The sequence below is a fragment of the Ursus arctos genome, unplaced genomic scaffold (genome assembly GCF_023065955.2).
Source record: "Ursus arctos isolate Adak ecotype North America unplaced genomic scaffold, UrsArc2.0 scaffold_4, whole genome shotgun sequence".
Lineage (NCBI taxonomy): Eukaryota > Metazoa > Chordata > Mammalia > Carnivora > Ursidae > Ursus > Ursus arctos.
Window position 1 is genome coordinate 84,072,931 of NW_026623056.1, and position 144,179 is coordinate 84,217,109.

General features: G+C 42.7%; 2 protein-coding genes across 2 annotated transcripts; both read left to right on the forward strand.

The window, feature by feature from the left end:
• The first annotated feature begins 11,883 nt into the window (after positions 1-11,883).
• MRPS6 (mitochondrial ribosomal protein S6) lies at positions 11,884-75,512 on the forward strand. Its single transcript, XM_044391593.3, has 3 exons — positions 11,884-12,069; positions 61,238-61,377; positions 74,901-75,512. Exons 1-3 carry the CDS (start codon positions 12,025-12,027, stop codon positions 75,088-75,090), a joined length of 375 nt encoding a protein of 124 aa, XP_044247528.1. The 5' UTR covers positions 11,884-12,024; the 3' UTR covers positions 75,091-75,512.
• Positions 33,914-45,467, forward strand: SLC5A3 (solute carrier family 5 member 3). The gene has a single exon (XM_048214867.2). The coding sequence runs from the start codon at positions 34,251-34,253 to the stop codon at positions 36,405-36,407; it is 2,157 nt and encodes a 718-aa protein (XP_048070824.1). The 5' UTR covers positions 33,914-34,250; the 3' UTR covers positions 36,408-45,467.
• Positions 75,513-144,179: the final 68,667 nt, after the last annotated feature.

Consider the following 144,179-nt stretch of genomic DNA (forward strand, 5'->3'; position numbering starts at 1 on the left):
GAAGTATAACCACAGCCATTGAGAAGGAAGGGTCTGGTGAGCATGATGAATGACCTCTAACTGTTCCTCATGTCACTGAGTCATTCACTCAGGACTCAAAATCATGAGAGAGAGTCTGATGGTTGCACATGGCAGCATTTTCCATTTGTTGGCTGAACATGGTAGAAGAGTGGAAAATCTGTCCTTGTTGACTCTGGCACAGAAGTCAGGCACTACCTCCAAGAAAAGCCTGGATACTATCGGACAAATTTCCAGTGCTACCTTTCATGATGCTTTCAAAGCCCATGATTCTGTGACTAGTGTCTCAGGACTGGCGGGGGAGGGGGGGGGAATTGTCCATTCAATGAAGTTATCTCCTTTCCACATTCCTCATATATGCTCATACACTCTTTGCCAAATGATTCCAATGATGAAAGGCTCCCTACCTTCCTGTTGTTAAAATGAAATAAAGGCCAAGAGTTTAGACTCTCCACCTGGTACTCAAGACCCTCCAACTCTGGTTCCACTTTTGTAGAGTTAAGTTCCTGTGAGTCTTCTACAGACACCTTTCTTCCTGTCAAACGTATTCACTCAATCTCACCATGCTCTGACCCCACCAAAACATCTCATGTTTATCCTCTTTTCTGCTCCCGTCTATCTAAATGTTATCCATTCTTCACATTCCAGCTCAAATCCCACATCCTACATGAAACATTCCCAAGCCATCCCAGCCCAAAGTCATGTGTCTTTGGAAATTTTTGCCTGTACTCTTCGTTAGGCAGTTAATCACTCTCCTTTTATATACTTTCTATTTCTTAGAATTGATACTTAAACCCTGTTAGATGATTTAGTTTTAAACATACTTATATAAAAAACATCAAAAAAATAGACATACTTACATCATCTCTGCCTACATAGATTATAACTTCTTAAAGACATGGACTATTTCTTACCCATCTTTGCATTTCCTGCAGAATTTAAAATTCTTTCCACACGGACATTTTTTTCTTAATTGATATGAATACCAGAGGTGAGTGTGGTCTTGACCTCTTATTCAGGAATTTGGAGAAGGGGAAACAGGGGAAGATGTGAGTAGAGGTATATTAGAACAATGACTGAAAATGGTTTTCCTAAGTATAATAATGATGTGATTTATATTTTTTACAACTGTGTTGAGCTATAATTGATACCTAATAAATTGCACATACTTAAAGTATATAATTTGATAAGTTTTGACATATGTATGCATCCATGAAATTATTGGCTCTAATCAAGATAATAAAAATATCCATTATCCTTAAATGTTTCCTCACGCCTCACGCTTTATAATCTCTCTTCTTCACTTCTGCCTCAAGCAACCACTGATTTGTTTTGTGTCACTATAGTTCGAATTTTCTAGAATTTCATAGGAATGGAATCATTCAGTATTTTGTGTGTGGGGGTAGGGGGGATCTGGCTTCTTTCACTCAGCATAATTGAGGTTCATCCATGTTGCTGAACATGTCTGTAGCTGACTTCTTTGTATTGTTGAGTAGTATTCCATTGCATGAAATGAGGATAATAACAGTATTCACCCCCAGAACTGCTGTGAGCATTAAGTGCATTGATACAAAAAAGATATGTAGAGCAACACTTAGTAAAAGTTGGCTTTTATTTCCTACACAAAGTAATCATGGTCATTAGTTAGAAATTACCTAACCCATTTAATGGATAAAGAACCTAAAACATGAAGAGATTAAAATGACTTGGCCAGGGCTCTCAAGACAAAGATTACACTTAGGTCTTCTGACTCTCATCCCAGTGTCTTCCTCACTCTACCACTGAGCCTATATAATGGAAGCCCCAATCTTTTTATAATATCAACTCAGAAGTTATATCCTATCACTTCTGCTGTATTCAATTCCTTAGAGGTCTTAATCTGGCTCACACTGGAGGACAGGGAATTATATAAAGTGTAATACCAATAGGTGGGGATCATAGGAGACCATTTTAGAGGCCACTTACCATAGGCCTCTTCTCTTTGCCACTGTCAGTGATTAGAACTTTCACAAGTCTGGTAGGTTGGGGTTGTGGTCAGAAGCTTCTGAACTGCGGAATGAGGAGCCAGTTCCTAAGCCAATGACCTAATGGGAGACTTTGCTCTTCCCTCATAGAAAGGAAGTGAAATCTTAGTTCCTTTGTCCATCACTGTATACTGGCCACACCTTTTAAGTAGGAAGTACAGCCTGTGGCTAGGCCCGTGGAAAGAAGGGAGGTATCAGAGTTGGGCCAAGTAGTTTCTTCTGCCTTCAAGATGACACCAGAAACCTATTCATATGGAGAGGGCATCTTATTTATTTATTTATTTATTTATTTATTTATTTATTCATTCATTTCTTCTCTGATATTTACTCAGCATCTATCATGTATCAGTCCCTCTGTTTGGCACTGGGGGAGCATAAGGATTTCTTTTTTGAGAATTTATCTGTTCATTGCTAAGGCCACAAGATAAAGAGGAGATGACACTTTGTTCCGGCTCTCTAAGAAGCAGACGCCAAGATAGGATCAGACGTGTAAGAGATTTCTTGGAGGAAATGCTTGCAAAGGACAAAAGGAGGGAAGAGGAGACGGTGGGGAGAAGACAGCATGCAGTTCTGACATCTGTGTTGGAGATAGGGAGGGGCAGAGAGTCACACACTGCAGGACAATTCCAAGAATGGTTTGCTCAGGTCACTGGGAAGTCCTTGAGCCCAAGACACCTATCAGAGGAGTCCTGGGTGTAATAGAAATGAACCTGAATTTGTACCTTCACTGTGCTCAATCCTTGACTGGGAGCAGTCTAGGGGACATGTGACCTCCCTGTCAATAGAGCAACAGACGCAGAGGGACGGCAGCTAGGGACCTGAGCAGTATCTTTGCACTTCTGTCCTGCGCATGCAACAAGGTATGGTTCACAGGATGACGGGGTAAGCATAGGTGCTAAAAGAGTACAAAGGAGGTGCACCTGATCCAGACTTTCAAGTTTAGGGTAGGCTTTCTGCATGGCCGTGGTGAAACTGAGATGTGAGCAGAAGAAGGCAAGTTGACATATACCGCCAGAGAAGTGCATGCCGGTACCAGCACTCTGAGGAGCCATTGAGCATTATGTAGAACGGTTCGGGGTTTGCACACCCAGGGAGAGAGCATTGACTCTTTGCACGGGTACATATATGCACTAGTCTGCGTGCACGAGTTGTTCCCAGTGTGTATTTTGTGTACTTAGCCACCCGCAAAGGAAACAACCACGTCCATCAGCAGAACAGGTAGATAGTGGCTTAGCTGTACAATGGAGTAGTTTCAGTGGTGAAAATAAGTGCGAGACAACTACACTCTGTAATTTGTATGAATCTCTTAAACACAATTTTGAGGGGAGAAAAGGCGAGGCACTTACACAACATTCAGAAAGTGGGCAGACACAGGCTCCTGCTTGGGGAATGCATCCAAAGATGGTAAGACCAGAAAGGAAACCAAGGAAAAGTGGGGAGGAGAAGGGTTGTACTTCTGGGGAGGCACGGAAGAATATTCTGGGATGTGGGCTTCTGAGGTGCTTGTGGAATAATTCTTTTTAAGTCAGCTCCACGCCCAACATGGAGCCCAATGTGGGGGTGAACTTACAACCCTGAGGTGAAGACCTGAGCTGAGATCAAAAGTTGGATGCTTAACCAACTGAGCCACTTGGGCACCCCTTGTGAAGTAATTCTTGTAATTCTCTGTACGTGCTTCATGCAAGCCCTATCTGTACGTCTCATAATTAAAAAAAAAAGGCGGGGTGCAAATAGAAGTAGGCGAGGGGAAGGGAATGGAGTGTGTCCAGGCAGAGGGGAAAGGGCAGGAGGGGAAATGCATGCAGAGCTCAGGGATTGCAAACACCATGGAGGAACGCTGAGGAGTGGCAAGAAGGATGGGGTGGGGGTGGGTGGGGGAGGGGTCACGCTGCTGAAGGAAGGGTCTTGTAAACCCCCGTTGAGGAGTTAGGGACTTTACCCTGAGGGCAAAGGGGAGCCATTGAAGTATTTAAGCTGTGGAGAAGATCCTATGGCCACGGTGTGAGAAGGTATCTCCCGGTACCCAGGTGAGCGGAGGTGAGGTGGTCGGAGAAAGGGTCCCTGGTCTTCTCGTGTCGCCCGTGGCACTTACCCAGGTCTTCCAGCTGGAGTCAAGTTTAATAGCACTGATTCCCAGGCCTGAGGTTGCCCTTCCTCACCAGCCGAACCACAGCTTTCCTTTCTGCATCCCGGAACTTGGCCATGTCTTAGTCACTGAATCATTAACAACAGGAGGAGGGTCTCCAATCTGGCTTCTCTCTAATATCAACCAGGCATATTCTCGTATGAAGATAAAGTGTTGTCCTTGCTCCCAAAGGCCCTGTTTGCTGGATTCTGAACACTTTGGGGCAGAGGGGAAAGAAAAAAAGGACTTGTAGATAACCGATCATTGCCAAAGTGAACCCCTTGGGAATTCCCTAGTGGGAGTCGGTTAATGATAGCGCTACATGTAATGATTATTCAATCGCTTAAGTGACTTGTTCATTTGCAATAATATAGAGGAGCAGTTGGTTAACATGGTTATTTAAATTTTTCTTAGTAACTATGTATTTAGTATTAAGGTCAGTCGTGGACTTCTTTATTCAAGTTGGGAGCTAAATCCCCAAGATATTTCCTGCATATTCTCCTAAACTCTTGGTAACTGGAGGCTGAAAATTCAAGATGATTTATTGTAGAAGGGATCCCCTGATAGCTCCCAATCATCTTGTAATTTTAATTGCATGTAAGGATTTTTCTTCTTTTTGGCTGCATAGATAGCTGCTGTTATTGTTGCCAGGAAGTTGGTTTTTTAAAAAAAATACGGGCAATTTGAAAAAAATAGATATTATCTAATACTAAAACACTATATCCTAATTTGCGCTACACTCTAAAGTATAAAATCTTAATCACAGCTGCTTTTGAGGAGTTTGACTTCCTACCAGATACCTTCTCCGCTGCAAAAGATCATTTACTTCCCCTGAATATGGGCTCCGTTGGAATCCCCTCTGCCTCCCACACACTCTTTACCTGCCTGTCATCTGCCTTAGTAAAAGGAAAGTCCAGTGAAGTTCAGAGCAAGGGCACAACTCTGTTTTGACCCTGAGTCAATGGGGGGGCTGCGTAACTACTGGATGTAATGTAGTGCCTATGGGCTTTGCTCCTTGTACCAAATCCACGCAACCCCTTCTCGTTATAACGAGGGCATTCTCCCTGACATGAATCAACGGAGCCCTAGCAACACGGGTGAGATGATCCTTACGGAGGGTGTGGATTTTGAGATGATACTGGCGGATATTGACCTTCTTACCAGGAAGTGTTGACTGGTGGTGTCATGACCCCCAACTTTTGACAGTCCTTGGGTGGCCAGATCATTTAGGTGGTAGATCTGGGCGGGCTTTTAGGACTACCACTTTCTTTCCTTTGGTTGAAACCCTGAAGAGGGAGACTCTTTAGGGAAATAAAGGCTATCACCTCAGTTCTTCAGAAGATCATAATCTTGCTATGTAGGTTTACGAAGATAAGACATCCAGAGAGAGAAAAAAATACTAATTGTAATTTAAGCTTTATGACTTAGGAGCTGAGGAGACGCCACACAGGGGCATGACCAGAACAAAGGCAAGTCAGTCCCGAATGTTTCTTGAAGAGAAACCCAGGATCCACTGTTGACGCTTGCCTCACTAACTGCCCCTCAAATATCCAATCAGTCACCAAGATCCTACAGATTGTATCTCCTAACACTCCTTCCTTCAACCCGGGCCAGCACCATGCCCTCGGGGCTTGACCCAGCTTGTGCACTTGACTCCTTTGAATCCATTCAGGCCGGATCATTCGGCCCTTTCACATCCAGTGTGAAAACTGCTCTGTGCCGAGCAGGCCTGGCTTGTGTACCTCTCAGGCCTCACCCTGAGGGAGCCCCCCCACTAGTTTATTTTGCCAGGCGCTCCTACTGGCTTTTGTTTAGCGCCTAGCCCCCTTCAGCCCCCTTCAGACACTGCTTCATCCTCCTGCGCCCTCTCCAGCTCACAGCCTTTGTTCCTTTTACTAAATCTAAAATCTTTCCACATGCGTTCTGGATTTTGCACTTGTGGAAGAACATACAGCTGTTTAACACCTCCAACATTATTGACATTGAACATGAATGTCCCACAATAGGCTGTTGGAGACACTTTCTTTTCTTTCCTTGTTTTTTTTTTTTTTTTTTTAAGATTTTATTTATTCATTTGACACAGAGAGAGAGAGAGAGAGAGCACAAGCAGGGGGGAGCAGCAGGCAGAGAGAGAGAGGGAGAAGCAGGCTCCCCACTGAGGAGGAAGCCCATTTCAGGACTCAATCCCAGGACCCTGGGATCATGCCCTGAGCCAAGGGCAGATGCTTAACCGACTGAGCCACCCAGGTGCCCCGACACTTTCTAACAATGTCAGAAGGAAAGCTAAGTCCTTCGATAAGTGAAGATATAGGAAGGATTTTGGTTTTTTTTTTTTTTAATGTTACAAAATATATTAAGTATTTTTTCCTCAAAAAGATATTATGGTAAAAAGAACATCTCCCACAAACACCCCATATTTTATTTTTTTTCCTGCCAGAGAGAGTAGGCAGAGGTGAAAGTAAGGAAACATTTCCTTTAGGCAATCTTTGCTTTCCTTTTTTTTTTCTTATAAAGTGGAACCCAGATCTGAGCTCCCTCCCCACAAAAAACATAATCAAAATTAGCAAAATGATTTGGAAATTAGTGGAGTAAAAGAGCTCCCCAAATGCCTGACCTAATAATATGGCTATGTTGCACACCGTGTTTCATTCTGCAAGGCACACAGCCAACAGCACTGTGAGATGACCCAGTGAGTCTCTAAAAGGGTGGGTGACAGTGTGCGCAAGGGGGTTTAGAAATACCAGTGAGTTCACTGGTACGACATTTAAAAACAGAGTGAATTTGAAATATTGTGACTTGGGTCTGGGCCATGGGCTGAGCAGTCAGAGCGAGAAATGGAGGTGTACTTTCCTTAGGGGGAGGACGGTAGGCTGAGGAGAGTGATGATTGACAGCTGAAAATATGACTTGTTTCAACTGTGGGATTACTTTCTCTATTCATTGAAAACATTCCCATTTCTTCACTTTTTTGACAGTTGTCTTTAGATGCACAAGGCCTGTCTGTGACATATCTTTGAGAATTAACGTCCTTCTGTGAGCTCAAGGTAAAGCCTTATTATACAGTAATATAAAGTAAGAAGGTAAAGCTGATTAAGCTGCCCCAGGGCACACACCGATGTTACTTTTTTGAAATAGGACTGGATTTCAACTTATTTTTTCTTTTCTATGGCCTCTCATAAAATCTTACTTGAAAACGAATCTAGATTTCCGGTTAATCAAATCTTCAATATATACCACATTAAATATTTGGAGACTCTAGGTTACAGAGTATTTTTTTTCCTATATAACTGAAGTTTCGGACTCTTTCACTAATACCATCCCATGGCCCCCTTCTTCCAGATCCTGCCAACAACCATTCTACTCTCTGCTTCTAGGAGTTTGAGTATTTCAGATGTCTCTTGTGAGTGATATGTAGCATGTGCCCTTTTGTGTCTATATTTGTTCTCCAGTTTCACCCATGTTATCTCAAATGGCAAGACTTCCTTCTTTTTTAAGTCTGACTAGTATTCCATTGCATCACATTTTCTTTATCTGCCCATGGACATTTAGATTACTTTCATGTCTTGGCTATTGTGAATAAGGCTGCAATGAACATGGGAGTGCAAATCACTCTTCAAGATCTGATTTCCATTGCTTTACATATATAACCATAAGAGGAATTGCTAGATCATATGGTAGTTCTAGTTTTAATTTCTTGAGGAGTCTCCATACTGTTTTCCACAGTGGCTGCACGAACTTATATCTGTACCAACAGTGACAAGTGTTTTCTTTTTTCCACATTCTTGCAAATGCTAGCTAATTCTTGACACCATTCTACCAGGTGTGAGGTGATATCGCATTGTAGTTTTTTATTTTTTTAAAATTTTATTTATTTATTTGAGAGAGAGAGGGAGAGAGAAAGAATGAGCAGGGGGGAGGGGCAGAGGGAGGGGCAGAGGGAGCTCAGATCTGGGTTCCACTTTATAAGGAAAAAAAAGAATGAGCAGGGGGGAGGGGCAGACTCCCCACTGAGCAGGCACCCCGACTTAGGGCTTGATCCCAGGACCCTGAGGTCATGACCTGAACTGAAGGCAGATGCTTAACCAACTGAGCCACCCAGGCGCCAGCTCATTGTAGTTTTGATTTGCATATTCCAGACGATTAGTGATATTGAACATCTTTTTGTGTCCCTGGTGGTCTTCTATATGTCCTCTTTGTACAAAAGTCTATTTTCTTTGCTTATTTTTAAATCAGGTAATTATTTGTGTTTGTTGCTTTTTAAAAAAAAAAATCAAATTGTATGAGTTCCTTTATGTATTTTGCATATTAACCCCTTATCAGACATATAGTTTGCAAATGTTTTCTCCCATTCTGTGGATTGCCTTTTCATTTTCTTCATTATTTCCTTTGCTGTGCAGAAGCTTTTCAGTTTGACGCAATCCCATTTGTCTATTTTTGCATTTGTTACCTGTGCTCTTAGTGTCATAGCCAAGAAATCATTACCAAGGCCAATATCAAGATTTTTCCCTGTGTTTTATTCAAGGAGTTTTATGGCTTCAAGTCTTATGCTCAAGTCTTTAGTTTATTTTTAGTTGATTTTTTAAAGAAGATTTATTTATTTTAGAGAGAGAGTGCAGGAGAAAGAGGAGGGGCAGAGGGAGAGGGAGAGAGAATCTCAAGCCTGGTGCGGGGCTGATATTACCACCCTGAGACCATGACCTGAGCCGAGATCAAGAGTCAGACCCTTAACCAACTGAGTCACCCAATTTTGAGTGGATTTTGGTGTATGAAAAGGGTGTGATTTCATTCTTTTGCATGTGAATATCCAGTTTTCCCAACACCATATATTGAAATGACTGCTTTTCTCCCATTGTGTATTCTTAGGCCCTTGTCAAGATCAGTTGACCATTGGCTGGCCACATATGTGTGTTTATTTCCGGGTTCTCTGTTCTGTTCCACTGGTCTATATGTCTGTTTTTATGCCAGTACCCTACTGTTTTAATTGCTATAGCTTTGTAATATAGTTTGCAATTACAATGCATATTGCCTCCTGCTTCATTCTTCTTGTGGAAAAGCTTTCATTATTCTTTTGTGGTTCCATGTGAATTTTAAGATTTTTTTTTCTATTTCTCTAAAAAATGACATTGGGATTTTGATAGGGATTGCTTTGAATCTTTAAATCATTTTGGGTAGTCTGGGCATTTTAACATTACTTCTTCTAATCCATGAACATGGATATCTCTTCATCCATGACTGTTTTAATTTCTTTCACCAGTGTTTTATGGTTTTTAGTGTACAGATCTTTTGTCTCCTTGGTTAAGCTTATTCCTAAGTAGCTGGAGTAATTCTAATACATTAAATATTACAGTATTATTTTATAATTCTAAATGCCGACTTACATGCATAGTTTAAAATTCAAAATATCTTTCTGGTGAATTTAAATATGTGGTTATAACAGGAGGACATGAACTTTGCATCAGCATTCCTTGTGATTTTATTATTTTTTAAGGAACCCATGAGCATCCTGGTGCTGTGCTTTAAAAAAAAAAAGTTGAAGCAGGAAAATGAGGGTAGCTGCTCTTTCTCTCCCTTTCAGAAGAAATGGAGAAAGCCTCCTGGGCAGCCACCAGATTGGGAGCTTTGGGGGTCCTGTGTTGAGGCTTTATGCAATCAGACTGATTTCCTTATACTAATTATCAACAAGCTAGACCCTTCACCTGTCCCTGGCCATTAGGGAAAAATTATGGAGCTTCCAAGAGGACATGCTAAAAGTTAAAAGGCAACTGGTGGTATTGCCCTGGTCTTTGGCTTGGCATATTACTTTGGGGTCCATATTTACTCATTCCCAAACTGGGATATGTGGTCGATAACAGGAGGGACTGTTCAAGTAGGAACCATGCTGGAAAACCTGTAACTAACTTAAGGTTCAGAAAGTCTTTGCTTTCTTCTATTTATTTATAATATTCTACTTTTTTTTCTTTTTAACAAAAGTGAAATGAGTCAATACTAACTAGGTAATTTGTGTTAATACCTGTGTAATTTTTCTTTGGAAGAATAGGGGTTGTGGAGAAGCCCAAGAATAGAAAATGTTAAAACCCCCAAATCACAGAGTAGATGTGTTCAAAAATCATCTTTATCTTTGATGGGGGAAGTTAAGATCTGAGAAATACCAAGGTCTCCAGATAAGGTGACAAAGGGACTCTATTCTTGGTTTACATGGAATATGTGGTAAATCTACTGAGTAATATTAATGGCACTTTAATCCTCGTGGTGGAGAGAACCAGAAGCTGGACTAAGTATGGGCTCAGCCTTCCTATAGTCTGAGTCCAAATTTTATCTCTATTACTGTTTGACCTGGGCCTAGTTACATAACCTTTGCGTGCCTGTATTTTTGAATCTCTAAAGTGGGGGTTAATAATAGTACGTGCCTCACAAAGTAAGAATTTTAGGAGAGGCACATAAAACTCTTAGTGTGGGGCCTGATACACAGTAAGTGCTCAGTAAGTTTTACTTATTAGCATTAAAGCACTTTAAAGACAAACATTTCACTTACAGGCCCTTTTAACGGGGCAAGTTGAGTACGCAAGAGGGACAACCGCAGGGGGCTCAGCCTCTAAGGCGTGGAGCTGGAAAAAATGCATTTTGTACAAGGCTTGCCAGGAGAAGTACAGCCAATGGCTGGAGGGAAAGGTGAGCCCTGTGTGCCTGTTTGGGGGGTAACGAGAATGTACCACGAGACTCTCCTTCCTCCAGGGCACGCTCATACTCCCAGACGGTTACTAAACGGCTTTCCAAGTTCTCAGCTGGTCTCTAAATGAACGCTGAGCAAACATTTAAAGAATATCGGTTAGAGCCAAAGTATTAGCCTGCCCTTGGCAACTACACGTGGGGCAGGCCGGGCTCACACAACAACAGATGACTGTGTCGCGCCTATGTCTGTGCAGGCACCATTCTGAACGGTTTACGTGCATCAGCTCACTCAAAGGCAACGCGGCCCTGGGAAGTAGGTGCCCTTCACATCCCCTTTCTGCAGGAAACTGCCAAGGTCAGGCAGCAGCCGAGGGATGAGGCCAGACCCGACCACGCGCGCGGCGGCCCACAGCCTGCGCCTTGCGCCCACCCCGCCGGAGAAGGGGCCCCGGGAATCCGCGCCTGCAGCCGCGCGAGGACGGCCGTGGGAAGGGGGCGCGAGGAGCAGGTTGCCCCGGGCATCCCCTGCGCGCGGAAGCGCGGTTCTTAGCCGGAACGTTCTGGAACTCCCCTGCGCAACCAGGGGCGGGGAAAGCCCAAATCCGGCCTCGACCCCACCCGGAAGAGCGTGGCCGCCTTAGAAGGTCCCTCGCGCCGACAAGTCGCGGGCGAGGGGCGCGCGCACGGACAAGACCGCACTGTTTAGCGCACGCGCACACGAGGGCGCACGCTCGCCCGCCGCCCAGGATGAGACGGAGGCATGGAAAGTTCCAGCTGGTTCGAGAACCGTAGGTAGCTGGAACGGCGGCGGCAGGGTCGGAGGCGGAGTGCGGCCCGCGCTGGCCCCTCCTGACCGAGCCCGCGGCGCCGCCCCCGCGCAGCGGCAGCGGGGCCAGAGGTCCCGGCGGGGGTGGCGCGCCTGGGGGAAACGGACTGTCGAGGGGGCGCGGCACGGCCGCCTTAAGGAGGAAGCGGGGCGGGGCGCGCGGGAGGCGGGGCGCGCTGAGGGGGGCGTGGCGGGCCGTCTGCGCAGCTGCCAGAGCCTTAAAGCCCGGGCTCACTCGGCCGGAGCGTGCTTTCGCCGCCCGGGAGCCTTCCGGCCTAGCAGTCCGTCAGGCCCCCGCGGTTCCCGCCCCTCCTGCGTCCCGGGAGCCGGCTCGGTCCGGAGCCTCGCGCGGTGCGACCGGGCATGCCCCGCTACGAGCTGGCTTTGATCCTGAAAGCCATGCAGCGGGTAAGTGACCTTCCCCCCAGAGCCCGCCTTCCCGCGCGGGCGCCCCTCACCCCTAGCCGCTAGGCCGTCGCCCCCCGCCCTCCCCGCGCGGCCGGGGGGGGGAGGCCGGGGCCGCGGGCGGGCGGCGGGCGTCCGCGCTGAGGGGGCGCGCGTGGGCCGGCCGGCGCGGCGAGGCCGCGTGCGCGCGGGAGGCGGGGGTGTGCCCGCGCGGGAGCGCGGCCGCGGGAGGGTGTGCCTCGCACGCGGCCGGCCGGCGGGGCGGGCGGGGGGCGGGGCGGCCGCGGGACTCCCTGGAAGGTCTGCGGGAGAACACGCGCGAGCGCCCGGCCCCGCTCCCGCCGTCGCGAAGCTGCCTCGTCGCCGGCCCCGCCGCCGTCGCCGCCGCCGCCGCCCGCTCCGCCTCCACACTAGCGCCCGCCGGCCGCCCCGGAGCCGTCCGCGCTCAATAAAACGTTCAACACAGAGTGTTTGTGCAGTTTTCTGGACTACGGGCGCTCATAACCGATCTCACGTTAAAAAATCTTTGACTTCTTTTTTTCTGACTTCAGCGAAAATCCTGCTCCGGGTGCCCTTAGCCCAGTTTCATTCATCCAAGTTGTGGCCTTTTTTGCGCCTTCTGGAAGAAACTTTTCTCCCCCTGCTTTTGATTGATCTTGAGGTAGGGGATTTCAGGTTTGGAGGGATGCTAAGCGAACCTGCCGCCCGTTCGTTGCAAGTGATGGTGTGGCCGAGGACAGGGCCCCGCGGCCCGGAGGCAGCTCTTCGTCCTCTGTTCTGGGTCAGGTACTCCACAAGTCTTCGCCGAAATCCCCATTCTTCCCGTGAATTCGGTAACGTAGAGCGTGGTGTGTGACCCCACCCCCACCCCCCGCCCAGGTATGATAAAAAAAAAAATAAAAACTCGACTATGTCTGAACTTTGCAAGCAGAACTTTCTGTAGCGTTAGAATCACGCTTTGGGTCAATTGGGAGGAGTAGCAATTCAGTGAAGTTTGATTGAACTTAAATTTAAGCTTGGGATCACGGTCCAACCTCTATAGAAAAATTGGCGGTCACGGAGCGTCAGCGCACACTACAAAGTGGGAGAGAGGACACCAGTGCCTCTTGATCAGGTCTGGAGAGCTGGTCAGGCGTGCCATTGTGTCCCCAAGCTTGTTCTCCCAGAATTTGGGAGAAGATAAGGTTGTATTGTTTAGCCTCTGGAGTATTCCCCCTTTCTGGCTCTTCTCCCTCCACGCTAAGATATTACTGCTTAAGGAGAATAGGAAGAAGGAAAAACCAGTAGCACATTATTAAAAAGGAAACATTTTTAATTATGTAGAAATTGGTTAAGCCCTCCTTTTAACCTGTGCTTTTCAGGTGAAACCATAGAGCCTTGGAAATGTGGTCATTGAATTTTATTGTACCTTGTTTTAGGGACCAAACGGGTAGCATTAGTCAGAGTATAGGCATATTTGTTTATTCCATAAACCTTTGAAACGAAACTCCACACTTTGTTTTTAGCATAGCCTCCAAGTATATCGGTTAGTTAACATGGCTCCAAGCAGATTAGTTTAAATGTATTTGCTTTACCATGTTACTTGTATTTCTTTGTATCCTGCTTTTTTGTATGCTCCTGTATGTGGCACAAACATTTTTTACTTTAGTTCAGGTAAGACACATAGCACAGTTTGGTGAAAATGATAATTCAATATGTTCCTTGAAATCCCTGAGGTGGGGGGTGTGGCCGGTTAGCAGATAATCAAGGTGAATTCCTCCTTGAAGGTGGAGTCCTTCCTCCATGGGTACAGATAGGACATTGTAACAATGGTGAAGTTGTATTGAAGAGTTCTTGACCTGAATAAAGTCAGATTAAACAGCAATAAAAACTTTGTCTCTCTCTCTCTTTTTTTTTCTGTTCATAAAACTAGTTTTGGAGTAGGTTGTAACTGTATAACAAACAGACTTCCTGGTTTTGAACAGTTTTGCTTTCACCTTAGGAAATTTGGATTCTAAAATAGGATCAATACTTGGGAAAAATGAGTGAAAAAGTTCACATTGGGTTTATGTGATGCAAAATGCCACTTGTGAGCTTTGGCAGGCCTGGGGAACCCCAGTTCCAGTCTGTGGCAGTTTGTTTCGTCTGCAGGAGGCCACTAGTGACGTCCCAGTTCCGAGTGGCATGTTTTTCATATTTTTAGATCCTGAAGTGTACACCCCCTTTAATGGAATGGTTTAACCCCCCCTTAACCTCCAACCAGTCATTGATGTGTCTTGAAATTGAGGAAAATAGGCTTATGTTGATAACTCTTAGAGCAGACATGGAAGTTGAGACTGATGTTGTTTTTCCAGCATTTTTGTTTGGATTCCCAGAGGTGTCTTCCTTTCTGTTTCTTTTTTTGTAGTTGCTCTAGAAGCCTGAAGAACATTCCTGGTCTCTTCGGAGTGTGTTACTCCCCCCATCCCGTTTTATTTCCTTTGACCCCTAGCTGGGCTCCTTAAAAACGAACATACACGAATTTTTAAATTGAAAATGCAGAAACTGTATTGAGGCTCTCAGCATGTCTTGTATGGGAGACCCCTTGCGTTGTAGCACAGTCACCTGTGGGGCTTCCCGTTGAAAGGTTTCAGGGTGGAGTATACAAAATGAGTTCTTGAACTGTACAATTTTGTGGTGTTTAGTCACTTAGAATTTCCAGTGCTATGTTTTTCTCAGTTTGCAACTGGGAGTTAAATGAGTCTGCTTTTGTCGCACTTCCAAGTTCATGCATTTCTGAACGTAGTTACCAATTCTCACAAGAAGAAATTTATTTGCAGGTGCCATTTAGCTGGAATTTTGTTTTAGTGTGTGTATTTCAAAAAGTTGTCTCATTTTGGTTTCTAACCAACTTTTAGTATGAAAAGTAGGTAAAAGTGGCTAGATTCTGAAATTGGGCATGGTCAAGTAATGGATGTTGTGAAACCAGGCCTTCAGAGGTGATGACTAAAGCCGTTTGAAAAGGTTGTTGTTTAGACCAGTCTTAGACCATATTTATAGAAGGGTCTCCAGAATAAAAGGATTTGAGTCGTGTTACACCTGTATCAGATAACATCGGAGTTTTCTAACAGCTGAAAAAGAAACTGAGCTGCCTGTGAGATGAAGAGTTCTCTGTTCACCTCCACCTTGTCCTGTTGCAGTGGGAACATTGAAGTAGGGAGAAGAGGGGTCATGCGTTGGTGGGTAAGGTCGATGCTGATTTCTGAGGACCCTTCTCTGGCGAGTCTGAGGAAGTGGCTGATGTCCTTTCATTTCACCTTGAAATTAGATTTTAAAGATTGGCGTTTAATTTCAGTTAGGCAGAAGACAGAACTGCCAATACATGAATGATAAAGCCACATACCGTGTAGAAAAGCCTAGGAAAAGCTGTATAAACTGTATAAAATTTTTATTCTTAGGATGGGTTCAGAAAGAGGAATTTTGAGGTGAAAGAAAGATCTATGCAGAACATTTATATTCTGTGGTTACTTAGTTTAGGAACTTTTGAAGTTTAGGAACATTTTAATTATCATGTCTTAGAATGTTTGCCTAGAGTTGGCATTTTTAGAGTTGTGAAAGCCCTGGGCAAATATTTTTTTCCTGAAGTTTTCTCAGTTGCTACTCAGGAATTTTTACAGAAGGAATTAAAGATTAATGGTTTAAGTAATAACTAGTTTAATTGCTAAATGAATGCATGTGTTTGATAAAAGCATTTATAGGTCTTCTTGTATATATTTTCCTAATAGGAGTAAAAGAGCAGATAGGTACTTTGGAAATCTTGAGTTCTTTTTCATTAAAACAGAGTTCACCAGTTACTTTATGTTTAATAGTCTTTTAAATTTCATTGAAAAGCAGATTATGTTTTAAATTTTAAAATCACTCATCGAAATAGTTCTTCATAGGTAAAGCGTTTTATGTTGTAATCTGAGTTTAATTTATAACTTGGGTTTTATAAGTTTAGAAATAGAAGTGTAGTGATACCATAGTTCTTGAAACATAGAAAGCAGTAGGTTTTCTGACTGCGGTGAAGAGTCTATTTTTCTTTACTCAAGCCTTTTTGCTTAGAAGAACTAGCAGAAGTTTTGTATTTGTTCTAGAGTTGTATCCAGGGTAGGATCTTCTGAAAGTAATACCTACAAAATGTTTACAGTTTAGATAACTTCTGGAGACGTAGATGAACTCAAGTATGGGACTAGCCAGACCTAGGTCATTCTAGCTCCACTTGTTGGCAACATTTGATAACGAGGAAATAGGGACATTTCTGCTCTCAGATGGTAGCAGACCAAAGTCCAAAAGGAAACCTCTTTGTTCTAGCTGTCAGATGGCTCCGTTAGTCTTTTTCTTCTCATGGGCCCTCCGTGAATAGCTTAGCTTGTATCTTTAATAATCACCCTTTGTGTTTTGTCTGCTTGAAACCAGACAACTTAAAATAGTTATCCAGTAATGAAAGACTTGAGCCTTGTGGGCAATGTTACACTCTCATTTGGTATTACAGTTTTCTTGGGTTACAGCTCATTGCCGCAGCAAGTGATTGAAGAAGGAGTCCTGTTCCTGCCCCTGAGCTACAGCTAAGGTGCAAGGAGTGGCTTGGGGGTAAGGAGTCCTTCCTCACCAGACATGGTTTGTATTCATTAAGACTGCCTTTCAGAAGTTGACATTCTGCGCTGATTTTTTTTCCCTTAATTGTTATTCATGACTCATACATTCATTACTCATGTTATAGGTTTTTTAAATCTAGGAATTTATATGCAGACTGCTATTGAATCTTCTCACCCTTAGATTATTAAATCACTTTAAAGAAAACTAAGAGCATGAAAGCAGTGAGGGACAAACGCTAAGGTAATAATTTTCATCCAGTGCCTTTGCTGTGTTTGTAGTACAAGTGTGATTTTTCTGTTCAAGATAATACCTCTTTTTAGTGGAAGGCAGTATTCTTAACAGGGATTATTGTCAACACACGTAGTTATCTCTTAGCGGAATCAAATTTAAGGAATTAGTCAAATTTAAGTAAATCATTCAAATTTAATGAACATCTGGTAAGTTATTAATATATTTAAAGGAAAAACTGCCCTCAGAAGTTTGGAAAGGACAGTTAATCCAGTTCTCTTATCTTCGTTGTTCTATGTTACAGCAGGAGTTAGCAAATGGTGGCTTACAGGCCAATTTAAACGTGCCACCTGTATTTTATGGCTTGTGAGCTAAGAAAGGATTTTACATTTTTAAGTAGTTGGAGAAAAAAATCAAAAGGATAATTTATGATGTGAAAACTCCAAGTTTCAGAGTCCATAAATGTAGGTATATAGGAACATAACGCTGTTCGTTTGTTTATATTTGTTCTCTTGTCCTTTACAGAAGAAATTTGTTGACCCTTGATTTAGAACATACAGACACATAAATTTCATAGGTTCCGTATTTCTCCAGGCTGCTTATGGTGCTGTTTTCTGACATTTCTGCTTTGATTCCTTGTATTACTATACCTTTCACCTTCATATGGATGTTTTTTTTTTGGTAACAAGCTAAGAACTTTGGCATTTTGTACTCTCCTGTGTGCTGGTTATAGCCTCCTGGATGTTCCCTTGGCACTGCAAACTCAATATTGTTCCAACTTGAGTTCCCTACCCTAAAACTTGTCTAACTTAGTCTGTTTATGATTTCTCTGTCTTCTGTCACCTGTGGCTGAACAAATTCAACTCCTTATATTCCTGTAATCCCAATCCCATGTAGTCTTCTCTGTTCTGGTTGAACCACTAATATTTCTAGCTTGATTCTTGCAGTTTCTTAGCTGGTCTCTCTAATGCACTGCCTAGGGGAGAAGGATAGTTAATGCCTGTAGTAAATATGCTTCTTGGAGTGCAAAAATAGCTGTTCTTGAGATACATTAAGACAATTAAATTGAGATTTCATTTGATATTCATTTTTAGTAAGGAAATAATACAAAGCATTGTATAGTGGTAGCTTTCTGATTATTACCTTTCTGTAATAGTTGATGGTGTCAACACTGTTGCCAGATTCCAGCACACCTTTTGTTTTCACAAAGATACACAGTCAAGTCTAGCATCTAAGGCCACCTCTGATGGGACCCCAACTTTTTTTTTTTTTTTTTTACTTCATCTCAGTTTTTCCATATACCAAGTAAACAACCTGTTGCAGATCCCCATAAATACCATTGCTTTTCATTTTCTTTGGTGCCTGTGTCATACTGCTTTTCTTGGAATGCCCTTTCTTTCCATATTACCCATGGTCTACATGAATACTCGCCTCAAGTCCATTTTATCTCTTTTAGATCATTAAAAAAAATATTGAGGACCTACACTGTTAGGAGTACAGACTATAACCTATAACCTTTCCTTTGGATTTGCGTGGTGTTTTCCTGTGTCTTATCACATGGGTCACTTTTGTACTGTAGTTAATTGGTGATGTTCATCTCCTTTGCTAGATTACAAGTTCTTGAGGGTTAAGCCTGTTTCATTTCTGTCCTCTGCTCTGCACTGCACATGTCCATCCATGTTCACTTAGCTACCTTACAAGGATTCCTACTCTCATCCCTGAAACATTATGGGTGATCTCATGCTGACCTCTTGTGTTAGTAAGTTGTTTTCAAGTCCGTTCCCTTGGCTTGCACTGGGCAAGGTGTATGCTTTCCAGAAGTTGTGCTGGTTTCCAAGACTGTTTCATGGCAGGTAATCTTGTTTTTATAATAAAAATAATTTAAATATCCTGTAAACTGATGAAATGAGTGCAAAACTTTTTTTCCCTGAAAACCAAGTTGGATTCTTTGGAAAGACTTGATAAAGGTGAGTTACTAAAGTAATGGCTGTAGAATTAGACATGGCTGCAGTATCTAAAAGTTTGGGTGGAGGAAGAGCATTAGTCCCAAAGGATTCTGTATGTAGATTGCTTTCCAAGGATTTCTTAAAGCTTTCCACTTTAATGAAACTAAAAATGGAAAATTGTAGATGATGCATTTATAGGTATGGTTTAGATCAAGCAGAAGGAACTTCAATCAGCAAGGAGCTCCTCATCATCGATCCTAGTCTCCAAGTGCTTTCACCCCATATTAAGATTGGCAAATGAATGTACATTTATGTGTTAAACTTAAATAAAATGTTTAAGGTACGTATGTATGATATTTTGATTTCCTCCTCTAGCTTTAATCCATTTTTTTACCTATTATTTTTGGATATGATTGTTTTGGTTATGAAAGCTTCTGCTTCAGTAAGTGCTCTGATTTTTGTTTTCTAAATGAATAGAAGAACGTAAGATCCTCAATGAAGATACTGGTTGTGTTATGTCGGAATAAACAAAAGAACTGGCACTGGGAAACTAGGAAGAGCTAGAGACAGATCGACCTGGTTTTGGTTCCTGACACCTACCTTCTAGGGATCTTAACCTTTTTGGATCTTCATGTCCTCACTGTAAAATGGGAGTGATCCCTAAGTTGGAGAGTCTGAAGATAAAGTGGTAACATGATCTTGGACGTAATAGGTGTTCAGTATGTCACTAAAATAGCTTTGTGATATCAGGCAAGTCATTGAACTTTTATTGCCTAGTTTTCCATTATTACTACCTTAATGATGAAGAGACTCCAAAAGGTAAACTTTTTTTATACGTAAGTTGTTTTATCAGAATCTGAGGGTTAGTCAGACCTGGAGTATAGTAGTTGCTCAGTAAGTATTTGAAGTTGTGAACAAGAGTCCTACTACATAATAGCAAGGGCAAGCTTCTGCATCTGTGAGATGTAGAGTGTGTGTATGAGGCTTCCCATGGACTCCACCAGCTTAGAACGTCCTTTGTTAGACTGATGTCTGTCATTTAGTAACAACTGCTGGCCTTTGCCGGTGCTGTGCACTGGGACTCCTCATCAAGAACTAAACTATTTGCATCTGGTCTTTGTGTTTATCTCTCCCATCCAACTTTATTATAACTAGTACTGTAGTACTCGTAAGATTTAATGTGTGTTTTAGGTGAGAAGTTGGGAAACGTGAAAAATAGGGAAAATCTAAAGAATTACTTTAGATAGGCTGTTAATTATTAAGGTGATTTGAGGCAAGTGTAGGGGGAAACTTAGTATTTTAATCTATTTAGTAAATGTTTGGTTGCTAATGGGCAAATTGCTAAAGCGGTAAGGATGACCTCTTTTCAGTAGGAAAAACAGTTGTAGCAGATAGATGGTAGCCTAATTGATTTCTGCTGCTACATAGTATTTTCAGTTAGTATTCTACTTTTCATTTTTTATGCAGTGATGTATTATAAAACTACATATTTACTACATATTTATTTTTATTGGTGATTCTAAGAATTTGTTTCATTCCTATTGGTAACAACAGATTTTATTTTTATAAAGGAATTAAAACAGTATTATTTTATAGCACATGTTGCTGGAGTGTATATATTTCATTAATACGCTTAATTTTTTTTAGTAATTGTTTTGTAAGCCAGAAATACTTGTGATCTAACAAGTCCAAGATAAGACCTTCTACAAGAGAATATACATTTTTTTTTCTGTGTTTACTTAACTGTCAGTCTTCTAAATCCAACTTCATTTCAGGCTTAATCTGTGACTTGGTACCTGATTATTTTATTTTACCTGAAGTTGCATAATGGGCTTGGGAATGGTATAAGGTATTGGGCACCTCTTGGAGCAGACTTGAGAAATGTGTGTGTGTGAGCGTATAATGTGACCAAGAGGAATAGTAATGCTGGTAACTGAAGTCCTTTTCATTCTGTTTGGGAGATGGCAATGTGAATTGTAAATGTATTCATGAGTTAATAAAAGCTGTTTAACAAAGTTGCCTGAGAAATAGCCAGGACGTGTGTTGAATTCTTCTAACTATTTTGTTTTAAAACTGGGTAAGTATAAAGGGTTGTCCTCAGTTTAGATTATACTTTGTCATAGTTTTGAGCGTTTTAATTCATGGCTGTGAAGGGGTGGGTGGGCCGGTGGCGAGATGGAAGAGCTGCTGGGTGGAGAGCGTGTGTGCTGGTAGTGCTGGTGCTTACTAACCCAGTCTGTTGCCTGGGAGTGTGGGCCTGGTTCACCAGCTCATCCTTCTTTCTCCTGTTCGTAGCCAGAAATCCAGATTTTTCAGGAAATCCGATTTTTAAGATGTTGGCAGCTAACTCAAATATTTAAGCATCATGGACCAAATGAAATATATCTGTTGGTCAGATACGCTACCACCTTATAATTTCTGATTGAAGTGGTTGGCTTTAGACAATTTTTTAAAGATGTCCATGATTGCTTTTGGACCTCTTTAGCATTTAGGTTTCAGAAATTGCTGCTCACGTGTTGATAAAATCCACTTTGTTAATTAGTCATTGGTTTACAATAGGACTGATAGTTAATTAGTAAATGGCAAACGTGTTCCATTCTTAAAAGTAATACTGGTTTCTAGTTTTGGACTGTTGGATTATGCATGTCCATATAGGCTAAAGTGTATGTACAGTCTTCAGAGACTAGCACAAGGACTGAAGTATGACCGTATAAACTGTCAGAAATTGGTATTCATAGTCCACTTTTTTTTTTTTTTTTATGTCTGGGTGAGTGCTTAATTTAAACATGCATTAGTGCAGTTTGGTTTATACCCATTGTACTAACCTCTTAGGGGTTCGAAATACTGTCCTGAACAGACTGCTTGTCTAGAAAATGAAATTTTTTGAAGTTTACGTTAGCTTATATGACCCATGATCTTTGGAACATAGTATTACCATGAAAAAATGTGGGTGCTCTTCTAGTCAGAGTATAGAACAAGGGGGTGATACCATATTTTTATTTTTGACTAGGCTTCATGTTTCCATAGAGTGGAAGCTGAGCTATTGCCTTGACTGACTTTCCTTTTTTGTCTTTCTCACTTCCCCATTCTCACTTCATACACATAACAGCAAATCGCAAATGAAAAAAAAATCTCAGGTTCAGTTCTTTTCTACCTTTCAAGTCCAGGGTATAATTGATTCGTGCTGTTCCCCCCCCCCCAAGCATTTTTGCTATGATTGCAGCATTCTAGTTAAGGGAATCCCTACCCACTTTGGGAACACTTCAGGAGTGGCTGGTGTGGGTGAGAACTTAAAAATGGAATTGCAAGTGAAAATTTGGACTTAACAAAACCTTAAACCTCAGCCTGGAGCCCTCAGTGCTTGTAAACTGGCATTTGCTTGCTTCTGCCCAAGAATCAAGATATGCTGGTATTGTCTTTGTTTAGACTTTAGTTTTTATAAATGTTCTTGTTGACAACTACCCTTACTGTTTAAAATGCTTGAATCTTGTCAAGTGAAGAAACCCAAGTGCAGCTATCATAGCCAGATTGCTGTGGATGTAGTCCAGTATGGGAGAATTCTCACTGTGGTGAGCAAGAGCTTAGCTGCACTTGGATTTCAGGTACTGGGAAGGTCCTTGTGTGGGAACCCACGTGCAGTCTTTGCTTCGGTTAGGTGGGTAAATTGTGAGTATAAAACATTCAGTTCTGGGTTTGATTCAGATACAGGTGAGTTTCTTACGCTGAACGAACAGCTATATTTGAGGGTAGGGTCTTTGTCAGGCATATGTTACATATAGAAAAGATGTACTAAGTGTTCTTTAAAAAAATTTGGTTTTACCTGTTAAGTAAATATATGACCCAGTAGTATGTTGTTTTGATTTTCATTTTTTTGCTGGTGTACTTTTGCCTTCTGTTTTGTTAGCAATTACATGAGAAAGCAATTGTGTGAAGCATACTGTTTTGAAAACCTAAGATACCAGGTTTCCACCAGGGACGATCTTGAGTCCGTAGTAGTGCTGCTGGTCTCAGGAAAGCCGTTCTCATGTGTGGACTGAGGGTCAAGAGCTTTTGCAAATTCAGTTTAAGAAGGTTGAGGTGAAGAAAGAGTCCTAACAAAATTTTCTTTATTAAATATTTTATCTGATTCGGATGAAATAATTGGAACCTGTAACGTCAGGATCTTCCTGTCTTTTAACCTTCACAAAAAGCAGTTGTGATCCTATTCCTCTGGATTTTTAGACCAGTCTACTTGTCCTATCATTGAAATACAAGAGGAAAATATAGCTGTATTCATTATCTTTAACATCTTACCTCACTTTTATGTCTACTTTTTACTTTCAATTCTGGCCATAATATCTATCAGTCCTTCCAAATACTGGTCAAGTTATCCTGTTTGTGGTCTTGTTTTTTCTTCTTAAAAATCTTACATTCCCTAAACTTTGAGGAAAATTAGAAAGTTTAAAAATTTTCCAACCAAGTGTATCTGCTTGAGGAAACATCCCACTGTCAGGATCTTCTATTTATGACTTGGCCTCCTGGGAGAATTAGAATCTGGTCTACAAGAAGGCTTGTGTTTACATTTTCTGGCCCCAGTCACACGGAAAAACAGGAAACGTTTTGGCATCTGTTCTTCTAGGAATGATTTTTCCAGGACCCTAAGACTGGAACCAAGTAGGATGAGTAGAGAAAACGTGAAGGTGAACCACAAGGTTGACATGGTTGGATGCTCTCCCTCTGACACCCTATGCTTTATAGTCTAAACCTTAGTGGGTAGTTTAAGCGGGGGGTGTGTGTGTGTATGTGTGTTCCCCTTGAATATTCAGCCATCTTCGGGGTTAGGTAGTGTGAACTCCATTTTACAAGTGAAAAAACTGAAGCAGAAAGGTGTGGAGCCAGAGTCACATAGCTCAGTAAATGGCTGGGCCAGCATTCCAAGGGCAGTCTCAACCTAGAAGCTCTACATCTGTAAAAAGAGTGTACAATATAGTGGGGTAGTAGAGTTAAAGTGCCTTTAGACTGAGGGAAGTATTTCCCATCTATTTTGAGTGCCTACAGGGTACCAGCATTACCATGTTTGGGGGGATTATAGCGGTAAACTGTAAGACAGAGTTCCAGCTTGCCTGAGCTTACATTCTAGTAAGGGAGACAAACCAGCAAATGCTAGCAAAAGCGTAATGAGAAACCAATGTGGTAAATTTCATTTTTTTTTAGAATGCTCAGGCGAGGCAGAGCCTGAAGTGAGGGACCTAAGTGAGGCCATTGCCATTCCTGGGGCAGAAGAGCAAAAACCCGCGCAGAGATCTTAGAGTTATGTCAGCTTGCATTCAGCTCAGCAGGCTTTGGTTTGTTTTATAGGTCATCTTCAAGCCTTTCCTGAAAGTGCATAATAGTTGTTTAATGCTTATTTTTTTCCCCACAGGGCTTTTTTATTTAGTAATCTAGTTGTTGCCTAGAGATACCTGTTTTTCCCATTTTCTAGAAGTGAGAATTAAGATGCAGACGTGGGCACACGTAAAAGGAACTTAATGACTCTCCATACCGTGCCCATCACCCAGCTTCAACAACCAGTCAGCATTTACCAGTCTTGCTTCATCTACACTCCCACCCCTGCCCTTGGTTTTTTTTCTGGAGTATTTTATATTTTCTCTAACAAAGTTACAAGACCAGTTCATTTAACACCTGCATGCTTTTCACCTAGATCACCAATTGTTAAAATTTGCCATATTTGCTTTATTTATTTATTTAAATCTGCAGTGTTTGAGAGATGCTCCATCTTGACATGCCTTTGTTAGGAATAAGGGTGGTTTTCTTCCTAACCACAACATAACCATTACCCAATTTTGACATTGTTACAGTGCTATTATAAAATGTTCAATACATACATGTTCAAATTTATCTTGTTATTCCATTAGTATTCTTTAGCTTTTTAATCCAGAATTCAGTCAACTATCATGCATTTAGTTGTTTAGTCTCCTCAGTCTAGAATAATTCCTGGTCTTTGTCATTAATGACAGTAGCACTTTGAAGAGTCCAGGCCCACTGGTCTGCAGAATCCCTCAATTTGGATTTGTCTAGTTGATTTTCTCATGATTAGAGACAGGTTATTAAGTAGTGATATCGTGTATTGTATCAGGAGGCATGTCAGTTTGTCTCACTATTGATGTCAAGCAGTCATTCGGTTTAGGTGATAACCACCAGATTGCTCATTGTAAACTGCCTTTTTTTTCCTGTTGTAATCAGTGATTTATATAGTGACAAAGTTGAGGCTGAGTATTCTTTTCTTTAGTCTTCTACTGGCTTTAGCATCTGTTGATGATTCTGAATCTGTTATTGCTGGAGTACTTTAACACAAAGTGCAGATATAAAATTTTACTTGTGAATAGTACGTATCCAAAAGATAAGGGCTTTAAAGAAAAAACCCAAGCACAGTGCCTTTATGACACCAAATGAATTCCTTAACGTCTCCATGTTCAAATCCCTGAATTGTCTTAAGTGTTTCTCCCCAGTTGGTTTGCTTGAATCTGAAGCTAGACAAGGTCCACAGGCTACATTTACTTAATGGCACCTTGAGTCTTTACTGTAATTGATTCCCCACCCTTTCTTCCTTTCTGAATTTGGTTGATCATTTCCTGATGTTTTACATGTTCATCTAATCCAGGTATTTTCTGTAAATTGGCAGGTAGAAATTTGATTAGTTTTCAGATTTTGTTTTGCAAGAGCATGTAAGTATCCTGGATGTAGCATCCCATCAGGTTGCACACCTGTCTGCCTTTTCGAGAAGATTCATTCTTGGTGGGTGCAAATACTGTCAGCCTCATCCATCCATTTTAAAGTTCCCCATCAACCTTTCACCTAAGGATTCTAGCATCCATTGTAATCATTGCCTAGGATTCGTGTAGTCGCTTTCTCATAGTTAGAATAAACTTTGTTGATGATTAGGGACTGCAAAGGGTGATTTTCTAATTGCATTATTCCTTCTTTATCAGTGAGATGTTTTTCCGACTTGTGTTTATTCCTTTTTTTTTTTTTATGTGTATCTTCCTGGGGAGTGTTAAAAGAATACATTCTTGATCTTCACAGAGCAATGTTTTTGGACTTCCTTAGTGATCATCCGATATTTCCTTAATTTTCTCATCTATAAATTGGGGATAATTATCATGCCTTCCTCCTGGAGTTTTTGTGATGATTGGATGAGCTGGTACATGTAGTGGAAAAATGGTGCCCGGCGCTAGTGTTGGTAAATGGTAGTTCTTAAAGTAACTTGCTCAGTTTTGTGGAAACATTTAATGCTTCAGGTGTAATGGAGAGCTGGAGGGGGAGTGGGGAGAGTCTTCATAAACCGAGATCAGCAAGAGGGCTGGGTTTGTATAGAGTGGGCTGAAGGAAAGTGCTGCTTGCCCACACTGACCTGCCTTTTGTTAAGGAAACAACCATAGTAAAGAAGCGCCTGGGTATCATTGCACACTGTGAGGTGGATGTTGGTAATTGCAGGGCTGATATCTAGAGCACGCTCTGAAGTGGGGTTAGTACAATGAAGTAAGTAAACCACTCTTTTATTGGGTGGGTAGGATGAGATAGTGGTTCCAGATAACAAAGTTTTACTGTGTCGTGGCCCATTGAGATTTTTATCTGAACAAAAGACTGCTTGCCTAGTTTGATTTGCCTTGTCATTCCACACACACACCCTCCAAACTGTTGGCAGTAGCTGATCACTTTGGTAGGGGAGGAAGTGCCGTACTCCCTTTTGGCCTTTTAGTCTGCCATCCCTTACTGCTTAAAAAAAAACCCCTGCTCTTGAGGATTGTGTAGGATATTGAAAGTTTAACACTCTCGGTTGGGTACTTCATCATTAACATTTTATTTAACAAATACTTGCTTACACTGTGTGCCAGACTTCTAGACACAGATCACATGACTGAACAGCACGGACAATCTCTGGCCTAATGGAGGTTACATTTTGTAGTGAGGAAACAATAAACGTAAACAAGTTCTATATATGTTAGAAGGTATTGAGTGAAAAAAAAACAAACAAAACAAACAAACAAAAAGAAGGTATTGAGTGCTACGGGGAAAAAAATAAAGCAGAATGGGGCCCCTGGCTGGCTCAGTTGGTAGAGCATCCATCCAACTCTTGATCTCGGGGTTGTGAGTTTAAGCCTCACGTTGGGTGTAGAGATTACTTTTTAAAATAAAGTAAATAAATTAAAAAAAATAAAGCAGAATAAAGGGCTGAGATGGTTAGGGGAGTAACTTTTGAGCAAAGATGTAAATGAGAGGGGAGCAAGTTTTGTGAAAATCTAGGAGTGCTGAGTGTCCGTACCTTGCGTAGGGAGCGGCAAATGTCAAGGCCCAGAGGTGGGTTTGGTGTGTTGTGAATTATTAATAAAAGAGTAACTGCTTGCTGTGTTGATTAATACCCTGCAGTGGGCCAAGAGCCAAAGCTTGCAGATAAGTTAAGAGGTGAGGGCAGTTGGTTAACTAGATGGGATGGTGATTTGGACCAGAGTTCTAGCGGTTGAAATGACAAGTGGCCCAATTCTAGATACATTTTTTGAGGTAGATCCAGCAGACTAATGGATTGATTGTGTGTGGCTTGATAGAGACAGTGAGCAAGGAGTCAGGGATGACTGATACTACTGATATGCTAGAACTTGAGCAATAGTGAGGACGGAGTGGCCTTTCCTTGAGATGGGGAGGACTGGGAGCGAGACAGCTTTAAGGGATATGAGCCAAGTTACTCACATTCCCCAGCAACGGTAGGTGGTCACAAACACTTTATTGAGTAAGAGCCACGGTCCATAGATTTTGCTATGAGAACTCTTTGATCTGTAGATCATACATTGCTGATTCTTTTAACCTAATGTCTTGAGGGTAGAGGAGTTAGCAAGTGAAGGAAGACCGGCTCGGGTGGATTCAGATAGCCCTTGGTAACAGTTAGGTGTAGAAGCACCAGATCTGATTTTTTCCTCCTCTGGTGAAGGAGCTGATTAACACGGCAGAGAATGAAGGCTCAAGCCTTGGGTCTGGTTGGTGAGAACCAGGATAAGCCCTAGTCTTACAGCTGACTCATCAGGGTTTTTCAGCTCTATTTGTTTACTTATTTAAGAAGCCTGTGCCTGGGACTTCTTTTTGTTTTGATTCTCTTCAGTTTCTCCTTACATATATCTATTTATGAATGACCATACATAAATACTTCAGTTGAATTTTATCCCGTGTGCTGTTGTAGTTTATTTTGTGTTTGTTTTATATATATATATATATATATATATATATATATATATATATATATATATATATATATATATATATATAAAAATAAATCTGGTATTTTCTCTACAAGCACAGATTTTTAAACATGGATGATACGGAATGATCTTTTATTAATTGATGTTGTTTATGTTTTTATCTATTAGTAAAGATGTGTTCCTGTCATTGAAGGTCGTATTGCCTAGTGATTATTACAAGGGCAGAAACCATGTAGACCCATAGATGTGAGTGTAGATGCTGATGTAAATACAGATAACTGTCCTGGGGCAAGTTACGCTGCTTCCTTGGTTTCTGTTTTCTCATCTATAAAACGATCGTAGTAACCGTACTTGTCCCATGATTGCTGTGAGGAGTACACACGGCACTCTGGGTTCAGTATCTGTAAGGTGTTAGGACTTAGGGCAGTAAGTGTCAGGTTTTTTTTTTTAATCTCCATCATTTATAACTCGCTCATCCTTGACAACCAACCTATAAGCAAACATAGGCACTGCTAGTCTCTCTGCTCATATTTTCATTTCTCTCAAAAACGTTATTGGAGTTTGTTCCATGTACATGATCTGGTATAACCCACATTAAAGTTGAAACCAGTGATAGTTTGAAAGTTGTCCCCATACCCAAACGGTTTTCATTCTCTGAGACTTAAAACAAAAACCAAACCACAGAACATTGTGAGCCAGACTTCTATATTGATAGAAGCAGGATAAAATGAATGTGTCTTGAGGGATGTGTGTATGTGGATGAAATGATAAATCTAGTACTAGTGTATGATTTTTTTTAGGTGAGTAAAATTTTATTTGAAGAAATGGTTTACTTACATGGGAAACCATTCTCCTAAACCATCTCCCCTATACTTCGCTAAAAGTAGAGCTGGTCTGGTTGGTGGAGGGCTGCTGGAGGGAGGCTCAAATCCCTGCCCACTCTGCCTTGCCTCCCACCCCTGTGATGAGACACTGGGAGTAGAAATCCCCAGAATATGGTTTAAACGCCATTTGAGTTCAATCAGGGTTTCATGCATTTCTTACGTACTTTTAGAAATTTGAATAGCTGAGGTTGTAGGTATAATAGAAATGTTTTGCCAAAAAGTTTTAAGAGCAAACTCCTTACATGTTTTAGGGACTGTCGTATCATGATTACATGTAGTGTTACTTTAGCTCCACTTATAGTTTAGAACTGGCTGGAATTCATATGAGTTGTATTAGAAATCCTCATTTTGCTTTTAAGTGTCACTGATAAACTGCTACCAATATCCATTTCTACATTTTTAAAGTAACAATGGATTGAGGAAGGTCTTATACATATCTATACATACATATTCTGTACCATGCACCATTAATCTACCCTGCTAGTGGAATTTGCTTTATTGAACCTTGAATCAAGAGGACAAAAAGTGAAAATGTGTATGAAAAGTCCATAAGTAGAATTTTGTATAAATTTAGGGTGTTTTTTTTTTATTTTACTTGAAGTGATGTAAATAGGAGCTAATTGTTCATGAGATGGTTGAGAGCCTCTTTAAACTATTTGTGAGGGAACTGAATATTTAATATTTTATCTACTTCTTTTATCTCTAAGTAACTTTTGTGAGGAACGTAATATATCTGGCATGTAGCTGACAGTTTAATTTGAAAGGAGCTGATATCATAACTTTTAGTCCGTACAAGTTGTCGAAGGTAAAGCAACATTTGCTGAGTACCTGCTCGTTGCACTGGGCAGTCTTACGTGTTTTCTGTATGTCAGTTATTCTTTACTAAACCATTAGTAGCCAGATGATGATTTCATTTTACAGATGGGACCGTTGAGGCTCGTAGATTGTTATTGCTTAGATCCTGCATTTTGGAAGTAACAACTTTGGTCTCCAGCCCTTCAAAGCTTGTCTGCTTTCTTGATCATGCCACCCATATGTGTAAGTTTGCAAAGGTGTCCATGTGTTCCATAATCCTTAAGTTAATAGCTGGTACAGTGAACATTTTTCATTGGATCAGAATAGAAGCAAGATCTGGCAAGCCTACAATTGACAGTGCTGGGCTGGCCTGTTTGATTGTCCTTTGAGTGTGTGGTTTTTAAAGTGACTCTAAAGCTAAAAAGATTGTTGTTTAGTTACTTTTCATGTCACTTTTCTACCCTTTGTTAGTCCCCTTGCCTGATTGAATTTGTTATGACTTGGAGCCCTGATGGCTTTAGGGATTGTTTTTCTTGTTCTCAGTTGGGTTTTTATGACAGTGACTCTCTTTTTAGAGTGACTATATGTCCTGGATTTTACAGATTGTCCCAGAATAATTTCCTAGTTTGGAAGATAAATTATATGGTCACCCTAGATAATAGAAAAGAGAAGTTGGATTTGATTATTATAACTAATTATATTTTGATTATATTACCTAAAGGGGGGTTAATAGCTGATTTAATTTGGTGTTACCTATTTTCCTCTTTCTAGTTCAAACACAGCAAATACTTAGGTATACTTCTTTATTTGGATTAAATCTTCAGTTGTAATTTAATTCATCTAGGTGCATGAAACAATACCAAAACTGTAGTCTAATTTTGTGCAAAACTGTCAACAAAACACTTTATGAGAAGGAAGCTCTCTCCTTTGGGGGATTGGGGACTTCTGCTCTGTTTCATAGTGAATGCCCTTATGTTTTGAGATTTGGCAAAATTTATTATACTGCCCATCACCACTAGGGGACAACTTTACACGTTCCACAAATAATACTCTTATTATAGAAATACTTGTTTTCTTAAAAATGTACTATCAAGGAACCAACCCATGTATTTTATCATTCCTGTATCTATTTTATTATTTGTCTCATATTTCTCCCTTAACAGGATTTACCTGACTTGTGCAGCAGCTTAGTCCTAGTAATATAAAAACATAAAAGTTTCATTTTAGCTGATGAAAAAGTTTTCCATGTATATTTTTTCTGAAAATAAAGGAATTCTGCTTAGTGTTCATTGTATTTTTGTTCTAGAAATATTTACTTATTTAAAGGAAAGAAAAAATATGCAGAATTTATATTGTATATTTTATTTGGAACCATTTTTAAGGAATGCATAACTTATCTCCTAACAGAGTAAAGTTCAAGGCTGTGACAATCTGTTCATGACTAGAATGTGAAATTTAGCTGCATTGTATTACAGTATTTTATATCTCGCTATAACTAAATTGACCTATTTTTGGTTTTGTTTGTTTTCCCTTTTCCAGTCTTTACCAGGTGCTGGTCTCTGGATGTTTTTTGTTTAAATTGGAAAAATCTTAAACCTGCCCACAGACTGGTATGGTATCCAGTGAGATGGGGACTGTCAGCAGTGGCTTCCGAATGGTCTGAGGAAGCATAGGCAGACAGAATTGAGAAAAGTCAGCCTTGAGCTGGTGCTTGGCTGCTCCCTGCTACCTCTGCTGTGGGCAGGATGTTTTTTTCTCTCTAGCTTACCTGCTGTTCTAGAGAAGTTAGGGGTTAGACCAGTCTGAACTTCAGGAACAGAATATGGCTCAGAGATTAGACTTGTATAGATCATATTTGACAAGAAGAACAATGTCACTGATGTTAGCAGTGCTTACCAGTGATTGAAGAAGGTGCTTGCTCGTTCTGTTTCTGAGCCCTTGGTTCTCTGAACAAACAAGCTGCTGGCAGGGGCTGCTGCAGTGTGTACCTTCCCCCTCCTCCCCTCCCAGCAGAAACACCGAGGGTTTTGTTTGTCCCTTCTTGGGGGAAACACATGGTTGGTCAGCTGCTGCCATTGAGAAGAGCAGCACCTGAAAGACTGTTCTGCCCGGGAAGTTAGGCTTTTCTGTGTAAGCTGGAACAAGTGGCTTCGATGATGAATGGTGGGGAGCTTTGTCCAAGGCAGGATTTCACAAATGGAACAGCTATTTTCTTTGTAATTAAGGACCTGCCTGTTTTACTGAAACATTAAAGGCACCTTTTAAGTAGTTAATGTTTATTAGTCATCTGGACATATTTTATTAAAAATTTAGGTGATCCTTCTAGATAGTGTCCAAGTGTTTCTTTAGAAAGTTTTTGGGGTGGGAAAGTGGTCACAGAAATATGACCAGCTTTCAAGATTTGGCAAGTATGAAGTGATACAAATCCCAACTGTTAGTGTATTTGATGCTGTTGTGTGTGGGAGTTTTATTCATGTCAGTCATTAGTGACACTGGCTCCTAGGAGGAAGGATAGTAATCCATTTTCTTAGTATAATTATTATAGTGCTGTGAAAAGGCATAAAGATGGGTTTAAGACATTTCCATCTAGGCTGCATTACGAATTAGACCTAATAACCAAATTCAGTAGAATGTTTATCTTTAGCCATTATTTCCAGTGCCTTTCCTGGTCAGTGAGAGGTGTGTTTTTGAAAGTTTTTTGTTTTTTGTGTTTTTTTTTTTTTTTAATTCTGTGGTCTGTTTTGAACAGTTCTGGAAAGCAGTAGCTTTAGTATCATTTATAGGTCTTAAGTTTCTTACTGATTTTTAAAGGAAAATGTGTAGATTCATCAAAAAGCATCTACCTTGTCCAGTATAGAAAACCATTTCATTTTGAGGTTGCTTTACCACAAAAGGAAAACTCGCAATAGAAATCGATGTGCGGCAGGCATTAGGATGGATAACAAAATGTTCTTCATGTTGATCTCTCAGCTACAATTATAATTAACTTTGTAGATTTAGAATTTGTCTCTTTCAGGAGAAAACCATCAGATTCATAAACTTGATTTTAGATGGATTTAAATGTCTGTTTTGCAGAGTGATTTTTTTCCTTAATCCAGGACTGAAAAATATCTGACTGATCTAATTGAAGATAACTTGTTATTTAATGGTTGATCAATGTTTGTTTCATTGAGGTTTGGAAGATATGATACATTGTTTTTCAGTCTTTCAGAAATTTTGTTCTCCTTCCTACTCTCCTTGCTTTCTATACCTTTCAACAGGAAAGCATTATTAAAAGGAAAACCTACTCAACAAAATCAAACTTTGTGTCGCTGTGCCTTTATCCTCTCAGAGATTTTCTTGGAATTATTGCCTGATGAAAAGGAAGGGAAGGAAATTACCTTTTTGAACGTTTTTCAAAAATCTTCTGATGTCTTCCTTCTAGCTAGGAGAAATAATAAAATTTTAGGGTTTTATAAGTTGTGTGATCCTAGTTTGTTTTTTTTGTTTTTTTTTTTTTTTTTTTTTTTTGTCTGTGGAATGTCTTGTTTTCCTTTAGGGCAGGAGTCCTCTCACGATTTCTCTGTTACTGTACGATAACTATCACATACACATTTGCAGTAGGAATTTAGGAAAATTTTATAATAATAAATTCGTGTTGACTGATGCTTGATTTGCATTTGGGGGTAGATGATAACACGGAGTTGCGTCTACCTGCCTGTTCCATTCAGGCCCCTACCTGGCTATAAGGTGCGTTATTCAGGATTCATAACATTTGAAGATTCATTCTGGTGCCCTTATGAATAATTAGAGCTTTTTCCCCTGACCTTTTCCCTTAAGGTGCTTTAAGATCTTGGTGTCTGTTCCAATCTGAGACAACCACAGCAAGACAAAAAAAGGGCAATGTCATGGTAGGCAGTACTTAGGTGCTAGAGAAGTTAGGTCACTTAGTTATGAGGTCAATGAATTTTTGTTCTTAGTTCAAATGATAAATATTCTCATGACTTTAAGTACCCGATGTGCTAGTTTAGATTTCTTTTTCCTGTGGAACTGAAGTATATTAAAAAAAATTTTTTTTCTTATAATAAAGAATGTCTTATTGCGCCGTTTTTGCTAGACTGAAAGTTTCCTCATCCCTTGGTGAGACCCTCCTCTAATTCAATCTTTGTCTTTTGTCTTTGCTGCCTTGCAGGGTTGGTACAGTAGGCTTCACTAACTTAGCTGCAACTCAGAATTTCTCCTCCAGCACCTGAGTAAATGCTGATGGTCTTGTGGAGAGTGGATTAAGAGTACGAGCTAAGTTCTCAATCCCAATTAAGAAGCGGAGGAAAATTTAAACTGTCTCCTTCAAAGTTTATCACAACCACCACCATCAAGACAGCAAACCAAAGGACAAAGACTTTGACCTCCTGTGTTGCTCTGTGTAGTCCAGTTCACGTATGGTTTACAGACTTGGCTGGGGTTACTAATGAGTACATAAAAGTCGGACACTTCTGTCATTGGACACTTTGAGTCACAAAGTTACCAAAATGAGGGCTGTACTGGAGACAGCAGACATTGCCATAGTGGCCCTGTATTTTATCCTGGTCATGTGCATTGGTTTTTTTGCCATGTGGAAATCTAATAGAAGCACCGTGAGTGGATACTTCCTGGCGGGGCGCTCTATGACCTGGGTAGCAATTGGTGCCTCTCTGTTTGTGAGCAATATTGGGAGTGAGCACTTCATTGGGCTGGCAGGATCTGGAGCTGCAAGTGGATTTGCAGTGGGCGCATGGGAATTCAATGCCTTACTGCTTTTGCAACTTCTGGGATGGGTTTTCATCCCGATTTACATCCGGTCAGGGGTATACACCATGCCTGAATACTTGTCCAAGCGATTTGGTGGCCATAGGATTCAGGTCTATTTCGCAGCCTTGTCTCTGATTCTCTATATCTTCACCAAGCTCTCAGTGGATCTGTATTCGGGTGCCCTCTTTATCCAGGAGTCTTTGGGTTGGAACCTCTATGTGTCTGTCATCCTGCTCATTGGCATGACTGCTTTGCTGACTGTCACCGGAGGCCTTGTTGCAGTGATCTACACAGACACTCTCCAGGCTCTGCTTATGATCGTTGGGGCACTCACACTTATGATTATTAGCATGATGGAGATTGGCGGGTTTGAGGAAGTTAAGAGAAGGTACATGTTGGCCTCACCCAATGTTACTTCCATCTTGTTGACATACAACCTTTCCAACACAAATTCTTGTAATGTTCACCCTAAGAAAGATGCACTGAAAATGTTGCGGAATCCAACAGATGAAGATGTTCCTTGGCCTGGATTTGTTCTTGGGCAGACCCCAGCTTCAGTATGGTACTGGTGTGCTGACCAAGTCATCGTGCAGAGAGTCTTAGCAGCTAAAAACATTGCTCATGCCAAAGGCTCTACTCTTATGGCTGGCTTCTTGAAGCTTCTGCCAATGTTTATCATAGTTGTCCCAGGAATGATTTCCAGGATACTGTTTGCTGATGATATAGCTTGCATCAACCCAGAGCACTGCATGCAAGTATGTGGAAGCAGAGCTGGGTGCTCTAATATTGCTTACCCACGCCTGGTGATGAAGCTGGTTCCCGTGGGTCTCCGTGGCTTAATGATGGCAGTGATGATTGCAGCTCTGATGAGCGACTTGGACTCTATCTTTAACAGTGCCAGTACCATATTCACCCTCGATGTGTACAAACTCATCCGCAGGAGCGCAAGCTCCCGGGAACTAATGATTGTGGGGAGGATATTTGTGGCTTTTATGGTGGTGATCAGCATTGCATGGGTGCCAATCATCGTGGAGATGCAAGGAGGCCAGATGTACCTTTATATTCAGGAGGTAGCAGATTACCTGACACCCCCAGTTGCGGCCCTGTTCCTTCTGGCAATTTTCTGGAAGCGCTGCAATGAGCAAGGGGCTTTCTATGGTGGAATGGCTGGCTTTGTTCTTGGAGCAGTCCGTTTGACACTGGCCTTTGCATACCGTGCCCCAGAATGTGACCAACCCGATAACAGGCCAGGCTTCATCAAAGACATCCATTACATGTATGTGGCCACAGCATTGTTTTGGGTTACAGGACTCATTACTGTAATTGTTAGCCTTCTCACACCACCTCCCACAAAGGAACAGATTCGTACCACCACCTTTTGGTCTAAGAAGAGCCTGGTGGTGAAGGAAAGCTGCTCCCCGAAAGATGAACCATACAAAATGCAAGAGAAGAGCATTCTGAGGTGCAGTGAGAACAGTGAGGCCATCAACCACATCATTCCCAATGGGAAATCTGAAGATAGCATCAAGGGCCTTCAGCCGGAAGATGTTAATCTGTTGGTGACCTGCAGAGAAGAGGGCAATCCAGTGGCTTCATTAGGGCATTCAGAGGCAGAAACACCAGTAGATGCTTATTCCAATGGGCAAGCAGCTCTTATGGGTGAGAAGGAGAGAAAGAAGGAAACAGAGGATGGAGGCCGGTACTGGAAGTTCATAGATTGGTTCTGTGGCTTTAAAAGTAAGAGCCTCAGCAAGAGGAGTCTCAGAGACCTGATGGAGGAGGAGGCTGTTTGTTTACAAATGTTGGAAGAGCCTCCACAAGTTAAACTAATACTGAATATTGGACTTTTTGCTGTGTGTTCACTTGGAATTTTCATGTTTGTTTATTTCTCCTTATGAACTTTTTAAGGATATGATGAGACACTAACTTAAGAAAATACTGGTCTTTGGAAAAAAACAAAAACAAAACTTATGTAACTGTTGCATCTCTCAGGCATTGTTTACGCTATAGGTTTTAGCCAAATTTTACTTAGCAGAAAATCATCTATTTGCAAGACTTTATTTTCCCAGAGATGGATGAAAGTAAATTTTCAACCTAAATGAAGTAAAACTTGTTTAACGGACTGAATTGTGCAAATGTGGTTTAAAATTGTCCATACCAAAGTAAGGAGAGACCAATTATTCTCCTAGAACGTGTAGAGCAGAACATAGGCTAACATTATGATGAATAAGGTATACTGTCTGCACTGCCAAATCTTGGTAGGCCTTCTTCTCCTGAAGTAGAAGACTTGCTCATTTCAAAGTTTTTTCTCTGTCTCTGTAATCCCTACTACCATTTAAAACTGAAGTCGTAGACATTGTGTAATCAGTTGTGTACTGAAAACCTAACTGATGTGCTTGTGGGGTCCTTGTGTCAGGACAAGTTAGTTTGTTGGCCAGGTTCATTTTGCTAGCGTGAGCCTGTGTGAATTCTGATTGCCAAGAGAAAGGAAGAAGAATGTTTTCCTGTAGCTGTTCTTGCACCACCAATATATGGAATGTTGGTAAAAAGTTTGTTCCAGTTCCTTTTTTTCTTTGTTTTCTACTTTGACTGAAGTTTAAGTGAATCATACTCAAATGACCACCAACTCTGTCTTGATAAAAAGTTATGTCATGATTGTATTGTCAGACGATTAGGGGAGAAAATGAAGCAAACATTGCTGATGATCCCCAAATTCATTGACCAAGTTAAGGTTGTTTATATAGTTTGGGAATTAGCAGTCCTCAAGCAGTGTTTGATCAGCTTAGGCTAAACAGGTGACTACTCATACTCCACTAATTCTCTAGCTTTGTTCTTTGTTCTTGTCATTTGGTAACATTTTTCATTAGCCACACACTTTTCCAAGTGGATTCAGTTGGAAGATATGTCCAGAAATTTGAAGAAAATTGTCACTGCCTTTGTTCTGGGTTGCCCTGCTTGATGAGATCATGATACATTGAAGTTGAACTTCTGAAGGGAAAATATAATTCTGAGATCATATTGTATCCTATAAGCTTTTTTTTTTCTGATTTACTTTTTTTTTTTTTTTGAAAGACTTGCCATCTGTACACGCCTCTATATTTTTAAAAAAGTTACATTGACTTAGAGCATGAGGAGGTTCCAGTGCAAACTGGGCATCAGTAACAGAAAACTGAGTGCATGCTTTGCCATTGGTAGATTGTCAGTATAATACGTCTTTCTGTAGAGTGGATAGCATGTTAAAGAGGTGTCATGATAAGAACTTCTGGGTTTAGTAGTATGTCTTGTGGAGGATATCCTACGACTTGTGTGCTTCTAGGACCCTCTGTCTTCACATGGCATGGCACTGTGTTGTAACCCTCATGGATGGGAATCTTTTTCACAGGCTGATTCCCCTTCTTGAGGACAGGATACAAAAGATATTAGAGAAAAGCTCTACAGATTACGAAGTTCTGTGTCTGTGTGCTCAACATGGTCCTTTTTCCTCCATGACATATGAAGGAAACTAATTATGTATCTACTTTCTTTGACTTTCCTGTAATCTCTGATACTTTTTAAATTGCATGATTTTATTAAGCTTGTATTCTTTAGGGAAAAGTATTACTTTTTTAGATACTTTTGTAGATTTTGAATCAAAACTCAGTCCTAATGACTTTAAATTTTTTGTATTCTATAAACGAGTTTCATTATGATGGACTTGATTAGTCCAAAGTTGATTTTAGAAATTATCAGGTAGCATAATGTCTTCCCGTCTCCAGGAGGCTTTCTGATGAACTGAATCTGTAGATGAAAAAATAATTCATGAATGAATAGCATGATTTCTGAGAGCTTAGAGTGCCTTGTAGAATTTTTTTCTCAATTTCATTCTTACGGTTTATAAGCTGGGGGCCAAATAAATAGGGACCATCCTTTTCTTGTATGGATGAGGCTGTGGCTGTGACATGTCCCAGGTTATAAAAAGTCTATTGGGAAGAACAGAAAAACCATGTAGCCAAAGCTGGGCTTATGGTTTGTCCTCTTCTTTTCTCAAAGGGACTGTTTTTCCTTTGAGACAACCTTTTGGTCTTTGGGAAAATAATAGAACCTTAGATTTTTCAAATTGGCATTAAGTTGTAGGAATTAAAATTTTCTTTGACTTTGAACACATTGCTGTGTAACTCAGCAAAGAGGATTCACACATTGCTGGGCAGCCTTCTTACCCCTTCTTCTTACAGCATAAATTAATAGGTGGTGTTTATGTGAGTTTTTTCCCCTTTATTTAATGTTGAGTCCTAATAGTTTGGAGTATTACGATCCCCCCCTTCTCTTTGCTGCTGTCTTAGTACGATACATGAAATACATCATCTTGTGTCTGTTTGTGTGTATATAGCAGTAGGTCAAGTTTAGAGTACTAATGTCTGTAAATAAGGAATGACTATTAGCATATCCATTAGGATGTTTATTCTAGCCAGTATAAACATCACTCTGTTAAGACTGAAGTCCCTGAAGCTTGCCCTTCTTCTTGCTTTCCACTAGTAGATAATGTGCTTGAATAAGTATGTGAATTGCCGATTGCAGCTTCATTCAGGGGACTATTGTTCAGTATGTTTTGTTAGAATGATTGTTCATGGAGTGATACCTGGTCTGTGTTAAGCTAGCAAAATGTTCATACTTTACACTAACAGAATGGGTCCTAAATGACATTTCATCTGTAGACATTGATATGTATATATTTTGATATTGGCTCAAGCTAAGGTTCAGAATTGAAAGAGAGTGATACTGACTAAAATAGTTACCTGGTCTTCAAAGGTAGAGAAAAATACTGTCTGATCTGTTGTTAATGGTATCCCCAGTTCTTAGATTTTTGTCCTTTCAAGCAATCTCAGTCTTAAGATCTGATGAGCAGAGCTTATGCTCCGGCATTCAGAAGAATTACTGGCTCCAAAAATATTATGTCCTTTTGCCCCAAGATAGTAAGTGGCTTTTGAAATAGCTGAGCCAATCTTTTTCCACAGCCGTTCTTTTCCTGGTGAGGTTATCACACTCTTATCTTTAGGTAAGGGAAGCGTCAAGCAATAGTGGTGGTACTGTGTCCTTTGGCCTATATTCAGCAGATCTCCTCTCCAAGTCTTCCTTTTCAGTTGGCTGAAAGGATCCATTGTCTTTTTGCACAAAGAGGCTGGCCAGGGTCATAGTTCTTATTAGCTCATCAAGTAATTAGCAGAGAACTATCACATGTGAAACTTCACATTTTAAGAATTGATGAGGAGGTTGTCAATCAGTCCTTTAACCCAAGGCTAATTGGGAGTGGGGGTACTGAAAAGTCTTGTCCAGGGCACTGAGAGTCTCTTAAGTGTCTCCATTTCTCAGTCCATTGGTTTCTTCCCTGTACTTACAGGGTGCATGGATCTTCCCCTCTCTCTTCAGATATCATTTAGTGCAGCCTATGGGTTATTCTCATTCTTTACCAGTCCTACAGACTGGCTATGTTGTTAAAAGGCTTAGACCTACGTCAGTGTTCCCACTTGGCAGTATTTGGCTTACTTACTTTCCTTACATTTTTTACTCCGCTGTGGTGTTTTCATCTGAGGTATGATGGCTGGAAAGGACCACGTGGGTATGGAGTAGTGACACCTCACCACCATTCCCCAGTTTTGGACTGAGAGATGTATGTAGACCAATCCTGTTACGTTATGTGACCACAGAGACTTGCCAGGACAAAATTTTCCTAAGAAGTCAGAAAAACTATTAAATGAGATGCTGAGAAATACCTGGGTGATACAAACTTAACAAGTTAGGCAAAGGGCAAACATTAGCTTATAAAATGTGCAGACGTAGAATTCTGTTCAGTGACTTTTAGAACTAGAAGCAACTTGGCTATTGGCTCATTGAAGCCTTTCCCCACATAGATTAGGATACCAATGAAAAAGATCCAGCCTGTTAAACCTTGGTTTGATGTTAAATATTGTGAAGTAGGAGTTTTTAAACATATTTGAGATTAAAAGGACTGATATTTGATAGTGATACTTTAATAGAAAAAATGCTTTTAGGCTTGTATTCATAAGATTTCTCATTAACGAAGTGTTACATTGCATTCAGACATTGGATGTTGACATTAGCTTGAGCATACTTTACAAATAGGGTATATTCCTATTTGTGTGTATAGCCACATACCATTCAGAGAGACTGGTCTTTCCCTCTATTTGTCTTCCCTCACATTGCTTTAATTCTTCACCTGTTCTTTCTTTTAACACTTCTCAAATTCCTATTTTGATCTTTTATCAGCTTAATTCACATTCAGGCTTACTGCTATGATATGCAAAAGTGACGCTTTGCCCCAGTTTTGAAGACTTGGATCCAAATAATGACTCATTAACTATAGTTGTGTTTAAATACACTAAATTTCTATTAGCTTAAGCTGTTAACTTCTCAAGAATGGTTTTCTCAGACTAATGTTCACTAACAATAAAAGCCCTAGTAATTCATCATTATTGTATTCTGAAAACTCTTTTCTTCAAAAATTAGGGAGGCAGCAACAGTTAAAATTCATACCAGTCCCTTTGAAATGGTTGTATCACAATGCAGAGAGGAATGGAGTTTGTTTTGATGTCAGAAAGCCTTGTTCTTGCAGTACTTAAGGGTAAAAAGTTGAAACTAGTCAGTTGGCATATCGAGAAGCCCTTTTGTACTAGTTAGGTATGAAGCTGGATTATATAAGAAGCTTTGATTACTACACTTGGTTAGACTTGGTTGGCTTAACTCAGGGCTGCAAACCCCTTTTCCTCCATTAAGGTCACTTCTCTTAATTTCGTATGCTTTTTATCAAACACTCCCCTCTATTGGAAGACTAGGTATTCAACTTCTTTCACTCCTAGAATTGAATTTAGCTTAGGTTCAAACTACTTGTAGGCTTTGCCAGCACTGAGTCCCACACCATTATTCATGGAGTTCTATAAATATGTTTATTAAAACTTCTTTCTAGTGCTGGGAATAAAGCTTTAAACTACTGATTCACCTTTAAAGGAATGTTGTGAAAATTGATGTAATTTATGTTTCTGTTTTCCATCTCAAATCCTTTATAAAAGATAGGATTTAGTTTTTTGTTTAGGGTTAAGTGCCCCATTTATCTGGTAACTAACAGCCTTAACCATGGATATATTGTCTTACTGAGAAATAAACAAAAAAGGTTTGATATATCTGTATCATTACTGATTTCACTTTACTTTTTAGGGGAGGACCATAATCTGAAGCTGTTGATTTTCAACCAATAACCTTACTTTATGTAATGACTTTGCAGTGTGGTTTGGTTACCTGGATTCATACTATGTTTAAAGAGAGGGGTGCTAGAACAAATAAGCAAATGAAGAGCAAGACAGGGCAAAAGCACAGTGCTCTCAGATTTTCCTTCGTGTAGGAGCAGTGGCTTTGCTCTCAGAAAAGCACTCTATCATAATTGTCGCCCATGAGATAACGAAGCCACTCTGTCCTCTCCTTCTACCCCAAGTTTGAGATGGTTTACAGTCTGCGAACTCTATCAATAAGGAAAATAGATATTTCAGTGATTTCCGCAACAGCACAAGTTGACAGTAGATAACCACAACCTTACTGGAGATTTATATTTATCTTGGTAAATTCACCTTGTACCCCAGTGCTGCTGGAGGAAGGAGTGTTTACTTTTTTTATTGCCTTTGGACAAACTAGTCTGGATAATTTTTCAATATATCATTGTAGCCTAGACTTCTGTAAGTGGAATGAATGTTCCTTAATAACTCACTTTTTGGTTATAATAGTTGAAAACTGAAATTAAGCTCATTACTGTTATTGAAATCCCAAATTGGCAAAGGCCAATATATAGGGTATTTGGTAATATAATCAGCTTCTGAAATTTATGTGTTTTGATTAGTGCCTTCCGGTTGCCAATATTGACTCTGCTAGTTTACACATTTCCCTTTCTTGGTAGAATATACTTATTTGTTACAATTTCTCTTTTTAAATTTTGTTACAACTAGTCAAGGAAATAAAAAAAACACATTTATATTTACATACTTTATATGCAGCCTTTGTTTAGGTTCAAGGAAACCAGGTAGCTCTAATTCCTGTTGCAGTTTAAATGGTATTTATTCATCTATATTTGTTTTATATCCTTAATTAAAACTATAAGGTTACTTATTAATTCTGTGAGTATATTTTAACTATTGTTTTTCCAGTGTAGGTTTGATAGGCATATCTGAGAACATACATGTGACAACAGTTTCACATTCCATGATAGGTAAAAAGCTTAAAGTAAAAGTCCATAGAAAGCACAAATCAGGTTCATGCAGGTGTGTATCTCCACATGTAGAAAGCACAAGACTAACAGTATTTCTCAGTATCCCACAAGTGCCAGTTGTACAGCCCACCAGGTGTTTGTCTCGGGAGTTGTGGAGGACCACAGTATTCAAAGCCCTGGACAATGGGGTATCCTGAGTTGTGGTCCTAAATGATAAGTGATTCAGTGTAATAATCTGAGTAAATTTGTGCTACTTTGGTAGAGGGAGAAAAGACAGCTATTAAGAATGTTGCAATTATATTTGGGGGTTACTAGCAAAAATGGGGTCTCTGGGTTCTTTCCTACAATCTGGAACCAAAACAGGGACAGACTTGTAGGTTTTTGGTGGGTAGAAGAGTTTGACAAACTTTTGCTTTAAGCTGTAGAGCCATTGGTGTTATTTTTTTATCTTGAATCTTTAGGAAATTTTACCTGCTATCAGTAGTTCCCTGAAAACATGGAGAAATTTCACATTTTAACAGGGCAAATACTACTTGTCTTTAATCTTTGTGTAGGTTTGTAAGAGGTGAACGTATCTTTATTTTTTCATGTGCTTTACTGCACTTCATTTTAATACAGAATTTGACCTAAGTGTTCTGAGCATCAAACTAAATCTGAGACATATCTGCCAAATGAGCTACTTTGCTTTTCACCATGGTAATGAGAGTCTAAAGGATTCTTCTACCTGTCCCATTCCCCGCTTCATGGTTAGATTAGATGAAATCAGAATGTGTGAAGAAATATTTTCTTGCACTCCGTATTGCCCTTGTCTTACCGCTTGCTATCTTTACCTGAATAGTCCCAGTTTATCAAGAATGAATAAATAGTCTTTGTCTTGGATTTTGCCCATAGGTCAAAAGCTGTACTCTCAGAATGGGAGAGAAGTGACTACCTTTGTTCCCACTCTTCTCTATTTTGTGTATTTATCTTCTTAAGGAAAGACTTGGTCAACTCTGGTAGTACACGGGATGAAGATTAAAGCGCGTGTAGACTAATACCACATGTTTTAGAAGGGTTAACCAGAACACCTTGAGGGAGAGATCGATCCTCTAGCAAAAAAAGTGTTCCCTCAGTATTTTAGAATGTAAAACCTCAGGTTTGGGGGGATGAGGGCAGAGAAGTGCCAGAAATGCAGGAAAAAAAAGAAAGTTTTGAGGAACGTCTTTGGCTTAGCAATGTGTGATAAGGCAAAGCAGTTACAACCTGTTAGTCTTATATAGTATGCGTCTGTACCTTTTAAATGTTGTTTTTAAATTTAAAGTCCTTTGTAAGAACTTAATGCTTTTGAAGATTCCTTTGGCAAAATATCATTTATAATTCCATGGAAAATTGCTTTAATTAGTCTAGGTGAAAGTCGTCCTAGCAGTGTAAATATGTATAATTAGAATTTTCTAATTTCACTTTGAGATCTCTAACTTTTGAGTGGCAAAAACAGATCAACAAGTCTTTTTTGCTCATGGACTGTTCTGTGGCGTTGTTAAAATGCAAAAGCTTTATTTTTGTTAATAATGACATATTACATTAATGTCAGATGATGATATGGAATCTGTTCCCTGCTTTCCCCACCAATATTGCTTCGGTTTATAGATTGCCAACAGAGTTCAGAAATACAGCAGGGATCTACCCATTCTTTGCTTGGACATCCCATTTTCTGTTGCCCAGACCTATGTTGGCAATCACATATGAACTACGTTATGCTTCTCAGTGCTTTTTTTTTTTGATAAGGTGGATATCAAAAATAGTTGCTGTGCAAAAGTTAGTAGTCTTCTTCAAGAAGAAAACCAATTCCTTTTCTAATATCCTGTGAAATCGCTTCATTCATTTCTTTATTTTTAAGCCAAATGTCAGCAGAGTACTGCTGCTTTTATCTAGTACTTTTGATACGTAAGTATTGCATTTTAAAGAGATGTCTTCGTTGAAAATTGTTTTTCCCAGTGTCCTCCCCATTCTGCTTTGTTCATATTTTCTGTAAGAGACCAGTCTGTGCACTGGGGGTGTGTATCGTGTACATGTATCATTTCGTCAGTTATGCATTGTAGACCAAATGTGATTATAAATGAAGCCGTTGAGTTATTGGTGAGTTTTTGGAATTGTAAACTGATTTCCAGTGTACCCTTTATTGTCCACAGTTTTGTTTTGTTTTTTTAAGGTTTGATTGATGGGGTCTATCTTCACATTGTACAATGTTTTAGTTGCAAGCAGAAAGTAGAATTTGGTATAAACCAGGTTATTTCCGTATTGAAAGGAATACAATTGAAATTGTAGATTTAGGATTGTTAACCATACATGACAATTCTAACTTGACTATTACTCTAACCTACTGTATACAATCTGATTTTTAAAATTGTAGACATGTATGATCTTGGTTTAATGTGTTTTTTAAAAGTGTTATTGTTGAAAAATGGAAAAACAATGAAACAGATCTGCTAAAGAGCTGTCAGTCTTCATTACTGACTCTGTAGAATACACTGTTCTTTGTGTGCTGTGTGTTATTTTGCCGGCTGCTGCATTAGCCTTCAAAAGTATTTGGAAACTTCAGATGAACCTACATTTCTTGCAAAGTATATTCCTTTCTGTGGTATCTTGTCCTGTAACTGAAGTATAGTAATTATTTTATGGAAATGTTATTAGCACTTCTGTACCAACTTTGAATAAAATGAAAAATTTACATTTCTGTGACTGAGTATTTTCAGTATGAACACGTCTGCCCTCAAATTTACAGGGTTCTGTGCTAGAGTTGGAGAGCTTGTCCTTTACTGCCTTTTCTCTTTTCACTTCTATTTTGAAATAATTTCAAATTACACGAAAATTGTGAGAATAGTATGAAGAATTCCAGAATCCTTTTCATCCAGTTCATTTGCCACATTTGCTTTGTCATTCTCTCTTAATCATACACGCTTTTCTGAACCTTTTGAGTGTGAAGTTGGAGACACCATTCCCCTCTACTCCTTAAGTACTTGGAGTATATTTAAGACCGAGACAGTCACTCATAAAATCACAATATAATTACCAAATCTGAAAAGTAACAGTGACACAATATTTTAATTTGAAGTTTCAATTCAAATTTTGCTGTTCCAGTATCCTTTTCTAGCATTTTTTTTTTTTTTAAGTTCGGGTTTTATGTCTCTCCCCAGTTCCTCAGTTTTTTTGGTCTTTCATGGTACTGACATTATTGAAGTTTAGAGGCCATTTGGTGAACACCCCTACTCAAGCTGGGTTTTTTTCTTATTAGATTAGATTCATACTATGCATTTTTGGTGGGAATACGGCATAAGCAGTAATATGTCCTCAGAGCTTCATATCGGGAGGTGTGTGATGTGTGGTCCCATTATTGTTCACACTAATTTTGATACTTAAGATAGTGTCTGCCAGGTTTCTCCACTGTCAAGTTACTGATTGTCTTTCTGCTCATTAATTTGTGGGGAAATAATTGGAGATTATATAAATATCTTATTCCTCATCGAGCTTGAACCCCTGATTTCAGCATCCATAGGTAGTTCTTGCCTGAGCAAAGTTACTGCTATGATGATGCAAAACAGTGATAGTTTTTGTTTTTGTTTTGTTTTGCTATACTGAAATTAGTTTCCCTCTTTTCCGTTTATTTATCAGTATGATTTCATTTACTGGGTTATAATCCATTACTGTCATTATTTTGCTCAAATGTTTCCAGATTTAGCCAGTGACACTCTGCAGGCCAGTTTCTGTGTCCCTTATGACACATTTCCATCACACGCACACTTCCTTATTTCCTAAAACAGTGAGGTGTTTTCATGGTTATCTTGTGCTTTCCCTGCTCCCGTCGGAATCAGGCATTTAAGTAGGGAATGGGATTTAGAAACCAAGGTCTGTGTGTGCTCATTCTTACAGGGGTAAACATGGCAATTCTTCCTGGCTCTTTTCAGTATACGTAGGTAGGAAATTCGTACAGACCTACCAATGCCTCCCAATTCTAAAAGAGCACTAGAGGGTTCTTTTTAGCTTTCTCCCATTCTGTGTATCACACTTCTCCAACTGCAAGAAATCAGGTAATTATGACACATTAACTCATTTCTTTTTCCAATTCTACAAATCCTTAGAATTTAAAGTTTTTGCATGTCAATAAATATCTTTAAAAGTTTTGCTGAATATGGAATTATAGATTGGAAAGTATTTTTCTTCAGAGATTTGTAAGCATAAGACCATTTTTTTTCTAGCTTCTAATCTCAGTGCTCTGAAATTTCATTATATGCCTTGAAAGTTTTTCATTCATTGTCCTGGCCCTCGGGGGCTCTTTCAATTCGGCAGTCCCATGTCTTTCATTTCTAGGATGATGATTCTCCGTTTTCTCCTTTCTGGAGCCCCTTTTGTTCAACTCTTGGACCACATGTATTGGTCCAGTTAATTTCATACAGTCTTTTGTTTTTTAATTTTCTTAATTATCTTTGACGTTTTGCTCTAAGGATGTTTCTAAACTTTACCTTCCAAGCTTTCTGTTGAAAAAGAATTTCTCAGATGCTTAATTTTTCAGTGCTCCTTTGTTCCCTGAATCTTTCTTTTTTATAGTCTCTTATTTCATGAATACCATATCTTTTTTTTTTTTTTTTAAAGATTTTATTTATTTATTCGACAGAGATAGAGACAGCCAGCGAGAGAGGGAACACAAGCAGGGGGAGTGGGAGAGGAAGAAGCAGGCTCATAGCGGAGGAGCCTGATGTGGGGCTCGATCCCATAACGCCGGGATCACGCCCTGAGCCGAAGGCAGACGCTTAACCGCTGTGCCACCCAGGCGCCCCATGAATGCCGTATCTTCTTATCTCTGAAGATACCGTTTTCTCCTCCTGCTATGTTTATTCCAGTTTCTCCCATATTGAGCCCTCATGTTAAAGGCTTTTCTCAAATGTATTCTGGTCTTTGGGTATGGGCTTATAACGAACAGGATGGACTACCGAACGTGTGGGTGGAGCTTGTCAGCTTCATTGTTTGGCCTTGTGGCCTGGCTGTTTGTTGGATGACTCCTGAGGTATCTTTTGAACAGGTCATATTCCCCAGAGAATATTCTTTGAGTTTTTGACTGAAGGATGAAAGGCCTTGGGCCATTCTTCTGGGAACTAAGTGGGGAGAGAGCACAGGGGTCTCATTCAGTATGCATTTTTTTTTTTTCTATCTCTTTTGGTATGGAGCCCCCCCTTACAGCTGTGTGTGTGTCTTCCAGTCCACAGGTTTCTCTGTTTTGTCCAGTCCCAAGAGTAAACTTCCAAACATGCATCTAAGGATCCAATTTTCCTTACACTTTTGCAAACTTTATTTTAGTCTCTCACTTCCCCCCCACTTTCAGAGGTATACCCCACTGTTGCCAATTCTCGGATCTTTTGAGGAATTCTCCAGTGTAAGTGTGGTTGATTCTCGGTTTTCCATGTTGCTGCTTTCTTCCATCCACTTGCTTGCTTCTAAAATTGAATTGCCATTTTCCCATCTTCCTTGGTCTTGCAGAATTGTACCTTAAAAAAAAAAATCCCTTTAGTGTAGTTCTAGTAGGTTTTCAGGAGGGAGTATAATTAGATGCTTGTGTTGAATCTTCCAGCACCCTGGGAAGTCCTGATATCCCCTCTTCACTTAGCATTTGAAAGTTGAAATTTCAGAGCTTACAGCCCATTTCTGCCCTTCCCAAAAAGAACATGTTGACAGCCAGAAGCACAGTTGGAGTTTTAAAATTCTGCTTATCTTTGTAAATGCAAAGCTAATGATTGTTTACATTTTGAAGGGTCCTGAGAAATTGCATATTTGATTCTTCTGTATAATGCATGAAGCCCACCTATCAAAACATTTTTCTGTGTGTGAAATTGAACATACATACTCAGTCCATGAAACATGAACAGGTGTACAGCTTAGTGAATATGGTTAGCTACTGTTATTTGCAGTAGTTATGTTCCGTAAAGTTGCCTCTAACACTGAGTTAGTGAATACTGAGTCATTGCCCCTTGGGGAAGCACATGGTTAGGGTCCTGTGAGCCTCTGGCTGGTCACCAATTTTAATTAACTGATCAATACATAACCTCATTTTTTTCTCATGAAGACATCATATTTAATATGTATTTTGATTCGTAATCATTGAGCTCAAAGCCTATAATAGCAACCTAACTCATGCCCTGAATGAAGCCTATCTAATACATTGTTTTTCCCATAAGGCACATCACATCCTTCTTGCACTTAAGGACCCTAAGCGCTTTACCTCACTCAGGGGCATTTTAAACAGCACCAACAAAAATGTGAAAAGCATGGCCCTACGTAGGCCGCGAAAAAAGCACCTGCTTTACCATGGGAGATCTGAACCAAGCCAGAGCCTTGGTTGTTGGACCTCAGCTGGGAATGTGCGTATTGGGTGGCAGATTTTCCACGAGTCTGTGCACACGCTTGTCCTCAAATGACTGCGAAAGTGGTGGGAGTGTTGATTTGGGGGTGAGCTCGTAGGTGAACTGGCATATATGCCTCCCGCAAATGATGGGGATCAGCTGTACGTGTGAAGCAAACACCTGTGTAACCACCACCCACGGAAACTAGAATTTCATCAGTCCCCTGTCCCAGAATGTGCATTTTGCTTTCAGAAAGTTCTGATTTTAAAGGGGTTTCTTAGCTTCAGTCTGCCTCTTTAATTTGATAGTTTGGGTTCTGCCTCTGAAGTGTTATCTTCTCTTTGAGTATTTGAAGATAAATATTCAAGATAAATATACTCAAGTCTCAAAAGCAGGCTTCATCTTCTCCATTCTCTTGGGTATGCACTACAGGACTTGGGTTTCAGACCCTTTACCTGTCAGTCTTATTTTTTTTCTGGACAACTTTGAGGCAGTTGTATCCCTTTTTTTATGTGGCCTCCAAGTTTAATACAGTACTCCAGGGTTCACACTGAGGTTAGACTGTAGGATGGGAAGTAAACCCAACAAAATGAGGACTGCCATTTCCTTGCCTTCACTCTCCTTCCAGTTGTAATACGAAATTTCATTGTCCTACCCTCTGGCAGACTCTCTGTATAATCCTGTTGCCTCTATCTTGTGTGTAGAGACAGCATGACTTGCTGACTCAGTTTCCAGAAATTTTCAAAGCTTTTCAAAGTCTGAGTTCTGATGTATCCTATTCCCTGTACACTCTAGGAGTAGAATGTCCATTGATTCTTGATTATGTCCCAAGAATCTTGAGAAGTTTGGAGGCACCTTTATGAGCCTGGCTGTGTCTTTGTTTTGTTTCTTTTACCTGTTTATTCCTCATTCCTTGACGGTGCATCTTTTTTAACCAACAGGATACGCTTTAGCTTTATTAATGCATCTCTGTCTTTTGAAAACAAAATGGTGCTGTTTTCTTCTTTGTAGTTGAAGATCTTGTTTCTCCTTGAATTTTATAACTTGGCTTAACCTTTTCTTCCTTTTCAGTGAATTAAGTGCAGTCAACAACTTTCATCTCTCATCTTTCCATTTATTCTTTGACTTAGTATTCATCATTTATCGAACACATTCTGTGTGCCAGGTTCTTTGCGTCTCCAGCGTCTAGTAAAGATGAGTAAGATGTAGCCTTGAAGAAGTTTGGTTCAGGAAGGGGGCCTGCTCCTACGTAGTTACACTGGCAAGGTGTGTGTGGAATGAGAGGGATGACACATGGGATCGCAGACAAAAGTCACAGTTCTCCTAGGAGGCAGCTGAATCCTAAAGGATGTTTTTATTCCTTTAATTCCACTGTGCCATTACCCTGCTCCTCCCTGCTCTTCAGAGGAGCGTGATCCCTCAAGTGCCTTCCTTTTACCACTTGAACTAAGCACCACTGCAGCGGCCTGGTTGGTGGACACACTGTTGGTCTGTTGTTCAGTAGGGTGTGCAAATCTGACTCTTGCCAAGGCCCAAGTTTCTGAGTCTGTCAGCGCATACTTTAAAAAATACTTCTTTTAACCCAGTCAACGAGCACATTTTTGCTAAAACTGTATACTGATGTTTAGAAGATTCACGGAATATAAATATTTTTTTATAACCCTTTTATCTCCACTCACTAAATCTTTTGCTAGTTCTTACCTCCCCTAGTCTCCATGTCATTGCATTGCTGCCCTCCTCCTGTTCTCTAAAGAGGCTGACCTGTAAGGCAAAGGCAAGGAACTGAATTGTGCATGAAGGGGAGCAATCAACAAGACAGGTAGCTTGATGATGATACCTGATTCCTGCTCTCACTATCAGTTTCATGAGCTTTGGCATTTCATTTACTTGCTGCCATAGTAACCAGGACTCCTGCCAGTCTTCCTCTTTCCCATCTTTTATTCATCTGTACATGCATCTGGAGGGGGGATGGGGAAGATAGAAGTGGAAATCTCACAGTAAAAGGGTGTGGATTTTCGAATGTCTATGGAATAGGAAGCATGGAGATCTTAATTTTAGCATTGTTTCCAGCTGTTGAAGTAATACTAACCACAAGTAGTTCCGTTTTGGGGTTGTCATTTCTCCATGTCACATTCAGGGAGAGCTCCATTATTACTGTGAAAAAGCGGAGCTTTTATGTTTATTAGAGTTGTAGGAGATCACTGCTGAAAATCCTTTATAAACTACAGTTCAGCCCGAATCACTCATTTTTGAGATGATGAGAAGGCAGCCAACTTCATACTAGAATGTGGTTCTTACCTTTGTCTGCACCTGGAGCGCTAGTGCCCAGGATTCTTAAATTCCCAGGCCACTTGAATCAAAGTATCTGAGATGAGACAGAGGCCTCTCGTTTTTAAAGTTCCTCAGATGATTCCGGTGTGCTCTAGAGGAATGCCTTGGTGATACTGCCCTTTGCCTTTGATTCACCCAGATTGTGAAAGGGATAGTTGATTGTATGCAGTTAAGCCTCCAGATTTGGCCTTAAATAACCTCTGATTGATATTCTTTGACTTGAGACCTGGGAATCAAGTGGATTATTTAAGGAGCAAAACTGCATTATAGTTGAACTACAGAGAATTGCTGTTAACCTAGGCCCATAAGTAACTGACAATTAGTAAATTCATATATAAAGTTGGATCTCATGTAACCATGACTTTCTTCTTGCTCTGTGAGTTAGTTCTTTAAATTTATTCATCTCTAACCTTTTGATACCAAGGCTGGTATTGATGTCTCACTGTGGGCTGGCTGCAGGGGTCCCTTGGATGCCTACTGCATTTTGCAGCTGAAGTCACTTTACTGGTCATCCTGCTACCTTTACATTGGCAAATTCTGCCAAGCTATGAAGTGTGGCTCTGCTTTATTATTTGCCCTTTGTTACTGGCACACAGTAATTTATGTAGAACTCAAGAGTCATTGGACTCTTGCTCCTCAGATTTTTTTTTTTTTCTAACATTTTTCCCTGGGTTCTTTTTATTTTCATCACATGCCCCAAAGAATACATTTTTATGTCTGATGTCCCAGGTCTCAAGAATCTCAGTCCTGGCTACATGGCTGTAGAATATGGTCAAGTTCTTCTTATGTTTCTCATCCCCTTGATTTCATTGGCCACTGAGTTCTCAGGGCCAGACTCAGCCTTGTCCTGTCACAACTCCTTGGTTGGCTCTGATTCTAGAACCGGTGATCTCGAGGCCCCTATCTTACAAATTTCAGGTTTTTCTCTGATTATCAAGAAATGGAGCTGCCAGTGTAACAGCTCATATGCTGTAAGTACAGCTTGCAAGTCTCTTCCAGTAACCACTGAGCTATCCATCGATACCTCTCTGATTATTATATTATTAAAAATCTATATGGATGTGGAGTCAGCAAATGAGTTCCAAATGTTTGAGGCACAGGTTTGGGACTTCAACACAGTATTCGCAAATTATGGCATCCATAGTAAGATAACAAACAGTTGGCACAGATTAAGGGGAAGAAATCCATTTATTTATTTATTTATTTATTTAAATTAAGTTAATTAACATGTAATGTATTATTAATTTCAGAGGTAGAGGTCAGTGTTTCATCAGTCTTATATAACACCCAATGTTCATTACATCACATACCCTCCTTAATGTCCATCACTCAGTTACCCCATCCCCCACCACCTCCCCTCCAGCAAGTTTGTTTCCTTTGATCAAGAGTCTCTTATGGTTTGTCTCCCTCTCTGATTTTTTCCTTGGAAGAAATCCTTTTAAAATCAAAACAAAACAAAACTGAATTTTTCTCAACAGAAGTTTGTTTCTAAAACACCTTTTATTGCTCATTGTAAAAAGTCAGATAGTAAAGCAAAGTGTAAAGAAAAAAGAAAAACAGAATAGTCCTCTTTTCTTACTGCTAGGGAAAAATAGTAACATTTTGCTGTATATTCATCCAGACCTTTTCTCCATGTATGTATACATAAGTATTTTTTTTATTTAAAAAAAATATGGATTGACCTTGTATGCTGAGTTTTAATTTTGTTACAGTATTTTTATGTCTTATATAAGGATCAACATCCTTTTTCTAAGTGGTTGTATCATACTGATTCATTCATTGAAAATAATTTAGTGAACCAGTCTTCTATTAATGGACAACTACCTTTTTATTCACTGTCCTAATAACTTTATGGTGAGATTTTTTATACCTAAGTTTTTGTGCATGGTTATGGCAGTTTTCTCAGAGTAAATTCTTAGAAGTGGCTGTGGGATTAAAGGTGTACACATTTGAAACTCCTATATCCTGCCATTTGCCCCCAGAAAGTTAACATTTTTACCTGTAGTGTAGGTGAAGGTTTGAGGAAACTGAACGCAACGTGCTAAACAAAAAACCTGCCTTGAGTGGATAAAAGCGATGGCTTCTGTGTGTACCGAACACAGTGCCCATGTTGATTCTGCCCCGGATATAAATTCCATCTGAATCTTCCTGTTCTTCTGTCCTGCTGTTAGTCTAGACCTGCTCTGAGAGCGCCCTAACTGACCCTCTTTCTGCCTCTGGAAGAAGTATTCTGCTGTCAGTCCGGCCGCAGTCCGCCCTCTCTAGCCCACCAGTCACAGGTAGCTGCTCCTTTGGAGTTCTTGTAACATGGGTACTTTTTGCGTCAGTCTTGTCTCTGTTTAACTTCCTTTTTAGTTAGTTTACCTACATGTGTCTGTCTTCATGTCTGTATCGCAAACTTTTAAAGGGCTGGGACTTCGTGTTTCCCATCCCTGTGGCTGCCTTTTTGGAGGTCGATTTCACCGTGAGCAACCCAGAAGATACTTGGCTTGAAGAGGCCTTTGAGAGGACTGTTTCCAGATCAAAAAAAATTAGGTGGAGCCTTAAGAAATGGGCAGTTTCATCAGGTTCAACCTGTATTTCTGATAACCCACAGAATGTGATATGCACATTCAGTTTTCTCTCCCTCCTTTTCCAGACATTAGGAATATGCTTCCTCTTTACAACTGATTTGTGTCGTTAAAATTATTTTAAAATTATTCCCCAATAAAGATTTCTAGGTGGTCTCATAAAGATGATCATGTAAATTAAATACCATATTCGTGGGTGCTTTTCACTTGCTCTACATTTTAGCCACTTTTAGGGCTCTGTAACTTTGTTAAATGGTCACATGATATGTCTGTACTGTGAACGCACAGTTTCTAATCTAAAATTTGAGGTACTTTTTAGAGCACATGACAGTTGCTTATAAAAAAAGTTTTTCAGTGCATGCTACTGTTTGTTACTTTCCTAGTGCACCGTATGGATGTTGGTTCCCTTCTCTTTTCCCATCCTTCCCCACTTCTGAAGGCCTGTTAAGTCTTTGTTCGATAGTTAGTCCATATTTGTTATAAATGGTCTTGTAAATATGATTCATGGGCAAAGTAGTAGAGCGGTACAGTTTTACTTCTAGAAGCATTTTCTATCTTTGACCTTTGAAAAAGCCTATAAAATTTACTATTCTGGTCACTTAACCCATAAGTTATACAGTGTATAATAGTACATACAATGTCGTCACGTCTGAACGTGCATTTATATAGCGCTTTATTTTTTTAGTGTTCTAGATTTGTCCTTCCTGAATCTTACACTAATTTTTAGAATAGCTTCTGTGCTTAATAGTTTTTAATCCTTAATTACCTAGAGGACTGCAACTGTTGATTCAAATTGTGGGGCAAAAAAGGGGTTCTCTGAACATAAAAATATTTTGTAAAGCAGTTCCCGTGGAACCATTTTCAGGGTTGGCCTTTGCAGGTGTCGTGAGGCAGGGCCGGCGCTTGACACATCTTGAGATAGATGGTTGTCCCTTCTGTTCTCCCAAGGTCCCTTAGTGACAGAACTTCCCTTAAAGCCTGGTCTGCTCTTAAAAGGTGCTCACAGGTTTTCTTTTTCAATTGCTGTCAGAATCTCAATGCAAAATTTCAAGGAAATTTTTTTAAGGAGATAAATCCTGGAATTAAGATGCAGCAGAGAACGAGAAAGGCTTTCACATTTACATTTTCCCAGGTTTTGACAGTTTTCTGACCTGGCTCCACCTTCCATAAATCTTCCCTGCTCCGGGGAGTTGCACACCTCTTTGTTAAGTGAAAAAGGCGAGGTGTACTAGGTGCTGTGCGCTGTTCAGGGTGCATTCTGTGTGCCTTTTATTTCCTGCTGAGCTGCGAGGGTGCTGTCGTAGGAACTGAGTGCATCTGAGGGCCACCGGCTTTAAAATCTTAATTGTTGCCAGAGTCTAATTTACAAGATATTTTGTTGACAGGCTTCTCTTCTGGGACGAACATATGTTTAATTAGATAAAACATTGGTTATTGACCAATGGTACTTTATAGTACTCCCATGACTTCTTAGTTTAAGTAACCTTACTGAAGGGGGATTTTATTTTGGTGGCAAGTAGCGATGTCGTCCTTCCTTTTATTTTTCCTATCTGTTTGCTCTCATCTTTATTGTAGAAACTTTGTCCATTAGAATCTCTAGAACTATAGTTTTCAAAATGTAGCCTGAGGAGCCTGGGCTTCCTAGGGACCCTCTCAGGAAATCATTACAAAAGCAGTAGTGGGTAGAATAGCTGGGGCCTTAATATAAATCCAGGCAGTACAACCAAACCTTACTTGACATCAGTGTGTTCCTCGCCACTGTGCAATTGTAGTTTTTTTTAAAAACCCAATTTCACTTCAAAACGTCCTTCAGAATGATGGGTGGTGCCAGAATATTATTGGAATTTAGTCTTGGCAAGGGCTTTAGAAGTTAGCCAGTCCAGTTTCCCACCTGATGGAAAGACTGATTCGGTGGTCATCCTGTATCTTTGCACTTCTAGTGATGGGAGGGAGGCTCGCTGCTTCATGTCGCAGCCCATCTCGTTAATATAGCTGGAATTTTCAGGAGTGTGTGGTTTACATATTGAAGCTCTGTTTCTCTATAATTTGTACCCTTTGATTCCTGTCTGAACCTCAGGGTCTGATCAAAATATGACCTATTTTTTTCCAGAGTAGCCCTGCAAATATATGAAGTTTTGGATTTTCTCGGAGTCTTCTTTTGCAGCCTGAATACCAATAGTTTTAGTAATTAATAATACGACCAAAATTGGTAATTTTGTCCAGTGTGAATTTTTTTAAGTATTGCTTAGTGTAAATTTTTTGGATAGTACTTTATCTTATCAGCAAATAATTAGAACAGTCTAAATTTAATATTTATATTTGCATATATACTTGGGCTTGCTATCTGAAATACATGAATATTTAGTTTCACTTCTATTAAATGAATTCTGGATTCTTTTAAACTATAGTATTAGTATTAACAGCATTTTGGCACTACATAAAATAAATAGAAAAAAACTAGTATTGTCATTTTGCTTGCTTCAGTGTTGCTGCTACTAAGTGACAGTGAGCTATGTTGTATATGAAAAGTGGCTTCAAATTGTAGTAGAGATTGGAGGAAACTTAGGGTGCCTCAAGAGAAAAAAGGGAGGAAGCAAGCAAGAGAGGTGGAATTGATATATTAATTTACTTATTTAACCACTAGTTCTAGTGCCCGCTGCCTGATATGTGGAGTGTTTTAGACTTTGGGAGTACAGTTGAGTCCATGATGGACAAAAGTCCTTGTTCTCTTGCAACTTACATTCTAGTGATGAAAGAATATTTACAGATTGCCACAAGTACTGTACAGAAATGGGATGACGGAGTACCTGGGGTGTGCGGGGCACTTTTGGTGATAAGGATATCAGGATGAGGAGCACAGAAGGAAAGAGAGGGAGACAACTTTCAAACTTTGTATGTCCCTAGGATATTTTGAGAATTACAGTATAAATGTTTGTGCGAATCTTGTAGAGTCAGAAAATTTGTTGGGAACCGCTGATTTCACACGTGAGAAAACTGAGGCACAGGTTTAAAAATGAATAAATTTTAACAATCCATCCAGGATTGTAACTCATTTGTGAATGAGCTGGGACTGGAATCCAGTTTTCCTAGTTCCCATTCACATTCATTCATTGTTTCTTTTCCATAGTTTTTTTGAAGTGAACGTTTTTAGCCCCTCAGTCTGTGCCTTCCCAAAATTGTGTTTCATTGCCATATGGTGGATTGGAGGAAAGTCTTAAGGAGCTGCTTTTAGATGGGATGGGAGAAGCCTATGAGAAGCACACACAACCTTTCTTAGAATAGTTGGAATTAAATGGCTCAGAGACCTTGTGAATGGGAATTATGGCAGCAAGATCATTTATTTCCTGTAGGCTGTATGTTCTTACAAATTGAACATTGTGCTGGGTTGGATTGAGGAGAACTTTTTGTTTTGTTTTGTTTTGAAGCCAAAGAATTTTGTTTTCATAGAGCTATAGGTTTCACCAGATGAGGAAAGTTGAAGTTGGCACCCTGGGTTGGTTAGGAGATGAGGAGCTTGGTGGTTGGACTGTGAATCTGTAGTCACTTCTGTGAATCCTGTGGTGATGTGCACGGCCAGGCTGATGTTGTTCAGGTAGGTTGGTGCCATGTGTGTCTACCTGATGACCCATCCCAGGGGGCGTTCTCTGTCTGCATACCTCAGTGGCCCAGGCTCATGGTTTTTATTTGTGGTACATTTTGGGTTAGTGGATTGAGGCCTTGTCAGCATCCCTCAATCCATTGCAATGTAGAGCAGAGGTTGGCCAGACAGTAAATAACTTAGGCACGCACATACAAGCAAGGTCAGGGGCAGAGGGAGAGAGGAAGAAGCAGACTAGCAGACTCCCCACTGGGCAGGGAGCCTGACATGGACTCGATTCCAGGACCCTGAGATTATGACCCGAGTCGAAGGCAGACACTTAACCGACTGAGCCACCCAGATACCCTGAGAAGAAATATTTTTGCTCCTCCGTCTTTCTTTTAAAACTTTCAGGTTCTGTGAAATGAATGTGGCCATTGTAGCAGTCTACAATTTGACCTTGACATACTAAAGTTGAATAAAATGTATTTTTATATTTACCTAGAGTTACATTCTTGTTAGGTAGCTTTACCCTTTTTTTGGACAGAAGAAAATTTTTTATCTCAGAAGCTCTTCAGAGGGGGTTGCTGCATGTTTCATACTGTAAACACTTGAATTGGAATTTAAACAAGACAGGAGTTATTGAGATATATACCTTTTTAATCAGGCAAAACTGAAATTAAAATTTATGATTTGGGTAGCTAATCAGAAGACTGTAATCCAAGTTTGGGTTTTTTAAAAAAACCTTACCCACATCTTTATTTTTAAAGACTATTTGTCGCCTTATCGTAAGTTAATTGGGGCAGCACCAGGTCAAGGAATGGCATTGTTAATGAAATGAAATATTACCCTGCTGTTACCAGTGAGGCTTCTGCAGAAATATGGAAATGTCTGTGCACTAGTGAAATGTGAGAAGAATTTAGTCTCCATGTTGATTAGAACTATATGAAAATATGTTTGTATACAATGATAAGAAGAAATTGCCTTAGACTTTTTACCTGGTTAGTGTTAATGTGAAGTGATTTGGGCCCCTGTTCTTATTGTAGGTGGGAAATGTCTGTTTTATCATAAAGCTGTTTAAATACATGAGTATAATTTTTAGTAGGAATCTAAAAAATCCCTAGTGGGCTACAGTGTGAGATGAAAGTAAAAATTTTATTTCTCAACCTTAAACTAATACTTTGTGCATTCACAGCATTTTAACAGAATTCGTCAGGAAGAAAATTTATAGAAATGGTGGATTTTCTTTGGTTACTGAAATGCACCCTTAAAATGATTCTCCAATATTCTTTTCACTTGATCTTAAATGAGTCACTGGAAGGAAGCCTTAAGTTCACTCCTGCACTTCGTGATCTCTTTGCCTGCATCCCTTCAATTATGTCTGATGAGAAGTGTCCCTTTTCCTTGCCGAGGTGTCCTCTGGCATCCTCTGCCCATCCCCCGATTTTTTTCGCTGGTGTTCCTTCCCTTGCACCAGGCTCTTCCACTTACTAGCTGCCATGGCCTCTCAGAGTCATGGCATCTCTCAGGGGCCCAGTTTCCAAATTGGTAAGCCGTCTTTGCTCTTTCCACACCCCCCCCCCCCCCGTGAAGATTAAATATGTAACAATAAAACACTAGACCAGTGCTGGGCTCACAGCAGTTACACAATAAATCAGATTGCCATTGTTGTTATTTAAAACATTTTACATTTTATCCTCTTGACTGGTTCATTCCCCTTTAACTACTAACTTGCTCACGTTCTCTGCCTCCTAAGACATTCTTTCTTTTTTTTTTTTAAGATTTTATTTATTTATTCGACAGAGATAGAGACAGCCAGCGAGAGAGGGAACACAAGCAGGGGGAGTGGGAGAGGAAGAAGCAGGCTCATAGTGGAGGAGCCCGATGTGGGGCTCGATCCCAGAACGCCGGGATCACGCCCTGAGCCGAAGGCAGACGCTCAACTGCTGTGCCACCCAGGCGCCCCCTCCTAAGACATTCTGCTCAAACTTTGTCCCCCGGGCCCCTGTTCTTTTTCTTTCCCTTCATTGCTGTCACACCTCTGCCACGGAAAGCTGACATCTAGCTTCTAGCCCCATCCTGCTGTGTGACCAGGCCGCCACCATACTGTGGCATTTGCTTCCTTTTCGTCCTCTACCCTATTGTTCTGGAGTCTGCGTCTTCCCCGAGTTTCCATGACAAGGTGGGCCCGATTTTCCTTGTACTGTTTGACTACCTTTTCTGTTTGCTTCTCTGACTTCAAGTTCCCTTGTCAGCCCCCACATGGTTGTGTTCCCCCAAGGTTCTCTTGCTCTCTTCTCCCCCTGCACACTCCCTCCACGATCTTCCCTATTCCTGGGGCTTCAGACAGCCCTTCTGTGCAGATGATTCTTAAATGGGTAATTCTAACCCGCCCTGTTGTTTTGAGCTTAAGGTTTACATCTTGAGACGTCAACCTTGAGGAGCTATGGGCAGCTCAAACTCAGCATGTCAAAATCATCTTTTTATTGTCCCCAACCAGCTTCTGCAGATTTCCCTCTAGCTGTTGGTAACAGTACCATTTTCCCAGCCTCCCTGTCTTGGGGCCTCTCCTTTGCTGCGTCTCTGCCTCATTCTTGTTCTCCACGTTACCTTAGCTGCATCTTCGCAGGTTTACCCTGTAAAGGATCTTTGCTTCCAAAGTTGTTTTGTGTATACATATGTAAAGAGAAAGATCTGCAAAGAAGTTCACTGAAGTGTTTAAAGTCTTTGATCTCTGGGTGGTGGGATTTTGTACTGTTCAAATTTTGTTTTTTTTATCAGGTATTTAGTATATATGTGCTCGCACGCAGCCTTTTACCTCTCAGCCCTCCTGTGTCCTGACTGTCACCCAGTGGAGCTCCTGCGAGTTATTTCCTCAGTGCACTCATATGTTCTTGCCTTTGCTCCTTTACTCAGAGCCCGTTACATTGGTTTTTTGCGTCTCCCATTGTCACTTTTCAGGGCTCCTCTCAAACTTTTCTTTAATGCATTCATTTTCCCAATTGAATGTGCCTTCTTTCACAAGCTCTCCGGTCTCTGTGTCACTTCCTGTGTTCTGCCCTCTGGTTCTTCTGAGGTGGCTTTTTGTGTTAATCCCTTTATTAGATTGTAAGCTCCAAGAGAGCAGAGATTGGGTCTTACTCGTCCTTTTCCCCTTTTGGTTATAATTCTCCGTATTTTTCTTTGGGGACAACCCCCTTTCCCACTGGCTGTGGTTCTGGTGGGATGGTCAATCAAAGTGTCCTGCCAAGAGGATGGGATGCTCTTCCCCTGGAATTTGGATTTTGAGTCATGGGATACGAGGACTGACAATGATTGGCGCGGATTCATCCTGGCCAAGGTGCTCTGAAGAAGCCATTTCTTAGTTCCTGCTTCCCAGACCCCTGCAGCTGCTCTGGTTCCTGAACTCTCCAAGGCCTGGTTCTTCAGATTTTCCTTCGTATCTGTGAGCTATCTCATATCCTTACGCCAAATGTCTCTCTCTTTAAATTTTAAGTTAGCTGGACAGTTTCTGTTGCTTTTTTCCCTGCCAGTAGAGCTGTTGTGATTGGAACTGGCCAGACTTAATTGTTCTAGTTCTTATATTGATTCTGATATGTTTTTTTTTTTCTCTTTAAAAATGAAAACAAAAAAACAGCCAGAGACTGCTGCTGCTTTGAAACGTACGATAGAAGCCCTGATGGACAGAGGGGCAATAGTGAGGAACTTGGAAAATCTGGGTGACCGGACACTGCCTTATAAGATTTCCGCCCACAGTCGGCAGCACAGTAGAGGAGGGTAAGTTTCTTCATGAGTCTCGACAAATGTCCTTGATAGGCGGTAAAGAATGCTGTTTAGTTCATCTTAGAAATGATTGTGATTTCTCAGTAGATCTCCGTTGCGCCAGGTGGTGTGCGGGTATATGCTCACGGTGTTGGGATTTCCATGGGCTCCAGTAAAGCTGGCCCATAGTAAACCACAGTCAGTACAAAAACAAGTCCTATGAGGAGCAACAGGTGTATAAGCCTTTGATTGCGGGAAACTTCTCTTGTCGACCTAAACACTGTTTTCCCTTGACATTTCTTCAGCTTTGCCTTAAAATGCCTCAGTGAGCAATGTGTGGTCCACATGCTCGGTGCATCCTTTGTAAATAATGTGGGTTGCAGGTAACAAGCAAAAGGTACTCTGGGTAATGCGCATAACAGCATCTTACCCACAATAGAGAAATGGTTTTATGTACTCCAAACAATAATCACAATTCTGTTAACGAAATTTTTTCTCACAAAAGTATATAGCACCTTCCGCAAACATGTCGAAGATTTGACTCTGTAGTAATAGCTATCCTTGTAGAAATTCTTTGTTACCGGTTTGCTTGTTGAGTTGATCTGAAGCTTCTCTGACCCCTGATGATGTTAGTTTTACACTCATTATTTCTGGTTTGGAGGAGAAATCTTCTGAATTTGTTGAGTTTCATAGAAGTGGTGATAGAGAAGATGGAAATCAGTTTTTAGTAGTGGGAAAGTCCAGGAGTTGAAGACTCCATTCCTTCCCCTCTGGTACTTGCCAGCTGTGTGGCCCTCACCAAGTCTTTAGCTTCTCTGATTCCTGCTTCCTTGGATACTGAACTCAGGGGTCGTTCTCCCATCCACGTTGTCGTGGGGATCAAATGACATCATCTCTCGAAGTGCTGTGTGGACAGCGTGGAGTGTGGATGGTGCCGCGCTTATCCACGCAGAGCTGGGGGTCTCGTGCAAGTGCTGTCTGCGGGAGAGGCCTGTGTGCAGTCACGCCTCACACTGAGACTTTCTTACTGCATTTAAAGCTCTGCCGAGGTGGGGCACATACTGCAGATTTCGTCTTTTGATTGCTTCACCTTGTTTTGTGCTGGTGTTGAGCTTCTTGAGAACACCTCTGAAGAGAGTGCCTGCGGCGTTGCTAGGCAACGTGAAATGCACAGTGGCGATTCCTCTTCCACAGTCATAGCGGAGAGGGATGGAGATGGTGTGTAACATTTTTTTTAAACTTAACCACAAAGGGGTTTCATTTTAACAGCAAGGCTATGAATCCTTTTGCCTTTTTGTTTAGAAAGGAGCATATAAAATTTAGCTAAGGATTATTAGCCAGGTTCTTGGTTAGAAGGCACTGAACAGGGAGAGAAGCCTGTTCCTTCATCCATGTGCTTTCAGGGTTGTGCACTGGGGGTGCTTTCTTCTGCCCTCTTTCCAAGGAGAATTTGTTGAGGGTCAATGTGACCAGCATTCTAGAATTTGCACTTCTCGCCAGTGCTTTGGTTGTGCTGATGCTGCCTCCTGAGGACCACACTTTGAGAGCCGCTGTATTAACTTATTGGTTGTCAGGCCTTTGTGTGCAGTGCTGGGGTTGGGTGGTGCTGTTTTTCTTTTGTGCATGGAGTAAATTCAGATCCTGGACGAACTGCCCTGGAACTAAGCCCGAACTGTTGACAACACTTAGCCCTACTTTCCGGGTTCCCGACACGGTGCGTGTGCCCCACTAAGGATTCTTTTCTGTCACTTCATTCATTTACATTTGAAGATTTTATCTCTGGTTCTTCTACTTTCAGACTCCTCAGCAAAGGAGGAGCAACATTCATAAAGTGTAACATATATGTGTGTCGTATACAGACACAGAACCTCCTTCCCAGTTGGGGAGTTTCATGGTATAAACGTGTTTTTCTGGGATTAATCAATGTCTGGTATGTATTTGTTTAAGGTAATGTTTTCCAAAGTGTGGTCTTTGAAATACTAGTTATATAGATAAGCTCCACCAAAAAATGGTGTGTGTGTGAGAGAGAGAGAGAGAGAGAACGCACAAGCTGTTACGTGTGGGATTCTTTGCACAGTCTGATCCCTTCTAGAGATGCGCAGCATACGTGAGTGTAATAATGGTGAGAAGCCCTTCAGTAAGTTGCCTTCATTTATCAACTTTATTTGTTACCTTTTATTTTTGTAACCCTCGTTAATATTCTTCACAGTAACTTTTGGTAAAAGAGGAGATGAGGGGCAATGTATTTTGGAGTTACCGGTATAAAGATTTAAAATTGAGTGGTGTTTCAGGTGTCTGTAGTGTCGAGCGTAAGGGTAGTCTGATATTCTCTTGACTTTAGCCAGTCCTCCCCTCAGGTCACTACCCGCAGTGATGTTTGTACCAGGCTTTTTTTGTTCACTTGATAAGGTCTGTGTGTGCGCTGCACTTAGCCACATAGGGTGTTACAAACGTGCCGGGATTATGTGCTGGGTGCTGGAGAGGCTCAATTTTTTGAAGTGATAAAGAAACAGTGGACTTGTTTGTTACGAACTTAGCATTCAAAAGTTTTTAACTCTTGGGACATCCTTGGAGGCATGCCTGGCATGTGTCTGTAATTTCGGTGAGGCGCTGGTTTGAATCCTGAGGTTGGTATTTTTTAGGGGGCTAACGAGTGAGCCTAGATGCCCTCCAAGAGTACACATCACATTGTGTAACTGTTGGTATTATGTGTTTGTTGCTCTTAAATTTTATGGGAGGAAATGTATATATCCTGGTGGTATTCCTAGGTCTCGGGATGGTTCTTGTCATTGTTGTGGTTCCTGGTCAAAAGGAGTTTTCAGTCGAGTCAGGGACTTACCTGCACATTGCTAACCTAGGCACCAGCCAGAGATACAAGGGCGGGGGCCTAGCACAGCAGGGTTCACCTGGCCTGGCTGACAACCAGTCTCTGCTACAGTTGCTTCCCATCTTTTGGGTGATTTCCTCTAGCATTCTCCATCCTTGCCTCCTTCCGCCAAATCCCTCCCGCTGCTCCACACATGCCAAGTAGGCCCAAAAGAAAGATGTGAGGGTAGAAAAGTGCATCGGTAGGAGAGATACTGCTGCCTCAGGGTTGTCCGGGGAGTCTCCCCAGGGGAGGAGGTAGTACTGGTATTATTACTATATCAAGTCTGTGACCAGTATATGCCAAAAAATCAAGTACACTTGTTATATTCCAAATGTTAGTTAAATTGTCTCCCAGGTGATGTGAATTAGACCAGGAAGGAATTAACCAGATGCCCCCATTGCTCTTTGGGCCACACTAGGGTGGTTGGGAAATTTGGGTTTTCTGGACCAGATTTCTAGATGGAGGCTCTGGCCTTACTCACCACCTGTTGTCTGCAGGCAGTGTCTGGAAATGATTGGAGCCTGACTCACAGCTGGGGAGGAAGGTGGGGGGTAGGCCTTACAAGTTCTGAGATTCCTTCTCAGCTCTGGATTTGCTTTGGTCTCCTGGGGGCCCATAGATTTTCTCTGCTTTGTACCTTCAGATGCTCACCTTAATACCTTCATCAACTCTGAGAAAGGAAAGGTTGGTGTAGAAGATTCTTACTGTATTCCTCAGAGTCTAAAAGGTGACGGTGATGTGACATTTACAGAGGGGAACAGTGGTAGGGTTGCGAAAAAGGGACAGACATTTTCTGAGTCGTGGTGGCAGGCGCCCGCTGCCAGAAACACTCCAATGTCAGACGCCAGGGCTGCACGTACTAGTGTAAGGCTCCCTTTCCACTAGATGGGGCCGGACTGAGACTGAGCGGGCTTTCTGGTGGAGGCCAGAGAACTGTAGAACAGACTGTGGTGCATATTTCGGTGTTGGGCTTGTGCTTGTTTGGAGAAGGATGCCCCTGGTGGGCTTTGCCCATTTTTTACCAGGTCTGATTTTACTGCACGGAGATAGGACTTACTCCAGAAGGGATGTGGAAAGGAACTCACTTACGTGGCGAAGGAGGATTTTCTTGCCTGTTTTTGCCCCTTTCTCCATTCTCATCTGTATTAAAATGTGAATAGGTGCTTATAAGATCTGCTGGCCTACAAATAAGATGCCCTTCTATTTACGGGTAAGCAGGATGACAAAAATAACTGGCTCTGTGGTGAATCAGTGGAATTTTACTGACTCGCTCCCCAAATGTGTCTGCAGCTTACTCCAAGAGAGCTGGCACCCTCTCTAGAGGAGATTGATTCTTCTCTGTAGTTTTCCTGTTAGCTAACATTTCCATGTTCTCGTGCTTTCCTGCCAGCATCAAGTCCAGGCCAGCATCCTGACCGTTCTTGTGTGAAGGGGCTCCACAACTGGGTTTCAGGACAGAGCTGCAGTGGCCTAGAGGTTTCTTTTCTAGTGGCAGCGTCTCGAGATTTGTAAGGATCCTGCACTCGGTGTAGTGGTTTTAAAAATGTATGAGACCCAACAGATATAAAAAGAAATAGGGCTTTTCCATGCAGAGGGTTCCTTGGTTTTAAGGTGAAGAATTCACTGTCTCAGCGAAGCCTGAATCCAGCAAGGTTTAACCGATACAGTCGAGAAACTGGCATTCAGATGGATGTTTCCTACCCTCTGAAGGGCTCGGAGATGCTTCATGGTTTCAAATCCCTGCCATCCCCCTCCTCCACCCCCCACCCACCGTGAGCCACTGAGCGCTTCAGTGGAAATTTCCACTTGTCTGCTAGGGGGAAGGGGAGGCTGTGAGTGTGCGCCTGTGTCTGAGAGAAACAGAAACAAAGAATATAACTCAAATTCAGGCAAGCGCTTTTACGATAAACTTGTAAATAACAGGATTAAGACAAAAGTGAAATAAAAAAACAAATGATGACCGTTACGTGTAGGAGCACCGCAAGAAGACACATATCTTCCCTCAACAACCTGGGGGCAGGCGGGGGTGGGGGGTGGCGACAGCTTAGGCAGAAGGTGACTGAGTGAGACTAGGGGTAGGACCCCAGAGAGGAGGAGCCAAAAGCTAGTGAGAGCTGCTGGCTTCCTGGGGAAGCCAGTGCTGTGGATAAAGCGCTCCTGGTGGCAGGGTTTTCCAGGATTGGGCTGTGTGTCCTGGGGAAGGCATTCTCTGGGTCTTCTCAGATCCCTGGGGTTTCAGTCATGGTAGTGGAGAGATTGGGAGTGTTGAGTGTCTTAAGAAGTACAAAGGAGGGTCAGTTATGACCTTGAACACCACATGGGCAGGTTCTGCCTATGAAATCGTTCCCTCCACCTTTTGGACACTGGACTCTGCAGTGAGAGGTGCATTAGTGGATTGAACCTCTGTTCGTCCCTCTCTCCTTGCCTGCTGTCCGCCATCTCTGTCCTTCCACTTCGACCGGGTTATGCTGCATAAGTGGTCGGTGCTATTCTGTAGAAGAGAGAGAGGCTTGGGTGAAGCTGCCTTCTACCTTGTAGATGAAGTGATTCTGTAATTAGAACCACACATGGGAAACCACACCTTTAAATGTAAACACTGCTGGGCTTTGTGTTTCAGGCAGGGGTGATGCTGACGTCAGCGCTGGCTACCTGACATGAGGAAGCACTTCACGGTGCCACTGAGCAGCACAGGGTTGAGGGGCTGGGGATGGATTATCTGATTCGACTTTCGATGACTACACTGGGTTTTCCAAAATGATTTGTCCATTTACTGATTTAATGGTTGATTAGAGAAGGAAAAACTCTTTGGAGAACTTTTTTTTTTTTTTTCCTTTTTGGAAAGCCAGCTTTGAGGTATGTTGAGGCACTTGCAATTGTAGTCACAATTCCGAACTATTCGAGCTTAAATTGTGAAGATGGAGGTAAGAAAGAGTCCACATGGGTTGTGACTTCAGTCTTGTTTTTGGTTCTGCCTAGCTTGGTTAGGGTAGAAGTAAAGATTGATATTTAATTGTGGTTATTGAATCCTCTCAATCCTCCCCTCCTAGGGCCAGACTGACGGTGGGTGGAGGGCTCTTGGATTCCTCTGGAGATACTGAGACATTCCTCTTTTGCCTCCCTTCCTTGAACAGCAGCTCATCTGGATTTCGGAATGGCTTCTCTGTGGCAGCCTTCCGGATGTAAGGAGTGGGTATCAGGGGAGTTGAAGGTCATTTTTTCAACCTAACTCCCATTTTCATAGATCTCTTATGGACCTGTGTGGTCCCAGGAAAGGGATCCTTGCAGGCATCAGGAGCTGCCCCACCTACTACTGTAGGTAGGCTGTTTGTAGGCCTCACTTTTTTCGTGTGCAAAAATGGAAAGGCAGTGCTGTGCTCTGTGTGCTCTCATGTCACCGTCATGCCTCGGGTCATCCTTCTGTTAGAAAAGCCCAACAGCCAGGAGTCGGATGTCCATTACTGTCATTTCCACAGTCTCCTGCAGGACTGGGGGATGTGTATAAATAGTGGGAGCCTGGGTTTCTGCCAGCACAGTAGCCCTGTGACCACTCTCTCCAGCTGGACTAAATGTTCTGGGAGGTCGAGGCCATACGTACCTCCTTTTTAGCTTCTCTTTGACGTCTGTCCATAATAGATGTTCACTGACCAGTTAAGTTGGCCCACTTTGCTGGGAAAACAATAACAACAACAACAACAACATATATACTGGCAACACCCAGGAATTGGTCATGGTCTTTTCTGTATGGGAAAGCCATAATGGACTGTTGACCTATGTGCTTGGGCCACTAAGGCAGATGGAGATTGAGTTTGCCCTCAATTTCTGCTTGGATCCCTCATGGTGGGGAGAGGCCACTTAATGCCCTGGGAGGAAAGCGGGAGGGTAAGAGTTTCAGCTTTCTACCAGGAGTGGTGAATACAGTAAGATCTGCCCATCTCTGAAGCTACCTGCCCTCTTCTTTATTTTGGTGGTGTTTCATTTTTGTGGAAATTTCCACAGTATAATAAGGAACATGGGAGTAGAAGCAGTTGATGCCCACACGAGCCCTAGGCACAGATCAGCAGGGTGATAAGCATGAAATGACTGTCACAGCTGTAGTTGTGGGCACAAACCTATTTGCATTCTGGCCATGCTTTTGTTTAGGTTTGGTTGCTAGAGGGAGTGTCATGACTGGTGGAGGGAAGGCACATTGGATAAAAGGTAAAGGCTGGAAGTGTTCTAATAGTAACAGGGATCTTCCAGAAATGAAGTCACAGCCTAATCTTAGGACATCCAGGCCTTTTTCTAGGTAGGACTTCTTATCCTTGAGAAAGCTCTAGAATGCTAGCTGCAGGTACCAAGAGATGTGGTTGACAGAGTGGGGAACTGTGAGTGAGGTCTGAAGTCTGGAACCTGCGTTTTACCAACTGTGACCTGGAGCAGATCAATTCCCCAGTTCCCTCATAAGCAACACGAAGGGGTTGGACTGCACTGTCTTCTTTGTCCTCTCCACCACTTACATTCTGTGATTTCTGTCACCCATTGGTCCCAAAGCTACAATGTGTGGCTGCTTCTCTCCTGGAGTCAAAAGACCTGCTATGTTAGAATCCTGGCCATGGCCACTTAGTACCTGAGTGACTTTGAGCTAATGACTTAATCATTACAGAACTCGAGGCAATGTGTAGGAGGACCGCTTTAAAAGCTACGTGAGCAGTAGTGTTGCTAGGAGAGGGCTCCTGGACCAGAACAACACGCAGCACCGTTTCCTCTTCTTCACTTTCTGAATCGCCACATGGAGTGGAGTGTCCACTTCCTGTTCATCTTCTTCCTCAGAAGCTGTTTAAAAGATGTAAAAGCACTTGGAAAATTAGGAAGTTCTATCTGTATAAGACACTTTCCTTTTAATTCCTGAAATAAGAGGTTTCTGATAGTATCAGGCATCTAGCTTCCATCCTTGGGTGTTCTTTTTACCCTTATCACAAATGGTATCCAAAAACTTTGGGTGTCTTTCTTAGGATGATTTGGTGAGTACCAGTATGTGGACAGTGTTGTTCAGGAAGACTGCATGAGAGTTGATTTGTGGGCAGTTAAGTTGGCCGTTGGCAACTGCATACCCACTTTCTCTTAAAAACATGTTTAGACACCGAGGCTAGCCCACAAAAATGCCTCTGGTACAGTTGAATGGAAAATGGGAGAAAACAATTGTTGCTGAGCTCCAGATAGGGTATTGAATAGCTTGAATACTTGACTGCTAGGGCAGGCTTAACTGGAGAGCAGGAGACCCATGTGGACTTTCTGGAGGGAGGGGGGTACTTGGAATACTTCCAGGACTGGCAGTGGTGATCGCCTGGGTTATTGAGTGCCCAGAGCATGTCAGGCCTGTGCTAAGTACTTTCCTGCGTATTATCCTATGTGTAATACATGGCATTTCGTCAGCACACTGCCTCAGGCTATCAGCACAGGGCTTTAAGTGTAATAAAAGAGGAAGGCTATTTTAGGGAAACTAGACTAAGGGCAAGGGAAGAGGAAGCAGCTATAGAACTAAGTATGGTGGGAATGTTGGTAAACAGAGGATGGAGGTCATACTTTGGAAGTACACTTTGACGAATACAGAAGGAAAGAACAACGAAAGAACAAATGAATGAAATGGGAAGAAAGACTTGCCAGGGCTATGCTGAATGAGAGCGTTCCCTGACCTGGCCACCAGGCGGCCATAGCTATTGCGGGCTGGGGGAGTTAGATAAAGGGCTGGGGATTGGCAAAGAGAAGGTAATTTAAGATTGATCACACTAACTTTTTAGGCTCTATCGTAGAGTCTTACTCAAGGTAAGTAATCAATAATTAAATGTTGAACAAATGAGCAGTTCTTAAGTTGGGTGATTGCAAACCTGTCCCTTTTATGTGGAGTAGAAATAAACAAGTGGAATCATGCCTTGGAAAATTTGGCCATTTGGTGTGTAATTTTCAGAGTAAGCCCAAATGGTAATCTCATCAGTGAGCAAATGCACAAGTTACTTCCTCAAGAGGTTTGCCTGATGATGGAGGAGTTTACACCATTTTTTAAAAAAGATTTTATTTATTTGAGAGAGAGTGAGCAAGAGAGAGAGAAGGAGCAGGAGGAGGGGCAGAGAGAGGGAGAAGCACACTCCCTGCTGAGCAAGGAGCCCAACATGGGGTCGATCCCAGGACTCTGGGATCATGACCTGAGCCGAAGGCAGATGCTTGGCCAACTGAGACACCCAGGCGCCCCTAAACCATTTTTTTAAGAAGATTAATTAATTTATTTTAGAGAGAAAGTGAGAGTAGGAAAGGGGCAGAAGGAGAGGGAGAGAGAGACTCCTCAAGTGACGTCCCTGCTGAGTGCGAAGCCTGACACGGAGCTCTGTCCCACAACCTTGAGATCATGACCTGGGCCGAAATCAAGAGTTGGATACTTAACTGACTGAGCCCCCCGGGCGCAGCAGTTTTCACCATTTTTATTTCATTTCTTGAGAAACTCTGGGAGTCTTCATTATCTGTAATTGCTCCCTCATCGCTATCACCCATATCAAGTCATTCACCAAGTCCTGCTTCCTGTTCATGCACCATTATTAAATCGACAGCTTTATAGAGATATAATTAACAATACAATAAACTGCACATGAAGCATACACTTTAATAGGATTTGGCACATGCATATATATCTGTGAAATCACTACAATCAAGATAATAAACAAATTGGTCATCCCACAATTTCCCTCCTGTGTCTTGTGACTCTGTTCTCTTGATCTATTTGTATATCTTTATACAAATACCATACTACCTTGATTATCATAGCTTTATAATGAGTCTTGAAATCAGGTAGTAATCCTTCAACTTTATTCTTGATATCAAAGTTGTTTTGGCTGTGTAGGTCCTTTGAATTTCCCTGTGTAGCTCAGAATCAGTTCATCAATTTCTAACAAAAATATCTTTTAGGATTTTGATTGGGATCCTTAGGAATTTGTAGATGAATTTTGGAGAATTGACATCTAAATAAATTTGAATCTTTCTACCCGTGAATAAAATATATCTCTATTTATGTCGGTTTTCTTTAATTTCTTTTAGTAATGTTTTATGGTTTTTAGTGTACAGGTCTTGCACACCTTTTGTCAGATTTATCCTTAAGTATTTCATATTTAATTTCAAGGTGTGATTATTTGTTGCTAGTATATAGAGATAGTTGATTTTTGTAGATTGCAACGTTGCTAAACTCAGATGTTCTAGTATCTTTTTTGTAGATTTCTTAGATTCTTCTATATACACAATCATTTCGTCTGTAAATAGAGACAATTTTACTGCTTCCTTATCAATCTGGATGCCTTTTCTTTTCTTCTTGCCTTATTGCACTGGCAAGAACCTCCAGTAAAATGTTGAATAGAAATGGTGAGAACAGACACCCTTGTTTATTCTCAGTCTCAGGGAAAAGCATTAAGACTGACCAGTTGGTATGATGTTAGTTACAGGTTTTGCAAAGATAGCCTTTGTAAGATTGAAGAAGTACCCTTGTAGCTCTACTTTGCTAAGAGTGTATCAGGAATTGGATATGGAATTTTGTTAAATGCTATTTTTTTTTGCTTCTGTTGGAATGATCTTATGGTTTTTCTTTTTTTATTATGTTCAGGTTCAAGTTAGCCAGCATGTGGTACATCATTGGTTTTTGATGTAGTGTTCAGCGATTCATTACTTGTGTATAACACCCAGTTCTCATCATAACATGTACCCTCCTCAATACCCATATTATGGTTTTTCCTTTTTAGTTTGTTAATATGGTGATTTACATTGATGGTTTTCAAATGTTAAACTAGTCTTGTTTTCTGTGATAAGCTCTACTTGACCATGCTGTATTATTCTTTGCATATATTTTAGTAGTCAATTAGCTAAAATTTTTAGAACTTTTTTTCATTTATGTTTGTGAGAGATATTGATCAGTTTTTTCTTTTCTTGTAATGTCTTTGTCTGATTTTGGCATCGAGGTAATGCTGGCCTCATAGAACAAATTGGGAAGTGTTATCCTATTTTCTGGACCAGTTTGTGTCAAAATTGGTGTGTTTTTCCTCAAACATTCGGTAGAATTCACTGGTGAAGCCGTTTGGGCCTTTGGTTTTCTTTGTGGAAAGGTTTTTAACTACACATTTGATTTCTTTAATAGATATAGGGCTATTCAGGTTATCTATTTTTTGGAGGAGTTCTGGTAGTTTGCATTTTTCAAGGAATTTCATTTAAGTTGTCAAATTTATTGCAAAATTTGTTTATAGTAGTCTTTTTCCATCCTTTTATTATCTGTAAAATTTGTAGCCATTTCATCTCTGTCGTTCCTGAATAGTACCCTTTTCTACTGATCAGTCTGACCAGAGCTGGATCAATTTTACTGGTCTCAGTGAACTAGTATTTGGTTTCATTGATGGTCTCTGTTGTTTTCCGTTTTCTGCTTCAGAGATTTCTTGCTCTGATCTTTATTCTTTCCTTTTCTCCCCCCCCCCCTTGGTCTTACTTTTGTGTTTATAATTTGTTCTTCTTTTTTCTAGGTTCTTAAGGTAGGAGCTTTGAGGCTTTTCCTCTTTTCTTACATGGGTGTAGTGCTATAAATTTCCTGCTTTGGTGGCATTCCCCAAACTTTGATTTGTTGTTTTCATTTTCATTCAATTCACATTCCCTTTTGATTTTCTCTTTGACCCATAGGCTATTCAGATGTTTGTGTAGTTTCCAAGTATTTGGGGATTTCCCCAAGTGTCTTCTGTGAGATTCTAATCCCTTTAGATTTATTGAGACTCATTTTAAGGCCCAGAATATGGTTGACTTTGGTAAATGCTCTGTTTGCAACTGTGAACAATGTGTATCCTGCTCTTTTTGTTGGGAGGGTTCTATAAATGTCAGATCCAGTTGGTTGATGGTGGTGCTTACTTTTTCTATATCCTTGCTGATTTTTCTGTATACAAGTTTTATTAATTACTGAGGGAATATTAAAAGTCTCCAGCCATAATTGTGGATTTATTTCTCTTTTCAGTTTTTATTTCCTGTATGATGAAGTTCTGTTGTCAGGTACATACACATTGAGGATTGTCGTGTCTTCTTGGTAAACTGATCATTATATATTATCTTTTTTTATCCTTGGTAATTTTCTTTGATCTGCAATCTACTTTGATATTACTATAGCCGCTTGAGCTTTCTTTTGATTAGTGTTTTTGCATGGTGTATGTTTTTCTGTTTTTCACTTTTAATAATTGTTTACTTGAATAACTTTCCCGTGAGGCTCAGCTAAGGGTGAATGTTCACCTCAGAAGTTGTTTTATATGTTTTGAACTCTCTTTGTACAGAATTACACAAAACGTCATCCCTTTTCTCATAACTCCCTTGTTGAATTTGTCCATTTTCAGTTTGGTCTCTTCTGCTTTCTGTGAGAATTCCATGTTTCATGCTAACACTGTCGTCAGATATTTACAGCGGACCTGGTGTATGTTAGCCTCTGTTCAGGGTGCTGGGGATAGAGCAACAAAGTCCTTTTTACAGGAGTTATGTTTTTGGTAGAATGAGATAGACAACAAATATGTACTATATCCGTGGTGATAAGCACTTTGGGAAGCAGCAAAGCACTGAGTAAGGCAGATGGAGTAATGAGGCTGGGTGGGCCAGCAAGGAGGATGTTGCTTTAGGAGATGTGATCAAAGAGGACCGCTCTGACAAAGTGACGTTTGGACACAGACATGATGGAAGTGAGGGGTGAGCTCGGTGGAACTCGGGCGAGGCACATTTCCGGCAGAAGGAACAGTGAGTGCAAAGACCTAGGATGGGAATATGCTTGGGGAGGAGAGTGTGGCTAGAACAAAGTAAGCGATGTCAGAGGTCATCTTAGCCAGCTGGAGCATTGCAGAATTCTGAACTCTTGCACTGAAAACCGTCCTTTCACAGCACTGTGGTTCCACCCAAACAGTACAAGGGAGGCTTACACTTCCAGAATTGAGAGGAGGGCGCGGGCAGGGGGGAGCAATGCTTCTTCCTTTGCAGTGTCATCCAGCTGACTGATGCAGTTGTTGTTGTGGTAAGAACAGTGGGCTGGATGAGATGCCCTTCTGGATTAGTCTGCTGTGAGTGGAGGAATGTTCAGTTCTTTCCTTTACCCAAGAGTCCTGTGATTTTCTTTCTGTTGTCACCGCTCTAACTTGCAGGATAGTCTTAGACGAGTCCCAGGCCTTTCAGAATCTTTTCCCTTGTTTGTGAAGTGTGGCCGTTGGTATGTACTTTGCCTCTCGGGTGCATTAAGTTACTTGTAAAATCCTTTAGAAAATCAGGAGACTTACCTAATAGATGTTTTCTCAAAGATGGTTTGAGAAATTCAGCCTTGTTGAATAGAACACTCTTGTTCCTTAGACCCATAATCTTACTGTACTTTCTATACTTTGCACTGTACGTAGTGTCACAATGCTTTTTGCTACCACAAAATTTGTTTGGATTAGATTTTCACAAGAGTGGAAGGGGACCGGCCATAGGGAAGAGGGAGGTTGGGCAAACACTTCTGTTTAGCTGGACAGCTGGTAGTTTCTATTTTGACAAAGGTGTGTGTGTGTGTTCTGTAGCTGATCTTATCTGGAGAGGAGTAAAGTGAAAACGTTGACCAGAATAGGGGAAGTGTTGTATTTCAGGATGCAGGAATTCACAAATTTTTATTTTATTGCAGGTATTTCTTGGTGGATTTTTATGCACCAGCCACAGCTGTTGAGAGCATAATGGAACATTTGTCTCGAGACACTGATGTGATTAGACCGAATGTTGTAAAACACCCTCTAACCCAGGAAGTGAAAAAGTGTGAAGGGATTGTCCCCGTCCCACTCGAAGAAAAACTATATTCCACGAAGAAGAGGAAGTGAGAAGATTTACCAGATTTTAGCTTTGTATTTAATTCTCTCACTTTTGAGTACCATGGATTACAAATGTACAAACTTGACCCTTACATGAGTGTTATAGGTGCCATTTGATGTTTCTAAGGTATTTTTAGCTCACGAACCCCCTTGCTGTGGGAAGTTGGGGAATGGCTTGCTTAGAGCCACTTTGGAATCTGAGGTGCCAGCACATCATTCTTGATTTCCTCTCATTAATGTCATTTCTTTATTGATGAGGACTTTGCCCTACAACACCACTAGCACCATTTTGAAGAACAAAGCTTCTAAAAACTGCTTTGGATTGCAAGCTAGTCATTCAGACTGTATTACCATGCAAAATAAAATTTTAAGACCACTGCATTATATGAGTAACTTTTGACCAGAATAATAAACATAATTTCTAAAAAAAACCTTGGGGAGGTGTTTTGTCTCTTCACCTGCCGCAGCGCCGTGAACTGCCCGGGGCCCTGCAGCTCGCGTCTGCCCAGAACCCCGGCCGTGAGGTCCCAGCCCAAGTGCAGAGACGGGGGAGAAGTCAGGGGTGACGGTGGGGCAGGGATGTGTCTGTCCCTCAGCTACTGGGCATTCTGTAAAAGCAGTAACTTTTTCTTTTCTCTCTCAGTTCACTTGTCACTGGGTGGGTGTTGTTCTGTGTAGAGGGACACGTATGTTCTGTGGCTTGAGCTCCGGCGCTGCTTCCTCTCATTCTGCCCTCAGCACCTGCCTCCTCTCCTGTCCCTCTGCCCCATGGGCCTCTTTGAGACCTTTGAACTCTGCTCTTCCTGCCTTTGTCCCCTACCCCGATGAGTTGGAAGCCAGTTGCTTGTGACTTGGGGTTGCCCTGAGAGCCAATGGGCACCGTGGCCCGTGGCAGGCTGAGCCCTTCAGTAGGGAGGCTTACAAGAAAGGATGTCTCCTGTTTTCTGTTTTTTATTAAATACTTAGGGACCTCCTTTTTAAAAAAACATGTCCTGGACATAAAAAGACAAGTTTTGTTTTGAGGGTTTTTTTGTTTTGGCAGGGGAGAGGTTGGTTTTGGGATGTTGGTATACTTTTGAGACTAAGAACCAACTAGTCTTTGCTTGAAGTGGGTGTAATTAAGGTTACCATATTTAGCAAATAGAAATGCAGGGTGCCCGGTGAAATTGGAATTTCAGATAAACAATGAAGCATTTTTTTCCCATAAGTATGCTCCAGAGATTGCGTAGAACATACTCAGAGGAAAAAAATGATGTGGTGTTTATTTGAAATTCAGATGTACCTGGGTGTTCTGTGTTTTCTGTGGTAAGCTCGGTATCATAGCTAGCCCGAGACACGGTCTGCTCTGCTCCCCAAAGCTTCAGGGAAGGGAAGCCTGCGTCCTCCGGCACCCTGACTCTTCAGCTGACTGCATGGCCCTGAGGCGAGCGTGAAGAGCTCTGGAGTTAATAGGAGAGAGCGCAGCCAGTGTGCTCCAGTTTGCCTCAAACTCTTATTCCCCCGGCCTGCCTGAGAACTATCTAGAAACTGACGGAAATTTCATTCCTGCTCAGTTCCAGATAATCTGTTGTGTGAGCCTTGATTTACACTGCAGTCTTAGAATCAGTAAGTGCTACCGGCCTTTTTTTTTTTTTTTTTTTTTTTTTTTAAGAAATTCTCCCTTAAAAAAAGTCCATATGTGGGCTCTGCCCCAGGCTGAGGACCCAGCGTCTCTGGCAGCCAATGGCTTCTGCGGCGCATCAGGAGGACGCTTTTTCTTGGAACAGTCAACTGGCATCTCTTCCGTCTCCTCAGAGCTGGTGAATCAGAAGAAATCGACCAAACAGCCTTTACACCTTCCCGAAGCGGGCTGTCAACAGCCCAGAGACGGAGCTGCTGTGCACACATTGTTGGGGGCAGGTACCAACTACTAAGTGGACCTCTGGTTGTGTTAACGTCTATAATCAGATCCTGGTAAAGCAGCAAGGGGCCCAGAGATTTGGCCTCTGCCGCTTTTAAATCGTGATGAGACTGAGACACAGATGTGCAAGACAGGTGCCCCAAGAACCAGAAGGAGCCTGGCTCCTAACTAACCCAGGGTTCCTCCCTCTGTCACGGTGCCCATCTCTGCCTTGGGCGATCAGGTTTGTCACTTTGCTGAATTCTTTTTGTTTGTTTGTAATCGACGTATACCCGGCCTGTAATGTTATGTTAGTTTCCGGTATACAGCGTAGTGTTTTGATGCTTTTATACGGTACGAATGTACAAAATGATCACTTGGATAGGTCTAGTTAGCCACTGTCGCCATCCCTGGTGATTACAGTGACCGTTCCCTCTGCTGTACATTACATCCGGTGATGGACTTACTGCGTAACTGGAAGGCTGTACTTCTCAGTCCCTTTCAACTGCCCGTCCTACGCCCATCCTCCTCCTCTCTGACAACCACCAGTTTGGTCTCTGTGTTTATGAGTCTGTTTCTGTTTTGTTTTTTAGATTCCACATAGACGTGAAATTGCATAGTAATTGTCTTCGCATTACTGCACTTAGCCCAGTACCCTCTAGGTCCATCCATGTTGTCGCAGATGGCAGGATTTCATTCTTTTTCTTAAGAGCCCAGATAGCACCGAGCTTCAACTTCCTCCGGAGGCAAAAGACTATAAAATGAAGTCTCTTTGAAGAGCAGTCGTTCAGTAAAGAGGGTCATTAAAAACTGTAGGCTGGAAATAAAAGGGATAAAGTGGAGGTTATCTGGGAAAATATGCTACTTCCTGCTTCATTAGGAATTTCCTGAAAGCACGGGCCTGTGGCCAGGGCCTGCGAGAGCACACACTTCTCCCGACGGTTCGCGTGCACTTGCGCTCAGGCGCTCCCTGAGGTACGGTTTCCCTTCTCAAGGTTGGGTGTGTGCAGTCTGCGTACCGTGTCCGGCGCCACACACGGTGCCTCGGGAACCTTGTTGCTGTCAGCAGCCTTGTGAGGAAGCATGTGTCATCCCTGGTGTTTGGATGAGGAAGCAGAGTGATTTGACCTTGACCCCACAACCACCAAATGACAGCTGGGATCTTGAACGGGGGACCCTGATGCCACATGGCCTTTTCCCTTCAGTAACCGTGAGCTTGTCCTTGTCCTCTCAGGTTATATGAGGACCCTGGAGGTCTGGGGTGAATTCTTACCGCTCAGCTGGTAGCAGTTGTCCTCATGGCCTGAGCTTGGTGCTGGCACGTTCTTTTCCTGCACTTGCTAGTCCCTGGGACGTTCTTGAGCGTTCAAGGTCATGCTAGTGTGTAGAATCCTGTGGCACAGTTTAGAGAGTGCTAGGAAGGAGGCTGGCTAAGTAGGGCAGCCATGCAGCATGCCACTTGCCCTCCTCGGGAGCTCCAAAATGAAGCCACGGTCTCTTCCCTCTGAGCTGCTGATTCATAGCTGGACCCTCAGCCACTGAGGGGCCCCGGCCCCCCTTGCAAAATACCTGGTGTTGGAGCAGGGCATGTGTGGAGGTCATTTCCAGGAGGGTGGCTCCTCCTGCCCTGGCTGGTGGTGGCCTGAGGCACTGTTTAGGGGGTCTGCTCCTGCATTGGGCGTCTCGGAGCAAGGTTCTGGAAGCGGGGGGCCGGAAAGGCAGCCCGTCTCCCCTCTAGTAGGGCAGAAGGCAGGAAAGCTGTGTGGTGCCCAGGGAGGGGAGTCCTGCAGAGGAAGTGCGGGGGAGCTGAAGCCTGGAGGATGAGCCCGCCCTGCACTCGCAGCTGCCCTGAGACCCTGAGCTGGAGAGCAGGGAGTGGAGGAGACAGGAGGGCCCTGGCAAAGAATCCAGTCGGAACGGGGAGACGACCTGCCAGGGATAAAGTTGGAGGGTGGGAGTCTGCCCAAGCACACCGAGCCGCAGCAGCACAAGGTGAAGCAAGGATTCCAGAGCGTTCCCTTTGGGCTCCCTTCCTTGAAAAGACACATCTTCCTCAGATTTGTTACCTTGACTACTTGTGGCTCACTTTGGACAGGAACGAGCTTCCGGAAGTACTTTGTTTCTCACGTGGGGTGGGCTCAGGAGGGAGGGGGAGAGCGAGATGGAGGTTGTGGACCCAAGAAGCCAGTCTCAGGTGTGTCTTGGAAGCCACTTCCTGGGAACGTTGACAAGTCATGGAAGCAGTCAGCAGGTGTCCGAATCGGAGATGACTAAGTCCTGTACCGTGGGATGTCAATAAGGAAGGACCGTGAGGCTCAGGTGAGCCTCTTAGGTTTTTGCTGAAAGACCACATTTGTGTTGATTGAGGTGAAATATTTGATTGAAGGATTAGGAGGATTGAAAGCATGAGCTGGGCTTCCCTACTTCTAGTCGAGTCCGAAAGAGTCACAGCTGGGGGGCACCTTACAGTATGACAGAGGGATACTTCCAGCAAGAGCTCGCTATGAATGGTATTCCTGTACTTTCCTTACAACTCCGTGAGGATTTTACCCATTCTGCACATGGGGCACCCAAGGCTTAGCGAAAATAAGTGACTTGTCCAAGGCTGCAATGGGAGGAGTTGGATTGGCGATTTGAAAGCCCACTTTTGGCTCACAGCACCCTTCCTCGGGTGGGCACCTACCATCCGTGCAGAGTAGGCCATTCTCCCAGGGGCTGCTTCCAAGCGACATCCCGCCCTGGGCCCTTCCTACCCCACACCTGGACCAAGGACCCAGGCTTTATCATTGGGAGAGGGGAGAGCGTGGATCTGGGACTTCTTGGGAGTGTTTTTAATCTCAGGTCTTCAAAGAGAAGTCATGAGAATGACAGAATAAAAGCGTTCATGTACCCTGGAGACCAGGCCTCCTTTCTGCACGGTTTTTCCTCTGCCCTGTAATTTCCCGCAGAGCTTTTTTTTCTCCATACTCCAGGGGTATGCGTTTACAGAGCACACACATGGCAGGTGATGCCCTGGGCAGGATACAAAGATGAATGGGCAATGACCCTGACCTTAGGGCTCTCATAGATAGGGGAGGTGGAAATACTCTGCTATCTGAAAACAGGCTATGATAAAAATAATAGGATTCAAACTAAGTGCTGTGGAAACAGAACTGGATTCATTAGCACTTGGAACTGGGTGGGGGGAGTTTTCCAGCAGAGAGAGTGTTTAAACAGGCATGGGAACGAGTGTGGAGCATGGGTGGTAGGCAATGGGAGGTGGCAAAACTGTAGGCTGTGTTTGTGGAGCACCGGGGGGCCAGGCAGGTATGATCTGGTGGTGGGCACGGGCTTGGCATGTAGAGAGTGGGAATTTGGGGAGGGTCCAAGTCACTGTGTGCTGGTGAGGAGACATTTCGTGGCTAAGGGCCTCTTGAACTGAAAGGATCATTTTGAAGGGCCAAGAATGAGTACTGTGCACTTTAGCTTGCTGTAAAACCTGCATTCTAACTGACCAACCCTCTACCATGCCCGCATATTTGTCAGAAAGAAATGGTTATAGAAATTCACCCTGGAGAAGTACAAGGGGGGTTGAGGCGAGGTTGTCAGATGCCCAACAGCCGGTGGACAGTGGACTGCCCGGACAATGTGCTTGCCCAGGGACCCCCAGCTGAACTGAGTGTGCTCTGAAATGCTGCGTGTGGGAGCATCTTGAAAGTAGAAATCCTGCTCCCCTTGTGTGGCCTAGGCTGTTGCCACTTTTCGTTGGGAGGGCTCAGGGAGAGAGGGATGATTGCCCCTGAGATTGACCTGGAATGCCACCTGCTAATACCTGCCGTGTCTTCCGTACCTGGGAACAGGCCAGGATCATGTCGGTGGTGGGAAGTTTCCAGAGCAATTTGTGGGATCCTTGGTCACCTAGAAAAAAATGTACTGTGACAAGCACAGAACTTTGGGTCAGAGACCTACTCCGTGGCCCTGCGTTGCCACCCTCCAGCCGCAGGATCTTGCGTGCTTTCCTTTCTTCCCTCTGCCTCAGACTTCAGTCTTCGAATGGAAAATGTGGGCCAGTGAACCAGTTGGTCTTAATGAACCTTCCAAGTCTACGAGGCCCTGGATCAGGTCCCACTGTCTGGTTTGCTGAAGGATTATTCCATCAGTGATTTGGAAACCTGGCCGGGAGATGGGGAAGGGTTAAAGTACTTTCCCAGAGGCTTATTCTTCGCACACTTCTGTTCATCTTCTGATAAGCCTAGCTGTTGTTTCCATGGCCTGCCAGTGGCTTCCATGGGGCTATTACTCTAAACAGAGCAGGTGCCGTACCCGATCACAAGAAAACAGCAAAGGGAGCCTCAGAGGCCAGCACAAGCTTTTGCTGGGCTCGAATTGCCAACATACTTTTTACTCTGAGAACACAGCTTAAAGGCACATGGACTTAAAACCGAACAGGCTCAAGGCACCCTATTGTTCCACAGGAGGAAGATACAGGTGTGGTGGCCAAGAAGTTCCTGGGTGGTGGCAACGTCCTGTTTTTGGAGGGGCGCACCACAGTCTCCAAAGTCAGCCCCTAAATAGTGACTGCAGCAGTACCTAAATAACCCTGCACCTTCCCAGATCCCCCAGGCCCAGCAGGGCAATTAGCCAAAGCTGCCTGAAACCAGACCGAGTCTCCACAGTGCTGGGGACCTTTGGCGTCTGGTGCTGCAGCGTTAGCGTCTGTGTGTCGTGTCTGCACCCTTTTCTCCCAGCACAGGCTAAGCTGTGCCTCCTCTGGGAAAGGAAGTGGGAGAGAAGATTTGCCTGAGATGATTCCATTGTGCGTGGAAAAGACAAGGATGCATTGTTCGTTGGACAGTGCCAGGAGTAAGGAATATGTAAAATGTTCTCAACCTCTCCATTCTGAGTAAGTGGGAGACCATTGTTTCCATAAGGCTCGTATTGAGCTCAATGACTTGAATATAACATTCGTTGTCCAAATGAAACCCAAAATGTAAGTACCACTTTGTGGAGGACTAGATACCGCTTTTTTTTTTTTTTTAAAGATTTTATTTATTTGAGAGAGAGAGAGCACAGGAGCAGGGGGAGCAGCAGGCAGGGGGCGTGGGAGAAGCAGACTTCCCACTGAGGAGGGAGCCCAACCCGGGGCTGGATCTCAGGACCCCGAGATAATGCCCCGAGCTGAAGGCAGATGCTTAACGGACTGAGCCACCCAGGTGCTCCTGTTTTTCTTTTGATAGATGTCAGACTCTGTTACCTGTCAGTTCTCATTATTCAAAGATTCTGTATTTGTGAATTTTCCTACTTGCAAAAATTTATTTGTAAGCTCCCCGAATCCGTATGGTATTTTCACAGTCATTCACAGGTGGGGAGGTGAACATTAGAGTCTCCTGTCGAGTCCTTTCCCTGCTGGGGTTGTACAGGGTGACACTCTGCCTTGTTGTTGCAGTCCTCCTACAGTGAACAAGTGTCTTTTTTAGTGTTGTTTGCATCTCTGTGCTCTTTGTTGGTGATCTCCGTGTTTAAAATGGCCCATGCATAGTGCCGAAGGGCTGTCTAGTGTTCCTAAGCCCGAGAAGGCTGTGATGTGCCTTATGGAGGAAATATGTGTGTTAAATTAGCTTTGCTGAGGCACGGGTGACAGTATTGTTGGCCTTGTTCAGTGTTAATGAATCAATATAAATTAAGGTGTCTTTGAAAAAAAGCATGCATAAAACAAGACTGTCTTGATGGGTCGGCATAAACGTGATCAGAGCCTCGCAGGAACCTAACCCTGTGTTTCTCCTAGGAACAATGGGTTAGTATTCTCTAGCCAAGTGTTTGCAGCCCCACCTCGATAGGACATACTCTCTCCAATAACAAGAATCAACTCTTACTTGACTCTGGGATCCGTGCTTTGTTTTTCTGTGAGGAGTCCTTTGGCATATTTCTCTAATTCTCTGACTTTTATCTGCAATGAAAGTGATTTTTATTCTCACCATCGTTCTTAACCTTGCTTGTCTGGTTGTCTTCCGCCATCCTGCTTCCCCTTCTCATCCACACATATTTTCATTCTCCGCAATCCCGTCCACTAGAGAGCTATATGTCTACACGAACCCTTCTCTTAGTACCTCAGCAGAGGGGTTTGGTGATGTGGCCGGAAAGAACCAAGACTGTAAAAGAAGAGCCTGGACACAATGCTCCATTTAAATCCCAGCTTTAGGAGTGGGCAGATAGATTCCTGTGGGGTTTAGCTAAGGCCATGGAAAGGGGTAATTAGATAAGTAGTCTAGCAGTTCTTCCACCTCCACCCCCGGCAGGGCACCATGATAGCTCAGTGATTTTCACAGCATTCTCCAAATCAAATACATTCTAATTACGTTTAAAACAAGAGCAAAAATTTGGTCACAAGGCAAAATCACAAGGAATTTTTAAAGGCGCTGATTTTATAGTTAATAGTTATAACCAGTGCTTTGAAAACTTATTCTTCCGTATACTTCTTACCAGATCTAAATATAATAATATGGCATAAGATATTTAATGTGGTTCAGCCAAATATTAAGGAAATTAATCCCTCATCCCTCCTAATCGTAACGAAATGGTTTTGGGTTCAATCTCTATTCTGGTCGAATGCGATGCCCTGACAATGATTGTCCTCCCCTTACAGCGCTATTCATACTTTGCTTGCTTTCTTAATACTTGGCATGTGGGTTGGTAAACTAGACACGTTCTCCTTTTTTAAAAATCCACACATCCATAAAAGTACAGAAGATACTAGGACAGACTTGAGGTACTTACCACCTAGGTTGAACTGATACTGTATTTTTGCTCTATTTCAGATCCTTTAAAGAAATAAAATGCCACATATAGTTGCAGTCCTTTTTTGTATCTCTTCTTACTGATTCTTCCAAGAGTTGACCATCATTCTGAAGTTGGTGTGCATCACTTATCATTTATCTCATTTATGTATCTGTTCCACTGCCTCTATATGGAGTTACAATTGATAATACTGCTTTGTGGACTTTAACAAACTAAATGGATTCATGGTATGGAAGCTTTGGCTCTTCAGCGCCGTTTTTTTCTTGAGATCTGTTGTGTAGATGTAGTTCATGGATCCCCAGTCCCCTACAGGATCCACGTGTGACTCCATCACACTCTGGCCACCAGCCTCTTCACCAGCAAGCCCAGGTTTGCTGTGCAGTGTTGTGACCACCACCACAGTGCACTTCCTGGCACATAACTCCTGGGGCATGGGTATATTTCACTAGACATTGAATCGCTGGCTCATTGGCTATTTTCATTTTCACTTTTACCAGTTATTGCCAGATTTCTCTCAAAGTCATCATACCAACTTATACACCCAATGGCAAGATCTGAGAGTTCCTGTTTCAAACACCTCCTGATACATGGTATTCTATTTTTTTAAAAAAAGCAAACTTTGTCAGTCTAATGTGTGTCAAGAGCTACCTCTTTTTTAAACTGACCTTTTCTCTATTAATAGGCATGAGCTTGTCTTTTTTTTTATAAGATTTTATTTATTTGGGGGAGAGACAGAATATGAGCCGGGAGGAAGGGGAGAGGGAGAGCGAGAAGCATACTCCCTACCGAGCAGGAAGCTTGACGTGGGTTCGATCCCAGGACGCTGGGATCCTGACCTGAGCCAAAGGCAGATACCCAACAGACTGAGCCACCCAGGCATCCCAGGAATGAGCTTATTTTTTGTGGTAATGGTCATTTGTGGTTTTTCCCCATTAATTGTCTTTATATATACTTTGCTAATTTCCTTCCTGGATTGTCATTTTTTTCTAACCTAAGAAAACAGAAAGGCAATGCTTTCTATATAAGCACAGTTCATGAGGACCTAAGACTACCATCCTGGTCTCACCCTGCCACTGGCAGGAGTGAAGAGGGGGGCCCAAATTCTATGTGCTTCTGGAAATACCCCCTCTCATTTTTGCTTCCCCCACCTGACATCCCCCACACATGCACACCTGTGCTCGCACACACACAGTCTGGCTCTGCTATCTCCCTTGAGAACGTCGGGACTAATACAGTGATGCCTACAGGCGTCACCAGGAGAAGGCCAGGATTTCCAGGTCATCCCTCACCCTTGGCAACCCAATCTCCATTTTGCTCAGTCTATTCCATCTTTTGACCCATTTCCATCTGCAATCCTGAAACCTGTTTCCTGTGCCCTTGGGACTCACAGTCATCAGCCAAATCTCTGAACTCCTCAGCCTCATCTAAAACAGGTGCTTCCTCTTGTTGCCGCAACTGAAACTGGGATCACCCTTGGAATTGCATGGTCATATATGGTAGATCTATTTTTATTTTTTGAGGAACCTCCATGTTGTTTTCCTTAGTGGTTGGACCAGTTCCCATCAACAGCGTATAAAGATTCTCTTTTCATCATATCCTTGCCAGCATCTGTTGTCTCTTCTCTTCTTGATGATAGCCCCTTTAACAGGTGTGAGATGATATCTCATTGTGGTTTTGATTTGCCGTTCTCCGCTGATTAGCAATGTTGAGCATCTTTTCATGTACCTGTTGGCCATTTTGATGTCCTCTTTGGAGAAAAGTCTATTTAGTTCTGCCCATTTTTTAGTCAAATTGTTTGTTTTGTTGAGTTGACAGAGTTCTTTAGAGATACCAGATATTAACCCCTTATCTGATAGATGGGTTTGCAAAACTTTTGTCCCATTCCATAGCTTGTCTTTTTTAATTATTTCTTTTTCTGTGCAGAAGCTTTTGAGTTTGATGTTCCATTTGCTGATTTTTTTTTCTTTTGTTGTTTGTGCTTTCGGCATCATGCCCCAAAATTGATTGCCATGACCAATATCGATGTTAATTCCCTTTATTTTTTTCAAGGAGTTTTATTGTATCGGGGCTTATGTTTAAGTCTTGGATGCATTTCAAGTTAACCTTTGTGAATGGTGTGAAGTAGGCACTTTCACTGTTATGCCTGTGTTTTGCCAGGAGAAGAACACATTTCTGCTGATTTGTCTCCTCAAGAGACCACACGTGGGCCTTTGGTGCTTATTGGCCCAGCAAGACTTCTCCAGTCTGTTGACTCCCATCTATCCCAGGTAAATATTTCCTTCCTTCCCCTCCCCTCTGTCTTCTAGTACATCTTTGGCCCCATTTCATTCTCAGCTGACAGATGTCTTGCTCCCTATTTTACTGAAAAAATTAAGGCAATCAGAATAAAGTTCCACAAATGCTCAAACCACATCTACTGTCCTCCTTTGTATGTGTAACTGCATCCCACCTTCTCTCCTGGATGCACTGCCCGTGATGCTGGAAGGGTCAGGTCTCCCCTGGGTCTGGGCGCCTGTTCCTTCACACCTGCTAGGGGCACCTCTCCAGCAAATCCCCCCCTTTGTCCGGCCTCACCAGATTTCCCCTGTCTTCTGGTCATTCCCTTCAGCAAAAAACAGGCTGTGAGTTCTTTCTGAGAAAAACTTTTCAAGAGTTATCTGTGATCATTTCCTCTCCTCTGAGTCTCTTTCATGAACGTAGTGGTGAAAGAAATGGAAAAATTTTTTGTATTGAGTACATTCCTCACATGCCCCCATGGGCTCGCTCATATCAAGCTCACATCACTCAGGTCAACCTCTCCAAGCCCACTGCCCACTTGGCTCTCACTTCACTCTCCTGCCAGCCCAGTTGCTGGAAATGGCATTTTCACTTGGTTTCTAGGGCATCATGGCTCTGTTCTTCCTGTCAGTGTCCTCCATGGGTTCCCGGGCTGGTTCCTTCTCATTTCCCTGACTCTTAGTGTTGGCGTGCTCCAGGCTCCACCTCCTCTGTGTCTACTCTCACATCCACTCTTCTGGTTTTGCAAATACATCGCCCTAATTTGTGTCTCCAGCATGGATTTCTGTCCTGGGCTCCACACTAGTATCTCCAGTGGCCAACACCCCACCTTCCCTGGAAGCCTGACAGGCACCTCAGGCTTCACACATCAACACTGAGCTTCTCCTTCCCTCCCCACCTCCCAAGCCCGATCTTCTGAGTCTTTCTCTCCTTCCACTGGGTCAAGCCCCAAATCCTAGAATCATCCTGGACTCCTCATGCCCTTCACATCCCCTGTCCTGTCCCTCAGCAGATCCTGTTTTCTCACCTTCAGAACGTACCTGAAATCTACCTGATTCTCATCTCCTGCACTGCCACCACCAGTGGCTCAAACCACATCATCTCGTAGAGCACAAGAACCTCCCGGGTTAGTTTCCTGGGGCTGTCATAACAAAGTACGTCAAACTAGGACACTCAAAACAACAAATGTACTGTCTCCCGGTTTCAGAGGCCAGAAGTATGAAGTCAAGGTGTCCACAGTGCTGCATTCCTTCCCAAGGCTCTCGAGCAGGATCCTTCCTTGTTTCTTCCAGCTTCGAGTGGCTTCTGACATTTTCTTTGCTTGTGGCCACATTGTTCCGGTCGCTGCATCTTCTTCATGGCTTCTCCCTGTATCTTTCTGTGTTTCCTGTCCTCTTCTTGGGCTTTCAGATTTTGATCTAGAGCCCACCATAAGTCCAGGATGATTTCATCTCAAGATCCTTAACTGATTACATCTGCAGAGACTTATTTCCAAATAAGGTCATATTCTGAGGTTCTGGGGGATGTGCATTTTGAGGGATACTATTCAACCCACCCCATCTCCTCACGGAGCTTCCTGATTTGCTCCTGGCACCCTCTGGTCTGACTTCAACCCAACAGCTTGAGCACGTCAGCTGTCTGCATAAATCCTATGAAGACTCCTGTTTCACCCAAAGTAAAGGCCAAAGTCCTAATGGCCTATGAAGCCTAACTCAATCTGGTCCCCTCATCACCCTCCATCTTCTCTCTGACCCCAGCCCTTCCCCCATTCTGGTTCCCACACCTTTGGTTCTGGCAGTGCCCTCTCCCTGAATACTTCCTTGAATCTTCATGTTTGCCAGACACACATATAAAATTTATTATGTTTTTATTATGTTTCATTATATTAGTTTATTATATACCAAGCCCACACCCCTGCTTTGCCACTTGCTTCCCTTGCTGGATTGTTCACCACTGCACTTATTTTGCCTGGAATGGTGCCTGACACATTGTAGCTGGATGAATGAAGAAGACTGTTCCAAACTGAAATGGTATATCTAAAATTAAAGCATCCTGGGCCCAGCCCTTCCATACATCCTAGGTGGAGAATGGATGGGTCAAAAACTGGATAAATATTAGTAAGGAAAAGGACAGCAAAATACCTGTAGATGTAAAACACGAATTACCAAGGCCGAGCTGGCAATAGGTAGCAAAAGCCATTAAAAAAAACGCATGCATGGCCTGTGACCCAAGTTCCGCTTCTGGACATTTACCTTGAGTCATCATGACACACAGAGTTAAGGTACCAGGATGTTCACCAGATTATTCTTTAGTAAAACCAAAAAGTTGAAAACCACCTATATGTTCTATAATAGGAGATCACTGAAATTAATTGTGTATGGATTTACCATGCCGGTAAAAATCCACATATAATAGCGTGCGAAAATATTTATGACATATCGATGGGAGCAAAACGTAATTTAAACGATGCCTGATGATATTTTAGATACAAAACTTAATATGAAAATAAAACAATATGCATCAAAAAAAGAGAACTATCTTCACAAAATAAAATAAAAATAAATAAATAAATAAATAAAATAAAAAAACCAGACGGGTCCAATTAGTAGTATCAATGGGAGTTCATAAAATATACTAGAAAATCAGCGATTGGATGTTGGCATAATCTTGAACACAGAAACATCACTAGGTTGGCACCAGTTTGGAAGAAAACCGTCTAGCATGAGGGTCATTGCCAGGAACTGGGTTAGGCACTAAGCAAACTCGCTTAAGACGACAACCCCTGCTTTAGCTGCAGGGATGTGCCTGTGCTCGTGTTGGGGCTCTTATGGAGCCAGCCTGGTAAGCCTGCTGTGGGGCCCCAGGGCACCCTGGAGACGGTCCCTGATGGAAACCTGGGTAGACTCAGAAGACGGAACAAAGGAGAGGTCTTGGTTCGAATAAATATCTCCGCTTCGCCTTCCTTCTGAGCACTTCCTGAGGGCTTTCCTGTCTGTTCTCCCACCTACTGCTTTCTCTCTGGTTAAATGAATCTGTTTCATTGTATTTTGCCTCCCAAACCGATCTGAGCTGCTGCTAGGACTGCTTCCAGAGACCAGGAGCTGCTTTTGCATTGAATTGGGTTGTAGCAATGGTGCCATTCTAGGTCTAATGCAGTGACCCAGCAGGCTGAGGGGGAGGCAGCCCTGCTCAGGGGACAGTATGGGACCCTGGGCCAGGCCTTGAGCTGGAGAGCAGTACAATGAAGTCCGATTGCTTCTTAAAAATACATACATCAGGAAAGAGCCCCAAATGCGAAGCACCAACCTATGAGCAGATGTTGTCTCTGAGAAGTGTGAGGATGGTTAACTTTTATTTTCTTCTCTTTGTTAACTCCAATGGCTAATTTTTTAAAAACAATGACCTTGTGCTGAGGACCCTGGTAGGAATATTTCCAAGAACAATGAAGAGAGACTGAGCAGCACTTGAAACTAACATAACACTGTATGTTAATGGTACTTCAATTAACAACAACAAAAAAAAGCCTAAAAGCTAAAGCATTGTAGTGGAAGAAAGAAGGGAAGAGAAAAGAGAAGAAGGAAGAAAAGAAGGAAAGAATGAGAGAGTGAGGGAGAGAGTAAGGGAGGAAGGGAAGAGGGAAAGAAGGAAAGAAAAGGAGAGAGAGAGGGAGGGAGCAAGGGAGGAGGAAAGGGAAGGAGGGGGAAAGAAAGGAGAGAGGACTGAGCTTGCAAAGCAACAGGAGAAACAGCCTAATGGGTCATCACAGCAGAGTGTGAGCGAGGCCAGGCTTTTGTTTAGAGAAAGCTCACCTGGTGCGGAAGACAGCAGACCTGGTTTGTGAAATCATCCCCGGGGCTTTGTCGTGCTCTTCCTGGTCTTAGGACAGACCCAAGAGGGCTCAGTGGAGCACAACTAAGAATAGAATTAAGAAGATGATAGCAATTTGGATTATTTAGCCTAAAAGACATTAGGGTTTAAAAATTGTCTTAAGTAAAGAGATTCTAGATGGAAACACTGATCAATTTCGAACCATTTTCACAGAGGATAGAAGAAGAAATGGCCTTACACTGATTAAGAGAGATAAAGAAGAGATCCTTGCCAGGGAGGCTGATGATAGCTTGGCATGGGCTGATAGTGGGCTTGCTCAGTGCTGGGAGGACCGAATATAAGAAACACAATCTGTCCTAGAAGATCCAGGGAGACTTTCCAGAAGGTTCCTTGAAGTTCAAATCCTGTGATGTCTTGATGAAGGTATAAACTCACCTAATCTGTTCCTGAATGAGCTATCCTGAAACTCTAAGTGTCTGTATTCTTGGCCAGGACTGGTCTTGGGAGAGCTGGTAGCCATCTGTGTGATGGGAGGGCGGGCTGCCAAAATACCATGCCTACCGCTGAGTCATGCTGTCTGAAATTCTACCAGGTGACAATCATTCTTTGGCCATCAAGAGCCCAATGGAGTGTGAGTGATGCCCTTATGGTTTTCTTTTTTTCTTTCTTTTCTTAAATTCAGGAGGGAATAGTGTGGAGATTTTGAGATAACTAGTTTAGAATTTTCTCTCTTTAGGGGTTGTTAAGAAAAATTACCCAAAACTTAGAAATAAGGCAAAGGGGCATGTCCTCTCAATGTCATACTGAGGCACTGTTTGACACACTCACCCAGGGATTATTTAGTTCTTGAGGAGAATATACTTGTGTTTGACTTTACTATTTACGGGTTGATAAGCTCAGACACAGTAGAGTTACATGTTAATTTGTTGATTTCTTTCCCTTAGAAAGAATAACCACAAAGGTTACGGTTTTATTCCCATATAAGGCATTAACCAGTTGCGTACCTGAGTGGTGATTCTAACATTCTGTGTTGTGTTTAAAGGTCGTAGATTCTGCAAATGCTCTTTGAGCCATCTTTCCTACTGGTTTGCTCATTAATGAGTTAAATACATTTTGGACACTTATATATTTGTATTAGAGTCATGAGTTTAACTTTTTGAAAATTATGCTTTGACAGGAAGGAGATGAGGTAACATTAGGACAATAGCTTTAAAGAGCATGACATTGATTCTCATCTGTATAGAGGTTCGTATGGTCATTCTTTGAAAGAGAAGAATTCATTCTCATGTAATCCGTGATTAGCAAGCCCCTTGGTGAGCAAGAGGTAACTGAATTTTTTCTAACCTTAACAGAGGTGTTGTTGGGCTTTTTTGTTTTTTGTTTACAGTTTTTTGGTTTTGGTTTGGTTTTGGTTTTGGTTTTGGTTTTGGCTTTTGCTTTTGCTGAGAGCTATGGGTGAAGCCAGTGCCACCAGAATGGAAAGGAAGGGATCCTGAGTGATAGCATGCTTCAGATTCTGATGGGCGCCGTCACATTGGAGAGCAGGATTTCAGAGGCAGAGGGATTCAGGGGAAGTCCAGGCCCTGGCGCCATTGTGGGAGAAGGTGGCTGAAACTGACGGCAGAGAGTGGCTGGGAGCCAAAGGAGTCACCTGGGGGAATGTGGAACCCCTCCCTCATGGTGATAGACTCCGGCGGTGGCAGCAGTGCTATCTGCCCAGTGATGCCTGGTGACCAAAGGAGCCAACGGTTTAGACCATTCCGGGGTGAAGAGACACAAATAGAGAAGTCCTGTCATCATAAAAGAGGCCCAATCATCATAAAATTATTTGGGTGACACATGGGCAGAGTGTCTACCTGAGGTTGCTGCCTATCCTGTCCTAAGATGCAGAGACGCAGGTAAACCTCAGAGGCCAACCTATATGGTGATGACATCACATTCAGGGCCTTTCTCGGGAAATAGCCCCTTCTGTCTCAAAAGGGTCCACACATGGGAAAAGCTGAGGACATCTTCCCAAGCCATAGAAAGCAACACCCAGCCTTGAGAGCCTTTGGACCTGCAGTCTGCAGACTCTTAAACTCACTCCCTGCCCCCGACCCTGGGGCTGCTATTCTCCCGTTCAAGGCTCAAATGCCACCTCACGCTGCTGGTCCCAACTAGGGAGTGTCCCCCCACTCAAGAGGCCTGAGCCCCTCAGAGCCATCTCCCAAATAAAACCCAGCACCACACTCATTGTGTGAAGAGGTCTCACCCCACGGGTCTCCATCACAGCTGCAAACCCCAGTTTTCTCTCTCTCGTGTTTATGAACCTGTTTGCTTTTGATTATGGGTTGGTTTTGAAAGGGAAGAGTCACACACGATCCAGCTCCCTGTTTTCTTTCTCAGATGGGATAATAAAGCTTATTTATAGTGGAACTGTTTTTTTCCATTATGGCATATTTAATTTTATTACTCTACTGCCTTGCGCTTTGAATTACATAGGGGAAGCAACGCATAAAAGAATATTCCATTGTTGTTGTTTTTTTTTCTTCCCCTCGTGTAGTTGATTGTGGAAAAAAGGATGGAGCGTCCTGTTAGTCATTCTGTACCATGATGATTTTTTGGCCTGGAACTAACAAAATTATATTTTACACTTGAACAAACTCTCCAAATGAACCCTTCTCTTCAACGTACGTGGACATAAGATTCCAAGTATGACCAACCCCATGCATCACATCCGAAGTCCATTTGGGCCGCGGATGATGGTTCTCTCCAGGAATCCCAATATGCTGCAGAGCACGATGGTTCGGGCTTCTGAGGAGCAGTTTGAGCATGCGATCTACTTTGTTCTTCTGTCTTCCTATTCAAACCATTTGAAGAGATCAGTGAGCTCTAGGTAATTTAGGGCAGCCTATGGTTCCAGCCATTTTGGCTCCTCCTCGGCTTATTTCTCCATCACTCTGGTCTTTGCTTCCTTAGGCCTGGAAAAAGGACAAGGAAAATCTCTCTCTTTAGAACCAAGGAGGTCCCTTAATTGCTCAGATAGGCTTGTGAAAGATATGGTTGTATTTCACGTGAAGCTTTTTCACATGTTCTAAAGTCTTAGGTTTGAGTCCACGTTTCTTACCATTTTTGGCCATGTTTTCTAACTGTGTTTTCTGTCACGTTGGACCAAGTAGATACTTGAATGAGATGTTTCTGCCTCTGTCGTTTTGTTTCTAGGAGAGAACATGGATTCAGAGGGGAAGGTGTTTGCCATGCCAGAAATCCCCACAAATGAGGAGAAAGACTGATCAAACCTTACTGTTCTGTCTCAGTTTGTACAAATGAAAGGGAAGTAGATTTTTAACAACTTGTGATGCTCTCCAAGAAAGAGGTGGCGATGCTGAATATCCCAATTTTCTGTTTTCAATGGCCCCTCAATTGCTTTGAAAGGCATCCTGCCGATACAGAGAAATCAGAACCTTCATATACTGCTGGTGGGAATGTAAAATGGCGCCTCTGTTTTGGAAAGCAGTTTGGCAGTTCCTCAGAAAGTTAGACATAGAGTTACCCTGTGACCCAGCGATCCCACTCCTATCTATGTATATAAATCCAGGAAAATTAAAAAATGTTTGTCCACACAAAACTTACGTAGCAATGTCCATAGTAGCATTATTCATAATAGTCAAAATGTAGAAACAACCCAAATGGCTATCAGCTGATGACTGGATAAATAACATCATATATCCATACAGTGGAATAGTATTTGGCAGTAAAGAAGAATTCTAGCAAGATATTTAAACCAAAAATAAAAATAAATCATTAGGGCGTTTTTTTTTTTAACTGAAGTTAAAATCAAGGAAGGATTTGTATCTTTTTTTTTTTTTTTAAAGATTTTATTTATTTATTTGACAGAGACAGCCAGCGAGAGAGGGAACACAAGCAGGGGGAGTGGGAGAGGAAGAAGCAGGCTCCCAGCAGAGAAGGGAGCCCAATGTGGGGCTCGATCCCAGGACCCTGGGATCACGCCCTGAGCCAAAGGCAGACGCTTAACGACTGAGCCACCCAGGTGCCCCAGGATTTATATCTAAACACATAGTAATAGTAATGCTTATTTCTTTATTATAGTTACTCTTCTGCATATCTCATTTGATTCTCATGATAACCTTCAAAAATAGTTATTACCGGTCCCATTTTCAGACAAGGAAACTGAGGTTCAAAGAAATGTGATACTTTCTGAAGTCTCCCAGTCATTCTGTGTCCCAAGCCTGGCCTTACAGTTTCTGAAATGTGTGATGCCCTTGACCTCAGGCTGGCAGAGTAAGTTGGGGTTGGGGGTGGAAAGAACCAGCTGCAGTGTAGTTTCCTGTGTTCCAACACCTATTTCTTCAGGTGAAGAAGCAGGCTGTGTAGACACACAGTGGTCTGTAGTTCTTCATAGTACACTTCTAGTTGTCAATTGGAGAAAAGATTCAGTAGTTTTGCACCTGCAGCCCAGTAATAAATGTGGGGGCAACTCTGAATTCATGGATAAGAGGAAACTTCGTAAGGTATTATTTCAGTCATTCCAGTTACGCATGGGTAATTCTTTTCGCTTCCATGGCTTGGTCTGGGTTGGAAGCAAGCTTCCCGGGTCCACGGGTAGAGTTCTTCTAGTTCGGCTTCAGGAGCCAAGTCGCTCCTGGCAGGTCCTGGTTTCATGCCAGTGGCTCCTTTCAGCTCCCAGCCTCTCCCGGCACAGCGGCCTGAGCTCTGCCAGTCCAGACCCCAGTCCTAGCCCCGACGTCCCCGGCCTGTTGGAAGGACGCATTCCTGTCGGACTCTGCCAGGCTTTGCACTGTTATTGATACTTTAGCAGTAGCTTGAGTGCTTTGTGCCGCCTCTTTTTTGGCACAAAAGGGGGGTCTGTTTGCTTTTGAGCTCAGCTGTGTAACAAAATTCTGTTGTATTTTATTAAGTATTTTCATTCGTTCAGAGCACGACATCTTTCATCATCTCAGTCTTCCACGTTGACCACAATGTCTACATTTTTACTCTTTCTTTTGTGGCCTAACTGATATAGACTGAATGTTTGTGTCCCTCCAAAATGCAGATGTTGAAGCCTCATCCCCAAGGTGGTGGTGGGGGGGGGGGGGCTTTGGGGGCTGTTAGGGTGGAGCCCTCCCCTAATCTCTTTGGCCCTATTTAAAGCTATTGGTCTTAAATTCCACTTTGTCTGATCTTCCCGTTGCCCCCCACACTCATTTTGTTTACGCTTGCCTGATATAGTTTCCCATCTCTTTCTTTCCAAGATTTTTCTTTGTCATTTCATTTGGCTGTTTTTCATAAATAGCATGTAACAAATAGTTCTTTGAAACTCTATTTCAGATTGTGTGTCGTTCAGTGGAGGAATTTAATTGAGTCCTATTTGTTCAGATGTCTGATGTCTTTGGTTTTCTTTTATCTGTTTCATTTTTTTTTTTTTTTTTTAATGCATGACATTGGTCAGGCAGGGGGATCTTGGATCAGAGCCTTACCTCTCAAAAGCCTTAAGCCTGGCTCCACTGCCTCAGTGTTCCAGGAGCTCCCAGTGAGGAATCTGGTGCCATTTGAATTCTCTTCCTATGTAAATAATTTGTTTTCATTCTCTGATAGTTGGCATTTGGGAATTCACCAGATTACATCCGGGTGTGATCCTTTTTTTGCTTTTCAAATTGTTATTAGTCTTGCTTGGTACTTGAGTTTACTTCTGGTCCAAAAATTGTTCTTTATTCAGGTAAGGAGTATTCTGCTTGTTCTTCCAGTTTGTGTCTCCATGTCATTCTTCTCGAACTCCTAATATTCAATAGCCAGTATTTGCCCAGTATGCAGTATTCTTGAATCTGTCCTCCCTACCTCTTGTGTTTTATTCATGATTTTCATTTCACTGAGTCTTTGAGCTATCAGTCAGGTCATTGGTCATTCAGAATAACTTGTGCACCATTATGAGAAAGTTCAGGATGGAGGGATGGAGGGATGGATGCACACTGTTAGCCAGCTGCACGTTTTATGCTAGTTTGCTTGGGATGGTTTATACCTGAAAGCAATAGGATCCCAAACCTCTTGATGGGGAGACTACCTCAGTCAGGGGGCAGTTTCCGACTCCCAGGCTGACCCCAGATGGCATTTCAGTCTCACAGATCCCAGGATGAATCCAACTTCTAGAGGAAGTAGCAGTGCTGATGGTTTTTGAAGTTGAGTTTTTTCTTGGACCCAATTGGGTATTTCCTGGAATCACTTCTTTTTTCCCTTTGTACCCTGTTTACAGGCCCACCTGCTTGCTGTCATCACTCTGACGTGGGTCCTGGGTATTGTTATCATTTGTCCCTGGGTCAGCTTCCTCACGAGCCTGTGAGTTCCATGTACCTTCCCCCCTCTGTCAGCCCAGGCTGCTGTAACAGAGGACCACAGGCTGGGGAGCTTAAACAACAGAAATTTATGTCTCCGTTCTGGAAGCTGGAAGTCCAAGATCAAGGTGTCATCAGGTTTGGTTTCTTTTGAGGCCTTACTCCTTGGCTTGCAGGTGGCCATCTCTTTGCTGTGTCCCCACGTGGTCTTTCCTTTGTGTGTGCGAATTCCTGGTGTCTCTTGTATGTCCAAATTTTCTCTTCTTGTTTGGATTGGATTGGGGATTGGATTGGACACCCATCAGATTGGATCAGGGCCCACCCTAATGACCTCATTCAACCTTAATTAACTTTTTAAAGGTCCTATCCTCAAATGTAGTCATATTCTAAGGTACTGAAGATTAAGGCTTCAACAGGTGAATTTGGGGGACACAGTTCAGTCCGTAACACAAGAGCTTGGTGCAGGCATTGTTGATAGTAGAGGCACAACTAACCAAGTAAAGGTTAGTTGAGAGCCGGAATCAAAGTCCCCCAATTTGTTCTTTAATCATTTTGACTTTCAAGCAAGTTGTGTTGCATGGGATGGTACCGTGTGTTCTGTTAAGATAAATTAACTGACCTCTTTATTGTCTTTTTTTATCCTTAGCCAGTAATATTTTGTGTAAGTAACTCTATAGTAGTGTGAATACATGGTCCTTCCTTTACCCCCTCCAAAATATCCTTCTATAGCATGGTAAGGAAATGAGTTCAGTGCCTTAGGGTGGATTCAATCCACAGTCTCTGCGGCGGAGCGGCTGGATTTCTCGCAACAGGCCTCTGTGTGTTTGTCAGTGGGGATTTGAATCTGTGTTATCGCATACTGGGTTTACCTGCCTTGGGAATTCAGTTCTTTCTTATTTCTTAGCACGCTTTCTCTGTTTCACCGTATTTATTTCTATGCTCTGCCCCAAGCCCTGACAAATTTGAATTTTTCAAAAAGCACAGAGAAATGCATTATACTGATTATGTCAGTTATTTGTGGTTTTTCTAGTTTATAATAATGAAAAGCTGGAATTAAATTTTTTTCCTTTATTCTTTTGCAGTCTTCATTTTTATATTTTTATATTTTGCTTTCAGTCTTCTCATTGAATTTTTGATCTCCGAAATAGCAATTTAAAATAGCTATCCAATGGTATATGTATCCACAACAGAATTTGTTGCCAAGCATACAAAATGAATGGGCTCCTTATTCAAATGTTAAATGCCTACATACAGAGTCTATGTATAGAACTGAGATCGAGATCTGGAATTGGATTCTACAGTGGATATCATCAGGATGACAGCTTCCACTGGACTTAGGATTTCATTGAATTTAATAGTCCTTCAATGCTATCTAATAAAACAGTGTGATTCTCTTCTGTGCATGGTCTCAAGAGCCAAGAGAAGTTCATGTCTTGGCTTCTCTGAACTACTTGCTGTGACCCACACTTTCCACACTGGTTCTTTTCTGGCTCGTGAGCATGACTTTCCATCTGCTGAGAATACTCTTCCTCTCTTGACCACTGGGAAGCTGTCCCTGATCCCAGACTAGCCTAGGTGCTCTCTAAGGGCTTCCAAAGACCCTAGCTGCTCCTCCTGAGCATGTATTTGCTGATTTGCAAGTGACTGTTGATATGTCTGTCCCTTTTTGGCTAAAGATCCTTTCTGTGCCATGGATGTCTTTGGAAGCTAATGAGACCTATGAATCGTATCTTAGAATCATTTTTAAAATGTATAAAATAAAGCCTATCAAGTTCTGCTTCAGGGAAAGATGGAGTAAGCACATTCCATTCTGTCTCCAAGCAAGTGCTGCTCTAGGAGTTGGTAGAATGGTGAAGACCGCATCTAAAGTACCCCTGAACTGGTGGTGAGATACCATTTTCCCTTTCCAAAACATCCAGCCTGGATTCTGCATAGCCCCAAACCTCGAAGTAGGCACTGGTGCCAAGAGAGAGAGCCCCAGGAGAAGCACTACAGGGAGCAGAAAGGAGGTCTCCTAATATTTAGATGGAGTGGAGAAATCCCCTATATAGTTTTGTTTTTTCTTCTCTCCATTCTCTTGCACCTCAGCCTCCCAAGCAATCCTGCAGAGTCAGGGGCATGAGAGCTCTCAGAAGCCTAAAACTGAAGGAGGAAAGTCTTCCCTCTGATCAGAGGAACTGTGGACCCAAGATCATGGGGGAAACCGCCAATGTTTTTTTTCTCTGTGTCCTCCCACCATTTGTCCCTGGGTGCAGATACAGTTATGGGAAGTGCATAGAAGAGCAGGCTAAGTAAAGCCTCAGATTTCTGGCGAGAGGACCAAAAAGTTGAGCCCTGGAACTGGAAAGTACCAGAGAGGGAATAGCTAGAGAAAGCTACCTAATGAAGTTGTTAATGAACTTCTGGGCTCACCCCTGGAATTCACAAGAATATACCTGACCCTAAATAGCATGCCGTTGTTGTTGAGAACTGAACTACAAATAAGACCACTGCCCAGATTGCAGACTGCCCACCTGATAATGTGCACAGGGACAGATCTGACATGATGGAAAACAGAATTTATATTAGAACTACAACCAATAGAAGACTGGTTGGAACTTGTGACCTGAATTGAATCCGGAAGATTCTCTGTTAGAGAGAGAGAGAAGAGAAGAGAAGAGAAGAGAAGAGAAGAGAAGAGAAGAGAAGAGAAGAAAAAAATCAACATTCTCCATAGGATTTGGTCACAATCTAGAGTCCTAGAGTCTTGAAACATAATCATCAAATATCCAGGATACAGTTAAAAATTACTCAGCACATAAGAAGATTGGGAGGAATCTCAGTTTGTATGGGAAAAGCCAGTCAACAGAAGACAATGCTTAGATGACACAAAATTTCAAACAGGTATTATAAAATACCCCAACATGTTAGGGCAAACATTCTTAAAATAAATTAAAAGATAAAAAAGTCTCAGAAAAGAAATGTAAGATATAAAGAAGAGCCAAAGGGAGACTTTAGAATGGAAAAATACTATAACTGAAATAAAAATCTCACTGGATAGACTCATTAGCAGAATGGGGATGACAGAGGAAAGAGTCAGTGAATTTCAATATAGACCACTAGGAATTATAAAATCTGAACAATACAGATAAAAAAATATTAAAAATAAAAAAGAACAGAGCTTCCTCAACCTGTGGGAAAACACCAAAATGTCTATCTTTTCATAGGAGTCCTAGAAAGAAAAGATGTGGTGTACAGAAACAATGGCTGAAAACTTGCTAAATTTGGAGAAAGACATAAACCTACAGACTCAAGGAGTCTAGGAAACTCCAAACGAGATAAACCAAAATCCATGACCAGACACACCATTGTCAAATTGCTGAAAACTAAAGAAAAAATATATTTAAAGCAGCCAGAGAAAAACTACACATTACTTATAGGGGAGTGTGATTTAAATAGCCACAGATTTCTCCAGAAAGAAATGGAACATTTTTGAAGAACATTTTAAAAGAACTGTCAACCCATAATTCTATATCCCATAAAAATCCCCTCAGGAATGAAGATGAAATAGACATTCTCAGGTGAAGGGAAACTAAGAGACTCTGGTATCACTAGCTCTATTACTAAAGGAATTTCTTCAGACAGATGATAAATGACACCAGAAGGCAAGCTGAAAAAACAAAAATGAAGAAAAAACTACAGAAATGGTAAATACCTGGGTAATTATAATACTCATCATCTTTTAAGTTCTTTAAGATATATGTTGGTTAAAAACAAAAATTATAACATTGTTTAGGGGGATTTTCAGTGTATGTTGATATAACAAATACAGCAACCCAACATGAGGGAGGGAGGGTGAGGGAATGTATGTGGTGTTAATATATCACTTGAAGTGGTAGATACTGATTCTATATAGACTATGAAAGTTAAATACATATATTTAAATCCCTAGAACAAACACTTAAACATTACACAAAGAGATACATAGTAAAAATGCAATAGATAAATTAAAATAGAAAACTAAAAAATGTTTAAACTCAAAGAGAAAAGAAACTGAAAGAAAAGGGAAAAGCTAGAAACTCAAAATAGACAAGCAGAAAACATAATAAAATGGCAGACTTAAATCCAAAGATATAAGTAATTAAATTAAATTAAATGTAAATGCACTAAACACACTAATTAAAGCACAGGTTGTCAGAACAGATTTTTTAAAATGACTCAATTATATATTGTCTATAAGAAAAACTCACTTCAAATATAATGACCTAGGTAGTGTAAAAATAAAAGATGGAAAATATATATCACTAATCAGAAGAAAGCTAGAGTGGCTGCAGTAATGTCAGACAAAGCAGACTTCACAGCAAAGAATAAAAAGGGACAATACAGAATGATAAAAGGAGTAATTTATCAAGAAGATGCATAATCCTAAATTTGTTTACCAAATAAAAGAGCTTGAAAATACGTGAAGCAAAAACTAACAACTGAAAGAAGAGATAGACAAATCCATAATAATAGCTAGAGACTTCAACATTCCTCTCTTGGTCATCAGTAGAACTAGCAGACACAAAGCCAACAAGGGTATATACTATAAATTACTCGTTTGAACTGACACTTATAGAATCAAAAAACAGCACAATACATATTCTTCTCAAGTATACTTGGAACTGTCACCAAGATAAATCATATCCTGTATCATAATAAAAAATCTTTAACAAATTTAGAGAATTGAAATCATGCAAATTATGTTCTCTGACTATACTGGAGTTAGACTGGAAGTCAGTAACAGGATGATTGTGGGTGCAGGTAAAGCAATGCTTAGAGGGAAGTTTACACAATTAAAATGCTCACATTTGAAATGAGAAAGCTATCAAACCAATAATCTAAGATGCTATCGTAAGAAATTAGAAAAGAAGAGCTTTTAAAATGAAACCAAAACAAGCAAAAGAAAAGGAATAATAGAAATAAGAACACAAATTAATCAAATTGAGAACAATTTCAAAACCAATAGGGAAATGCAGTGAAACCAAAACTTGGTTCTTTGAGAAGATTAATAAAATTGATAAATCTCAAATGAGAATTCTAGAGAGAGAACATAAATGACCAATATCAAGGATGAAAAATGAATTATCACTACAGACTCTTCATAAATTCAACAATTGAGATAAGATGGACAATTCTGCAAAAAACACAAACTACCAAAATTCCCCTGAGATGAAATATAGATAAGTTGAGTAGCCCTGTAACTTTTAAAAAATGAGTTTGTAGTTAGAAACCCTCTGTTTTCTGGGGTGCCTAGGTGGCTCAGTTGTTAAGCGTCTGCCTTTGGCTCAGGGCGTAATCCCGGAGTCCTGGGATCGAGCCCCGCATCAGGCTGCTCCGCTGGGATCCTGCTTCTTCCTCTCCCATTCCCCCTGCTTGTGTTCCCTCTCTTGCTGGCTGTCTCTCTCTCTCTGTCAAATAAATAAATAAAATCTTAAAAAAAGAAAGAAAGAAAGAAACCCTCTGTTTTCTGAGATCTCCAGGCTCAGATCATTCTAGCAAATTCTACAAAATACTGCTAGTGATGGTTCACACTAGCAAATTCTACCAAATATTTAAAGAAAAAAATACAACAAATTCTACACTGTCTCTTCCAGAGCATAGAAGAGGAGATAACACTTCTCAAATAAGAGGAACACTTCTCAAATAATAAGGCCAGCATTACCCTGACACTGAAGCCAAACAAAGATGGTACAACAAAAGCAGAGTACAGAACAATACCCCTCATGAACACAGATGCAAAAATTCTCAACAAAATACTGGCAAATATCTAGCATACATAAGCACATGAAGAGCTGTTCAACATCATTGACCATTAAAGCAATACAAGTTAAACCCTGATGAGATATAACTACATGCCCAGAATGGCAAAATAGGATGCTGAAAATTAAAAAAAAAATAACTGACAATACCAAGTGATCATGACAATGCAGAGCAATTGGAACTTTCATACATTCCCAGTGGGAATGCCAAATGGCACAACCCCTCTGGAAAACCACTTGGTGGTTTCTTATAAAGCCAGACAAAAACTTACCTATGATTCAGCAGTTCTACTCCCGGGTGTTTTCCCAAGTGAACTGAAAACTTAGGTTCACACAAAAACCTACCTGAATGTTTATAGCAGCTCTGTTCATACTCATCAATATCTGGAAGCAATCCGAATGTATTTCAATGGGTGAATGTGTAAGTAAACCGGGGTACATCCCTACAGTGGAATACAACTCAGTTTAGCAATAAAAAGGATGAACTATTGACACACATAACAACTTGGACGAATCTTGAAAGTGTTATGCTGAGTGAAAGAAGCCAGTCTTGAAAGTTCTATATACTGTATAATTCCATTGATATGGACTTTTTGAAAAAAAATGAAACTATAATGACAGAGACAAATTAATCTTTTCCAGGGCTGAGAGGCTAGTGAAGACAATGTTTGTTTTTCCCACCCAGGTTCACACACCACTTGGGGAGAGGGTCTGGGGGCCCCAGGTTAGAAATCCATCCTATTCTATATATTATGTAGAAATTGCCTTTTTTTGTTTATTCTTCTATGTCCTGTGCCTAGTAGAGTGGACTGACATATGGTAGGTACTCAATTATCTAGTTAATAGAAGAATAAATGAGGGCACCTGGGTGGCTCAGTTGGTTAAACATCTGCCTTCAGGTCAGGTCATGATCTCACGGTCCTGGTATTGAACCCCACATTGGTCTCTCTGCTTAGCAGGGAGTCTGCTTCTCCCTCTCACCCTCCTTCTGTGCTCTCCCTCTCTCTCCCTCTCTCTCAAATAAATAAAGTCTTTTAACAAAAGAGAATAAATGAACAAAATACAAAAGGACCAACATATAACAATATATTGAGAGACTCTAGAGAATTTAAGAAAAATGGACCTATTTTGTTTAACCCAACATATGATCACTGTTCATAATTATGAATTAGACTGTCTCTAATAACTCCTCTAACCGTGATTTTCTTTTTTTTTTTTTTTTAAGATTTTATTTATTTATTTGACAGAGATAGAGACAGCCAGCGAGAGAGGGAACACAGGCAGGGGGAGTGGGAGAGGAAGAAGCAGGCTTATAGCGGAGGAGCCTAATGTGGGGCTCGATCCCATAACGCTGGGATCACGCCCTGAGCCGAAGGCAGACGCTTAACCGCTGTGCCACCCAGGCACCCCATAACTGTGATTTTCTGATTGGGCCACTGACCAAGTTTTGTCCGGTGTGGTGTCTGCACTGTTCCTGAGCATCTCTTGTTTCCATCCTGTAGAGGGAACACAATTAAATCCTTTCTCAGAATTATATAGCTTGTTGTCACCAAAGATGGTAGATAACTGTCCTAAGGGTACACATCGCAATTAGTGTTTAGATTTCCCCGGCCCTGTAGGACAGGACTTGGTAGGTGCAGTGCTGAGGCCATAATGAGATTCTGTCAATGGGCATCGTTCAGGCTTAGTGAGGAGTCCGGGGTGAGGAGCAGAAGTGGGCAAGTGCAGCAGGGCGCTTTGCATGAGAGGGCACCAATGGGAAATTGATGGGGACCTGAAAACTAAAGTTGGTGTTAGAACCAGAGAGCCCTCCACACCCCCAGCCGGTAGTAAGGGCTGGTGAGAACAATCACCAGAAGGTTCTGGAAGAGTTGCACAAACCTAATGAGTTGCTACACTTTACTGACCCTGTCATGTACCAGCAGTCTCCTTGATGGTCCCTGGCAGGGCTCTTCCTGACCTGAATAAGAGATTGGAAAAGGCTAATACCTTATTTCTTTAAGTCAAGTCTGAGATGCCCTTGGATGTAAGATCCACCATTATTTTATAAAAGAAAGGAAAAACACTGCCAGTAGACTGAGGCATGCCTTTAACGACAGTCCTGACTGACCTATGAATCAATCACAGCAGAGTTTTTTGAAATTAATCTTCATCTCTTCTGAGAAATTTGGCAATGAAACCGATATCTTGGTGACAGAAAGCAACACAGCTTGCCTGTCTTTGTTGGTACCTTCTTTTCCGAGGTTCCTAAGGCACTTGGTTGTTCCTTTGCAAGAAAACATGGACTTAATGATCATTCCTCTGTGACAAATATTCGTTACTAATACCACATTTACATCCTACTGTTTGGCTTCTGTGCCTTTCTGAGTACAAAATAGCTTGTCATTTCAATGCTGAATCATGGTGAAATTTTTTTTTGAGAACATTTCTAAATGGCAGTTAAGCTCTCGGGTTAAACTAACAGATGCACATGCCTCACAATCGAAGTGAGGACAGTGTGAGAAGCTACGACCAAGTGGACACACAGAGGCAAAGGCAGCGATGTCATGACCACCACCACTTAGACCAGCAGCTGTTGAAAGGCACTGCTGACTGAGATGCATCTGGATTCCAGAGATGTAACATTGTGAAAAACTGCATCTTAGAATCAATAGAATACAAGGATTCTGTCAGATTCTGTGACGTGTTCCTTGAACGTCCTCTGTTTTCTGGGGAATGTTCTAGGCCTATGGTGGGAAGCTGGCTAGATGATTTCCTTGACTGCATGGAGCTTACACTGAGTAGGGAGAACATGTGATAAATGAATAACCAGAAAAGTAATCATATTGTTTTCAGTGCAGTGAAAGAAACCGGCGGGGCTGGAATAGAGCCTCATGGAGAGGGAGGTCCAGGGTGTGTCATGCATTTATAAGTCCTCTCCAAACTTGCTGATTTCCAACTTGGTGGATGTTTGTATTTTGGTCTCTGAGAGTCACCGATAGCCTGCAGGGTGATCGCCTGTTTTGCCCAGGACGGAGGGGTTTCCTGGGATGTGAGTATGGCAGTCCGGGAATGGGCAATCCCAGCCACACAGGCACAGTTGGTCTCCCTACAGGGTTCTAACTCAGTTCCTTTTTTGTTTAATATTTGCATTATCTCTGTAACTAGTGAAGTTTGATACTAAACTTAGAACTGTGACTTATTTTCTTCCACTTCCATCTCTTCTATTTTCATAAAAAGAGGTTAATTTGATAGATGGGACTAAAATCTTATAATCCCCAAATGCATTCAGTCAGCCAACAGCACTGGTTAAGCTTCTACCTCAGGTCCTGGGGGGGCTCCAGTGATGGGGTGAGATGGCTGCGAGGGGGAAGAGCGTCTGTCTACAGCTGGCTGGAGGAACATAGGAAGCATCCACCGAGGACTCCAGGAATTGAGAGGAGGTGGGTGTCCGATGATGCGGAGGTGAGGAGGGCAGGGGAAGCTGCCCCCTGTTTGTTATTTTATTTTACTTTAGATGAACAATATGCACCAAAGGCTTCAAAGAACAGCAATTTTCTTTGCCTTTGAAATGAGTTAAGGGCAAAAAAATGCCATGCTTTCATGTTAGGAATCATTTTGATAACATAGTGTGGCTTTCTGTTTTGTAACTAAAAGACTGGCTGAACTCTGGACTGCAAATGCTTTCATGACTATATGAAATATATACGTTTTTCTCTTTAAACCAATGGAAGTCATATTCTTGGCATTCCCTTCAAGTAAGGGGCCCCCACATGGAAAAGCCATTTTCACTTCTGTGAGTAAATGTGGTGCGTAGTGGTCACTGACACTGCTGTCCTTAGTGTTCGCAAGCTCTCAGGGAACTTTTTGTCTGATCTGTGCCTTCAGCTCAGGATTGATGGGTGATGACTGTCCCATCTGCTGCTATAGTCAACAACCACCGTGTGATTCCTTTTCTTGTCCCTTGAACCTCTCCATTTCATATCCCCCTCATGTCCCTTGAGCACATAGTTCCTTCTTTAATGGCTCATTGCACTGAATGCTGTGATCAGTTTTAGAAGCGCTGTCATCTGAACGAAGCCATCAACTCGCTACCTGATCACTTTTGTTTATTATTATTTTTTTTTTAAGATGGAGGTTGTCATACGGAAATGGGGACCTTGATTCCTTAACCTATGCCAAAATTTTATTTAGCTCATATATGGCCAGGAAATAGAATGTAGATGTGAGAGAGCGTGTGTGTGCACACCCTCACGTGCGTGTGTGTGCACGCACTTGAAGTAGTATGGAACCAAAAAGACTTAAAGTTAAGTAAAACTGGTAATCAATTTTTAAATGAGGTATGTTTTATGGGTTGATGTTATTTGAAAGCCGAAGAGCTGATGTCAAAAATAGACTTCCCATTCTTTCCAAAGTGTGGCAAAAATAACCACATGCCTTTCTTGGCCTCCCGACTCTCACCCTAGAGGGTTTTCTTGTATAGGAACCAACAATGCTTTGGATGGAAACTCTGGATAGGCTGGTCATTATTTTAAGATTTAGGAGATTGCAGATTCTTGGCAGACCTTGGTTGTTTTTCTAGAGTAGTAGGCAAGTAGTTGGACAAAAAGCAAGGAGCCGATCCATGTTGCTGGCTTTGGGTTCTTCGTGAACAAATGAGGCAAGGTGAGTAGCTGCCCTGATCTCCCTGCCCCTGTTCCGTGAGGAAAGGTTCCGCTGGCTGCAGCCCCGGTGTGTGGATCTTGGTCTCTTGGAAAACAACAGGACCTTTCCCCTTTGCCTTTAGGCTTGCCTGCCACTGGAGGAAGACCTAGACGATGTCTGCCTGGTGCCAGCACAGCCCATCGAGGGGTTAGAAATAGTAGCATTGCTTGTGAAGGGAGAACAGTCACCCCATTGTCAGATTTTTTTTTTTTTCACTTTTCATCCAAACGCTGGGCTGCTTTGTAGCACAGTTGGAGATACTGTGTTGAGGAGCCTTTGCTCATGGCAACGTTTCCTCTGTTCTCTTTCTGCTGCTTCTTGCATTGGAAAATTCCATCCTTTAACACTGGGATTATATGTCACCATTGCTGAAATGATAGACAGAGTTCACTTAATTTGCTGCAAGCATGAGAGACAGCCAGAGAGAATGGGAGAAGCCTAGCATTCCCTTGTATAGAGAGAGGATTGAGCAAGGTCAGTGAACCAAAGAACTAGCAGGTCACAAACCCTCAGGGGGTCATGAAAATCTTCCCTGGTTTCTTGTCTTTAAGAGCAAAAATGATGCCTGTTAAAAAAAATTTTTTTTAACGTATTTAAGAGTGGCCGTGATAATTGAGCTGGGAGAAATATTTGAGGGCTCATTATTCTTGTTTCTGTACTTTAGTATTCTGCACTTCTGAACATCTTAATGATAGGAAGTTTTTTAGAAAGTATTTGAATGCTTCTATTTCTCTTCTCAGAATGATTCCAGAACCCCTGAGTATGGGTATCATGTACCCATGTGTGGCAGGGAGGGTTGCTTAACTGAGCATGCTCGTGAGTTGGCCTCGGTCAATTTAACTGAGCTGAACCCCCAAAGCTTCTAACCTGTTGTACAGTTTCAAATGGCCTTTGTTCTTAGCCATATGTTCTTTGGTCCATATCTTGAATGGATCATTTGTTAGAGACTAAAAGCGTTGGCAACCCAGATGCTGAAATTCGTGTTATTAATTCAGTAAATTGCCTGATGATAATCTTCTCTTTATCTGAAGATGATCTTTTTGTCATCAAAATTTATCCCTCTGAAGATGCCCCTGGACTTCAGAAACTAAGTGTTAACAGGGAGAAAAGCCAGTGACAATTATGTCTAATTTTGGTTTTCAGTGATAAAGAACCAACGATTGTAGACAAGTGATTATAAATAGCAGCAAGTTGATTTTCTAAGCACAAAATATAGGAATTTCAGCCACGAGGTCATGAAAGTGATTTTCGATGCCCCCAACTCCTAATTAATTTCAACCTGTACTTTAATGTGAGCACCAAACAGCTAACACAAAATGGCGTTGCAGTTGTTAATCATGAAATGTATTGTCTCATCATTGTTTCCTAGTGACTTTTGGGCACAGAAGTGGTAGAATTTTCTAGAAATAGGGCATGTGGGCACCTTGTAAAGTTTATGAGTTTTAGACACACACTTCTGTGATTCTGTTAAATCCTCACATTCAATTAAAGTTTTAAATTTATTGAATATTAAAGATATACTAATACAAGATTTACGATATACGTGGATAAAATAGAAAATATTTTTTTCTCCTAGTCTCTTCTTTTTATAGTACACCATATTGGACATCTTCTGTGCATGTCTTTCACCTCCTGGCCCACCTTTGATGCCAGCCATCGCTGGCAGGTGGACCCAGACAGTGCCTTGTTCAGGGCACCGTATGTCTCTCTTTTGGCCCTGGGCCGCTCAGAGGCTGTCTCCCCGTCTCCTGAACATGCCTGTACAATCTAGAAGTTGTAAGGGAGTCTATACCCCATGAGACAACCTTCCAAAAGGGAATGGAAGTCCATGGGGTAATGCTTTCCTTTTTCTTCCCTCAGGCTAAAAATTCCGATGTGCCTTCTACACAGCTTCTTAGAAGTGTCCTCACAGGAGACGAGATGGATCATGTGGAAACTTTATCTCCCTCCTTCTTTGCTTCACTCCTTCCTGTCCTTGACTCCTGTTTGCCGGGATCACTCTCCAAAATAATCCTCCTTTACAAAAGCCCTTGTCACAAGCTCTGCTTTCTGTGAGGAACCTGGGCTAGACACTAGAATAATGTGCTAGAACTAAGACATGAATATGGATTGCTAAGGGATTGGTTGACTTGTATATCTCTCTGAGTGGCGTTCAAAGAGAAGTTTGGGGAGCACTGCCAGATGTCTGTTAAAAATCACAGCATGTCAAATGAGAATTGTCAGGTCCCCATTCCGCTCTAACAGGGTTGTGGGTATCTGAGTCTACCATGGAGAACACTAGAAGATCCCCAAGGCTTGTCAAGCCTGGTCAACACCTGTGAGTATGTATGACATCCAGGGGAAGCAGAGAGCAGAACAAAACAAAGCGTTTTCACAAACATTCAGAGATCCCACAATCTTGGGAGTCTTCTGCACTCATTTCTGGATCTGACTGTAAAACTGCAAGTGATGCTGGCTTTTTCCAAGGAAATTGGCGGCCTGACTCTAGGGCATGGTCTCTGCCTACAGGTAAAGGTGGAGGAGACCCAGGGAGGGCCTTTTTGCTTTTGTCCTGATCCATCCCAGGGAAAGGTGGCCTTTGCATCGGCCAGGTTATTGGCTGGACGCTCAGGATTCTGAAAGGTACTTACCTCCCTATAGCCTTTCCGAACATGTAGTGTCTAGGCCATTGGTTCTCCAAATGTGATCCCTGGGTGAGACCATCTTTTTCTGAAGGCAAATTTTCCACTAGGGGCAGCGTGGGGAGGGGGGAGCTAGAAATGCCATTTCTTGGGTCCCTCCCCAGATCTCCAGCAGCCTGACAGCCTCCCAGGTGGTTCTGATGCTGGCTTAAGTTTGAGAACCACGTTCCTGGGCTTTTTCCTTCTCACCCGGGCTTGTGTGCTTTGGGGGCCTTGAATGTTGATTTCACACTCCTTCCTGGAGAATGAGCTCAGGAAACAAAAGACGCCTTGATTAGTCAGGAGGAGAAAAGAGGCTAGAACTGTGTAGGCAGCTCCCCAGTTTATAAGCAGATCATATTCTGGACTTTGGAAGTCAGCTGTTTGGAATGTGAGCTGTTCTCCTAGGAATGGTAGAAAGGTTCCCACGCCAGCACACAGGGCATATTTAATCCTGAATCCAGCTGAAATACTGCTGTGTCACAATGAAAAAGAGCAGATCACAGTGCTCCCGTAGTATTAGCCACCACTCAAAGCAGAATAAAGTGATAAATGAAACACAGAGGTAGTATTTCATTTTTGCTCATATTGGTGGGTTAAGGAAAGGTAGATTTGGAAGCAGATGATGAGGTATAAATGGGATTTGTCAAGACTGAAGGAGTTGTTGGCCTTTCTGTTTAGAATGTCATGATACTAATTCCTTTAGCTCAAGTTTCTTAAATGTGGTTCTGGACTGTTCCCCCCCCCCTTTTTTTTTGAAGGCAAGTTTCGCACTAGGAGGGTGTAAAGAATTCTGAGAAAGTTGGCAAGAGTTGAAAAGGAGAGCGGAAAGAGTAAGGGGATTAAAGAGAATTTGGGTGTGTTTTCTGTTAACGCGATCAACAGAGACACAATTACCTTGAGTAGTGAGCAGTGAGGGATGGATGGGTCAGGATTCTCTCCCCGATGAAAGAGGAAAGAAAGCAGACAAAAACTAACCGCATGGTTGGTAAACTGATTTTCATTTTGATAAATATTTATGAATAAATAACTTTATATGAAAAAAAACTGCATGGTTTGAGAACCTTCTCTCTCCTTGTATTGCCTTGAGACAATCACATTTCCTGTCCCTTGTCCCCTCTCTGACCACAGATGGGCAACTGACCAGAGGCCTTGACAGTGTCCGCTGATGTGGCGTAAGAAGGTGATCTGGACCATGCTGACGTCCCCCTTCCTCCTCCTAGGCATTCGAAGTAAGGAACGTCCAGAGCATCTGTTCCGTCCATGATGGGAAGAGGTACATGGCTAGCTATGATCACTTTACATGTTTTCAAATCAAATGCTTCTAGCTAGGCTTTCCGTGGTGGCTAAAATCCTTTCTTCCTGGATTCACGATGCATTTATTAACCATTCTATTTTTGTATCATATGAATTATCATTGCTGATGGTTGAATGGCTGAATTTAGAGAAATGTGGTAGCCCTAATGGAATTAATTAATTGAATAATATTGCCTGACAAATGGCTCTGTATACCAAAGAGGGCTTGAGACTTAATTACTGACGTCATTTATCTCTCTATTTGCACCCCAACAATAAGCGACTCACTTCTCATTAACATTGGGTCATTTTCCAAAAGGAAGAATAGAGGCCAAAATATCAGGAAAGGGAAAAAAAATCGATGTCTTTGTTCCCCACCTCATTATCCTGATAAATCATAACAGACTCTGTTAATTAGATGGGCAGCTTTAACTGGCTGACTCCTGTCCAACAATTACCTCAGAAAGAAGCACCACTGGGAACATTGCCTTCCCTTGGGAGGAGATGAAAGGAAGTCTGTAACAAAAAAAAAAAATCGTTACCCCAGCCATGCTGGGGTGATCACAGTTGTCAAGGCAAATTTCGAGACCGAAGGTGGGACCTGTTTCAGGGACGGTGCCTGTGCATTATGGCCACGCGGGGTAGCTGACCCTGCCTTCCTAATCTAAGGCTTAGGTAATGGTGCTCGGTGCCTCCAACTCCCCTGGGGAGATTAGAGCCTAATTAAAACAGGGGAACAGGTGTAAGAGGGCCTGATTTGATCTGGCCAAAGTAATTGCTGAGATTGGGCTTGCATTTGATAACTGGAAACAGTGAATTAACTATCACCGGAATACAGCTAATCCCTCAGTCTCACCACGACTGTGTATAAAACAGACTGAACTTGCTGGGAACACAAACACAGAGGGATTTGAAGTGAAGGGACGATGCATCCTTGCATGGGAAGCCGGGCAGTGAGCCTAGCCACAGAGGGTGGCCATACATCCCAGACTGCTTGCCTGGGACAGGGCTGGTTTATACCTCTTGTCCCTACAAACTTAGTAATCGCGCCCCCATTCATTTTCAAAAACATACCCCTGCGTGGACAATAAATTAAATGGTTGCTGTATTTCAATGTCAATTTTCAGCTACTTTTTTTCTTTACCAGAAGAGTGGTGTTATAGGTTGAACTGTGTTCCCCCAAAAGGTATCAAAGTCCTAACCCTCAATACCTATGAAAGTAGGTATTACTTGGAAATTAGGGTCTTTGCAGATGATTAAGTTAAAATGAGGCTATTGGGGTGGCCTCTGTTCCAATATGACTGGTGTCCTTAGAAAATGGGGTATTGGGATATCTGGACACAGAGGCACACATGCACATAGGGAGAGCGTCATGGGACAATGGGGGCAGAGATGGATAGGGCGCTTCTACAAGCCCAGGGGTGCCAAAGATTGCCAGCAAACCAGGTAAAGCTGAAAGAGAGGCCCAGAATAGATCCTTCCTCACAGCCCTCAGAAGGAACCAACCCTGTGGACGCCTTGTTCTCAAGACTCCAGCCTCTAGAACTGCGAACCAGAATGTTTCTGTTTTATGCCGTCCATTTGTGGCGTTTTGTTATGGCCGTCCTAGCAAACTCATTCAAGTGGGTGTTGGTTTCCAAGTGTCTGAAAACACTCTCGTTGCTCTTAGTTTGTACAGTTCACAGAAATGAGCTGTGTTGGTGGCAAAGACCGGTACAAGGCTGGTTTGAGAAGTCGTCGGTCAGTGACCCGACACCGATTTCTCAGTGCCAGTGCTGGGGATGGGGTGAAGGAGGCAGACATGGTTCCTGGCCTCCAGGAGCCAGCAGTTTGGTGGGAAGGGAGGCAGTGCAGATGACCTTATATTTAATTAGTTAGATATGAATATGTATCGACTATCAGAGGAGGGAGGGAAGCATATCCCTGGGCTGGAAAGAAAACGTCTCCTCGAGAAAGGGACTTCTAAGCTGACCTGATAAGCAAGGGTTACCTGGATGAAAAGAAATGAGGGGTTGGGGGAGCATGTGTGGAGGCTCTAGGGCAAGAGGGAGCTGGAAGTATATGCTGCATGGCCAGAGAAATCCAACTGCGGGAGCAGAGAGAGAAACTGGAGAGGGCCGAGTTCCGGGTGAAGTCCCGGGTCTTCATCTCAGCCCTCATTGCCTCATGGATGAGAGGTTTAGAGACACAGCGTGTTCCAGACCCTGCGCTAGGGGCTGGGGGATTCCAGCGGTGGAGACTAACAAGAAGGCTGCCAATCAAGCAGTTGATGGCCCGGGGCTGGGAGAGCAGGTGGGAACAGCCAGAGGGACCAAAGCCACCTCTTCTGTCAGGAGAATTCCTCTGAGGTGAGTCTTGAGGAAAAGCTATTTGCAGTGGTTATGGGGGGGGGACGAAAAATGGTTATCCCTGGTTCAGAAGAAGGGGACCCTTTGGTCTCTGAGCCCTCTGGCCAATAGTTTTCATGTTAACAGACTTGGAGAGGTCACGTGTTCTGTCCAGAAGCACTAATTCTTTCTAAGTGTCTAATGTAATTCTATTTCCCTGAAGCAGAATTTGGGTTGCTCCTTGTCTAGGTTTCATTTAGGGACATGGCAGGACATTTCAGAACATTCTACAGAAAGCCTTTGTGATGGCCTTTTGCCCTGGAGATGCCATGCCCCATATCCTTGGACCTTAGTTCTCAGGACCTACCAAGATGATGCCATCTTGGATTTAGGTTTCTATGTCCTTGGCCATAGTCTGAGGGAATAATGAAATCAAGACTCAATCCATACGCTGCATATGGTTTTGAACTCTAGGTTTGGGGGCTCTCAACCCAACCATAAGGGGCTATTAATAGTGCCACTTGCAAGATGGATTTCTAGGTTGGATGTTTGTCTTCTCTAGTTGACTTCAATTATCTGTGTCTGGTGGGCCCAGGACACAAAGTTTTGGTCAGGCAGAACTGGGCTCTGAGTTTGTAGGCATGGCATTCATTATGTAAGCTTACAGGTCTGCGTTTCAAAATGAAAAATAACAATAATAATTAAAGTTTCTCTAGGCTTCTTGTGTCCAAACCACTCTTGCAAAACCACCTTTGGATGAGCTTTAAGTGTCAGCAAATCAGAAACATGTGGATTTAATTTCCTTTGAAATACACCAGGGGGACGAGGGGCAACAGGGCTTGGCAACCAGCTCCTTAGGGTTTGCCAAACCCCAAATATCTCACACTCTGTAAGAACCGTCCTGTTGGCCCCCCACAGTCGTATCTGGCCAGTGCAGCCACTGCATTTCTTGCTGGCCCAACTAGATTTTCTTTAACCATTAGGCTGTTCTCTTGGTCCATTTCAGCTGCCAGAAGGATGCTGTTAACGCCACCCACATGCATAACAGAACTTTGGAAGAGGGCCAGGCTGCAATGAGGTGTCAGCTTGGCTCCAGTCTTATCTGGACGAACAGGCCATCTTTGCAGCCATTACTGTGTCTTTAAAACCCCAACCAACTGTGAGAGAGGTTTTTCCAACTTGACTTCTAGATGGGAAAATATTTTGCTTTTATGGTGGTTGACGGTATCAGGCCCCAAATATATTAGGTTTCACGACCATCCAACACTCATGCATATAATGTGAAACATGTCCATACTCTGCAAAGACCACAGCTACCCCACCATTAGGTTCCAAGGTAAATATGGGCCCACAAACCTCCTGGGGAAATAGAGAAGACGTTTCCTTAAGCAAGAGGAACTGCACAATCGGGTAGTTGTGATGCTTCTGAGAAACCCCCAGCTCCTGTTCTACTGTAATCGAAGAGTAAGGATGTGCAGATAGGTCTATGTCGTTCTCTGGTCCATTGTTTTTCTTTCTTGATATTCATGCCTCTTTTCCGTCCTGTATTTTCTACGTGCGGTGTCTCTTTTGCCTTAAATAACAATGTACATTTAATGCAAAGGGCACACCGAACCTCAGAAAAGTACTTTTCACGTTAGGCAGCAACTAATGCGTTGGTTCCTGTATGTCATGTATTGACATAGGCTGACTCTTTTGTGATCCTCGTCTTCCCCAAGAGGCAGCTGAGGCAGCCCCAGAGACACAGAGTAACCTACATATCACACAACTAGTAAGGAACAGCTGCACCTTGACCTTGGGCTGCTGGGCTCCAGAAATGGTGTTCTTTCCAGTACATGATGTTGCCTCCTACTCCGTTGTGACGGTTCATTTTATGTGTCAACTTGACCGCCCAGATGTTTGGTCAAACATTACTCTGAGTGTTTTCCTGGAGGGTGTTTTGGGCAGAGATTAACATTTAAATTGGTAGACTGGGTAAAGCAGATCCCCCCACCTTGTCGTGTGTGGAGACTTCATCCAATCAGTTGAAGACCCTAATAGAACAAGAAGACTGACTCTCTCTTGAGTAAGAGAAACTTCTCTTGGCTGTCCTATTGAGCTGGCACATTGGCTTTCCCCTGCTTGCACTTGAACCGAAATATCAGCTCTTCTGGGGTGTTGAGCCTACTGGCCTTGGGTTAGAACTTCTCAACGGGCCCTCCTGGTTCTCAGGCCTTTGGATTCGGACTGGAAATATACCATTGGCTCCCCTGAGAGTCTAGCTTGCCAGCTCACCCTGCAGATCTTGGGACTTGCCAGCCTACACAGTGGCATGAGCCAGTTCCTTATAATATCTCTGTCTCTGTCTGTCTGTCTGTCTCTATCTCTATTTATCCCATGGGTTCTGTTACCCTGGAGAACCCTAATACAGCCATTTCGTACTTAATCTGCCAGGCAATCCTGTGAAGGTGATGGATCATCGCTGCTTGCCAGATGAGGAAAAACCTAGAACATGTTCATTTCGTATACACACATGTACCTGCACACATATATGCCCACCACACAGACACCTGAATTCAGGACTGAGAGCAGAATCCAGGTCCACACATGCCTTATCCAGTGCTTCTCCCCTAAGGCATCCCCAAGAGGCAGCTGAGGCAGCCCCAGAGACACAGAGTAACCTACATATCACACAACTAGTAAGGAACAGCTGCACCTTGACCTTGGGCTGCTTGGCTGCCACGGATGGCATTGTTGGGTTACTTTTAGAGTCATTCATCTCCAGACCTTCTCGCAGAAAAATCCGCCTTGGGTATCAGGTGATAGGGGAGCCACTGTTATTTTGTTTGTCGTCAAGTCCCACATTGTAAATTCCAGCTACAAAAACACAATGCTTGGTAAGGAAGGAATCAACCTTGCAAGTTCCCACTTGGAAACAGTGAGTATAGGGAATGGATCCTTGAGGGTAGAATTACCTCTGAACAATTGGGTGCTGAGCAGCCTGCAGGGATAGCTGGCTGGTAGAATTGGTGTGCAAGCAAGGGCAAAAACTGTGTTGTCTTTGTCAGCTCATGTAAACTCCAAGGCCATTCAGTGGGTCAAGACCGTTGACACTTATCCTAGGCATTTACTTGTCAAGCTTTCTCTTCGATAAAGCCACCCCAGCCTCGGGCTTAAGAAGCAATCACGTTCTCTAACACACACACACACACACACACACACACACACACACACACACCCGCCTCTTGCTTTTATAGTATCCACCCTGGCCTTCCAGGGTAACAGTGGAGCTAGGATACACCGAAGGTGTGTCCTGACTGACCCTGGAAGCCAAGGGGTTTGGTGAAGGAATGCTTCTATCCACTTAATCTTCACCTGCTCTTGCCAAGCGGTCAGAAGCTCAGGGGGAGGTGGCCTAGGCTTTCTACCACTGTGTCTAAGCAGCAGAGGATAATTCTGTGCTGGGCTTCAGCAACCACAGGACCCCTGCAGTGTCCTCTGAACCTCCCTGCTCCCCAGCCTCCCACCCTGAGCTGTTCTATGTTGAAAGTGGTGGGGGGACCGTGCATTCCCTTGAGGTACGCACCCCACCCTACCCCCACCCCCCCGAGTGCACACCTCACTCTGTTTCTTCAGGAGCTGAGAAGCTGGGGGCAGAGAAGGACGGCTGGGAAGGAAAGGGCGGGACTGATCCTGCGAAGATGGGGCAGCATGGGGGACCTGGTGCTTGCCAGCAGGGAGCTTTGCTTTTAATTAATGAAATCTAGCCAGTTCCCACCGTGGCTGTGGGGGAGTGGTGAGGGGGAGTGGTGAGGGGGGAGACAGTGGGGACAGGGATGGGATCCTTGGACTGGGGTAAGTGGATGGGATTCAGTTTGGCCAAGGGGAGAAAACATTCTCATCCTTTACCGAAAACCTTCTCTGTCTCTCCCAGCCCCCTAGCCCTAGAACAGTATTATTTTCAAAAGGTCTGGTTTGGGCTTCACACCATGTCGCTGTGAGCGGCAAAAAAAAAAAAGAAAGAGCATTTTCCATTTTAAAAAATGAGCCTCAAATTCACTAGTTCTTCCTGAAGCCAAAAGCTCCTGATTTCCACTGGCTTCTCTTTAATGGATAATGGGTAGTTTTTCATACTTTGAAAAGCACTGCTTTTTTCTCTCCGCTTGAGTAAGCTCTTGTGAGTGTGGTTAAACAAGAAACGCCATTTCTCATGGAAATGGCTTTATTTCCATTATGCCCACACAGGCTTGTTTTCAGAGTAGCTCAGACGTGCTGGACAATGTGCTCTGAATTGAGGAGGAAAAAGGAGATGGTTGAAACATTTGCTTTGAGGGACGAAACCAAGCAAAGAGATCTATTCATTCACATTGACCTTGGCCATAGATACAAGGAACGCTACAGTGCAGGCCTAATTATTTGCTGAGGAGCAAGCAGGGCTCCAGTTGCCGGTTTTGTAGCCATAGTCCTCCCCCTGCGGGGAGCCCCCCTCCCCCACCACCACCCCCCATTGGATGCCACTCCCCAGAGGGCCGGGGGCGTTTGATGGGTCCTGGCGCTGCCTGGTCACATTGCAGCTCAACAGAGCTGTCCCTAGCAGCCAGTCAGCCCCGTGGCATTGGCAATGCCACAGAATAACATATACCTGCCCTTATGATCCCGGGCGGCTTTCTACCTGGCTCCCCTCTGAAATAACAGCCAGCCTGCCAGAGGATCTGATTGCACGTTAGATTGCACGGCAGCCTCTACAAATATTGATTTGAGTTGAAATCTCCAACCAAAAAAAAAAAAAAAATTACAGATGCCTAACCCTGCTCCCGATCAATGTCGTAGAATCACACGGGGATGGAGCCCGGGCATGACCCACATTTCAAAACAATCTCAGGTGGGTGCTTCTAAGGTCCAGCCGGGGCTGGGCCTCCTGAACAAGAGGGAGCAAAGCTGTCTGTTGGCCATGTTTTCGGGGGTTTCTGGGTGTCTGTGTCTGCGGGGTTCCCGCACTGTCTGTAGGTGTGAGCTAAGGGGCGCCAGCATGTGCTCATGCTGCTGGAGGGGGATTGTTTCACTGTCGTGAGCCCTGTTGGTAGGGAAACGGGCATTGCACGGGCTAAGCACATCGGGCAAGTGGACACACACACACACTCTCTCTCAAACCCTCTTCCCGGGTCGAGAGGCCCTCACACTGGTCACGTGGCTGGGTGTGCAGGGTATCCAGTAACCATGGAGCTGCGTCCCATGACCTCGACTTCTCACCTGTGGAACTGAACTTGCCCACATTCTGGTTTCCCATTGATTAAAAAGGTGCTTAATTTCTATTAGTAGCATTAGAAACCTTTTCTGCTTATGACCCGCGGGAACTTTCTAAGCCCTATAAAGGCTGCACCCCTACTTGTGGGTAGGCCATGGCCCTCTCCAATGATGACAAAAAGGCTTACAGGAGACATACTTTAAATATAAGGGCACAGTCAGGCTAAACAGGAAAAGGATGGGAAAAGATGTACTATGCCAACTCAAAGCCTAAAAAGCTGGTGTGGTGACCTTGACATCAGACAAAGCTGGCTTTAAGATAAGGAGTGTCAACAGAGGTAATCCAAACCCCAGAAGGTAATCGCCCTTCTCCCCACCCTCCCACTGTGTGGGCACCCAGCCCTCCGACCCTGCGGTTCAGCTGCACCCGTGGGAACGGGAATCTGGGTAGGGGTGCTTGGGGGCACCTCTCTGGGCACACCTCTGGGCTCTTCCACCTCCCCTTCTTCCCCCTTCTCCTCCCATCTTCCAGGCCCTAGGCATAATCTCATCCAGGGCTTTAGCGTTGACAAAAGCAGGAATCCTTTCAGCTGGCTCAAATCCCTAAGGCAAGGAAGTGTGAAGCTTGGCTGCCGGATGGAAATTGGTGTGGCTGGGGAATAAGGGAGCCAAAGCCGAATCCATGGTACTTTAGCAATTGATCCCGCCCCGATGCCCTGCCACCTTTCCCAGGGGTTCACGGGCCGCTCCAGGCTCTTGGTCTCTTGTTTGGACAAGAGCTGCTGCAGAGGTAGCTTGACTTTCTTATCTTTTCCCCTCCGGACCCCGGACTTTAACCTGGATAAAGCTGCTCTCATTGTTTTCCAGGGGCCGCTTGGCTCCCTCAGACACCCTGCGTTGAATTGAGCAGAACTGTTATTCCCTCTGCAAGAGCATAGGGATGAGAGATTTGGCTTCTGGACCAAATCCTCACTGGGCATGTTTGCTGGTCTGACCCTGCTCCGTGTGCAGAGGTCCTCTTGGGGAAGAGAGCCGTTGTCACTGACCAACCCAGGCATATTCTGTCTTATTCTGGAACTGTGCTGGTAGGGGGGGCTGGGATTTTGTTTTTCCCTGTTTGAAAATGTTTTTAAAATACGGATGTCTTGTCTCATGCGACGTGAGTGCTCTAGAGTAATGTTTCTTAAATTTCAGGGTGTGCAATAAATAATCTGGGATCTTATTAAAATGCGGATTCTGATGCCACAGGTCGGGAGTCAGCTGAGACTCTGCATTTCTTTTTCTTTTTTCTTTTTTAATTTTTATTTTTACGTATTTTGTTTTATTTAATTTGGGGGGGGAGAATCTGCATTTCTAAGATGCTCCCCAAATGACTCAGGCACTGAGTCCACAGACCTCCTTTGAAAGTGAGCTGAGAGGAATCCTGAAAAAATTTGCTGATTATAGAGTAACCAAGAGTAAAAAAATAAAGGGAGTATGGTATATATTTTTGTTAAAGAGACGCTTTTCCTTTCGTACTGCCGGTGGGAATTAGCAAATTAGTACAATGACACAGGTCTTTAAAGGAAGGAATTCATTTCTATGACTTGATCTTAAGTTAAAATTTACGAGGTGCTGTAGCTTCAAAGATAGGGTGAAAGGATTTTCAGAGGATGGCTTCGTTATTTTTCTAATCTTCTTCCTTACTAACAGAACCCCAGTTTTGGGGGCGTGGTGTAAGGGGGAGCAATTCAGCTGAAAACATTTTCTGGACTCTTTGCAAATAGGGGTGGATTTGTCGTTGGGGGGCATCTCCAGGTGAACTGTTAATGAAGAGAAGCCACTCAGTTACCAGTCCCTTCTGACCTATGACCTGTGTTCCCCTCGCCCCTTTATTCTGCCTGGAACTCTGATGCGATGTTGGCGATCCATTACTCACGAACCTGAGCTCAGCACTGCCTCCTTCCAGACTTTTCATTGTATGAGAAAACAAAATCCTAATTGAAATCACTGTCTCTCAGGAGTGTGATATTTGCATTTGAACACAACTCCTAACTTCTTTGCGATCTAAAAGTCCAAAAATAGAGAGGCTTGATCAATACGTTATCATTTACCCCCACAATGAAATGCTAAAAAGGCATTTAAAAAATTGTGTAGAGGGGCGCCTTGGTGGCTCAGTTGGTTGAGTGTCTGCCTTTGCTCAGGCTCAGGGTGTGATCCCAGGGGTCCTGGGATTGAACCCCACGTTGGGCACCCTGCTCCGTAGGGAGTCTGCTTCTCCCTCTCTCTCTGACCCTCCCCCTGCTCATGCTCTCACTTGCTTGCTCTCAAATGAATACATAAAAAATCTTTTAAAAAATTGTGTAGAACTGTGGTTTCAAATTATTTCTAGTAGTGGGTCCCTCCCCTTATTAATACTCAGCCTTTCATAGAAACTTAGTACATAGAACTGTTAAAAGTAGACCATCCTGAGTGTGCTGAGGGTAGGAACTCATAATCGTCTCCTTCCACCTGCAAAATCTGCTCTCCCCTCTGTGGGGATCTTGAAGCACCCTCAGTGGTCTCTATAATTTGGTAAAACTCTAGAGTGCAGTTCGAAAATGATTGTTGTAGTTATCTTTACGCACATGAAAAATACACTCATGAGATCCTGTTAAGCAAAGAAAACAGTTTACTAATCAAATTATGGTATGATCCAATTTTACATTAAGAAGATAAAACATATATATAGTAATATATTGATCACTAATTTTCCCAGGCTTCACCAGTTTTTGGAAAAAATGAAGTCGCATTAATCGTAATTACTCGAATTCCCCTAGCTCGGCCCTCATTCTCTATAGGTTAACACCTGCCTCCACAGAACCCCCCCGCCCCCCCTCCAGCTCTCTCTAAGGAGCCTTAGGGGTGTTTCCCACCTGTTAGGACCACAATGCCCCCATATTCTCTCTCTGGCCTCTTGGTTTCCATCACCTGTAGAGGTTTATGGGGACAGTGCCAGCCCCGCTTTTGCTGCTGGTGCCTTGGGAAGGTCTACCTCCCACCCACTTTGCTGGAAACATCTGCCTTGGTCCCATGCTGCTTTCTGCAAAGGACAAGGGAGATGAATGAGGGCTGAGCCCTGGCTCAGGGGCAGGCTGGGAGCTGGGGGCCATGTCAGCAGTCATGCAGATGTCCTCATTTTCTACCTGAACCCCTGACCCCCTGCCTCCCTGCCTCCCTGCATTTAGCAGTGACCTCCCAGTTCTCTCTGCCCCCACAAATGAGCTCACAGGGGGCCCCCATGTTCATCAGCCTGAGCTGGTTCCGTGTGTGTTCATGCACATGCGTGTGCGTGTGTGTATACATGTGTACACATGAGTATTATTAAAGCAATGTAAGTAGGAATTAAAAAAATTTTTTTAAAGATTTTATTTATGTATTGGAGAAAGAGAGCGAAGGAGCCAGCATGAGTGGGGGGAGGGGCAGAGGAAGAGGGACAAGCAGACTCCCCGCCAAACAGGGAGTCCTATGTGGGGCTGCTGATTCCAGGACCTCAGGATCATGACCTGAGCCAAAGGTAGATGCTTAACCTACTGAGCCACCCAAGTGCCCCAGAATTTAAAAAAAATTTTTTTTAAGATTTTATTTATTTGACAGAGAGACAGCCAGGGAGAGAGGAAACACAGGCAGGGGGAGTGGGAGAGGAAGAAGCAGGCTCCCAGCGGAGGCGCCTGACGTGGGGCTCCACCCCAGAACCCCGGGATCACACCCTGAGCCGAAGGCAGATGCTTAACGACTGAGCCACCCAGGTGCCCCCAGAATTAAAAATTTTGATAGTAATTTCTGAGTGGCAGGATCGGGGTGCCTAATTTTTTTTTCTTGTGTTTTTAAAATTTCTACAATAAGCATGTGTTACTTGCATTAAAAAAATGAAGATGCACGTGAAATCAGTTACGACTCTAATTACTGAATACACTTAACATAATTGCTTAGTACATTTAACTGTGAGTTTCTTGCCGTCCAAGGCAAAGCACTTTACCTGTGTCAGTTTTAGAGGGGTGGAGGCAGGCATTGGGAGGGGAGGGAGGCAGGCTAGTGGGAAGGGGAGATAGACCATAGGCATAAAAATCATGTAGAATTGTGGTTTCAGGTTATTTCTAGTAGAAGATGCTTCCGCTTTTCTATATTCAATTTTTCATAAAATCTCAATATCCATATACTGTTAATAGTTAACACTGTGTCTGTGTCTGTATCTTTTTTCCAGCTTTTGGAGGAATATAATTCACATATAACATTGTGTAAGTTTAGGGTGTACAAGGTATTGATTTGATACCCTTGCTGTTGCTCTCTCAATCTTTGATTAGATAGATCTGAAGACACTACTTTCCAACAAAGTCCATCTCACACTTCTGGGGCGTAGTGACCTGCTCTTTCTAGAATGCCCGTTCACTGGCTCCCTGCCCTGCAGCCGGTGGGAGCTAGGCTTTGGGGACACAGGCTGACAATGCAGGGAGTGTCCCAGTGGCCAGTGCTTCACTTGGGGTACCCCTGGCATTAACACTGGCATGTGGCTAGGGAGTGGGGGTGGGGGCTCCAGTTACAGTGAGGAAAGGGGGACCATTACAAAGGTGGTTATTACAGAAGCTGAGTCAGGTCACCATAGAAAACCGTAAACCGTCCTCGTTCCCATTACATGCAGCACCATGCAGCCCTCCCTTTTGCTGCTAAAGACTGTTGGCTCTGGGATGATTTGCAGAAAGATTCCTCTTATAATGCGACTTTCAACTCAGGTGGGAACAAGACGAGGGGTTCAAGGGCGCCTGCATGGTGGGTCTCCACTGACTTTAGTTCATTAGTGGTTTTCCTCTGAGGGAGTCACCAGGCACAGTGGATTCTGCTTTGAGAGCTGGACTTTCCAAGGGCCCTGTTGCAGGGGACAAAATTTCAGTCCCCCTTTTACTGTGACAACAAAAGAAGGCTCATCCCCTGCCCCGTGGAGACTCCCGAATTTGTGTCATCCCCACGTCTGAGCCACTCCCGGTATCTGACACATTCTCTTTCCTTTATTTCCAGAACATCCCCTTTGAAGCTCTAACCCTTCTTGGCATTGTTCTCTGTCTCCCAACTTCCCCCAACCCCACCCTGTAGCACTGCACCTTGCTTAAAGCAAGGTCAAGAACAACTTCGAGGTGCCTCCCTTTTTATTTTAAATGCTCAAACTGGCCCCTCGTCCTCCTCACCCCACAAGCCCCCAGCAGAGCCCAAGCCACCCAGTGTTATTTTTTAAAGATTTTATATATTTGCTTGGGAGAGAGAGAGCTCACACACGGAAGGAGAGGGAGAAGCAGACTCCCCGCTGATCAGGGAGCCCGACATTGATGTTGGGCTCAATCCCAGGACCCCAAGATCGTGACCTGAGCTGAAGGCAGACGCTTAACTGACTGAGCCCCCCAGGCGCCCCCACCCAGTGTTTGTCATTCGTCATTTACCTTTTGCTTAATGACACCAGCTAACATTTGTTGAGCTTAGACTCTGTTTCCAGCACATGCACTACTTAGGTCAATTCTGACAGCAGCCCAGTGCAGTAGGTGCTTCAATAAACCCAACTGTTGAGATGAGAAAATTGACTCCTGGCAAGAGCCTTAAGCCTGAGGCCCTGTGTGGAAGGAAGGCGGAAGAGCTGGCAGCCAAGGCCACCTGGCACTCCGTCTGAGTGGCAAGTCACAGCACCAGTGCTGGGGTTGGGTCCTCTGAGGAGCCTGCATCAAAATTTTTAAAAAATTCCAATCCTACCATTCAGCCTTTGGGGTGGTTTTTACCATCCTTCAAGGCCCTTCTGCCTACAGGACAGACCGCTGTGGAGCTCCCTGGTGCTGGCGACTAGGGCAACCTCACGAAGCCCCCTGTTCTCACCAGTACGTGGCCCAAGGAATAAAACAGAATCAAAGACTAAGACATCTACATAGATGTCACATTTAATCCTCAGTTGGGTAATTTTATTATTAGTCCCATTAAATTTTTTTAATCAAAGTGAAATTCATACAACATAAAATTAGCCATTTGAGAATGAACATTTCAGTGGCATTTAGTACATCCAGTGTTATGTAACCACCACCTCCGTTTCTTTCCAAAACATTTTCACCACCCCCAGAAAAAAACCCAGACTCATTTAAGCGAGAGATACCTCAGCCCCTGGCAATCACCAACCACTTCCTGTCTCTATAGATTCACCTCTACTGAATACATCACATAAATGCAATTAGGAGCTCCAGTGGCGCAATCACATAAATGCAATCATACAACAATGCGGTCTTTCGCATCTGTCTTCTTTCACTTAGCATCATGTTTTCTAGGTTCATCCTTGTCGTAGGGCGTATCAGTACTTTGGTCTTTTTTAGGGCCGAGTAGTATTCCGCGGTATGCGTCCCCACCTGCTGTTTATGCATTCATCCACTGACGGACACTTGGGTTGTTCCGCCTTGCGGCTACTGTGAATAGTGCTGCTATGAAATGTATCTGTTCGAGTACCTGTTTTTAGTTCTTTTCAGTGTATACCTGGGAGTGGAATATGGAATAGCTGGGTCATATAGTAATTTGTTATTTAACTTCTTGAGGAACCTATCCGAGCCGTTTTAAAAGCAAGGAATCAGGCTGAGCGAAATGAGTTGTCCAAGGTCATGTGACTAGAAATGACAGAACCAGCACTAGGACCCAGGAGCTCACACCGCGGTCATGCTAAAGAGGGACCTGCAGACTGCAGGGGGCATCATTCATTCACTCACCAGACCTTCATCCTGAGCCAGAACGAGCCTTTGTGGCAGATTTAACAATAAGTTCCAGAAAGGAGCTTCCTAATGCCAGAAACTTCAGGAGCAAACAAAACAAGGGTAGTATTTTTAATCATAAATCAACATGACCAGCTCACACATACATTCCATTAAGCCGACAATCTGTTGGAGCACAGTGATGTTCTCGCACATCTTGCTGCATATTTTAATGTCAGTGTGGGGAGTTCATGCCGATCCTCCAACTGACCTAAGAGGTCCTGCTCTCCCTATTTCTAATTGTCTTTCACTGCATTTCTTCATTGACCCTGGGGATGGGCCATTGCATGCTCAAAGGGTTAAATACCAGCGTCTGGAAGAAAGACTTTAAAGGGAAGGGGAAGGAGTGAGGATGGGGGAGGCAGCAGGATTTAGCACTGGGAATCTTATTTTCCTGTGGTTTCCAGGGGAATTTTACTACAAAGAGGCAAATTCTAATGTCTACCCCTGACTGTTCCCAGCTCACTGGAGCATTTTCTGTGTAGAAAGGTGACATCCAAAGGCTTCAGCTGAGCTGGCTTTGATAACAGGCTTGGGCTCCTCTGGCCCCCACCCTCCCTGGCCTCCCGTCCCTGGCCCCGCTGGCCTGATTAATCAGAACCCTGCCAAGCCCACTGAGGAGGGCTCCCTGGCTAATCTAATCTCCGTCCCCACACGGGACAGACACCCCCGCTCGGCCAATGAGACGCGATTGTGCAAGCTCCGCTGGCCGATGGAAAATTCCATGCGCCGGCGGCTGCGGCGGCCCCTGGCGGCGTCGCGCGCTCCGCATTCCGCAGCGGTCCCCTAGCCGGTCCCGGAGCCGGTCCGCCCGGCTTCCAGGCGCTTTTCCCGAGTCACCTTTGAGAAGCTGTTTTTTTTTGTTTGTTTTGTTTTTTGTTTTTGTTTTTTGTCTTGTTCTCCCCACCCTTCTGGGAGGAAAGCTTTCAGCAAATGCAAGAAAAGCTGGTGATGCCAGTATCATGGTGGGGCTAGGGTGGGGGATGCACCGTGTGTGTGTGTGTGTGTGTGTGTGTGTGTGTGTGTGTGTGTGAGAGAGAGAGAGAGAGAGAGAGAGAGACAGACAGACCGACAGACAGACAGAAGGCACCGTCCTCAGCCCCCATCTTGCGCAAGCAAGCTGTTAAGTCCTGTCTGGAATTGTCCCCCAAGTTCCTCTGCCGGGCTTTGCAACTCCGTACGTGTAGGGAGAATGAATGAACCGGGCATCTTTCTAGATCTACCCATCCAAGGACTACCGTGACCTTTCAGAAGTGGCTGGTGGGTCCTAGAGAGCCAAAGATCAGGACTTAGCAAAGGTAGATTTATATCGAAGGTGAGGAGGGAGATGGAGAGCAGACAAACCCCATGCAGTAGGATCAGTGCCATAATCCAGAGACGCACAAAAAATTCCAGGGCCACAAAGAAGGGACATGTTGCTCAGTTGGCCAGTGCGGAGGAGGAGGGGATGCAGATCCCAGATACAAGGAGTGGAGTTAGCCAGACAAGGAAGGGGGCGGCGCCGTGGCGGGAGGCTGCTGGGCAGGCGGCTGCATTTCCATGAAGCTGGGCTGTGTTACCAGATCCCTATCTTTCTTAACTCCACGTGAATTATTACAATAAATCCACGTTGTTCAGGGGATCCAGGCCTGTGTCTGCTCCTTGCAATGTGAAAGAACCTAGTGAACAGAGTCCAAAAATTAGAATGCAACCTTGCCCGAGAGCTGGTTCTGCCAAAAGACAATCACAATAGCTTCTTCTTGCATTGGAAGGGAGGAGGGGGACAATGGGCCCGGAGCTATCTAGGAGGAAGGAAAGAGAAGGAAAGGGGAAAATGCAGGTTTTTCTTCTTAAAGGGGAGTATGAACCAGGAAACAGAAAGAAGGGGCCATCCGCATTCCACAAGCCTGAGGTGGGTGAACCAAGCCAAGCATAGGGAGACAGAAAAGCTGGGTGCTCTGTTCTACCAGGGACCAGCGGAAGGTCCTGGAAATTCTGAGTCTTAGTGTTCACCTCTGCAAAATCAGGATAATAAGAGTTCCTGAAACTAAAACAAAATGAAATGGTATCTATGAAACTGCTTGTAAGGAAATATATGGAAGTGTTTTTACCCACATAGGCAAACAATGTATAATCTATGTCTTTTCGGTTGAATTAACTTTGACAAAGAACCATGGCTAAATTAATGGATCAGTACATATATTAATGTTTTCAGTAAATATCTACTGAGCACCTAATATGTTCCAGGCATTGCTCTATGCCTGGGGAGACAGCACTGAACAAAACAGCAACCTCTGCTCTTGGGAAGCTCATGCTGTCATGGGAAACACAGGGAATAAGACAGATAAAGCTATAGAATATCTGAGGTGGTGATAAGTGGCTAGCAGGAAAGAGGGGTAGGGACATGGAAGGTAGTGGAGTGATTTCATTTTATTTTGGGGGGAAAAGTGCACAAAGTGGGCACATGCATGCGGAGGGAGGGGTGGGAAGGGGCAGAGGGAGAGAGAATCTTAAGCAGACTCCCCACTGAGCACGGAGTCCCACGGGGAGGGGGGGGGCGGCTCTGTCTTACGACCCTGAGATCATGATCTGAGCCAAAATCCAGAGTCAGATGCCTCACCCACTGAGCCATCCAGGTGCCCCGGGGAGTGATTTTGGGATGGGGTGAGTAGGGAAGGCCTCTTTGAAAAGGTCATCTTTGAGCAGAGACCTGACAAAGAGGTGAGGGGGTAAGCCCTATGGATTTCTGGGGGAAGAACGGTCCAGGTTTGGCGGGGGGAGCCAGCCAGTGCAATGGACCCTCCCAGCTGGAGGAAACCGAAGGCAGGCACTGTCCCTGGAGGGGGAGGGGGTGACGGGGACAAGGTGAGTGTTGGGACAGCCAATGGACAGCGGGGCTGAAGATTCCCCCTTGGGATGCAGGGGGGCTCCGGAGAACACAAGGGAGTATAAAGCAGACCTTGCTCTGTTGGGGGCCACAGTCTTGTCGAAAATGCAGTGGAGCTGCAAAAACAATTTGCGACCAGGATGAAACAGTTTCTAACACTTGCCGAATTGTGCAGATGGGCCTCAAAAGAAGGAAGAGACTGGGAGCTTTGGGAACCCCACAGGTACCCTGACATTGCGATGGGATCATAGTAGGTGCTTGTGGACCACGGGAGCCCGAAGTTGAGAAGCAGAGAGAGCTCTGTGGCTCACCGTCCCCTCTCGGGTGGGGGTGGCTGGCGGCTGCTGGCAGCCACTCACAGCACGTGGGCCAGTGTGGCCAGACCAGGGCTGGGGCTGCTGGGGAGGGTCCTCTAGCCACACGGTGATAAAAGGCCTGTGAAGAAGGAAATGACCATGCCGGTTGCTGGATGGAATGTTTCCCCTGGTGAAATCACAAAATCAGTCAGGTGTCTGGGCCTCAGCCTCACTTCTTTACTGGGTCGGTCCAAGGTCCTGGGGTCAGCGCCGGGCGGAGGAGGCTTCCTCCGACAAGCCAGCCTCCTTTCCACGTCTCTGACTCTCTGCTTTTGTAATCCTGTCTGAGGTGTCTCGCCAGGCGTCTTGTCAGGGTTAGAGGAGTTTGCTGAAGTTGGTTCAGAGGACACCACAGTGCCTTGCTACTCAGAGCCCTTTGCAGGGCTGGCCGGCTGGCCCAGGGCTGGCTCTCAGCAGCTCTAGAATGCAGCAGTAGTGGCCCCTCAGAGGCCCCCCGGGCACCTGCCTCCTCACCTGGGGGCCAAGGGCTCCATTCTGACATCACAGGACTCCTCACCGCAGAGTCTCCCAGCCCTGTGCTTCCAGCTCTAGAATCACCCTTGACCTCCCTGGACAGGCCTGAGCAAGTCCTAAAACCTTCCGGGCCTCAGCTACACCCACCCCCACTCTGTGAAACCAAGACAGCCAAGTGCTTGTTCCTCCGCTTGGCCCCGTGGGAGCCAGGTTGCTCTGGGGACGAAAGGGGGGGGGGGCATCGTCCTATGCTTCCTTCTCATAGCTAAACATTTATTCACTTAAGTTTTTGAGTAAGTCATATATCATATGATTCAAAAAAACAACAATTATAAAACATTACATAGTGGAAAGTACCTTTTCCCATCAGCCCATTTCCTATCCCTCACCTCAAAAAGGTAAGCTCTGTTATTAATTTATCTCTAGAGCTGCTTCTGCTTCTTTCTTTCTTTCTTTCTTTCTTTCTTTCTTTCTTTCTTTCTTTCTTTCTTTTTTTGTTTTGCACATACAAGCAAATTGAATATATATTCTCCCACTTCCAACTCTTTCTACTTGCTCGGTGGTATACGACCTGCTGTTCTGTACCTTAACTGTGTCTTAGAGATCTTTCCATCACGGTACCTAAAGCATGTCATTTTTCTCCTTTACCGATGCTTACTCACTATGCAAAAGGCGCCTGAACAGTCTCCTGTATATGGACCTTTCAGTTGTTTGCAATCTTTTGCTTTCAAACAAAGCTGCCATGAGTAACTGCAACTCACATAGCATATGATTATGTTTATGCAGAAGGTAAATTCCTAGAAGTAAAATGGCCGAGTCAAAGGGTAAATGCATCTCTAATGTGGACAGATGTTGCCAGATTACCCTCTGCAGGGGGTGTGCCAATGTCTGTTCCCAGTAACAGCCCAGGAGACAGAGCACCTGTGTCTCCAGAGCTCCCCAACCGAATATGTTTTCAAGCTTTTGGATTTTTGCCATTTCTGATAAATTTTTTAAAAAATCAGTATGTCTTTAATATGTATAATTCTTGTTATGATTGACATTGAGCCTATTTTCATGTTTTAGGAACCAAGTGTATTTCCTGCAAACTCTTCATCATTTCCATGCCCATTTTGCTATTGGTTTGTTGGTCTTTGTCTCATCAACGTGCAGGAGCTCCTTATGTACTGGGGAAGTAAACCCTCTCTGGTATGACTTACTCATATTTCTCACTTTGTCATTTACTTATTGACTTTGCTTAGGGTGTTTGTTTGTTTGTTTTGTTCTGTTTTTAAGTAGGCACCACAGTGCGGAGCCCAACGTGGGGCTTGAACTCAAGACCCTGAGACCAAGACCTGAGCCGAGAACAAGGGCCGGGCTCCTAACCCACTGAGCCACCCAGGTGCCCCTGCTTTGGGTGGTTTTAAAAATTTGTTAGCTTTCTGCCATGTGGAAGTTTTTGATTTTCATGTAGTTGAAATTGTCAACCATTTGTTTCATGGCTTCTAGATTTTGAGTCATAGTTACAAGACTTTCCTCATCTCCCATTTTTGTTTTGTTTTTTATGTTTTAAATTTTTATATTTAAAGTTTATGCAGTTGGAATTTATTCTAGCATAGATGTGAAGTCTATATACAAAATATTTGTTATCAGGGCGCCTGGGTGGCTCAGTTGGTTAAGCATCTGACTTTAGCTCAGGTCATGATCTCAGGGTCCTGGAATCGAGCCCCATGTCGGGCTCCCTGAGAGCAGGGAGTCTGCTTGTTCCCCTTGCTCTCCTGCAACCCCCAGCCCCACTCATTCTCTTTCTTTCTCTCAAATAAATAAATAAATAAAATTTTCAACATGTTTGTTATCAGCACCACTTACCAACTGGTCCATCTTTCCCCCATGTATTTGAGATGTCATCTTTATCTTAAAATTTCTGTATGTATTTGGATATTTTTTAGGCTTTTCAATTCTGTGCCATATGTCAGTCTGATTAGTCATATTCCACAAATTATTGAAGATTTTAAGTGCATTTAAATATATAATGTAGCTATTCCTCATTTATTTTCTTTATCAAAATTACTTGGGTTACTCTTATTTATTTGTTCATTTGAAAGTTAAAATCACCTTTAATAGATAAAAATTTATTTTTATATTTTTACTGGAATAATATTTGTAAATTAACACTTGTAAGTTGAGGGAAATTGACATAAGGCAAAATCTTCCTGTCTAAGGACATGGTATGTCTTTTAATCTAATCAAGTCTTGTACTTTCTCTCTCTCCCTCTCTCTTATTTTTTGTTCACTTATGAGTGTTTAAAATATTATGTAGGCCTTGCCTGTATCCTGTTAAGCTTCCTTTTAATGACTTTATCTTTTTTTTTTATTGTAAATGAGGTATTTTCTTACATTATATTGCCTGATTTGTTTGTATGAAGAGAAGCTATTGATTTTGGTAGATTAATTTTATATATCCTACTATCCTACTCTATTCTGTTACTGATTATAGTAGTTTCCACTTATTTCTCTTGGGGTTTCAAAGAATAAAACAAATCCCCTAGAAAGAGTGGTAGTTTTACCTCTTTTTGCTCAATTTTTATACTTTCAATTGTGTTCTTTTTCTAGTCGTGTTGGCTAGTACCTCTAGTGCAAAATTAAATAATAGTGTGATAGTGAGCAAACACTTGTCTTATTCCTGACTTAAGGGGGAAAGCTTCTAGTATTTCTTGATTGAGTGTGCTTTTGGTTTTGAGGTTCAGATATATATTTAAAGGGTATCTATTCCCGTGTTATTGCCTTTGAAAAATAAAGGATGAATTGTCAAATTTTGTCAAATTCTATTTGAACATGTGAAGGTGACTACATAATTTTCTCCTTAGAATTAAGTGGATTTCCTAATACTGAATCATCTGCATTCTTGGAATAAGCCCCATTTGGTCCTGGTGTGCATTACTATGTTCACTTGCTGATAAATTCTGTTTGGTGGTGTATTTGTTAACATTTTAGTTGATAGTGAAAGTGCACAAAACTTAAGTATATAAGTAGATGAGTTTATGCATGTGCGTATGTATGTGGGTATATATGTATATATGCAATATATGCATAAGAACCTGCACATACAACTATGAAAAGCTAATAGATGAGAAAAATGGAATAGAAAACATACATGATTAATCCTCAAAAAGGCAGAAAATGAGGAACAAAGGAATAGAACAGATGGAACAAATAAAAACCAAATAGCAACGTGGTAGGATTTCATGCAACTATATTGGTAATTAGTTGAAATGTAAATGTAACACACTCCAATTAAAAGAATAAAGCAGTCAGACTAAATAAAAAGAGTTGAGACCCAGGCATAGACTGTTTACAGTGAGCACAAATCAAATGTAAGGGCAAGGTTGAAGATGAAAGGGGAGGATGACAAAGTTGTACCACACAGTACTAGCAAACAGAAATTTGGCTGACTTAATAACAGACTAACTATACTTTAAAGCAAGAAGTATTACTAGAGTGAGAAGGAAATGTTTCATGATGATAAAAAGGTCAATTCAACAAGAAAACTCAAGAATCTAAAGTTTGTATGTCCTTGATAACATGATTTCAAAATAGAAATGAACAGAATTAAAGAAATAAATCAACAACCAGAGCTGAGAATTAATCATGTATTTTCCTATTACATTTTCTCATCTGTTAGCTTTTTTTTTTTTAAGTTTTTATTTATTCACTTAAGTAATCTCTATGCCCAATATGAGGCTTGAACTCACAACTCCTGAGATTAAGAGTTGTATGCTCTTTTGCCAACTGAGCCAGCCAGGCACCCCATCGTCCATTAGCTTTTTAATTATACTTCTTTGGGGCGTGATTGCCCTAAATATTTCACTATGCATCTCTGACTTATTATCTTTGACCTTAAATTGGTATTTTTTTAAGAGAGGAAGGGGCCAAGGGAGGGACAAAGAGAGAATCTTAAGCAGGCTCCATGCCCATCATGGAGCCCTATGTGGGGCCCAATCTCACAACCCTGAGATCATGTCCTGAACTGAAATCAAGAGTTGGACGCTTAACTGACTGAGCCACCCAGACACTCTTAAATTGGTACTTTTATCTCTTAATTAATAATGCAGTAATCTTACAACAGTTTAAGGCCATTTACTCTATCCCACACTTTGGGGTATTATTGTATAATTTTACCTCTACATATGTTGTAAAGCTCACAAGACATTCTTATTATTTTGGCTTCAAACAGAAAATATTCTTTTCTCTTTTCCCATGTATTTATTCTTTCCACTGTTCTTTTTTTTTTTTTTTAACATTTTATTTATTTATTTGACAGAGAGAGAGGCAGCAAGAGCGGGAGCACAAGCAGGGGGTGTGGGAGAGGGAGAAGCAGGCTCCCCGCTGAGCAGGGAGCCCACTGAGCAGGGAGCCAGATGCTGAGCAGGGAGCCAGATGCAGGGCTCGATCCCAGAACGCCATGGTCATGACCTGAGCCAAAGGCAGATGCTTAAGGACTGAGCCACCCAGGTGCCCCTCCACTGTTCTTTGGTCCTTTCTGAAGTTCTGTGCTTCCAGCTGGGAACATTTTTCCTTTTCTCAAAAAATTGTCCTTTAGTGTTTCATGTAGTGCTCTCTACAGGGGGTAAACTAGTCAGTGTTTGTTGTTTGTTTGATGCCTGAAACATTTTTATTTTGCCTCTATCTGAAGGACTTTTGCTGGATATAGAATCCTAGTTTGAGAGCTTTTTTTTTTTTCTTTCAGTGCTTTAAATTTATCATTCCATTGTCTTGTGGCTTTCACAGTTTCTGTTGAAAAAGTCAGTCATCAGTTTTACTGTTGCTTCATTGAAGGTCATGTGCATTTTTCCGGGATGCCTTTAAGATGTTCTCTTCGTCCTTGATCTTCGTTGCTTCACTTAGATCTGTCTAGATGCATTTTTCTTTTTATTTATCTTCTTTGGGGTTCGCTGAGACTCTGGATCAATGAGTTGATGTCTTTCATCAATATTATAAAATTCTTGGCTATTGTCTCTTCAAACTTTGCTTCTGCCCTTATTTCTTTCCTCTCTTGACTCCAGTTATACCTATATTAGATCTTTAGACTGTGTCTCATGTGTCACTTGTGCTCTATTCTCTCTGTGCCTTATATTGGATTTTTCTGTTGATCTATTTTTGAGTTTACCAATCCTGTTTTCTGCTGTATACAGTCTTCTTTTAAAACTAAGTTCTTAATTGCAGCTAGTATATTTTCGGTTGTAGAATGTCCACCTGATTATCTTCACGGATTCCATTTATTTCCTTTAACACATTTATCATATTATTTTAGAAGCATAGAGGCTGCAGATGATATCTTCACCAGTGAGAGTTGCCTTTTCCTTCTCATAGGTGGATGAGGTGAAAAGCAGATTGCTGTAGTCTGATCAGAAACTGAGTCGGGTTGGGGTTGGATTCTAGTTTAGTAAGATGCATTACACCTCTGGTTTGCCCTGCAAGTCCTGCCTTTTGGAGGGTTGAGCTAAGCAACCACTCCAAGCAAGGTAAAATTTGGCAAGTATCTTGAGGGAAAGACTGGTCATGTGTCTGGCAAGCCTCTCCACCTGATGGGACTATTTCCTAAGCACCTACAAGACTGCAGGTTATTTCTCTCTGCCTTTCTAGCCCAGCCCCAGACTTTTGGACACCCCCCCCCACCGAAGAACTTAGCAAATGCCTCATGAGGAAAATTAGCCTTGTGTTTTGGACTCTTTTTTTTTTTTTTTTAAGATTTTATTTATTTGAGAGAGTCAGAGAGAGCATGAGGCAGGGAGGGGCAGATGGAGAGGGAGAGGGGCCAACATACTCCCCACTGAGTGCAGGGCTCAATCTCAGGACCCTGAGATCATGACCTGAGCTGAAGTCAGATGCTTAACCAACTGAGCCACCCAGGCATCCCTGGACTCTTTTTTTCTCTTCTTAAAGATGTATTTATTTATTTGAGAGAGAGAGAGAGAGAGAGAGCGCACACTGGGGAAGGGGCAGAGGGAGAGAGAGCATCCCAGGCAGACTCCCTGCTGAGTGCAGAGCCAGACTCGGGGCTTGATCCCAGGACCTCAAGATCATGACCTGAGCTGAGATCAAGAGTTGGATGCTCAACCAGCTGAGCCACCCAGGCGCCCCGTGTTTTGGACTCTTTTAATTTCTAGTCTGTTGCACTAACCAAAAGTTCTGCCTCTTTCTCTTCCTGGGTAATCTGTTTGAGCCAAGCTGACATTAGCCCACATCCAGCTGGTGAGTATCAGCTCATGTATGATGAACTCTTACTCCTCTGGAATTTTCTGTTTATCTAGTCCTTGTTTTCATGTTTCTCGACTGTCTTGAAAATACGGTTATTTCAAACTTACCCAGTCATGGTTACTGCCTTACAGAGAGAACGTTGATCTTTCTGACCTATTGCATTCTACCTGGAAGCCCAAGTACCCTGTTTGTTGATGTTTTATTTAGTCTTTGTTGTTGACATTGTTTGTTGATTTCTTCAGTATCCATAAGTGAAAGTAATGTATAGGGTTTTTTTGTGAGCAATCCTTGTCAGGTTTTGGTATTATGCTTATTTCATGAAAAACATTTATTTTTTTTAAAGATTTTATTTATTTATTCGACAGAGATAGAGACAGCCAGCGAGAGAGGGAACACAAGCAGGGGGAGTGGGAGAGGAAGAAGCAGGCTCCTAGCGGAGGAGCCTGATGTGGGGCTCGATCCCATAACGCCAGGATCACGCCCTGAGCCGAAGGCAGACGCTTAACCGCTGTGCCACCCAGGCGCCCCTCATGAAAAACATTTAAAAACCTTTCTCTTAAAAATGCTCTAGCACAGTTTAAATACCATTGGAATTACTCCTCTGTAATGGAAAATCATCTTGGTCTGGAGCTGTTATTTCAGAGTGGCAGGGGGAAACTGTGGGACAAATTTCTTTGATCCTCTGCAGCTGTTAGTTTATTTGATTTTCTATCTCTTCTGGAGTCAGTTTGAACAAGTTATTCTTTCTTTCACAGCACTGTCAAATATAAACATGATATAAGTCACACATATAATTTGAAGTTTTCTGAGCCATATTTAAAAGGCGAAAAAAAGCAGATAAATTATTTTAAATATTTTATTTAACCAAACATATCTCAAATATTATCATTATCAATATTATAACATGTGATCAATTAAAATTATTAGTGAAATATTCTTTTTTTTGCTTCATGGGTCTTCAAAATCCAGTGTGTATTTTATACTTTCAACATATCCAGGCTTAGACTGGCCACGTTTTCGGTGCTCAGTTTCTATGTGTGGCTAGTTGCTGCTGTATTGGAGACCTCGGCTCTAGAACACTGTCCTTTTCATCCATGTTTCCAAATGTATTCGAAAAATTATTTTCATGACACTGGACAAACTACTTTTAGATGATTTGTTTAATATCCATGGTTTTTCCAGTTATTGGATCCATTTAATCTTATTTTGTATATTTGCCCTTTCTTCCTTCCTCTTGATTTCATTAGCCATAAATTTGTATATTTTATTATTTTGTTCTTCAAAAAAAAAAAACCCCAGCTTTTGAATTTATTAACTAGTTATATAGTCTTCTGTTTTATAAACATTATATTTTAAGTTTACTTATATATTTATTTAATTTTATTAATTTATTCCTTTAGCTATCCTATCCTTCAGTTTATTTGTTTTTCTAACTTATTTATTATGCTATTTCCTTTACTTATTTTTACTTTTTCTGCTAATGAAACTATATAAGGCATATGCATTTTCATTCTGTGCTGCTTTTGCTGTATTGCTCTAAGCGCTCACAGTCATATCTTCCTTATTACTCTTGTCTCTTGTTCTGTGTTATCAGTTTGTATTTTTTCCCTTTGACTCCACATTTGTTTGAAAGATTGTTTAAAATTTTCCAGTGAGTAAGGGCTTTTTGTCTTCAGATTTTTGACATTAACTTCTACATTGTCATTAAAGAATGTTTTCTGTTCTGTTTTTGTTTTTTGGAAATTTTGAAGTTTATTCTGTGGTCACTTGAAAAGGAGATGTTCTCTATTTCTCTTATTTATTATATGATTTAGTTCTCCTTTAGCCTTGTTAATTTTTTTCCCACTTGCCTTGTAAGGCTTTGAACATGGAGTTTTCTTTTTGTCTTTGGTATCCTGTAGTTTCACTATGATGCGTGTAAGGATGGGTTTATTTTAATGATCGTTCTCAGATTTTGGTGTACTTCTTTAACTGAGGGCTCATATCTTACTCCATTATTGCCCATCTAAGCCCTTATGTTTTTGAAAATTGCCCATTCCTTTCCTTTCTTTATTGAAACTCCTCTTAGTTGTACATTGGTTTTTCCCATTCAAATGTTCATGTTTCTCAATTTCTCTCTCACATTTTCCATCTCTTTATTTTTTTGAGGCATGTTGGGTAATTTCCTCCAATCTTTCAGTTCATGGATTCTTTCCTCATCTGTGGCAGATACACTATATCAATTCCAGTTTCCCTTAGGAAGTTTATATGTTTTCTTTCTCAAACTTCTATTTGGTCCTTTGGCCCTATCCCTGTTCTATTTTCATTCTGGGCCTATGGTTTATGTTTCTTCCTTTATATGTTTAAATATGTTAGGTATCTCTTTTATATTGTCCTATTATTTGTCCTATGTCCTATAGACACAACTATCTGTTGCGTCTGTGATTTTCCGTCATGGAGATTCATTGCCTCATGCAGTTTACTATTTCTGTTTATCTTCAGTGTGGCTCATATGTTCTATGGTAAGTCCTAGTTCCCTGAGTTTGAGGACCACGACTACAGGGCAGTTTTGATTTTTCTTCCACCAGTACCCTTACGGATTCTTCAGTACTGAATTACTTTTGGCATTGATGTTGTGTCTTGGGACCACTGCGCTGGGCAGATAGTGTGAATTTATATTCCTCAACAGTGCCAGCCTGGGTGTCTGATTTCTAGTATTTTTCTCTTTCTTCCCCAAAGTCCAAGTAGATGACAAGTGTCCTTGTCACATCTCAGACTGGTGGGTGGAATGTTTCTAATCCTTAATTCTCATTTCATGTCAGGAGCAGCGCTCTGGGAAACCCAGCCCTGTGTTTTAGATCCTCTGCATCAACATTGAATCTGCACCTCACAGCTGGTATCAAGGCCTGGTTTCCAGAAGTTTCTCATCTTGAGATCCCTCTATCACTTCAACTTTTCTTGCCTGAGAGCCTGACTACAAATAAATCTTTTTCCTGTTAAGTTTCATCTGGAGATTTTTATCCATTTAAAGTGGGGGAGAGGGGTTTACCAAGATAGTGACCAGAATTCCACAAATAAAATTTGAAGAGAAAAATTCATTGTTACAATAAGTCAAAGACAACTCTATGGTGGAGTAAAATTCAGAACTTTCCTGAATTTTTAAGATAGTCTGCACACTAAAGAAATTTTGCTTAAGGCAGAGATTTGGGCCAATTTCCTTCATCCCTTGAGGTTACGTGTTTGTTCTGTTTTGTCATCAGGGGTACTTCTGTGGAAAATTCTGAGAAGCATTGCCCTGAGATGACCTTGACTGCTAAAATGGAAATCACTCTGTGGGCAAGTCCCTGACACGTAAATTAACACCCAAGCTGGAGAGCACTTGCCCGGCTCAGTGGTCCGCATCCATTGTTTTGCCTAGGCCTGCCCTAAAATGTCAGGAAGCAGATCTTTAAACATTATTATTACCCATAACAAAAAGTTATAACATTACAAAAGACTATAAAGTGGAAAGAAAAAGAGCCCCAACCAGTCCCCCCTCCCTCTCCCTCTGATTCCCAAAAGACCGCACCGCTTACAGCTTCTCATGGACATTTCCAGAAATGTTATGTGCACACGGATTTTTTTTTCTTTTTAGCACAAATAGGATCATAGTATACTTGCTCTGTAGATTAATTTTTTGGGGGGGTACTTATTGCTACCTTTTGGATGTTTTCCTGTGAGCACATATAGCTGTGTCTTGTTTTCCCATTTGGACTTCCTATACAATCATGATCCTCTCTTCATAGACAGTGGGTCTGCATCCCGTATTTTTTGCTATTTCCAACAACACTTCAGGGAGTGTACTTGTGCAGACGTCTTTTTGTAAGTGTGTGAGCAGAACCTAGAGGGGAAATGTGGGCCAAAGTTTTGTTCATTTAGGCCTTTGACGGTCAAGGTTGGGCCACGCTCCCGAAGTGCAGCAGGTGTTTGAACTGTCACCAATGGCGGGAGAACCGCCTGGTAATCAGGACTTTAAGGAGCCTCCAGATTTCTCTCTGCTTGGCATCCCCAGAGAGTGCAGGGATGGTGCCCCCGGCTGAGGACAAAAATCTGGTTTTGATACCAAGATCAGATACGTCTTGTTTTTTGAAGAATGTGGTTGCTTGAGAGGGTTTTGGGATTCCCAAAACGGAGAGCAGACATGGGGCAACTGCCGGGAGGGCAGAATAAAGGACAACGGCTGAAGGGTCCTTATTACTGAACTCCTCAACTGTTTTGATAAGTAATACATTTCACAATAAAAAAAAAAATTGGAAAATGTGAAAACACACAAAGGAGTTAAACTACTAATGTGTGGGCAATTAAATAATGCTATTTGTTTAAATAATTATTTAATGTATTAAATAATTAAGTAAAACTACTTTGTGTGGGGTAGTTGGCACACAAAGTAGGTAATAAAAATAATTCTAGCACTGAGAAAACTGTATTTGGGGCCATGGCCCTTCGTTCTTGGAAACCGGTTGCTAAACATTTGAAATATTTCTTCTGTGTGTACTCTATGGGCATGACGTTTGAATGTAAAGATAATGCAAGGTTATTCCGTGCAAACGGTTACCAAAATTGACCCTGGCCTTGATGATTTGTAACTCTCTTTTTTAACTTAACTCTGATGAATTTTTTTTTTTTTTGGATTATTTCTTGGTGACTGCATAGTACAGAAAGGATGTGCTATCATCCATTGAGCTAATCCAAATACCAGCAGACGTTTTGGTAATTTCCAGCATGGCAATGTCAAGAGCAGCACCATAGTGAATATTCATGAGTGTGTAGGACTGCCTTGCACACTTCTTTGGTTATTTCCTCAGGATACATTTCTGAATATGGAATCACTCGTTCAGAGGTTATGTACGTGTTTAAGTCTTCCTGCTCTATTTTGCCAAGCTGACCTCTAGATAGATCGCATGAATTTCTATCGCCACTAGCAGTGCCTAATAGCAGCAGTGCCACTACGTGGTATTTCTTGACCATTTTATGAAGCGAGAAACAAATAGAACAGAAAAAAAAAGAAACGCATCTCATTTTTTAACTTTACTTTTTTATTACTAATGAGTGGCAGCATTTTTAGATGTTGTAGATTTTATATCCTTTACGTATGTGTTCACTTAAATAAATTGGTCTGTAAGAGTTCCTAAGAAAATAAGGATTATCAAACCTTTGTTAAGTATGTTGCAAATATCCTCTCTTTTCTGGGGGAATTTCTTGATTATTTTCTGAAAGAGAGATCTGACACAGAGTCAGGTCTGTCTCTTCCCTCTCCATTCCCGTGAGCCAGCTACAGGTTAGCAGCTGTCTTTCTGCAAAGGATCCGGAAGCCCGGAGGCTGAGAAAGGCTGGTGGGGTGCTGGGGACAAAGCTCTGGCCGCAGAGTCTGGTCACGGACAACCGTCATTCCATAGGATCGCAAGGCCATGGCGGCTCTGGGCAAGGATTACTTCACCACTGCGGGCATTGCTTGCCCAGGCAGGGTCTTGCTGTGATCCCCCTTGAATCGAGTGATCCGGGATGGAGGCTGCCCTAAACGCCCTGGGGTGTGGAGCATATTGTTTCCACGTTCCAAGCTGGCTGCCGTGATATTGAGCCTCCTTCTTTGTCCTTGGTGGATGCAGGGCCAGCAGGCTGTCTTTTCATGGTTTGTCAAATGTTTCCCTGGGCCTACATGTCACTTTGGGCACTGGGACCTTGGATGTTGTCCTCATTCAAAACCCATTCATCTTTAGTCAGCAGTACTTGAGTGGCATGGAGTGCAAAGGCAGCTGTTTTCTTGGTGGGGGTCATGATTAGAATGCCTAGAATTCCTGCAGCCGTCTTGATACCAGACAGAGAATGAAGCCCACACCAAAAGCAGAGAGAGGAAAAGAACCGGGTCCTTGTTGACATTCTGGAACCACTTATTCAACTGGCCCCGAGGCTCCCTACAGGGAATATTCATGATATAAAATAATACATTCCCATATTGATTATGCTGGTTCCGGCCAGGGTTTCTGTTCTTTGCGGCCAGAAGTTCCCCGTGGATGGGGTAGTTATAATGCCAAAACCCCCAAAGCCCACAGCTTCTTAGCATGTCCCAGGAGCAATATCTGAAAATGCACAGCAGCATTGTTCGTCTGCAAATCTTCTCTGAGAGGAAATTTCCTTTACCCTCTCCTCTGGTGAGCCGGTGCTCCTACCTCTGCTGTGGTTCTCTCTTTCCATCCTCCTGGCTCCCGCTCTTCTGGGAAAGTCCAGAAGACCCTTCCAACCTGTGCATGTCTCCCCTTCAGGCTCCTGTTTGTGAGGAACGGTGAATCGCTGCTCACTAGTCAGGCCCAGCTCACTACTGGGGGGATGGCTCACTATCAGGGGGATGGCTTGCTAGTGGAGGGGTGACTCATTGGTGGGAAGGATGGCTCACTCGTAGGGGGGATGACTCACTAGTTGGGGGGGGTGACTCAATAGTGGGAGGGGCAGCTCATTAGAGGAGGGGCAAAGAAGATTTCCAGCTGGAGAAGATTTGGAGAAGACCAGTCACATTGAATGTATTCGGTTGGCAACATGGGTGGTATTGTTCTCCAGGACCTAGTCTCTTTCCTTCTCTATGCTTTGTCATCCTTGGAAATTGGCCTCATCCTCCAGCTGGTTTCAAGATGGCAGCATCAGCCTGAGAAATAGCATCCTGAGGAATGAGGGAGACTTTTCCTGTGGCTTTCTCTCAGAGGAGAGGACACTCCCATTCCTGCTTCACTGTACCCCCAGCTGCCGGTTCTGTTCATGTCTTAATGGCCATCAGTGTGTTGCAGGGTCATCCTGAGGGAATCGCTGGCCACTAGAATGCAGGGCCCCTTTCTGAGGAGGCCCTGCCCTGGGCTCACAGCTACATGGGTGTGGGGTGGATGTCTGAACACAATTGGCGTTCTTTGCAGAGGAAGGATGGGAATAATAGATACTGTGACAGTCCAGGGTGCCGTCTATAAATATGATTTGCAGAGTTTCACCATGTTCCAGAACTTGATCAACGATATTTCTAACACCCACCTCAACCCCATGAGGTTGTAGCATTACCTCATTTTACAGAGGCGTAGACTGTGCTTGGAGGTTAAGATCTTTTTTTTGATATTATTAAACAACCCTTTTTCTAAAATACTGTGGTAAGAGAGTTTGCAAGTGGGCAGCTTGGGGCTATAATTTTCCAGGTGGTGAGTGGAGTTCAGCCAAGTGCAGTGCGATGCCCTCCCACCTTCCCGTCAGGCCAGGAGCTCCTCGGGAGCGGGCTCTCCCTGGATGCTCCTTGCCCCGAACCGTTGAAAACCACTGTCAGCCAAGACAGGCGTGTTCCTAATAATGGGAAGGCTTGCCAGGTACAGGACAGAATTACACTGGAGAACAAGTGAGGCACAAACCTTTCTAGATTGACATGTCTTTCCGCCCCCACTCCAGCCCACTCAGGGCCACCCAACAAATGATGCCCTGGGGCCTTGGCATGCAATTAAAAGTGAAGAAATGCTTAATCAAATCATGCCACTTGAAGTGAGTTGGGCTGAAAGGAAAACGCTGCAGAGCACTGGCCACAGTGGAAATTTCCAGGCCCAAGCAGACACCAAATACTCCCAGGTTGTTTTGAAATAGATACCGTTGTGTTCTGTCAAGTTCTGAGATCCGTTTGCAAATATTTAAAAACCTTTCCATTAACAAGGATTGCTTGAGGAGATCACACACAGACATATTCACACGCATCCACACTCACCTCACTCCCCCTGCCCAAAAGGCTTCTACTGCAGGCATGGAGGAAGCAGAAACCCACAGCGGGCACTGCAGGCACCCCAAGTGTCTCTTCAAACCGGCTGAAACCCATGAATCCTCTCTATCATCTGTTGAGACAGCTCTATTAAAAAAAAAAGTTTATTTATATTTCCCCCCCTCAAAAATGTCATGACTAACTTTCCATTCATTATCAAAATATTCTTTTGCCACTAATTTCCCTTCTTGGTTAAAATAAACAAAGAAGCAAACCCTGTTGGCATTGCATCTTACGATGCACTCTGCTGTAAACAAGAGAAACTTTTCTTAACGGATCCTGAAGATCCCTCCCGTGAGAATTTCCTCTGTTTATCAGCTTCATGTGGCACGGAGGGCAAGCAGCCATTATGAAGTGCAGGGGCAAGGGGAGGCTGTTGAAAACATGCCAGGACCCGGCGTCTCATCCTTCAAGGTGATGCTCCAGTTTCTCAGGCCAGGTGCCTCCCTCCTCCTATGTCCCAGCCAAGGGTGCAGAATCATGGGACCCAGACCTTGGGGCTGGCTACTGTGGAACCTCGGGCAGTCCTTTCACCTCTCTGCCCTTCACCTTCCTTCCCCATAAAATGAAGCTGTAGGATCTTATGATCCCTAAGCCCCCTCTAGCACTGAACTTCTAGGATTCTAATCTGGCCACGTCTACAGGAAAAGAAGGTGGGGGGATTCTTGACTACGACAACAACAAGTCTTAGTTTTTGGGATTCCAGAACATGCAGTGAAGGATCCTATGTGAAATGAAAACATTTCATTTTCGAAAGGCAGAACACAAGAGAAGTAAGTCAGAAAACTAACTCACCCAAGGCTTCCTTTGAACAACACAGCCGAAAGCCTGCCCCAATGCCCCGAGATATACCCCACAAATGGAGGAAAAGTAAGGGGGTGCAGAGCATCCCTTCTTAACTGCCCTGAACCAGGGAAGAGTTCTCAGCCCTTTAGCTTCACTTCTATTCCATGACCTAATCTGAATGGCTATCTACCCGCAAGCCTTCTAGAGAAATGATGAGGGACCTGAACGTGGGGATGACTCTCTTGACCACAGAGAAGAGCAGAGGTCTGGGGAGGGATGCCCCTTAAAGTAAATCAAGGCAAACCATTGAGTACTTCTGTGATAGATGTGGCTGTTGGGAGATGAGACACTGCTCAACATCCCTTAGGGGGTCCTCCAGGCTGGTCTCCTGGACTTGTTCTACATGGAAGGGATGTTGGGGGGGGGGGGAGAGGGACCACTGTTAGTGACCTTTCAAGATTGGCCAAAAGGAGATGTCGTTGTCTCTGCTGGCGAAATTCCCCTCTTGGGGCATGGCAGCAGTGATGTAGCCAAGCCTTCTGGAGACCCCTGGTGTAACGTACAGTCCTGCAATGGGGTTAGGTCCTGCAGCCATGGTAGTGAAGGCTAATTGCCCTGGGGCATTTGGAAATGGGAAGGGACTTGAAGGGCTGGAGGCTTGAATTTCCATAGTACTACTAGGTGGGAGCTATCATAGCCATCCCCCTAAATCAGGGTAGCGTAGAGAAATAAAGATGATACTGAGGATGCTCTGA

Excerpts from the sequence above, each read along its gene's own strand:
- SLC5A3 (XM_048214867.2), top strand. The coding sequence starts at position 34,251 with ATGAGGGCTGTACTGGAGACAGCAGACATTGCCATAGTGGCCCTGTAT.
- MRPS6 (XM_044391593.3), top strand. The coding sequence starts at position 12,025 with ATGCCCCGCTACGAGCTGGCTTTGATCCTGAAAGCCATGCAGCGG. Across the intron at positions 12,070-61,237 it reads TCCTGAAAGCCATGCAGCGG|CCAGAGACTGCTGCTGCTTT; the intron begins GTAAGTGACCTT and ends ACAAAAAAACAG. Across the intron at positions 61,378-74,900 it reads CGGCAGCACAGTAGAGGAGG|GTATTTCTTGGTGGATTTTT; the intron begins GTAAGTTTCTTC and ends ATTTTATTGCAG.